We start from the raw sequence: 144,179 nt of genomic DNA, 5'->3' as shown, positions 1-144,179 counted from the left end.
CTTTGGCACGCCTGTGTTTTCCCTGATACTCCCAGCGTTTTGGGGGGTTTTTTGGTACGCTCTGGATTTTTTTTGGTACGCGCAGTCGGTTTCCACCCCCACATGTCCGCTCCCTGTCAATCACCTCGCAAAAGGCCAGCGAACAGAAAAAGTTGCAGGAGTTTATCGCAGCACGGCCTCGCACATGCGTATTGTGAACCGTACGCATGTGCAGTGTAACGATAATCGGACGCAGCTGTGTGATCTGGTCTGGATCAGGCACCAAATACAATGGAGGAAAGTCTGGGTAAAGCAGCGAAGCAAAGTAAAGCTTTAGAGAAGGAACTTACCCATGGCTCTGTTCTGGCTGGAAAACTGCAAGGAGATAATAAGAACTTCAAGAGATGTTTGTTAAATACACTAGAACCAGGTGAAAAATCTCAAAAGGGAAATTTAGTCCAGAGAATTAGAGGAAGTGGACAAAGCAGAGGATAACACTCTGAGACTGGATTATGGACCCAAAATGGAAACCAATTTCGTCACTGAACCGATTGTGACAGTCATACATAAGCCCAAGCAGCGGTTACAACAGACTGATCGTTAAAAGCCAGCCATTGCAAGGTGATTGACAGGAAGTAGACGTCTGGGGTTGGTAACCGTCCGTTTTATCAAAGTGCCAAGAAAAATGCAGGCATGACCCTGTGTAGCCTTTAGTATCCTAGTATCCCCAGTGGCGTAACTATAATTTAAGCGCCCCCCCCCCCGCCGATCATAAAGCGGTGCCCCCCACCCTCTACACCCCCCCCCCCCCCCCCCCGGCCGCCCATGCCCCCCCCCCCCATCCCCCTCAGATTTACCTGTATTCGCTGCAGTGGTCCCGGCTCCCCTCCTGGCTTCATTCTGATGCTATGAAAAACGGACCATCAAAAAATGTCCGCCCCCATACAGCAGACCGTTTCAGAGAACTGTCTGCTACATGGGGGCGGACATTTTATGATAGTCCGACTCCATAGCATCAGAATGAAGCCAGGAGGGGAGGCGGGACCACCGCTGCAAATACAGGAAAAGCTGCGGGGTATGGGGGGGCATTGCAAAAGCCCCGGCGCCCACACTTACACATCGCCTCCCCACGACTGCGGTGCTATTGTTACACCACTGAGTATCCCCTATGTAACTGGCAGCACTTACTACTTTATCGCATTTGGTTAGTGGGGACTGTGGCATTGCCTCTCCTGGATTGACCAAGACACCTATGGCCTGTGGATCTCTCTGTGGCTCTAGGACAGGCGAGACATTTTCTGTCTCAGTGCTCTCTGTATTGAAGCATCTCCAACCAGCCCATCAGATATATCGTATGGTACAACTGTATACCATAAGCTTGATCAATCGCATGAGATACATCTTATGCAAACATGACACCAAAGTACAAAATCATCTGGAATCACTCCCGGGAAGGTCCCCCGCAGATTTACCTGTATTCGCTGCAGTGGTCCCGGCTCCCCTCTTGGCTTCATTCTGATCAATGCTGTGAAAAATGGACAATCACAAAATGTCTGCCCCATACAGCAGACAGAGAACTGTCTGCTATATGGGGCCGGGACCACCGCAGCGAATACAGGTAAAGCTGCGGGGGATGGGGGTGGCATTATAATAGCACCGCAGCCCCCCGGCGCCTGCACTTACACAGCGCCTCCTCGGGACCGCTGGGGCTGCGGTGCTATTGTTACGCCACTGCTATAAGACAACTCATCTTATTGTAAAGATGACACAATATGAATTGAAATTACAGTTAAAAGGTAAATCAAATTTCTCTCCTCTACTATTGTAGCCGCTGCATTAGCGTTAATGAATGTAATCTACTTTCTGAGAAGTAGGGTCCGGCTGTGACGGACCATGTTACAATGGGGCTTGAGAACATGCATTTACCGTATGTCAGCAGCCTGCTAAGGAGATTAGCTGTAATTATGACTTAGCACTTTCTGTAACAGGAGCAGCCTTTGTAATATACTTCCCCTTTGTGTACTATTTCACAGTCTTAGGGCACGATTCAGGCCTGATTGCTGCTGTGGGAATTCACACAGCGGCCGATTTTCGATACATGGGCCGCAATTAATTAATTCATTATTTCTCTCACCAGTCACAGGGGATCCGTATTCCACTGACGATACATATTACAGGTTGAGTATAGTGTATCCGAAATATTCAGGGCCGCGAACATTTTGGATAAGGGATTATTCCGGATTTCGGAATATATATATATTTTTTACATATTTACCTAGTCCCCAGGAGGTCCCCCGGCGCCTGCGGCGACCAACGTATCCGTCTTCAGCGGCACCTGTGCACCGGCGTAATGCATCCTTGGGACTAAGGATGATGCTGAAGATGATTCGGATGGCCACCGTGGACACCAGGGGACGAGGTGAGTATAAAAAAAGGTGGTGGTGGGGTGTGGGGGGAGGAACTAACAAAAAATCCGGTACTTATATGTTAGTTGGGCGCCCACTAAGCTATTTGCTTAGTTTTCCGCGTCCCCTCGCGGGGCTCACTATGCTCTCCACGCTTCGAGCTTGGTGGCTCGATGCACTTGCCACACTATATAAAATCAACTCCATGCCGACATGGATAGTGGGGGTATGAGCGTACTAACTATAATGGGCGCCCAACTAACATATAAGTACCAAAAATCCTGATAAGGGATACTCTAACTGTATTACTCATATTATGATACTATTTTTCATGAACCTATTAAAAGTTAAGTTTTAATTCTACAATTATGTTTCAAGCGTGTTCCCACACAGAGATTTTTCTTTTCTTGCATATTGGATACTCTATCCAGGAGAACCCCCCCCTTTTTGTAAAGACTACAAACAAGTAAGGTTGACAAACAAATGAAGCCTAAATTATTGCTTCCTCTGTTTTGCAAACCCATGTTTGCACAAATATCCATTTCAAGGTATTTTTTGAGTCACATCCTCCCAGTTTACACTATAATACTGTATATCGTTTTTACTTCTGTAATTCAGCCATATTAGAGTGTCCCCTTTGCATACTGTACGTTAAGAGCAGCCATTTTGTGGCTTCCACCAACACTCTTATTGGATGAATTGGAACTAATGGCATGACTGAGGTATGTCGGCTGCAGTTACACTGTGGTAAAATTGTAGGAACTACTGAAGGTTTGGTACAGATTAATCTTCACACCTCTTAGTGATGTACGACGCATTTATGTGGCAATTTCCGTGGCAATTATAGGTGCACAGCGCAGGCTTTGTTCTCACAAATAAGGACTCATCAGCTAGAACCTCATCGGCTTTGAATTTGCTGCCAACAACAGCAGAAACATGAAGTGAATGTTTTTATTCCTTTGAATGAACAAAGATGAACCAATGAGATTATGCTATTAATCATTCAGTTGTCCACCATAGCACAATAAACATTTTGGAGGGAACGCTTATTATGGTTGTATAATATCATTATTATTTTATTTAATGACAGCCTTGTTTCACACGGTAGTAAAGTTATGATCAAGTGTGAGAAAATCATCTCGCCACCTCAAACTTAATATTTCAAAAACAGAATTAATTATATTTCCGCCAATAAATTGTAGTTACCAACCTAATATCTCCATTGCTGTTGAGAATACGACAATCACTCCTACCTCTCAAGCTCGCTGCCTAGGTGTCATCCTTGACTCTGAACTTTCCTTTGTTCCCCGCATTCAATCTGTCTCGAAATCATGCCACATGCACCTAAAAAACATATTCAAAATTCGCCCTTACCTCACACAAGACACTGCAAAACTCTAATCCATGCTCTCATCATCTCCCTCATTGATTACTGCAATATTCTCCTTATTGGCCTTCCCCAATACAGACTCTCACCACTACAGTCCATCATGAATGCAGCTGCAAGGCTAATCTTCCTAGCCAGATGTTCATCGTCTGCAAAGCTACTCTGTCAGTGCCTTCATTGGTTACCTGTATTCTACCGTATTCAATACAAAATTATTTTACTTACACAAAAAGCCAAAAACCAAACTACACCAACATACATCTCTATCTCAAAATATCATCCAACACGACCACTACGCTCCTCACAAGATCTGCGTCTCTCATCCACACTCATTACTCGCTCCCATTCCCGACTGCAGGACTTTTTTCGGCTGCACCCACTCTGTGGAATGCCCTCCCAAACACAATAAGACTCTTCTTCAGTCTCCAAACCTCTAAGCGTTCCCTGAAAACTCATCTCTTCTCTTATCTCAAAATATCTTCCAACATGACCTCTACGCTCCTCACACGATCTGAGTCTCACATCCACACTCATTACACGCTCACATTCCCGACTGCAGGACTTTCTTCGGCTGCACCCACTCTGTGGAATGCCCTCCCAAGCACAATAAGACTCACTTCCAGTCTCCAAACCTATAAGCGTTCCCTGAAAACTCACCTCTTTAAGCAGCTTATCAAATTCCAGAACCAGCCACTTAACCTTCATATACCAGGAACCTTTGCATTCTGGTGGAATTAATGCAATAAAGAATACAGTATCTATCCTTATGTATCAATCCCTATTTCCCTATAGATTGTAAGCTTGCGAGCAGGGCCCTCCTACCTTTGACTGTCTGTAAATACCCGACTTTGTTGTATCACTGTCTCCTATTGTAAAGCACAATGGAATATGCTGCGCTATATAAGAAAATAGTAAAAATAATTAAATACTTGAATAATATTTTTATTTATTTTACACAGGGTGGAACATGTGGGTGCGAGGGGAGGGGGGCGGGCAACTGATGTCAGCGGATGCCAGCTGTCTGCCTGCTTCCTGACAGGGCACTCGCAGATCAGAGACACCACAGAAGTGTCTCTGATCTGCGAGCACAAGAGAAATCATTTGATGGCCAGTGACCATTGAATGATTTCTCCCCCGCACCCAAGGCTGCGAATGGATGATTATGCAAATCATCCATTCACAGCCGTGCGTGGGATTGTGGGTGCGAGGGGGGGCGACCGGCACTGCGGGGGGTGGCCACAAAATAATACCAATTTATATTATGGAGCACAGTTGTCTCCAAAATTCAAATTACGGCAACAGAGTTCCACATACATAAATGCCCCCACAGTGCAGGTACATAAATGCCCCCACAGTGCAGGTACATAAATGCCCCCACAGTGCAGGTATTCCGCGGACAGAATACACTCTTCCCGGCATACGGTTTCACAGGTGTGTGGGTGCTGCAGCCACAAATTAGCAAGTTAATATGGCGGCCCAGCAGCGGGACTCAGGCCCGTGGGTGCTCATCAATTTCTGTGGGTGCTCGGGCCCTTGAGCACCCACAGAATCAGCACCTATGTATGGAGTCCCTATTTGGGAAAAAGCTTGCTTTGGTGAGGCACCCCTCTGATAAGGGCATGCACAGTGCTCCGAGAGCTGCAGGACATCTCCCCAGTTCCTCTCTCTCTCGTGGATAGATGCAATGCACGTGTTGTGCACTCAGTCACCTATACCGTACTTCCTCATTGATTCACTGAAAATATTTCACGGATTGTAATTGTCACATTTATGTTTTTACAGGAGGAAGGAAAACAGAGAAACGGACAGATAAAGGCTGGTTCTCTATGGGCAGGAATAAAAGAAAACTGCTATCTCATCGGATTTGTTTGCAGAAACGCAGTTGGCTTTCAATGTTGCATGCACTGCCTATAACAACAGCAATTGCTACAACAGGATGGCTACAATGAATCCTGTCAGGGACATTACACTGTTATTACTGAGGAAGCATTTGCTGCATTCCTTGCCAAATGATTTATTCAGCTGTCAACACCCAAGAGAGGTAAATAATGCAGCTAAGTGCAGCACATTGGTGTCCGTGTATGATTTGCAAAATGACCGAGGTGCCGTTCATAATCCTGTTAGTGCCGCCGGCTTCATTTTCAATAGCGGCTACTGGATTTATCCCAAGGGTCCATAGATTTGCAGAGCAAGGTGGCAGTGTGATGCATCTGGCTCTCCTGCTGGTCATGTGCGAATGCTTCACCCATGTGCCCACAAAAATGGTGGTCGAGCCCAGAGAAACACTGGGAATACCCGGCAAAATGCAGGCAACCAATCAACTTCTTTTATTTTTCAATCACAGCTGATTGGCCGGTGCAATATCCAGACTTTTCCCTTTACAGACCAAATTTTTTTTTGCAATTCAAACAGTCTGGTTTAAATGTTTACATTTGTTGTAATTTTTTTTTTTTATTCAAAAATGGTCTACATTGAATGTTGAACGATGTAAATGTTCTTATTTTACATTGACTCACCATTGCCTCTGCTATTAGCGCGATGGCTGTTGAGCCTGACCTGAAAGGTTTAATACATCTGCACCCAACTAAATTGTGTGATCCCTCAGCTGTTGCACACTGCCAGCTTCCCCAGGCGATGGTGCAATACCCTCACTGTTATGGTTAGGCACTGCATATATGCAGTGGTGGGATTCAAATAAATTAACAGGTTGCCTGGCTGTATACTGAAAGCAGGTCCGTGGCTATTTTGAATTCTCCCGATGGACCGCGAGCCAATAGGAGCTTGCGGCCCAGCAGCCAATAATGAGCCACCACTGCCGCTCCTTATTGGCTGCTGGACAGCGAGCTTCTATTGGCTCGCGGTCCAGCAGTAGCATTCAAAAATAGCCACGGACCTGCTTTGTGTATACAGCCGCACAGCACGCAGCTCTCTGCCCCGCTGTCATAGCTGTTTAAAGTACCTTGCGAGCGTCCACGGCTGTCCTTAGCAAACGGTTCTGCAGAACTGATCGTATATTAGGTATCGGTTTTGCAGAACTGGTGAGAACCAGCTGAATCCCACCACTGCATATATGTGTGTATAAAATAAATGTAAGTAATAGTCATAAGAACACATAATGTAATCTTAAGTTGTACAAGACATCCTTCATAGAAGGATATTTAGTCTATCTTTAGAACATGTTTTGGGCTAAATTCCCCTCATAGAGGGAGTTGGACAGAGCCTGGTTAACCCAGGCAATAGGAACAGACTGGTCCATTCTAACAACAGAGGGGGAGATGAAAATGCACAGGAGAGACTAAACAGGGGCTTGAGGCATAAACCTCAGTTTAACAGCCAGAACGGCCAGAGTGAGAGTGGATACGGTCGTATTGTCGACCCGTCTTAGGTTGACGGTCATTAGGTCGACACCGTTGGGTCGACAGGTAACAAGGTCGACAGGGTTCTAGGATGAATGACATGGATGAGGGTCGACAGATGTCTAGGTCGACATGGAACAAGGTCGACATGGTTTTAGGTCGACAAATTCGTTAGGTCGACAGGTCGCTAAGTCGACATGAGTTTTTTCACTGTTTTTTGAGCCAACATGTACCGACAGGTGGTATTTCATGCCCTACCATTCACTAGGGCATGGTGGGAGAATAAAATAGTGTGCCGAGCACCGCAAGGTACTGTGCCCACAGCATTGCGAGCGATGCGAGGGGCTGCGGTTGACTTCCAACTGTGTCCATGTTGACCAGATGCATAACTAGAACTTTGTGGGCCCCATAGCAAGAGGTTGAAAGCCCCCCCCCCCCACACACACACACACACACACTGTCACTAAAATAATGCTTCTCACGTGGGTCCAATAAAGAGTGAGAGACGAAGCAAGTGTCGAGAAAGACTGTGAAAAAGATAAAGGAGTGAAAGAGAGGAGTGGTCAGGTACAGAGGGCTTCAGGTAAAAAGAGGGAATAATAAAGAGAGGAGTGACAGAGTGCAAGCAGTAGTGAGTGAGAATATCAGGGAGGAAGGGAGAGAAAAAGAGGGGTGTAAAAAAAATTATAGTTTAAGGAAAAGGATGGAGGAGAGATGGGGTAAGAGGGCGAGACTGCCAAAAAGGGAAGCATGGGGAAAGTTGTGGGAAGGAGAGAGACAGAGAGAGTAGAAAGAGAGAGCTAAAGAAAGGTAAGGTGAAGGGGCAGTGTAAGAGTTTTGAGAGAAAGAGGGGGGTAAAGGGGGAGAAAAAAAGAGGAGAGCAGGGGAGAGACATGGGGAGGAGGAGAAAGAGTGGGAGGATAGAGATTAATAGAAGGTGTGGGGGGTAGAAGAGGTGGAGGGAAAGGGAAATGGGCTTTACTGTGTGTGGTATAATGTGTATTGGGCATTAAGGTGTGTAGCATAATGTGTAATGGGCATTACGGTGCTATTGGTACTTTTATATGGCCACACCTCTTCCCCACTACATCGCAGTAGTGTATGGGCACTATTAAACAAATAGACATGGATGGTGTGCAATTATTTGTCCTGATTCAGGTGCCGAAGAAAACCAAACAAATCACGCAAGCTACTGAACATCTTTGCGATTGAGCGGGACCCAACAAATGTATGGTACAACTCCTGCGACATCCGATGCAGAATGTGATTGACATTCTGCTGGTGGGCAAGGAGGGTGCGGGAGTACCGGGGCCAGAGTCCTCGTCTACTGATGGAGATATCCTGGCTTCTTAGAAGGAGCCGTGGTGGCAGTTAGCGCTACCTCATGGGTCTCTCAGCTGGCCGATGGTGTCGCAACTCGCAAGTGATCCAATGTTGCATCTCCGAACACAGAACTGGATAAACATATACAGGATGCTTTTACTTATACCAGACACTCCTGCCCCATTGCCATATCCGTGCATCGCTGCTGCTTTCAAGTAAGCAGCAGCGATGCTCAATCCAAACACTTCTGAATCAGCCCATTGTTCGTAGAAAGCTTTCTAGACATTATTTCATAACAATAAAATATCAAGAGAAATCCAAATCCTATCAAACCAGTTTTGCATTTGTATCTTCCTGGTGCAGCCAACTACATCGCTGATTACTTCCTTGTATGATTGCTGAACACAAGTTTGCCACAGTGACCTCCTTATCCTTGACTCTCCAAATGACTAATAATAAACATAACTGAAGACTGCATATAAAACAACACAATGACATAGAACATCTTTGAACAGTGGCTTAATTAGAAAGTTTGTGCCACCCGCCCCCCAAAAATCTCCCCCCATACAGTTTTTTTTAACCTAAATGCTCATTGCCAGGAGTTCCATATATATACATACCCAGTAAGACCTCTAGCATCTATCCATCTGTCCAGTAGGACATCTACAATCTGTCTCCTCCAAGATGGCGGCCATTTTGGAGAGTCATTTTCAGCAGATTCCATACAGATGGTCAGACTCATTGGAATCTGCAGAGACCACGTCCCCCCACAGGGACGGCTCCCCCAACCTTGATCTGCAGTGCCATTGTTACACAATTGCCTGTGAGAACTTGTCATCGTCTTCCATTCACTTCATGCATCTAGCATTAAATCACATGCTACATGCGTGAGACTTGTCTGTATAAGGACAGCAATAACACGGTACATTTATTTACTCACCTAGACTTGTCTAGTGGTTGGTGCTTTTTCTATAGTGTACTGTACATATACACACTTGGCTAATGACCTTGCATTATTGTCTGCAACTGTGGAATCTTAGCTTATTTGCCAATGATTGTCTCCAGTGAAAAAAAAAGTTTTAAATGACGCATGTTCCTAGTTAGAAGTTGTTTGTTTTAGTTATACTTGAAGCGCAGCCAGAGACTTACTTACCTGTATTTGTATGCGTGCTGACGATGAAAACTGTTTTTCACTGTTATTATGGGATGCAGTCACATAGTTGACTTCCAAAACGTCGACAGCCATGTAGACAGTTATGACTTTGCATTACTGACATTTGCAAAATGTCGACATGTTCGCAATGTCAACCAAAAAGAAACTGATCTGCGCTGATACACTATTTTGTTGACATTGTGAATTGACAATTCATCAGATTTCTATGGAGCCACTGTGCAATAATATGCAAATGCAGCTGCCCCATTAATTGATTCACAATAATTGATACAGTATGTCCGGCACCACACAGCTCGCAGCCCGCTGCCAACCAGTTACACTGCCGGCACCACACAGCTCACAGCCCGCTGCCAGCCAGTCACACACTGCCGGCACCGCTGAGGAACGAGCTGAGTCTGAGTGAAATGGCGTCGCCCCAATCTCAGCTCCTGGACGTCACAGAAATCCCAGTGGTCATGGCGGTGACTGGGAATCCCGCGAGAGGCTGACAGTGACTTTAGCAACAACTCAGCAGGCATCCCGGGCAGCGGCTGTATAGTGTGGAAATCGGAGACACAGCTGAAGCATGCTGTGCTCCGATTTCAGTACCAGCGGCGTGCACGATTCAGGGGGAGAGTGTGAGGGCCCCTAAAGTGTGAGGGCCCCAGGACGACCACCCCTCTCGCCTTCCTTGGATCAGGCCATTTGCGCAATGCAACTCCAACGCATGCAAAGTGCAATCGTCATTGGTCCTATCTCTGAACCAGGACCATACTTACACCCAGCAAGGTCACTTCTCATGGCAGAGCTAACACAGGGTTGCCGACTTTCTTATTCTCCTCTCCGGGAGAAGCCGCTTTCAGTAACCGCTCAGGGGGCGGGGCTTAAGTGTGACATCACTAAGCCCCGCCCCATGCTGGTAAACCAGCAAATTCAGTGATCTCCGTTAAGGGGGCGGGGCTAAAATGACGCGATTGTGTCATTTTAGCTCCGCCCCCTCCTCTGAGACCCGAGGATTGCGGCATTTTAATGCCGCGATCCGGGGGTCAACGGGGGTCCCCCCTAAATCCGGGAGGGTTGCCCACCCTTCCGGGGGGCCGGGAGGGGGACCCGATTTTCGGGAGACTCCCGGAAATTCCGGGAGGGTCGGCAACCCTGAGCTAACATGAAACGCTGCATGATAGAGGTTTAACAAATATGTAAATTTGCTCTTATATTTTATGTAACAGAATACAAAATGACTCATTTATGTTTGCTTTAATCCTTTTTAACCATACTGTAAATATATGCTAAGTGCCTGACTCTTACGTCAATTAGCATTTGTCAAAAGTTAATCCCATATGACTATTTTTTGCTAAAGAGAATATTTACTAAGCCTTGAAAATTGATAACCTAGAGAAGGAGAGAAAACGTAGCAGTCAAACAATGTCTAACTACCCTGTTACAAACATTGCTTGAAAAATATCAATAGCTGGTTGTTTGGTACTTTATCTTTCTGCACTTTACCTCTCTGCAAATAGACACCAGTATGCTTATTATTATCCTTTATTTATATGGTGCCACAAGGGATCCGCAGCACCCCATTTCAGAGTACATAAGCGAATAAGCAAAACAGTGAATTACAGATGAATACAATAGAGGACAAGCACGGCCGCCTAGAGGCAGGGGGGCGGGTACATTTTACCTGGGCCCGGGCCTGCCAGGGGGGCCCGGGTCCGGCGGACACACACTTTAAAAAAAAATATTTATTGGGCTGCGGGTGCGCCGGGATGACAAGGACCCGCACGCCCATGTGTCCGGCCACCCGCCCGTCAGCTGTGGTTGCCCCTGCCTTCCCCTGTCTCTCCTTCCCCTGCACACAGAGAGACAGACGCTAGAAGTCATAGTTCACCTCTAGCATCTGACAGGAAGCACAGCTCTGCACTTCCTGCTAACGCTGCCGGGCTGTGCTCCCTGTCAGAGACGCTGAGAGTGTCTGTCTCTCTGTGCGCAAGAGAAGGCAGGGTAAGGCAGGGGGCAGCTGCAGCTGATGGGTGGGTGGCCGGACACACGGGCACATATTAACCCCTTGCATACCTCCCAACTTTTGAAGTTGGGAGGTCGCTCCCGAAAAGGGGGCGTGGCCTCACTGGGTGACGCGAACTCCGGCCACGCCCCCGTTTTCGCCGCTCGTCGGCGCTGAATAGACGCTGTGCGCATGCGCACAGCGTCTATTCTCGGCAAGCTGGGGGGGCTCTCAACTGTCCCCCCCACCGCGGGACAATGGCGGCCCCGGGCGGGACGTGGGAACGTCCCCGAATATCGGGATGTTCCCGCGGAAAGCGTGACAGTTGGGAGGTATGCCCTTGGCAACGAGCTAGAACCCCTGGCTTTGCCGCGCGCGCTCCCGAAAAGGGGGCGTGGCCTCACTGGGTGACGCGAACTCCGGCCACGCCCCCGTTTTCGCCGCTCGTCGCACAGCATCTATTCTCGGCAAGCTGGGGGGGCTCCCAACTGTCCCCCCCACCGCGGGACAATGGCGGCCCCGGGCGGGACGTGGGAACGTCCCCGAATATCGGGATGTTCCCGCGGAAAGCGTGACAGTTGGGAGGTATGCCCTTGGCAACGAGCTAGAACCCCTGGCAATGGAAATCCCCCTTGGCAACGAGTATTAACCCCTGGCAAAAAATATTAACCCCTTGGCAACATCCAATAACCCCTTGCAATGCATATTAAACCCTTGGCAATGAGCAAGAACACCTGGCAATGGACAATAAACCTCCCTTGGCAACGAGCAAAAACCCCTGGAAACGGACATTAACCCCCCTTGGCAATGAGCATTAACCCCTGGGAACAAATATAAACCGTTGGCAACAAGCAATGACCCCTGGCAATGCATATTAATTCCTTGGCAACAAGCAAGAACCCCTGGCAACGCACATTAACCCCCCCCTTGGCAATGAGCAAGAACCCCTGGCAACGCACATTAACCCCCCCTCGGCAACGAGCAACAACCCCTGGCAACGCACATTAACCCCCCCCCCCCCCTTGGCAACGAGCAAGAACCCCTGGCAACGGACATTAACCCCCCTTGGCAACAGACATTAACCACCTTGGCAACGGACATTAACCCCCTTGGCAATGGACATTAACCCCCTTGGCAACAAGCAGGTACTTACTGTGGGGGGCAATGTGGTGTGGCATAGTCAGTGTGTATCGATTTTTGTGTGACATCCCATTTTTTTGGGACGGTCCTGCGGGAATTAGACACTGCATGCGTCTAATGAGGCAGGCAGGGAGGCTGAGGGCATGGCCAGCAGTTCACACAGCACTGGCCATGCCCTCACAGCGACAAAACGGCACCCAAAATGTTTGCCTCTGGCACGCAAATATATTCCTTTCTCCACTGCCAAAGTTGGGAGGTATGCATTAGGTGTGAGGGGCATTGCAATGTGTGGCATAATGTGTCAGGGGCATTACAGTGTGCAGCATAGTATCATAGGCATTGTGGTGAGCTGCATCATGTTTCAGAGAAATGGCGGTGTGTGGCATAATGTATTGCTCGCTCAGACACTGCCTGGCTGTTCCCGACCCGGCGTGCGCCCTGCGCTGCGTGTCTCGATCATAGGTCACGCTGCGCAGGCCGCAGCGCTGACCACCAGCGCCGGAACCTGCTTGCCGCCGGGCCTCCCACATCCTCCCACATCATACCCGACGCCGGAACCTGCTCGCCGCCGGGTCTCCCACATCCTCCTACATCATACCCTACGCCGAAACCTGCTCGCCGCCGGGCCTCCCACATTGCACATGTCTACCCGATGCCTGCCTCTGCACTGCGGCCGCCTGCCCCCCTCCGCAGCTCAGAAAAAGTAAGTCAGTGTGGGGGCACAGGGGGCAATTTTCTTTTAGGGATGCCAATCCCGGGATTGAGCATTTTTAAATCCCAGTGATATTGGTGTACCGGCCCCAAGATTTCTGTTGCCATCCCTTACATAGAAATGACTTTCTAGACCTAATTTGTCTCTGTCCCTGCGTCCCCACCATCTCTGTCCCTACCCTCTGGCCCTTCTTCACCACCGTCTCTGTCCCTGCATCCCGCCATACCGCTCTATGCACCTTTGTCCTAATATGTATAATGTGAATTTTGGCACAATCCATGTGGAATCATTTGAATTTTGTGTCATTCCATGTGGCATAATGTGAATTTTACGACATCCCATGTGAATTTTGGCTCATTCTGTGTAGCATAATGTGTAAGGGGCAAGTATAAGGAGTCTACTATTGTGTTGCATAAAGGGTATATGGTGTGGTACACACCCCTATATCCTTTTAATGGCCACACCTCTTTTCTGTAGCTCGCCACTCCAGGGGGGCCCCGTGACACTGTTGTACCGGGGCCCAGGATTTCTCTTGGCAGCCCTGAGGACAAGTACAGGTACATACCCATAGCTGCATCAGCAGAGGACACTGGAATAAGTATTAGCGTAGCAGAAAACCGCAGGATTTGGTGCCATCAAAGATGGTTTAAGTAAGAGAAGGAAAAGCTCATTGGGGAAGAGGTCCCTGCTCGAGAGAACTTACATTCTAAAGGGGAAGGGCAGACATACAGGGGTGACACAGGTGGGGTAGAAATGAGCAAGTAACAGCGAGTTAGGATGAGAGTCAAATGGGTCTTGACTCTTGAGAGCCTGTTTGAAGTTTTGTAGAGAGGAACAGAATCTGAGAGAGAGGTAGAGAGTTCCAGATGTAGGGAGCAGCATGCGAAAAGTCTTGGATGTAGGAGTGGGAGGAAGTAATCAGTAGGCAGGAGAGGCATTGCGGGAGTGTAATGGGCGGTGAGGTCAGAGATGTAAGTGTGTGAGAGCTTTGTGAGTGTGAGAAGTTTGAATTGGATTCTAGAAGGGAAGAGGAGACAATGAAGGGCTTGTAGAATTGGGCAGGTGGATTTAGTGCGTTTGGTGAGGAAGATGAGAAGGGCTACAGCACTGTGGATAGATTGGAGCGGAGAGAGACATTTATCAGAGATTCCACATAGAAGGAGATTACAGGAGTCCAGTCTGGAGATAACCAGTGAGTGGACAAGAGTCTTGGTAGATTTCTGGGTGAATAAAGGGTCTGACCATGGAAATATTTTTGAGATGAAAACAGCAGGCTTGTGAGAGATGCTGAATATTTGGTTTAAAGGAGAGGGAGGAGTCAGGAATTACTCCAAGACTTGGGGGCTAGAGGAAACAGTAGTGCCATCAATAGATCACGAAATTAAAGGAGATGAAATGGTATCTTCTGGTCATTCCCTTATCCCATTTTAAAAAGCTATTTATAATTTTATTTTATGTTTATAGATTTTTTTCATTACTTTTTTACCTTGGCATGAAAAAATTCTGAAACATTTTGCCCAGGTTTTGGTTTATTAGTATTGACTTATTTTGCATAAAACAACCATGTTTGTATTAGCACAAAATGTACAGTATTTAATTTCCCTATTAAATGTTTCTATCTATCCGGAGAGTATGAGGGAGGAGGCAGAACGCAGGTGTCACTCCTGAGGCTTGGACTGGAGCGTAGTGGAAGCTTGGGGGATTGATAACCTGTGCCCACATATGTGGGTGATCCTCAGCGAATAAGGTGGTGTATTGAGCCCGAAGGCGTGGCTGAGAAGACGGAGTCCCGAAGAGGTAAGTAATAAGAATGTCATATATTGAGGATATGTACAGAGTCTGTAAATCAGCAACACTGGATAATACTGAGACCGGAATGGAACAGAAGAGTTTGTGGAATCGGCTGGAACTGAAATATAGTGGAAACTGGAATCAGTAGGAACCAATTGGAGCTGGTTAACAGAAATGTCTGATGATGACAATCGATGATGAGATGGTAAGACGATGTGGTATACTGCAGGTAACACAAGCAATAGGAAGGTTTATCGTAATTATGGTTTACGATGTTGGTTCACTGATGGTGATGGATATGGATGAAGACCCTCTCAGTGGTAACTGGAAGAAAGATGGTGCTGTAGGGATGAGCAGGTACTCAGATGTAATAAGAAGTGAATGCAGGAAGGCAATGGAGTTTGACGATATCAGGACAAGTGGAGATAACCAGGCGATGAATGAAGGATACCAGTGATGGCCACTGGAGGGAGTCAAGCTGTGCAGCAGGATAGATATTTGCACAATGTTGTAGAGAGCAGGATAATCACAGGAGCAGTTCTGGAGAAACAGCTACTCTGGTAGCAGCTCACAGCTGATAGGCTGTGTCCCAGTGATGTCAGAGTCAGGTAACAGGATTGGCTGTGGGCAGTCATGTTACCTGATCCAAGATGGCCACGCCCATGGCCATGACAGAGGGCTGTGAGGAGCAGGTACCTATTGTGGAGAAGACATCGTCAAGATGTTCAGATGAGTGCTGCTGGATAGGCGCGAGACATGCCGGACTGACGCCAGTTCGCCCCCAGACCGCACACTGTACCACAGAGCAAGCTTAGAGAGACACTTGAATGGTAAGAAAGTATTTCTAAGTTTCTGGATCATGACAGCAGGGTCTGGAGTCTGAGCTGCAGCGGTGCATTGTGGGCGATCTCTTGCCAATTTACGAATTTACGGCCGGGATAGATGCCAGGTCGGATCACCTGCTGAGTTTGAAATATAACAATGAGTTGCAAATCTCAGACATTGGGGCAGATTTATTAAGCCTTAACAAGAGATAAATGCCAGGGTGATAAGGAGATATAAAAGTCCAGCCAATCACCTGCTAACTGCCATGTTACAGGCTGTGTTTGAAAAAAGTCAGTAAGGGACTGATTGGCTGAATGTTTATCTCTCTTTATCAGCCTTACATGTATCTCTTGTTAAGGCTTAATACATCTGCCCCATTGCATGTTATTTAATACAATGCCCATACAACTTGTGTGGGAGGCAGAAAACAGCCAAGGTTAAGCACCTTTTAGCATTAAGAAAGAGTTATAAAAGACTTATCACAAGTTTTTCTTAATTGGGCCTATCTGTATCTATTTTGAAGACATATTCTATGTTGTTTAACAAATTAACAGGCTAATACAGGCTAAAATAAACATTGTTTAAACATTGATTGTTGAATTGATAATCGTAACATTGTGACCTTCGTGAACCTAAATTGTAGCAGCTGCTACTGCTCTATTGATTGTACACAAGCAAGGAAAGGGAAGTTACTAATATCCAGCATCTCTTCGGTGACTGCTTCCCTCTGCAGCCATGGGGTAGAGGTGCCACTGGGCTTCCTGATCACTAGCATGGCAGGAATTGGGGAGGAAACCAGGAGCCAGTGGGGCTGGCAGATACCACTTCCTGCCCCTCTGGCCGTACAGTGGGCTTTCTGACTGGTTTCATGAGATGTGACCATATCAAGGAAATCCCGGCCTTGGTTTGGTTGCATGATGCAAGCCTGACAGTGATTAGCCTGAGTATTGGAACCATGATACAGAACGCCCATGGTTTGTGCAAGTTTTCTAAGCACCCTAGGCAAAACAGTCTACTGCCCCAGTCCTCCCCAGATCACACACCAATATCTATTTTCCAGCTTTTCAGGTGAAAATGTGGAGCTGGCATCTGAAAAGAAAAGTGTCTAATTATTGGGTCTGTCTTGCTGTAAATGTGAAAGTTGAGAGGTATGACCTTGGAGAAAGATAAAGTAGATGAAGATAAAGTACCATCCAATCAGTTACTAACAACCATGTTACAGGCTGTGTTCAAAAAATGACCACTTTATCTCCATCAAAAGCTTTGTCTTTATCACTTTATTGTCCGGTTTTGAATTCCGGGCGCCGTTTCCGACAGCACTGAAGGCAGATTATGACAAAACAGATCCAACTTAAAAATAATGGCTGAGGATTGTCGACTTCATGGCCATTTCGCGACAATTCACGGCCGTTTTCGCCGACATGCCCACTTTTCCAACATTTGACAGCTGGAACATTGAATTCCAGCTGTCAAGTTACGGTCCAGCTGAGTGAAAACGGCCCGGGATTCTGACTATTGAGATGAATCCCGGATTGAATATCCCCCTTTATCTCTTTCAAATGTTAGCACATAGACAGATCGCTACTTTGCAAGTAAGCAAACATTCCCTTACTGTTATTTATCTCCGCTTGCCACCCCTCACACCCTGTTCTGCCTTTCTATGCACAAAGAGATGCATATTAACGATATGCAAAAAACCCTCACTATATGCAGACGAACACATTTGCATTTATTGCGCTCATGTTCAGAATGGAAATGTTTTCCTATGCTTAAAATGATGCCTCTCGTCCACCTTTAAATGAGCTCAACTGTGTTAATAAGAAGGTAAAAAAAAATCATTAAAGTATTCTTGTAAAACAAGTCTCTGCAAAGGAATGAGAAAATGCTCTTCCCTTTATCAAATGTGATTTGAAAATCGTCCAGGCTATACGGTCTCCACCTCGATTTGGCAAGCGCTGTAAAACGTCAACACCCATTAAATAATATCTTAAAATAACTTTTGGCTCATGAACACTCATGAAAACATAATAATCATTTTCAAGGTGCTGAGAATCATTATGGTAATTATAAAAACCATCACATCAACGGCAGAGAAAATACATTGTAGGTGACAGCGCAAGAAATATCCCTGGAACAATTGCGTTGTTTACTGACTTATTTGCTATGTGGCGGAGGAGAGACGTGACTACATCACGCATATAACATACTTAATCTCTGCTATTCGCTAATACTAATAAAGTGTGAAAGTCTCTAATGTTTGCTAAAGAGAATCAATCATTAAACAATATTATAATCCTGTTTGCTTTACAACTGACAACTAGTTTATACAAACTCTGTTATTTCAATTTATCACTGGGATCACGTTCACGGTGTTGTGTTTTCTTCTTAACTGGTACGTTCGATGTTTCAAACCAATTTAAAATAACACGCTGTCATGTCTGGCTCCAGGGTGTGGACTGCCCAATAGCTAAGCTCCATTGATATACAACAGTGGTTCTCAAGTTCGGGCCTCAGGAACCCCACACAGTGCACGTTTTCCAGGTCACCAGCAGCTGCCCTCTGTATCACCAACTGTCACATTTAAAAAAAAAATGCACAGGTGACCTGGAAAACATGAACTGTGTGCGGGGGTCCGGAGTTGAGAACCACTGATATAGAACATTCCCAACAAGTTCTTAAATATAGGGACTGATGTGCTATCCAAAAGGTCCAATGTATCCTCAGATGCAGGTAATATGGGGCCAATCTGCAATGCATTAATAATCGCATGCGAGAAATTGTCAGAGCTAACACCACCGCCGACACACCTCGCCTCGACACAACGACTTCCCCCAACCCTGGTCATACTCACCTACACTGGGGATCGGACCTTCTAAAAGGCTGCAAATCATCGGGGCTCCATCCTGCTGTGACCTCTGGTGCTGTAAAGTGAGCGGCCACTTTGCACCATCACTTTACTGCACTGGGTGTCACAGAAGCAGAAGGGAGCCATGATGGGCGGCAGTCCTCAAAACTCTGGGTGTCCCTATGCGAATGGATTCACGACAAAGCCTACATGGGGTTGGCGACTGACGACATATGACAGATAATGACAGATCAGACAGATAAATGTCAGATCAGACAGTTTTTCCTCGAGCGGGCCAAAAATCATTTGATTTTTGCCTGTACACCCGCATGCAAATGGGTGTGTCAGCATACACATCCATTTGCATGCCGGTGTTGGCATTTGGTGGGCATAGAAGGGTGGGCGTTTTCTCCCCGGTGGATGGCGTTTACTCGCTTGCTAAGCATTGAAAGAAGCGAGAGAGTCTGAAACAGACCCTACATGTAGGACAGGGTTGCCTACCCTCCCAGAATGGCCAGGAGGGTCCCAGAAACCGGGTCCCCCTGCCGACCCCCATAAAGAGGCAAGCCTCCCGGAATGCTGGTCTTCTTCCATGACCCCCCGTCGGCGGGGGTCCGGGGGACCAAATGATGCATATCGCATCAGTGTAGCCCTGCTACCTAAAATACCGGCATTGCACGGTAGGGGGTTAGGCACAAGAACTCGAACGCACTGACCATGCCCCAAAAACATGACGTACCATTGTGGCTCCGCCCACATCCCGTCCCTTTCTTATGCCTTTTGAGGCCCCGCCCCCCTGCCTGAAGGAACTGGGTGCCCTCTTCCATAGAGGGCAGCCAGAAAGTATGCAACCCTGATGAAGAATCCCAATTGAAATGGATGGGCCCATAAAATTATTAGAACTACACAGGATTGAAAATGTTGTTTTTCTCATTCCAATACAAATTAAATTAGTGGGATCTAGTAGGCACTACTGACTGTTTCTGATATGTTTTGAAAGATGGCGAATGCACAGAAGAGAGCAAAAACTCTGTGTATAAAAGGGACTTTACATTTATATTAAATGTACATTTTAATGAATGTTCTGGATAAGTATGTGTGAGTTAATTAGTAAATAAAAATGTTTCAGGCTTGTTGAATCACTTTGATTGAGTTTCATTGTACTTTAACATGTTCATACAAATTCCTTTAACTATTGTTCATAATTTTGACTGTTTTAGGCAATGGCTAGAAATGCTGGCAATTACCGCCGGTATAATTAAGTTACATAAAGATGTTTTGTTTTGTTAAAGATGTGTCTTACAGCCGAGAAGACTGGCTCGTTTCCAACTTATAATTATTATGCTAAGAAAGTATGCGCCCAATCCCTCCAAACTTGTTTCTTTATTTTCATTAACAATGATCTTTGTTTGAAATTGATCTTTAGGGGTTGAATGTGCTAAGCTCAGAGCCTGTCTGCTATTCAAAGCTTGTGATTTTCCAAGAATAAACCCATTAAATCTGTTGCTACCAGACTAGAATGGACTGTGCTTCTGTCACTAGTTCCAAAACCACTGGCAAGACTGGTTGCTTCATGCAGAGAAAAATAGTTAAATGTCTAATTAATATCATGACTTGTCCTAAAAAAAAAAACTAGCATTGTCTGTAGTAACTGGTCAGTCTTATATAGCAATGGTGTTGCTATAATTGACATTGCAAAACTGCTTAAAAATATAGTGGAAAACATATAGGGCAGTATTCAACGAGAATAATTCTCCGTGCATGGCGAGAGATTTTTTCTCTCGCCATGCACTCGCCCTGTTCCGGAGGGCTCGCTGCCTCTCCTGCTCCCACTATTCAATGTGATTAAGACTCGCCGCCACTCGCGGCGAGTCTTAACCCCTGCAGCGGACGAGCGTCCGCAGCAGGGAGCTGGCAGGGAGCCGGGGGACGGTGGCAGCCAGGGAGATTAAAGTCTCCCTGGCTGCCCCAGAACATATGTGGAGGGGAGGTGGGCTCCCCAGGACCCAGGCAGCACAAGCTGCCCCCCCTATAGACAGCGGGGGACCCAGTATTCACTGCACCCGATCGTGCATATGTAATGATCGGATGCAGTGAATATATGAATATCTAATGAGCGGCTCGAGAGCCCCGGCCCCCTGCTGGCTGCTCTGTGTAAAAAAAATTGAATAAATATATTTTTTTAAATTAAATATATATTCATGTGCTATAAGCACATGAATAAAAATAACATGCCCCTTCACAGAAAAAAAATCCTGATTTTTTTACACCAAATTTTAAAAAAAAAAAACCTTTTAGTTTAAAAGTTCACATTCCAGCTCTCCATGAAAAGATGGAGAATTGCTACAAGGAGAGACACGGCGAAAATCACTTAAAAAGATGGCGAAAATATCACATTGAATAGGGTGGTTCACTTTTGGAGAGCAAAATGCTCCTTCCAACGCGAAAATAGCACAAACTCGCCATAAAACAAGGCAAATTTTTCTCATTGAATACTGGCCATAGAGTAATAGATCAAACTTTGTTAAGAGTTTGTATAAGTTGAGAAGTTGTGCGCAGCTTCTAGAGATCATTTTAAAAAATGATAAAAACTAATTGGTTGCTAAGGGCGTGTGTCGTATAGCTCATAGACAATGTTTAGTCTGTCAATAGGTCAACACCAAAAATTTGACATGCATTATTTAGATATTAACAAAAGTTAGACATACATTAGTAAGACTTTGACAAAAGTTAGACATGCATTAGTTAGACATTGACAAAAGTTAGACAAGTATATTAGTAAGGTATTGACGAAAGTTAGACATGCATTTGTTAGACATTGACAAAAGTTAGACATGTATAAGTTACAAGAAACAAAGTGTGCCAGCGCTGGCTGAAAATATTACAAGACGGTTCATTAAAAAAATTACATTTATTAAAACATTTATAACACAATAAAAATTGCTCAAAAACACAGGTATATAATTAAATTGAATATTCAGCTCCGAGTATGGATACATTTTACAAGACGATTCACTTATCTTCATTTTAATGGTTTCACATGTGATTGCTATTCTCAATGAGCTCTTGCAATTATAGAGCAACACCAAGGGACCGGTTGTAGTCACGTCTGTGTATGTGAGACGGTATCAACATGGTCCTTTACTATCCACGGATCCCATCAGCCACTACATCCATATGGTCTGGTAATATTCATAAAACCATCAAAATTGATAGAGTTGGAAGTGTGATTTATTCTGAACAAGTTTACAGCAAAAACAGCTCATATTCGGACCTGAATATTCAATGTAATCATATACCTGTGTTTTTGAGAAATGTTTATTGTTAAAAATGTTTAAATAAATGTAATTTTTTATTGAACCGTCTTGTAATATGTTCAGCCAGTGCTGGCACACTTTGTTTCTTTTTGCTTACCATAATATTGGGGAGCGACTACCCCGTGCTAGCTGCTGCTAATTGCACAACAGACAATTGTTTTTCTTTTTCAAATATGTATTAGTTACACAGACAAACATTAGACATGCATTAGTTAGACATTAACAGAAAGTTAGACATGCATTAATTAGATATTAACAAAAGTTAGACATGCATTAGTTAGATATTAACAAAAGTTAGACATGCATTAGTTAGACATAAACAAAAGGTTAGACATGCATTAGTTTTACATTGACAAAAGTTAGACATGCATTAGTCCTACAGTGACAAAAGTAATAACAAAAGTAAATTGTGAACATGGAAAATGAATGTGTACATGGACACTGTAGAAGTGTACTGCGTCCTCTCACATGGCTCGGTGCGCTCACCATGCTTCAGGCACTGTGCTTTGCTGTTCTCAGCACACTATTCTCTTCTCCCTTTATGCATACTGTTATGGTAAAGTATTAACAAGTCAGTTTAAAAAAAGTCGTTGTCGGATATTGAGTGCATTGAATTAACTAATGCATGTCTAACTCTTTCAATGTCCAACTAATGCATATCTAATGTTTGTCAATGTCTCACTAATGCATGTCTAACTTTTGGTTATGTCTAACTAATGCATGTCTAACTTTCGTCAATGTCTAACTAATGCACATCAAACTTTTGTCATTGTCTAATGCATGTCTAACTTTTGTCATTGTCAAATGCATGTCTAACTTTTGTCATTGTCTAATGCTTGTCTAACTTTTGTCAATGTCTAACCAATGCATGTCTAACTTTTGTCAATGACCAACTAATGCATATCTAACTTTTGTCGATGTTTAACTAATGCATATCTAACTTTTTGTTGATGTCTTACTAATACATGTCTAACTTTTGTCATTGTCTAATGCATGTCTAACTTTTGTCAATTTCTCACTAATGCATATCTAACTTTTGTTGATGTCTAACTAATGCATATCTAACTTTTGTCAATGTCTTACTAATACATGTCTAACTTTTGTTAATGTCTAATTAATGTATGTCTAACTTTTGTAAATGTCTAACTAATGCATGTCAAACTTTTTTTAATGTCTAGTTTATATCTTACTTTTGTCAATGTCTTACTAATACATGTCTAACTTTTGTTAATGTCTAATCAATGTATGTCTAACTTTTGTAAATGTCTAACTAATGCATATCTATCTTTTGTCAATGTCTAACTAATGCATATCTTACTTTTGTCAATGTCTTACTAATGCATGTCTAAGTTTTGGTAATGTCAAATGACTGTATGTCTAACTTTTGTAAATGTCTAACTAATGTATGTCTAACTTTTGTCACTGTCTAGCTAATGCATGTCTAGCTTTTGTCAATGTCTAAGTCAATGGTTCCCAAACTGTGTGCCATGGCAACCTGGGTTACCTTGGAGGACTTGCAGGGGTGCCCTCGGTTGGTGGTACAGGACCAATTCAAGTTATTTATGTTCAATATAATAGTCAAATTGTGGAAAACAGAAGTGAATTCCTTCCATTACAACATAACTGATCCTAAGGATGAGAAATAAACACAATGAATTTAGCTTAATATTTGTTTATGACTTTCTCAATGAGAAAACTTAAGCCTATGGGTGCTACAAAATAAATCTGATGCTTCAGGGTGCCGTGATTCAAAAAAGTTTGGGAACCCCTGGTCTAAGTAATGCATGTCTAACTTTTGTTGTCAACCTATTGACTGTCTGACAGCCGCCTAGAACCCACCATGGGCAACTTCTCCACCACTTAGAAGTTTTGATACATCTCCCTAATATACTGCTAGGTTCAGCCATCTTTATTTAGCAACAATATGATAACTAGATAAACCCTTCTAATACATGTTGAAATATTGGGCGGAATGTAATGACGCCCAAATTCGGCCTCCATGCTGGAAGCCAACCAAACTCAGATGGTCTTTTTTTTTTAAAAAAGGGGAAAGTTTACAAGGCATGTTTTTTATCTTGTAAGTGATTGCCTCTTTAAAAAAAAAGTCAGAGTTGGGCCAGCATCCCGCACGGCCTGACGGACTTGGGCGTCATTACACCCAGCTCATTGTTTCTATTCCGTATTCAATAAAAACATATTTACAGATAATAGGCCAAATGCACTAAGCTTCAAAAGGGATAAAATGGAGAGTGATAAACAACCAACCAATCAGCTCCTACCTGCAATGTCACAGACTGTGTTTACAAAATTTCAGACATGAGCTGATTGGCTGGTTGTTATCACTCTCCATTCTATCACTTTTGATGCCCTAACCCTGCCCATCTCCGTGAAGCGGAGATGGGCAGGGTTTCCGCCATCCGCCGCCAAGAGAAGGGGACACATGTGCATCTGAGACGTGCACGCATCCCCATTAGATGGAGCGCCTTTCCACCAGCACTGGCCAGCAGAGGGGAGGTGCCGAGAGCTGGCGCTGAATGAGAGGCGCTCCATCTGTATATATTATACTATACAGGGCGCTGTTTAAATCTTTTGTAGAATTAAATTTTTTGATTAATTGACATTAAAATGAAATAACAGTAGAAAGTAATGAAATAAATGTAAACAATAGTAATCTATAACCTCTGTTAATAATAATATGACATATTGATACTGCATCATCAGCCAGTAGCTTGTTACGAAGCAGAACTACATGTACCATGTTCGGAGGAACTTTTCATTTCCACGATATGCAGATACCAGCCTGGGCTTGCAGCACTTCCTGGAATTACTTTTCTTATTATTTATGTTCTTAACCATGACAATCCTGTGCCAACTCCATGCTGATGCCCCCGGGGTAGCAGCGGGCACAAGAGATGCACTTCTTCCTCATAGGTATCTGCATTTGATTCTACATTCCGATAAGATATTCAGTTTGAAAAACTTGTGAGTATAGAACATTAATTAACAATTGCTTAAAAGTAAAAATTGTTCCAAAGGGTTTTAGGAGAGTGGAATAAGGGTCATTGTCAGGGAAAATGCATAACCACATTTCTTTTTTATCATTCTATCTGAACTACAGTATAAATGGGGGGGGATGCTCTAACACCCACGCCCCCTTACCGCCGCCCATCGCCGGCTACCGCAAACATAATTATCGCATATGATCTAACATATGTGATAATTATCACAAAAGACAGCTCTTGCGTTAAGAGCTGTCTTTTGCGTTGACCCGGCGATGAGCGGCGGCTCCCCCCTCTCTCTCTTACCCGGCTGCTGCCTGCTGCTGCTGCAGGGCGGGCTGGCTCTCCACCTCCCTGCACCCGGAAGAGGATGTAAAGTGCAGCAAGGAGGAGGTCACAGGTCCGGGCAGCACAGCTCTGTGCTGCCCGGACACAAGTGAGGGGGGGTCAGTGCTGGGCGGCGGTGGTCGGTGCGGCGGTGGGTTTGCGTTAGAAGCCCATAGGCGTCTATGGGGCATCGCCAGATTTTTCTGGCGATGCTCCCCGCGCGGTAACCCGGCGGGAGATGCTTAGAGCATCCCAAAATGTGGTAAAAACCCAGATAACTGGGTTTTTACCGCCTTTTTAGTTTAGAGAATCTCCCCGTGTACGTAAATAATATCTAAGCTTGTGTATTCAGGTCACTGTCGGAGTAATTCTAAGCAATCCAAGGTCAAGAGAATAACAGGCAGCGTAGATTAAATTGGGTCATCAGAACAGGAACACGGCAAGAACAAGAGCAATAAGAGATTAACTGAATTCTATACCGAAGATCAGTATATGCTGAGAAGGTATGCATAGGTAAATAATTGGGCATATTTTTATGGGTCCTGGCACGCATATAATACATATTGCAATTTCAAATGGTGGAACTTAAGGACAAAGCTGAAACACTTAAATCATGATATATCAGGCACAATCCCTGTAACTTTACACATTTCTGATCTTCTCATAATACAACGTGTGATCCTGATTTATATTTAAGATAACACTTTAACTTAAAAAAATAAATACAAAATGGCTGGAAAAACGACACATGGAAGCCATTTCAGAGAACGTGGACATGCGTCCAGAGAAATCCCGGTCTCAAAGAAAGATTTATGAAACAGAAGAAAAATGAAATGGCCTTGCTATGCCTCTGCCTCTGGTCATTAATACTTCAACCATGGATAAACTTTTCCTGTGTAGGCAATTTCTTAGAACAAAAAAAAATGTTATAGAATAAAAAATACGGTAGGAACTAAAGCAATCATTAACGTGAGGTGTTGCACAACGAACCCGGAAACTTGGTTAATACACTTGTTAGTTTGATGAGAATAATTAATTTTATAGGCCCTTGTTTTAAACTCAACTGTCCATGGGCCCTATTCTCGTTCACTCATTCTGGCAAATTCCTTTTTAGATGGACAAAACCATGTGCACTGCAGGGAGGCAGATGTGAAATGTGCAGAGAGAATTAAATTTGGGTGAGTTATTTTGTTTCTGTGCAGGGAAAATACTGACTGCTTTATTTTTACACTGCAATATAGATCTCACGTTGAAGTAAAACCCCACCCAAATCTAACTCTCTCTGCACAAGTAACATCTGCCCCACCTGCAGTGCACATGGTTTTGTCCATCTAAGAAGGAATTTGCCAGAAGGAGTGAACCAGAATAAGGCCCTAACTTTTTTTCAATGAAATCCAAAGCTCTTGAAGAATAACTGCCGGGAAGCTGAATGTAAGTATGCAGGGCGAGTTAGGGTTAGTCTGCAGTGGAGGGGGAGGATAGGGTTCGGCTGCGGAGAGGGAGGGTTAGGCACTTAGAAGGGAGGGTTAGGGTTAGGCACTGGTGTACTGCGATTAGGATTAGGCACTAGTGGGGAGGATTAGGGTTAAGCTGAGGGTGAAGGGTTAGGGTCCGGCTTCAGGAAGGTAAGTATGCCTGCCTGACCCCTGTCACGATTCCCTCCACCAGGATGCCGGTGTCGGTATTCTGTGCACCTGCATCCCAACCTCCGGTCATCTCAAAGTGAATGTATGTATATCTGTTCTTAATAGATTCCTACGTGGCTTGATGGATCTGGAACAAACTTGACACACATACTCATTATACAACTTAAAATACTGGCAGGGTTTACTCTAAAAAGATCAACTCTTCTGGGCCAGGGCCAAATATTTTATATCTAAATTTCAATGTTCTGTTTTTTTTGTTTGCCGGTACGGTTATGCATTTGCAGCACCGAAAGCCAATGTAAGGTGGTTCTGTTGGATTCTAGTCAGGTTTTAGGGTTATTAGCTTGCCCACAGCAGAAAGCACAAGGGAGAACTTTGAACCAGGGAGATGGATTTGGAAGAAGAAGTTCACAGTGGTAGGGTGCTAGGGTTCCAGTCGGACCTCCGGTTGATGTATGCCGGCCAGAACCTTGACCCAGTGAACCTTTTCTGGGCCTTCCACTGGATGGATTTTGAGGAAAACTTCCCAGAGTGGTAACACTGAACCAGGGAGAATGTTTGGGGCCTAGCATTGGATGGATTTGGAAGAAGAAGTTCACAGTGGTAACATTGGATCCCATAAGTCATACTAGGGGGTGGGTATCCCAGTCGAACCTTCTGTTGATGTATGCTGGTCAGAACTTTGACAAAGGGAGCCTGTTCTAGGCCTGATATTGGATAGATTTGGATGAAAACTTTAGTGAACTGTAATAACGGACAGATATGACCATAATTTACCGACCTGAAATAACTGACTGAAATAGCCGTAAATGAAAGAACTAAAATAACTTAAATGGACAGAAAATGTTGTGTTCCCAAAAGCCTTGGAATAGCAATTTTGATAAGAGAAGTAAAACCCATCTCACATTGTAAAAATGATGATAAAACTGAACAAAAAGACCCCAAAAACCAGTTTAATAACCCGTTTAACTGTCGACCTAAATTGCAGGTGACTGACAGCGGGTCCGATGCAATGCGCGGTCCTGTATGCATCACACCAGAGCCAGTGAGTCGCACAGGGCGTGCTTGGCTGGGATATATCGCATGAAAAAAGGACCCACCCGGGACCTTCCTTGATGGCTCAAGGGGGGAATGTGGGCGACTTCTCCGAGAGTAGAGTAATATATGGGGGCCTTTAGAGTAGGATGTAACATTTTTTTTTAATCTTTTATGTAAATGTAATACATTTGAGCTTTCTATTTATTTATGTACATATGATAAATGGAGACTTTTGGCTATTGCTATTAGTATATTATCTATAAACTGACTTTGACAGGAGTGCAGTACCGTCCTCCATGCTGCAGGTGTCACTGTAGAGAGGATTCAGTTATTGGATAAAGCATTTGCTCATTTAATAGCAGAAATATGCATGCTGTGAAATAAACACACACACACACACATATAGAGAAAAAATACTTATAGAAGATATGGCTACAAACAATTAAAATTCTTCAAAATAACACCATTGTGCGCCGACACACTTCTGCCAGCGAGTTGTCCTTTTCTGGAACGTCCTTCAAGCAGCGCGTCAAAGCTGCTTTGACCTCTGCTACATTCCTATGGTGGTGTCCTTTGAGGGATGTCTTCACTCAGGGGAAAAGGAAAAAGTCCGCCGGGGCCAGATCAGGACTGTAGGGGGGCTGGGGATGCGTTGCGATGCCGTTCCGGGCCAGGTAGTCCTTGATTACTCAGCAGGTGTACCTTGGTGCATTGTCAGGATACAGCTTCAAATTGGCGTAAATGCGCTCTCTGGATCATGGCCAACGTCTCCACAGCCGATTTTCCGAGTCCCACACAGAATATAATGGCGTAACGCTGTTCGACAGAACGTTTCATTTTTAACTTTAAACCGACCGGACAGGGGTCCACTAAAACCACGATACGAACCGCACAGAAGCTCGTAGGCGACTGACGCTCGGTGTGTGTTGAAGCTGACTCCCCCCTCCATCGAACCCGCGCTCTGCGATGTACAGTCAAGTTAGAAAAAAAGAGGTCTCATTACTTTTTATACAAACCCTGTATATGGGTTCGGAATATGTTGTCAACATTCATCATGTTGACATTAATTCTAATGACATTCCGCATTGTTGACACTAATGGAATGTTGACATGATAAGAACATTACCTGGTTCAGCAGCGGCAACATCCTATCTTCAATACAACTCCCAGCTTAGTAAATCTACCCCTAAAGGTGCGTACACACAGTGCGATTTGAGCTTCCGATTTTGACTATATATAGAAAAGTTAGCACAAATCACACAGCGGGGCCTGATTCATACCTGTACGTTCGGGTCCGAATTCTTCCCCTTCCCCGATGTTTGGGGTCTGTGCATGTGCATGCGAGGGGATTTGTTCTTGTACCCATTCGGTACCCATTCGGGTAACGGGGGGGCCTGGGGGTTTGGCAGGGCAGCGGACTGCGCTTACCTGTTCACTAGGCTGCGAGTATACACAGCCTAGCGAACAGGCCTGAATCAGGCCCTGTGTGTACTTGGCCTGTGATACCGATGCTCGCCGCCGTGGGATTGACAAGACCAATTTTGGCAAAGTTGTATACAGGGTAGTGTTCCAGTGGGGGTCACGACTTTTTTGTGGCAAGGGGGTGGGGCTAAATATGCAAATAGTGTCCTGTTTTTGCCCACCCCCTCCTCGAAGACCCGCAAATTGCAGGATTTGCCTTACTGGGGCTGGGGCTTGATCACATCAGGCCCTGCCCCCCAAAAGTGCTGCTGAGGGTTCTCCCAGCAAGGAGAATTTAAAAGTAGGCGAATATGGATTATATGGTTCTAGTGAGTTCAAGGGAAATCGCATAGACCAGTGATTCTCAACCTCGGTCCTCAAGACACAGGTCACGTTTTCCAGGTCACCCGGCAGGTGCACAGGTGCACTCATTATTCACTGACACATTTGAAAAGATCACAGGTGGAGCTAATTATTTCACTTGTGATTCTAGGCCTTATTCTGGTTGACTCGCTCGGATGCAAATTTGTATCCTTGTGAGCCACCCTTACCCCGCCTTGCGAATGGCTAGCCGGCGCCACCCATCCGCAAGCTGTATTTGTTCGCTAGGCTTGCTAATGGATGTTTTACATGAACATACATTCGCATGCCAGTGGTAATCTCCCCCATCTTTCGATGGTTGCCAACCATCGAATGATGGCGAAGGCGCACGCATATGCTAATGGACCAGGCCGGCACCCCGTGCCCCTCTCCATCCCCCGCTCGCAAGGCTGGGAGCTTGCACTCGGTGAACAGACTTTTCCGTGAGTTCGTATGCACCCAGCGTATACACATGTGCAGAAATGCTGCTGCATCGGTTCCCTAGCGAATTTGCATCCGAGCGAGTCAACCAGAATAAGGCCCTCTGTGCGGAGACCTGGAAAACATGCACTGTTGAGAACCACTGGCACAGTCAAACTGGTACACAGCCAAAATCTCACTGTGCGTATGCACAACTCTCTCTGCACGTTACATCTGGCCCACCTGCAGTGCAGTCTAGTTTTGCAATGCTAAAAGTTAATTAAACTCTTCCTCCCTCTTTATAGAACTGGTGACATTAGGGAAAAAAATCTGGGATACCCCTGTAAAACTTTAAATCTATGTAATCCTTTTTCCTTTTGTCGGAGGCCTCTGGTAGTTTCTGGCGTACTTATAATTTATTACATTAAATAGCTTGGTTTTTTACAGCATTCATATGTGTACATTATTCCTAGTTTTTGTTTGTACTGTTCAAAAATGTTAGGATCTGGTGAGGACTGAGGATAAACAAATCCTGAGACAGTCCGCGTCTGGTATAAACAGTCCCTCCAGGTGCACGCTGTTACATCAACAGCCACTGAAGCCTGAGACATCGACATTTCATTTATATGTACGGCAATAGGCTTGTGCTGTTTATATTGTCCTCAAAAATATAAAACGACATCTAGTTTTCTAATTATTATATGCAAATGTACCTAGGGAGCTGCTAATAAATATTTCAGGTTATTTGTTGCTATACATTATATAAATATGGTGCTTTAATATTTGATTTCTTTTTATGTCTGTGTGAATTTTTTTATTGCTGCATTACTTAAATCTTCTGTTCTATGGGGGTTATTCAATCCCGCTTGCTGTGGGCCAAATTCGCCCCTCTGTCCAATTTTTTGGGGCATGTTCAAAACCCCAGAGCAAACGCCTTCGGTAAGTTTCACACTTGCCGAGGTGTATATGTGGTGAGGGGAGGGAAGGGGTTGGAAGCAGGTGACTGACCGAGTTTTTTATGGCCACAGAAATGTTGGGTGTTTCCCAGCCTGCTTGGGGCAGGTGGTTGACATTACGGGGGAAATTTACTAAAGGACATTTCCTATCCCGAAAATACGACAATTCGTATATTGATGTGCTATCAATCCGAATACGAATTGCCGTATTTTCGGGATAGTAAATGTCAAAAATAAGTGTATTTCTGGATACAAATACACCGATTTTTTACAAATTTCCTTTAGTAAATTTCCCCCTACATGTTATCAGCGTCCTCCCCGTATTAGGCCACCTGCAGCCAAGATAAGAGTCAGTATAGACTGAGTTTTACCTGCAAAGGGGCAAAAAAAGCATTTGATGGTGAGCCAGTATCACCTGTGCGGCCGCATGCTAGTGGATTTGTAAGTGTACACATCCACTCGTATGCAAATGGTTTTGCGCGGTGAGGGGCATTCGGGGGGAGGTGTTTACCTGCTCAGTAGGCTGCAAATGCAGATCTGAATCAGGAGAAAGAGCACTATATAAATAATATAATAATTATTATTATTATTATTATATAGGGAGAGGTATCAGCAGTAGAAATAAAGAAGTAATAATGCCACTGTATAGGTCATTGGTACGACCTCATCTAGAGTATTGTGTTCAGTTCTGGAGGCCATATCTCCAGAAGGATATAAATATACATTAGAGACTGTACAAAGAAGAGCAACTAAAATGGTGCATGGCCTACATCACAAAACGTACCAGGAAAGACTAAAAGATCTTAATATGTATACTTTAGAGCAGAGAAGGGAAAGGGGGGACATGATAGAAACTTTCAAATATATCAAGGGTTTTAACAAGGTACAGGTGGGAGACATTAGTCACAGGAAGAGGAGCAACAGAACACTAGGACATGCACTGACACTAGAGGGAGGAAGGTTCAGGGGAAATATGAGGAAGAATAACTTCACAGAAAGAGTAGTAGATAAGTGGAATAGCCTCCCATCAGAGGTGGTAGACGCAAATACAGTAGTACAATTTAAACATGCTTGGGATAGGCATATTGATATCCTTACAAATAAATAAGGATCAAATATGGTTTAAGGTAACATGTTAAAAAAAGGGGCATAATATAGAATATAATTCTATATTATCATTATTATTATTATGGTGAATTTATGTTTGGTAAAGAAAAAAAAATGGAGGCACTGCAGTCCTATAACAATTTATGGTGTTGGTAATACTGTAGTAGTACATCACCTAAAATGATAGAGTGAAGTATATATGCCCATTCTCCAGGAAATTCCAGAAGATTCCAAATTTTGGGAGTTTCTCCCAGATATCCATAAGAGTTTTCTGAGCAGCCGATGGACAGATTTGGGTCATCGTGGTCCCTCCAAATGAGGCGTGGCCAGAAGCACTGACAGCTCTGCCAAGGCTGGTAAAACAAGAGGGTGTGGCCAATATGCCCCTATAAAAATTAGCAGGGGCCGGTGGGCGGCATTTCACACCACTCAATTTCCTCTCTCCCCAGTTCAGCAAAGTAACCCCCCCACCTCGACACCACTGCTCCTTGCAGCAAGAGGGCTTGGCCTCAAAGCATGTACTGGTACTGCTGGGCTGAACCTATATTAACCCATGCACTGTTTATTGCCATGCTGTGCAGATCATCGGTGACAAAGGGCCTTATTCTAGTTCACTCTTTCTGACAAAATCCTTCTTAGATGGACAAAACCATGTGCACTGCAGGTGGGGCAGATGTAACTTGTGCAGAGAGAATTAGATTTCGGGTTTTACTTCAAAGTGAGCTCTATATTGCAGTGCAAAAATAAAGCAGTCAGTATTTACCCTGCACAGAAACAAAATAACTCACCCAAATCTAATTCTCTCTGCCCATGTTACATCTGCCCCCCTGCAGTGCACATGGTTTTGTCCATCTAAGAAGGATTTTGTCAGAAAGAGTGAACTAGAATAAGGCCCAAAGTGCTCCAAGAACTTCCCCATCCTAATAGGTATACTGTGGCCCATGGGTGGGACAAGTGGACAAAACCCCAAAATAGGATGTTTAAACCAAATGGTGTGTAATTTACCACACCCATTGTATTCAACACACCGATTATTTGCAGCACACATCCTCCTTATTCTTCTCCTCAGTGTTGCCATAAAGTAAATAGTGCAGTGTTTCCCAAACTGTGTGCCTAGGTACCCTGGGGCTGGGGTGCCATGAGGCTCTTGCAGGGGTACATGGGTAAATTATGTATGCTCAAAATGTAAGGCAAAACCGGCGCTAATGGTTGCCAATCATAACATATGTGTGCAATCAGAAGCACAACTGTAAACTGTACACGACCACATAACTGACCCTAAGGATGACAGGTAGGGACAATGGGGATCATTCTGGTTGTCTTGCAAAGCTGCGCATTTCGCAGCTTTGAGAGTCAACCTAACGCCACACGCACGAACGAACGCCCGCATGCTGATTTTTCCCGCAGCCTTGCGAATCAACCAGAATAACCCCCAAATTACAATCAACCCGACCAGTTGGGTCTGTCAGTCCCAAAGTTGCCACCTTGTCTTCATACAGACTGAAACAAAATGTTTCTAAATATATAAAATACTGTTTCTGACAAGATGATATAAAACATGTAAAGATTTACAATAGTGCCTGTAACCTGTACGACAGCGTAACCCCACCGGTCCCACAGAAACACGTCACGTAGAAATAAAAGTGTTGCTTGAAATTCTGGTTTGAGCTTTTGTTTATTAGTCCTTGTAGATCTAGAACACTTCTATAAATGTTTATTATGCTGATGAGCGGTTCCGTCCCCCTGCACCCGGCATAACCTCTGTGTTTATACATAAATAGGGGAATACAGCGCTGTAGAAATCCATGGTCGGGATTTGTGTCAAGACTAGCGAGCAGAGCCGAATTTCCCATTAGGCACGTGAGGCATGTGCCTAGGGGCGGCACATGTTTGGGGGCGGCACTTGGATGCCTGTGATGGTACTGTCAGCCCAAAGTGTACCAATAACTGCAAAATATCCACTGTACTGTAATATATTCCATCTTAAATAGAGTGTAAATGATAGGACATGCGGATACTGCCCCTGTAAACTGTCCTACTTAGTAATATGTATACATAATAAAAGAACGTCACAGTTAGTGGCTTTTTTTAATAAATCCATTATATTGGCTATTATCAAATGAGGGCTTATAAGTAATCAATAAAAATATTATAATTAGACAGGGGGTAGCGTTATTGTTGTGCCTAGGGGCGCCGTCATCCCTAAATCCGCCCCTGGACGCAAGGTGTGTACGGTGTGAAGAGAGCAGAAGAGGAATAAGTATGGGGAGGTGGGAGAATGGGAAAGAGGAACAATGAGTTATGAGGGTGTTGTTGGAAATGGTTGAATAAGGATGTATAGATATGATAGATGGGGCACAGGGAGAAAAGGAGGGGGACAGATACTCGGCAGAGAAAGGCGGGACAGCCAGATCTAGGCAGATAAATTGGAAAGCAACCAAATTCTGGGTAGAGAGGGGGTGGCAGCAAGATGCTGGCCAATGAAGAGAGAAGAGGACTGATGCTGGGCAGAGAGAGGGAGAGGACAGATGCTGGACAGGGAGAGGGAGGAAATATCCTGGGCAGAGACAATGGGCAGATGCTGGGCAGGGAGAGGGAGAAAGATGCTGGGCAGGGGGGGGGGGGGGGGGCAGATGCTGGGCAGGGAGAGGGGGAGGGGCAGATGCTGGGCAGAGAGAGGGAGAACAGATGCTGGGCAGAGAGAGAGGGAGGACAGATGGCCCTAATCTTTGCACAACTTTTGGTATACTTTATATAGAATCATTTATGTTTTGCAAATGAAGCTGAAAGTTGTCAGTACAGTCACACAGTAAGTCTGACAGCACATTTACACAGTTCTAACTTAATAACAACAAAATGAATATTGCGTTGGTCCATGGTGGCTGTGCCACTACCAATTCTTAAAGAACTGGTAACCCCATCGCCAAGGGGCCACGCCCGATAGCCATGCAATAACAGCCACGGGTGGGGGGGGGGGGGAGGAGAGGGGGAGGGGGAGTGGGAGTGGGATGGGTTTCTTTTGTCTCAGGTTCCCAAGCCTGTATGTGGGTCTATTTGTCTTCGGTTCCCAAGCCTGTATGTGGGTCTCTTTGTCTTCGGTTCCCAAGCCTGTATGTGGGTCTCTTTGTCTTCGGTTCCCAAGCCTGTATGTTGGTCTCTTTGTCTTCGGTTCCCAAGCCTGTATGTGGGTCTATTTGTCTTCGGTTCCCAAGCCTGTATGTGGGTCTATTTGTCTTCGGTTCCCAAGCCTGTATGTGGGTCTCTTTGTCTTCGGTTCCCAAGCCTGTATATGGGTCTCTTTGTCTTCGGTTCCCAAGCCTGTATGTGGGTCTCTTTGTCTCAGGTTCCCAAGCCTGAATGTGGGTCTCTTTGTCTTCGGTTCCCAAGCCTGTATGTGGGTCTCTTTGTCTTCGGTTCCCAAGCCTGTATGTGGGTCTCTTTGTCTTTGGTTCCCAAGCCAGTATGTGGGTCTCTTTGTCTTTAGTTCCCAAGCCTGTATGTGGGTTTCTTTGTCTTCGGTTCCCAAGCCAGTATGTGGGTCTCTTTGTCTTTGGTTCCCAAGCCAGTATGTGGGTCTCTTTGTCTTTGGTTCCCAAGCCTGTATGTGGGTTTCTTTGTCTTCGGTTCCCAAGCCTGTATGTGGGTCTCTTTGTCTTTGGTTCCCAAGCCTGTATGTGGGTCTCTTTGTCTCAAGTTCCTAAGCCTGTATGTGGGTCTCTTTGTCTTTGGTTCCCAAGCCTGTATGTGGGTCTCTTTGTCTCAGGTTCCTAAGCCTGTATGTGGGTCTCTTTGTCTCAGGTTCCTAAGCCTGTTTGTGGGTCTCTTTGTCTCAGGTTCCTAAGCCTGTATGTGGGTCTCTTTGTCTCAGGTTCCTAAGCCTGTATTTGGGTCTCTTTTTGGTTCCCAAGCCGGAGCTGTTGCTTTAATTCAGATGAGCCAGGGCCAAGGAAAGAGGAGAGCATTCCTGTGACTGTCACATCTCTCTGCCAGGTTAGTTACTGTATCTGCAGGTTCAAGTTCTTCAGGGAGTCCAGCTTCACTATCAAGGTCCTGTGAAGCTTCATCAGCAGCAGTCTTAAGGCGATATCGTCTGTAACAAATGATGCCCAGTGCTATTGCATATAACGCTAGACTGATAATGGCAGCTGTTGAGCAGGTTGTTATCAAAAAGTTGGTTTTCTCCCTACTCAGGTTTTGTTTCAGCTCATCGCTCAGGTCACTTTCTTCTGCTGCTTCTTCTGTAGGAGTTTCTTCTTTATAGCCTGAAGTTGGATTATTCTCCTCATTATAGATATTAGTTCCATCATCTTGGGCCAAGCGATCTTCAGCTGCCCGAATTGGAGCTCCATTGCCCCCAGTAATCACTAATATTAGCAAAACGAATATCTGTATACACAGCATCTTCAATACAGGTCTTATTCCATGGACAACTTCCTTTCAAATGGTTCCTGATGATCCTGATGCAGCCGATGACATCACAATCAGCCACAGCCTCATGATGAAATGTTCTGTGATGTCATAATGGAAACCAGGGAAGTGGCTGGGACCTTATTAGGAGGCAATTTGTATTATACAAAAGAAGAACTAGGTTTTGTCATCCATAGTGCACAAACTATTAAAGTTAAGTCAGTGAAATATTAAAATAAAGAAAAAAGTGTAAATGATAAAAGTTAATTATGTTTTATTAATATATATATAATAGTTATTTTTACAAATGTATGTAAAAGCAAAAAAATTATCTCTTAAATACAAGTACAAGACCAGGCTGTGCAGCTATGGTCCCAACAATATAGGTGTTTTGTCAGTCACCCAAATGATGTAGGAGTAGAAAAAATTGTTAAACACACAGCGTACATTTTATAACCACCGACTTGCTTTCCATTGTCCATTAAGTATAATTTGATTGGTGCTATGGGTGACATCCAGTGACGGTTTTTACCTATGGGCTGCAGGACTGCAACCCCGCCCCCCTGCCCAGGTAAAATCCGCCACTGTGCTCTGTCTAAGTGAAGCCAGATACAACCTGTGACATTACTCTGACTTCACTGCAGCCCATATTATCTGCATACCCTCCAACATCTGAAGAGCAGAAACCGGTACAAATCCGTAAAGGGGGCGTGGTCATGGGTAAAGGGGGCGTGGTCATGCTCCCTTTCCTACACTTACAATGTACAGTTGCAGACCCAAAAAAGATACAGGCCATAAAAAAATGGTGCTGTACCTGACAAAGTACAGTGGTGGGTATGTATCAGGGGTAAGCACATGTGCAGTTCAGATGCCGTTACTGCACATTCACCATTCCCAGTGCCTGTCATTTGCAGTGTACAGGCGCCGGGACAGTAATTTAGCATCTGTGGTCTGTTGACCAAACATGGCCGATTTAGTATACCATAACTACTGTCTCAATTACAGCGGTCACGCTGAATTGCACAGTCCCGATGTCGCAGTGTCGAGGAGGGGAACACGAGTTTTGCCCAGCTGTTCGGGGAGCGCTATGCATGCCCCCAAAATGTTGACCAATCAAAGGCATTATAGATAAGATCACAAAAAATACTCAGCAGGAGGCCCTAAATGTGTATTAGGGTAGGATTACTATTATTCTAAAAGAATAAAATAGCATACCTCCCAACTTTGGCAGCTCAGCAGGCGGGACGCGTTTATTCCCCGCTGCTTAGCAGCCGACAGGGGAGACTCCCAACAGCCCCCCCACACCGCGAGACACTGCCGCCCGCGGGTGGGACAGCGGGACAGGCCCTGATCATCGGGACTGTCCCGCTAAAATCGGGACTGTTGGGAGGTATGAAATAGGATTCCATAGAGTGGTGGGTCAGAGGACCATCCAGTGCTTATAGTAGTAATAATTCTAATTTCACTCTCTGGGCCTTATTGTTATTACAGTTTTACGGCCCCCACGGACCACCTTGGCTGCCGTCTGTAGGAGCTATGAAGCTGGATTAGCTGTGCCTCCTGGATGAGATTAGCTCTTAGATACTTATCAGCTGTCTGAAGCAACTATTGTGGAAGCAGCCTCTATACTTGCAGTGAGATTGAGGTCAATGCCTCGGAGCGGATTCAGTGCACAATCAGTCAGGATTCTGTTAGGCTCTCTCCTTGCCCATGATCCTGCCATCTCCTGCTCCCATCCATCCACTGACCTTCTGTTATACAGCACATATGGAAGCAATGTCAGATACTGTATGTTTCTGAAGTACAGATTTATGCTATAGCACAGTATAGAACTTGTAAGTAGTATTGGATATATTATACAAGATGACCTTTGTTTTAGGCTTAGTGACTCGAATACTTACATGTATTACAGTACGTAGGGCCTTATTCTAGTTCACTCTTTCTGATAAAATCCTTCTTAGATGGACAAAACCATGTGCACTGCAGGTGGGGCAGATGTAACATGTGCAGAGAGAATTCGATTTGGGTGGGATTTACTTCAAAATGTGATCAATATTGAAGTGTAAAAATCATGCAGTCAGTATTTACCCTGCATAGAAACAAAATAACCCACCCAAATCTAATTATCTCTGCACATTTTACATCTGCCCCCCTGCAGTGCTCATGGTTTTGTCCATCTTAAGAAGGATTTTGTCAGAAAGAGTGAAGTTTTATCGTTTGCATTGATTCTTAAATATGTCTTTATGGTTATGGAATGTATGGTCAACCTAAAGATGGTCAACAGTCATTAGATCGACACCACTAGGTCGACATACTGGAAGTTCGACATTGGTCTAGGTCGACATGGCACAAGATGAACAGGTCATTAGGTCGACACAAGCATTAGGTCGACATGGTCTAGGTTGACAGTCAAAAGGTTGACATGGGGTTTTTCACTGTTTTTTGACCCGAATGTCGACATAGAAACAGTTTTAAGTGCAGTGCGTCCCCTCGCATGGCTTTCTGCGCTCATAAAAACAGGGAAAAACCCCATGTCGACCTTTTGAATGTCGACCTAGACCATGTCGACATAATGTTTGTGTCGACATTGTGCCATGTCGACCTAGTGTAGACCCCTGTCGACCTTCCAGTATGTCGACCTAATGACTGTTGACTATTTTTAGGTCGACCAACTGACCGTATCCATCTTTACAATATACAGTAACTGAATGAATGACATTCCTATTCAATGTAGGGTCTGTTCTTCCATTCTGACAGTCATAGGGCTATTTCACACGCTCCGGCTCCTGCACCCGCACGGCCAAAAGCTGTGCCGCACACAGTAGTTAATAATGGACATGATTCTGTCCATTCACACGGGATGGCCACGGCCCGGCCAACCGGTTGCAGACGGATCCCACCACTGGAAGGGATGGCTGCCAGGCTGCCATTGAAAACTTCGACGTGCGGGGCTTTGCCGCCCGGCAGGAGCCGGAGCTTGTGAAATAGCCCTTAAAGTCCCGGCATCTGCGAAAATGGACACCGATAGTCTGAAACGGCAATCCAGGCTCTGTTTCCGACAATACAGATCCGCCTCCATGGTGAGGCAAACCTGTTGCAAGCGAGTCCTGGCCGGGATTGAATACTGCCAGCTGCTATTTCCACCTGGTGGAAATAGCGACTGGGATTTCATATTTCCATGAATAGTTAATGATGCCTTTCATCTGTTTTACACGCTATACTGTACAGTATATAGTGAACGATGGAGTCATTGGTGACAACTTGCAGTGACCTCTTTTGTTCACAAATTCAATGATATCGTAGCTGAGCGATTATCGGCAGACTGTGTATGTCAGGCGTGTCCAAACTGTGGCCCTCCAGCTGTTGTGAAACTACACATCCCAGCATGCCTTGCCATAGTTGTAGCATTCCCAAATAGCAAACCTGTGGCAAGGCATGATGGGACTTGTAGTTTCACAACAGCCATAGGCCCTTATTCTGATTGACGCGGACTTTACCGCATACTTTCGGATCGCGTGTTTACGGCGTCTGCGCATGCGTGGAGAACGCAACGCGCATGTGCCACGCTTTGACTCGGTACCAGTTCGGCCAGATCCCGTCCAGAACTGTTCACCGCTATCATTCGGGAAATAGGGGCGTATTATGGGCGTCATGCGGAATGACACATGGGCGTAGTTTCAAAGTGGGCAAAACGGGGCGGAAACATGGGCGGACACGGGGGAGTACACTTATGTTGGGGGGCGTACATTCGGAAACCACTCCGAATGCACGCGATCAAAAAGGGCAGAAATGTGCGGTGTCCACAAGTGTACTATTGCTTTGCGGACACCACTCGTTCATGCGGTAGGCGAACGTACGCCTAATGACTACAACCATTAACACCTGAACCCAATAACAATCTACTCCTTTACTCATTACTCACTAATAGGACGCTTGTCAGTGCTTTAATTGAAACCATTGCTGCTTCAAGGAAACCTTACTAGTCCCCCACATATGCTGTACTTGTCAGACACTTTAAAACTGCTAACAATGGACATGACAGAATATTAATACTAGCAATACACATGTGTATTCGACATGTTCCAAATAAGCAGTTTTTTATGAGGATAGGTAATTGAATAAGTGGGTCATGTGATGTATAGCAGAAGATACTTCATAGTGGGTTGTTTGGCGTAAATACTCCGCTTACGGGCGGTAGCACCGCTTGGCTCCCGTTCGGATGCGGTATTCCCGAGCATACTCTGTAATACTCTGTAATACCGTGCCGAATCGGAGTGTTTCTCCCGCACACGCATGCTTTGTATGTCGTCCGTAAACACGCCCTGTTCTTAAAGAGTGAGTCCGTCCGAATGCGGAGGACACGTGGGCGTTTCTACGGACGATGGCCGCACGCGGCAAAACACCGTGGCGTGCGGACCGCACCGTAAGAATGCGGGAATATCCGCACCGATCAGAATAAGGGCCATAGTTTGGACAGATCTGGTGTATGTGATAATAGATGGAGTTAATCACTGCGCTGTGTTTGAAAAAGCTGCTCAATAGTTAATAATACAATAAAATATTATCTAATGGTCGATAGTGACAAAGTTGACACTAAGAATGGTCGACATTGACCGAAGGTTGACACAATCTTTAGGGCAACATGAGTAAGGTCGACATGAGTTTTTGGTGTCTATGTCGACATGCAGGGCCGGATTTGTGCCTAGGCCCATGAGGCATCGGCCTCAGGGCGGCAGGCAGTCTGACATTCTGTTAAAAAGCAGCATGGCACAGCGGGTGGGCAGCGGCGAGTGACGAGTGCCGCCACAGACATGAACTATCATATGTTGGCTGCAGCGCCGCTCGTCACCCACCACTGCCCACCCAGTCTGCCATAAACATTACATCACCGCTTAGTGGCTGGGTCCGACAATCCACCTGTGTATCCGGAAATGGCTCAGGCTCACTGCTGCTGGCTCCCGCCCATTGGCTACTCTACACACACACAGTCTATTGGCTGCGTATCCAGCAGCTGAGCGGCGCGCAGATCCTCCCTGCACTCAGTCAGTCACAGTGTGAGAGAGACTGACGGAGACACTGTGCTAATCACTGTACTAATAAGTGCCTCCCTCCAGGTCATCTGTACAGTGAGCAGTCCAGAGTGCTTAAAAAAATATTAAGGTGGGCTAGAGTTAGATTTGAATGAAATATATAAATAACAATGTATATACATATATGATTACATTAAAATATGGGGGGCGGGGACACAAAAATGTTGTGCCTAGGGGTGTCCTGACCCCTAAATTCGCCCCTGCTAGCGAGACGGTGTAAATGGAAAGTTTGGTATCTGGTTGATAGGTCTACATCACTTAGGTCGACACCGAAAGGTCGACTTTGCACATTTTTTGTAGTTCAACATCCACGTGGACTCTGGGATCTGTAAAAGCAGCGACAGCGGAGGTTACACTAGTTGGGGCCCATGTCGACAAGTGTTAGTTCGCCTCAAAGTACCAACCAATTAGCATCTAACAGTCGTGTTACAGGCCAAAAAGGCATCTTATAACATTAATATACGTGTATTAACGAAGGAGGCCAACAGTAGTTTCATTTACGACCGTTGGTTTTCTGGGAACGTCTGTCTCCCATTGCTAATCACCCAAATATATAAATAAAAGAACCTGTCAACAATAAAGTCAATGTATTAGTCCTACCTACACTAAACACATACCGTATATCACTAACATGACACTATTTACAGGACACACAACCACCCATGGCAACGTCCAGACACCGGCCGAGACGCAAAAACTGATTTATGACACAATAAAGTCCTATTATATCATATATGGAGATCTACACTAAGGGACTCATTATATTTTACAGCAGCCTGTTTGCTGGGTATTCATATGTCATAAGTGTCATCTTTTCAGGTTATTCAGACCTCAGTGACATTTCATATTTCAAGCCCCGAGTGACAATTCTTTGCACAGTAAGTAATTGTCTCTCTTTCATGTTACACAAGGGTTACATGTGCTTATATAGTGGATATAGGCCCTGGTTCACTAAGGCTCACTAAACTGTGCGAATTTGCAGCCGTGCAATTGAATCTGAATTACCCCCATAGTGTAGAGATGGCATTTACATGGAGCTTGACAAGATGAGAAGTTTAAGCCATATTACCATATCAAACAGAACTGAATACAAACACAAAACACAATCTGCAACTTAAATGGCGCTATAGTCCCAATTAAAAATGACATATAGTAGTCCAAATAAAAATATAAATGAAGTGATGAAAACAAATAACCTTCATATTTTACAAGCCAAACAACTAAATTATACCCCTTTCACATCGCACTTTTAAAACGGTATATTGCCGTTTTTTTCCCATTTTAAAACGTTTAAGGCTGCAGTGTGAAAGTGCCAGAGTTGATTTACCGGTAAAAGTTAACTGGTATTTCAACACGGTTAAAAAGCAGAGTCCTACACGTTTTAAAGCCTTTTTTGGCAGTTTGAATGGCTCTATTTCAATGGCTTTAAACGTGTCCCTTGGGGGTTAAACTGGTTGAATGTTTGAATGGTATTAAATGATTTTTAAAACGGTTTTCACCTGCAATGTGAAAGGTCTCAAGGCTCAGACCCGTTTTAAAGTCCCATTTAAGAATACCGTGTCATTACCCATTTCTGCAATGTGAAAGCAGTATTATTAGTTGGGTCAGTCCACAATCAGTCCACAATCAGCCAATCAGAAGCAGTTTTGAATGAGGGTGCGTCAAAAAATGATCTGCTCTCCTCCCATATTTAAATTTCTGTTGGTCTTATCAAAGCTTTCCATGCTAGGAGGTCATTCAGGTGCGATGGTTCGCGACTGCGCATAAACATTTATGCGCATGTACAACCGCTTGGTGCGAGCCGCCAAAGCAAATTGATTATTCGCCAGCCGCTCGCGCACAGCTTTGCGGGTGGAGGGCATAGGGCGGCGGGCCATCAGGGCGCCCTTGGGAACATTTAATGGGCGTTCCCACTAAAATGCTGGGCGTTCCCATGGAAATTTGCCCGTGACGCGGATGCCACCCCGCACCCACGTCACGGGTGAATTTCCATGGGGACGCCCAGCGTTTTAATGGGAACACCCATGAGACGCTGGGCAGAAGTCAGCTGCCTGCCCTCTTCCTGTACATGATTTCTTACCCACATGCCAGCTGCGGATGGATGTTTATGCAAAACATTAATTCGCATGCATGCAGGGGCATTCGCTGTGCGTGCATCAGGCACCGTTTAATTGACTCGCAGAGCTGCTAGGTCATGGTCTCCCCAGTCACTGCTGTGCAGGTTTGAACGTGTTACTTCATTTAATTTGCAGTGCAAGAACAAATGGCTGATTCACTTGTGATTTGCTCAAAAGAAATGCAGCATGCAGTGATTAATATTTGTGGTGTGAGGGGTGTCTGGTTCCCATATTTACCAAAGACACAGTATGGAGAAAGTTTTTTGTCATGAAGAAGTGTGGATGAATGGATAGAGAAGTTCAATGAAGGTCTCACAAGTGTCAGCCATGAAGAAGGAGCCGGATGCCCACCCACATACCGACCAATGAGAACATTGAGCGTGCGCGTGAACTGATTCTGTTGAAAAGACGAGTAACAGTGAATTATGTTGCAAATCGTTTGCAAATCAGCCATGGCTCAGAGCTCAGGCTAAAACATTTTTTCAAGTGGAAATACAAAAGCTTGTTGAAAGATGGACAGTATTAAAAAGCAGCAAGATTATGTTAAAAAATAACGTACTTGTCTTTTCTGAAAGTGATTAAAATAAATTCTAGGTACTTGTTTCCTAGCACGGCGCCCGTCGGGGTTGATCGCATGCCTTAAGTTAAGGTATTTAAGGCATGCGATGGACGCGATGGACGCGATTTTCTGTCAATTACCAGCTTTAATTGCCGGTAGAGAGAAAATCACGATGATCGCGTCCATCGCGGGCCATTATAATGGCCCGCGATGCGACCGACGCGATCAACGCGATTTTCCCATAGAGAACAATGTTAAATGAGTTTTAAAAGTGGAGACAAATAGTTAACAATCGTGGTGCGCGATTAAATGCACTGTGCAGCTAGGTTTATCATCTGCCAAAAGGTATACATCCAGTGAAACACCTTAGATCGAGGGAATTGGTGCAGAATGATATGACAAACAGATAAGCGCTCAGTGTATAACCAGGCAAATAAAGGATTTATATCACCATAAATATCCAGAATCGTTTCAGCTGGTTAGAGTGAAAACCTGCAATGATTACCACCCCTTCGCAGGACATGCGACAAGGGGGTATAAACAAGGAAAAAGGAATAGTGCAAATTATCCTTTAAAAACACAAAATTTTAATAAAAGTCCAAACTGTAGACGTAAATAACAGCATAAAGGTTTCCAACAGTGGCAAAACAGCAACGCAGGCTGGAATGACAAAGACACCCTCTGAAAGTCCAAAGCGACCCGTCCGGAACAGGGGACTTGGAGCCCAGGGATGTTGTGTTCTTGTAGCTCTCCGCCTCAAATGGAACCATTCAGCACACTCTAGAGTGTGGCATGCGATGCAATCGACGCAATCAACGCGATTTTACATAGGGAACAATGGGAAAAGGGCCAATATGGCCAATTTCTCATTGTATATGCCCCCTCATGGGTATTAAGTATGGTTAATGCCCCCCCATTGTTAACGCCACCCCACTATTGATGCCAACCCGAAGCGTGGCGAGCGCAGCAAGCCCACGAGGGGCGGCGGTACGCGTCCTCCGACCTTTTCATACCCCCACTATCCACGTCGGCGTGGAGTTGATCTTATAAAGCGTGGCGAGCGCAGCGAGCCACCGAGACTGAAACGTGGCGAGCGCAGAAGTTATGCACTTCCCTTCTCCATGCTTCGGGCTCGGTGGCTCGCTGCGATCGCCACACTTTATGAAATCAACTCCACGACGACGTGGATAGTGGGGGTATGAAAAGGTCGTAGGACGTGTACCGCCGCCCCTCGCGGCCCACGTACCGCCGCCCCAATGGAGGGCAATGGAGGGCCATTTCACCCATCAGGGGGGGGGGGGGGGGGTTTGCAATGAAAATGGGGGGTTTGGGGGCTTTTTACATTGAAATCAATGTAAAATTGGGTCTCAGGGACCATTTTACATTGATTTCAATGTAAAAATCGCTTTGATCGCGTCGATTGCATCGCATGCGATTTGGTTGGCATGCGATGCGATCGACGCGATTTTTGCGGCCGCGATCAATACAATCAAAATCGTGGGCGCCGTGCTAGGAAACAAGTACCAAATTCTACAGCCAGAGCACGGATAATGTTTGACTTACCCTCTTACCTGTATAAGCCGTTGTAATGGTAATATGCAACAAAATCTGTATGAGTAGCAAAGTATTACAGAAATGCAAAGAAATTCAGTGGTTGATTTGTTGCTACAGGCAACTTTTCCACTCTAGAAGGTTTGATACATTTCCTATCCTTTTCTCTCCTATACCAATGTCAGCTATTGCGGTAAGCAAGTTCCAAAAATGTCAGCAGAACCCTGCAGCTAGGTCCCAGACTGTGACAACTTTATTTATTTGTTCTGTCCTTGGTGTTGCTCATTCCCACAGAGCCAACAATGCGGTAGTGCGCCACCGCCTCTGAAGTCGCTGCTGAATTAGTGGAGTATTCAATCTGGGATTCCGACTGTTGGAACGTTCCGACAGTCAGAATTCCAAACCATTTTTCGGTCCTCTCGACTGCAACTCATTCAATGTTCCAGCAGTCGAGTGTCAGAAAGTCTGTGGATTGGTGACAATGTGGCTATTTTGTCAAATATATTATAGACACCTCTTTAGGGAGTCCCAGCTGGAATGGCGAGTCCCAACCGGGTTGGCGAGTCACAGCCGGGCTGGCGAGTCACAGCCGGGATGACGAATCACAGCCGGGATGACGAGTCACGGCTGGGGTTGAATACCATAACTGTCCATATTTCCACTATCGGAAATACTGCCAGACATTGAATACCCCCTTTAAGCTGGCCATACATCACAACGTTATCAGGCCTGAATGCATGATTTCGATGGGTCGTGCAATCGATTGTGTGCACATTGTGAAATATTTAGGTACAATGTGTGATCCCGCGGTTCGAGAGGTCAATCCTCACATCATACGGACACTCTTGCAAATGATCGATTGTGAGGCGATCAATTGTATGTGGCAGCTGGATCGTACGATGCATTGTTGGCACAAAACTGCAACAAATCGTGAGTCCAGGAATGCCAGGGTGTTCAAGGGAAATCGTGACATCATCAGGATCGCAAAGCTGGACATTCTGATGTACAGTATGGCCAGCATTAGAGAAGTTCCACTGTGGCATCAGCTAGGGGTGTCAGAGAAGAGATCAGCTTCTCTACATGTCAGTAAGCTGAGTCACGGCATGGCCTGTAAATGTACTTAACTTGCATATTGTGTGTACAGTGCTGATAACGTTGTCAATGCTGAACAAGAACAGAGATAACATGATGATAATAATACAGGGAAGCTTGTCAGGGTGATAATGGAGAGCCTAGTTCACATGGTTTAATCACCTAGTAACATTATTATACTCTCATCTATCTAGCAGTGCATGGGGACCTGAACTGAGGATTATTTTGTTCTTTACTAGCATCAGTAATTCGCAAGGTTTGTAGTGTACTAGATACGGGACCATACAGCAGTGTATTTAAAGGAGTAAAAATATGTAAAAAGTAATTAAGCCTCTGTCTCTACTGTCATTAATAGAGTAAAGCTGGGAGAATGTAGTAAAATGCTTGGTTGTAGAAGAGGTGCCTGTCCATTACTGTTATTGTATTGTCTATTGTCTGGATCCACCACTCAGCTCAACAGCCATAGACAATGCAAGAGAAGTAAGATAATGGGCGGGATGTATTAAAATACAGCGCCGCCCTTCGCGCCCCCCCCCCCCCGCCGCGATGCCAGCGCATATGTACTAATATATGCGTCTAGCATCGTGGTGCGGTAACGGAGACCCAGCGCGATACCTGTACTGTGGTGTGCGGGGGGTCTCCGTCACCTCCCAGCCGGCTCTTGATGCCTACACGCTGGGGACAGCTAAGCAGGCTGTCCCCGGTGCCTCCTCCTCGTCCCTGCAGCCGGAAGGACGTCCGGCTGCGTTGATAGGGGGAGGAAGGGCTTACCTTCCGGGGTCCAGGAGGACCTGCAAGAAGGTAAGCCCAAGGGAGGGGGGAAAGGGGGGTCGGCGAGGCGGCGGGGTTGCGGCGACGCGGCGGGCAGCGAAAAGAAGCCCATAGGCTGCCCTGCGATAACGGTGTGGCCGGGTAATAGTACATAGGAAAATACGGTAAAATGGGGGTTTTACCGCATTTTCCCTTTAGTACATCCTGCCCTAAGGGAGCATTAAGGGAGGATGCACTAACATCTGGCGATACACATTGGCAGCTACCGCATCGATAATAATCGCATATGCAATATGATTATGCGATTATTATCACAAAGGGCAGCTCTTGTGTTAAGGGCTGCCCTTTGCAAAGCAGTTGGCGATTTTTCAGCGGGTCCCCGCGTGACTCTCCCCCCTGGCCGTCCCCGGCTGCATGCTGCCAGCTCCTCCACCTCCCTGCACATGGAAGGGGAATTAGGGTGCTAGGGAGGAGGAGGTCACTGGTCCAGGCTGCACAGCAGGAGGCTGCCTGAATAACACAGGTGAGGGGGAGCGGCATGGCAGTGCAGGGTGGTGGGGGTCAGTGGGGAGCTGTGGGGATCGCAAAAAGAAGCCAATAGGTAACCTAGCGTGTGGGTTTTAGTACATATGAAAATGCAGTAAAAACCCTGATAACTGGGTTTTTACTGCATTTTGGTGTTGGAACATCCTGCCCCTAAGTGAGGAAAGGGCTCCTGTGCACAGTGGTGTAACTACAAATCTTGCCTACATGCTCATTGCCAGGGGTTTCATGCTTGTTACCAGGGGTCTCTTGCTTATTGCCAGGGGTTTCATGCCTGTGGCCGTGTGTTTCTTGCTCATTACCAGAAGTTTTATGCTTATTGCCAGGGGTTACATGCCTGTTGCCAGGGGTTTATCGCTCATCGCCAGGGTTTGCATGCTTATTTCTAGGAGTTGCATGCTCAATGCCAGGGACTACATGCTCATTGCCAGGGGGTTACATGCTCATTGTCATGGGTTTCTTGCTTGTTGCCAGGGGTTTCATGCTCATTGCCAGGGATGACATCTCGTTGCCAAAGGTTACATGCTCGTTGACAGGGTTTACATGCTCATTGACAGGGGTTACATGCTCATTGCCATGGGTTTCTTGCTTGCAGGCCTGCAAGCGTTATCTGGAATATGGCACTTCCGGGTAATGCTGAACATGTGCTCCCCTCACAGGAGTTGAGCAAGAAACGTCTAAAAACAAGCAGGTACTGTAACCCCTGTCAATGAGCATAAAACCCCTGACAATGAGCAAGAAACACACAGCAACAGGCATGAAACCCCTGGCAATGAGCAAGAAACACCTGGCAACAAACATGTATCTCCTGGCAATGAGCAAGTTACACCACTGTGCACAATGGCCCTCTCGCTTTCCTCACTTAATCCACCTGTCTCCCTGGCCCTTATTCTGATCGGTGCAGCCCGATCAGAATATGCGGCCAGGACCGTGCAGGCGAATCCCCGCCTTCCATACGGATCGCCACCTCCGTCCGTACGCGGATATGTGGCGGTCCGCATGAAAGTGGACGGGGATACGCCTCCTCCATCTTGGGAGCAGCCCCTGCATTCGATGGTCGCCGACCATCGAATGCAGGGCCGCACGCTCCACCAGCTCCCGCCACCCTAGACCACACGGACACTTGTCCGTATGAAATCATGTATGGGGGCGGGCAGCTGACATCCGGCGATGTCAGATGGCCGCCCCCTACACAAGCGTCACGGCTTCATTACCATGCATACGCCCCGCGTTTGCATGGGAACGCCCATGAAACGCGGGGCGTATGCATAGGGTAATGAGGCTAAGTAGCCCTACACGCCCCTCTCCGCCCCCTGTGCGGCGTATAAAGAATACGTGCGGCGAAACCGCTTGCACATGCGCAGAGTGACCTCTGCACATGCGCAGTCCAAAAACATCGGCGGTACGACCGCATGCGGAGAAATCCGCACCGATCAGAATAAGGGCCCCTGTGAGAATTATTTTGACATTTTTTAAAAACTTCAAAGAGGAGACACATACCCTAAATCTTAGGATCTGTTACAATATGATTCTGCTTTATATTGCCATTCCATTCAGACAGCGCTCTTTCATATAACAGCTTGTAAGTTAACTTGATATTGATCAGGAAAATATTGCACATTGTGTATCTCCGGTCCTCCTAATCGACGCTGCACCGCGCAGATGTTGTCCAAATGGCATTATTTATTTTATTATTATTACCAGTTTCTTATATAGCGCACACATATTCCATAGGGCTTTACAGAGAATATTTGAACCTTCACATCAGTCCCTGCCCCAGTGGAGCTTACAATCTATATTCCCTACCACATGTAAACACACACACAGACATTCTAGGGTAATTTTTGTTGGGAGCCAATTAACCTATCTGTATATTTTTGGATTGTGGGAGGAAACCGGAGCACCCGGAGGAAACCCACGCAAACACGGGGAGAACATACAAACTCTGCGCAGTTAGAGCCATGGTGGGAATCGAACCCATGACCTCAGCGCTGTGAGGCAGCAATGCTAACCATTACACCATCCGCACAAGATTAATCATATAGATTATACTCTGATCTCTCATAATAAATCATTAGGGAGATTCAGTTATTCGTTTTTTATGCATTAATTCCTGCACAATGTTTTGCATCTGGCGCAGCGAAATGTGGAAATAAGGATTTTGATCCTCTAAGAAAAAATGTGTGGCCCATTACAAGGATTGTTATTGGAACTGGGTGAAATATGATTCTGTCTCGCTGCACAGTCATCATTTGTGGGCTGGGATTGGATTTGCTGTTCCAAGATCAAGGTGACAGTAGGTTTGGGCTTACATGGCTTGAGCTGAATTTACCAGATTTTAAAGTGGTCAAAATCTAAATGCTGAGTTATTTTGTTTCTGTGCAGGGTAAATACTGGTTGCTTTATTCTTACACTGCAATTTAGAAAAATTAAGTATTGGGAGAAAAGTGCTATATAAATCAGTGGTGTAGCTAAGTTTTGGGTGCCCCCCGCCGTTAGGGGGTGGCGCCCCCCCCCCCCCGCCAAGCACCCGCCGCCCATGCAAACCCCCCCCCCCCCCAATCCCCCGCAGCCTTACCTATCGCGCTGGTCCCGGCGGCTCCGTTCTTCTGCTGAGGACCACCACAAAATGGCCGCCCCCATACAGCAGACAGTTTCAGAGAACTGTGTGCTATATGGGGGCGGCCATTTTGTGGTGTTCCTCAGCAGAAGAACGGAGCCGCCGGGACCAGCGAGATAGGTAAGTCTGCGGGGGATTGGGGGGGGGGGGTGTAACTATAGCACCGCAGCCCCCGGCACCCCCACATGCACAGCGCCCCCCCCCCCCCCCCCCCGCGGTGGCGGGGGCTGCGGTGCTATAGTTACGCCGCTGATATAAATATCATTATTATTATTATTAAATCGGACTCTACACCTGTTACATCTGCCCCACCTGCAGTGCAGCACGTTTTTTTCCATCTGCAAAAATTGCAGCCTTGCTTACAGGTCTGAATTCTGCCGAGATGATGCTCTTCAGGGATCCATTGCCTGGAGTTTACCTGCATATAATTGTTTTGGTTCATTTAAAAATAAATATATCCGGGACCTGATTACCGGACTTATGAGTCTACTTACTAAGCTTTGGACGGAGATAAAGTACCAGCCCATTGGCTCCTAACTGTCATTTGTTCAAACATAGCCTGTAACATGGCTGTTAGGAGCCGATTGACTGATATTTATCTTTGTCCACTCTATCTCCATCTAAGCAGCTCTGCAGAGGTGCCGCCATGCTCCTGGTCCCGGTGTCCGCCGCTGCTGCTTCCGACCATCAGTCTTGGTCCCCACCCCAGGGCCGGTGCATTCGCTGTAGCTTCTTCAGTAGAACCTGGTTTATATGGGTCAGCAGCCCATATAGAGGCGTCCCGGATGGAGGGAACACCTCCCAGTGGGACTGCCTTGGGTGACTGGCTGGTTGGACTTCCAATAGGAAGTCACTGCCAGTCACACCCTCCCTGAAAATGCCTGGGTACGGCTGCGGATTCTCTGACACTCCCATAAAATGGATGGTAACCGTTTTACAAATTGACAAATGCTGGGTTCCTGTCTAATTGCGAGGGGACTGTGCTTTGATCCATATGCTATTTTTGTCACTAATTGGGCTTGGTCATGCACGCTACGCGTAGTCACTCGATAATTGAACGGATTGTAAATTCACACAACAGCGACCATCCCTGAATCGTGCCCAATAGTCATATGCAACATTGTCTAAACACAGTTGTACAATCCCAATGTAAACCACAGCTGTCCCAAAGTGCATGTGTGTTTGGCCAATTAGATCATTTATTGGGGAGAAATAAGGCAAGATAGATATTCAAGATGGATATTCATACTGATCCGGCATAATAAGTTACGTATATTGAAATCTCTGAATGGTTCCGTAATTTATCTGTGCTTTTCTGTTAATTGTCCTCTCCCCCTCGCTCTCTATTGGTTGCTGCTTTGGTTTAGAGCTATGGATCCTTCAAGGCTCATTCTAGATCCAAATACCCTGCATGTGAGACCGGGGGCAGATATGCAATAGATGCCCCAAGGGAAGACCTCCCAGTGGACTGTTGTGCCTCTCGGTCCCCCTGTGGCTGGGAAAGGATAAGGGTGACACGCGTAGGTGGTGCGATGTGTAAGGGGGTGCCCGGTGGTGCAGTATTATTATCTACAATAATATTTATAGATTTGAATTCTTTCCATATGCATTGGAGTATCACATTTTAAAGCTCATCCATTGGAGATGTAGTTTTGGGGGTTTTCCCTACATTTTGGCACTGATACATAGATAGTCTTTCACAACAGCTGTTATACTACTATTACATCACTGTATAGTTGTCTGCTATTTTCCATTATCCTATGAAATATATACCGGGGGGTCGCACTGACCTTCAGGGCTGCCGAGACTTTTTGATAGTCTTTTGATTCTGTCACTAATATGTTCTGTTCTCGATTTGACCAAGTCTCCATCCCCCCTATCTCATACGCCTTCTTCCTTCCTCTGACATAGAATAAAGCTCCCAGGACTGTCTTTCTCACTGGGCATGTTAAGCTACTGCCTGGGGGCCCCACGAGCATAGTGTCCCCAGAGCAGCTTAAGGCAGGGCAAATCAAAAATAAAATGTTGCTGACGGCACTACCTTTAGCGCTGACCAGCATAGCCCCTACCCATGACCCTCCTTCAGCGGTTGCACTGAATGTCGGCCATGATGTAATAATGACCCACGCTATCAGTGAGGAGCCCCAAGAGAGAATCCACCACCACAACAATAGACAAGAGAGAAGAGAAGAAATCAGAAGAAAGAAGGCAATAGAAAGATAAGTGAAAGGCAGAAGAAGCTGCGTGACGGAGGCACAGAGTGAAAAATATAAGCTTCATTGTTTTGATCATTTACATTTTTATTCCTGTGAGTAGGTAGGTGACCCGCAACCAGGTAGGACCTCGGAAAGCCGATCCCTATTCATCTATATCTGTAATTCCGGAGCATGTAGTGTCTGGTCCAGGGACAATCCCATCCGGTGGTGTGCCGGACGGTGTCCTGACAGTTGGGATCCTGACAGGCATTTACCAGACGTAGGGATCCCTACTGTCAAAATACCGACAGCTGGGTTCCTAACGGCCATCGGCTATTTTCCCTCGTGGGTACCACACCCCATCCGGTGGGGCTGCTGTGACAAGTCACCAGGGAGAGGAGGAGGCGGAGAATAAAGTATGGTCCGGGGATGCGAAAAAACCCGTATAAGGCGGCTGTAATATCCCCTTCCCCATGTCCTTGGTGAAAGCTATCACAGCCACCACCCCAGGACAGGACACCCTTGGACATGCACCTCCTGGTCTAGACACTACAAGCTCCGGAATGTGGCGCCTTAATAACAAAGGATAATAATACAGGGTACGGGTCTAAGCATAAAGGGCGTATTTCTTTATACTGTATCAAATTCTGATAACTGACCAATATATTTATTGCAAATAAAGGAGCAATATTGGATTTCCCATCATCTGCCTTAGTGGTGTAATAAAAACAAAAGGCCTCATTGAAGGTTATTGCACAAAACTACATTCCCTGCAATTCCGAAATGACTCAGAGTGTACACAACAAACACCCAACTACTCACTAACTTATTATTTGCTAGAACTGATGCTCATTAGGTGTGTGTGAGGCAGATAACGACCAGAAGCTGCTTTCAATTAATACCCAGATGGTTTTTTTTATTTCTCCTGAAACGCCTTAATTAAATACATTCTGGCACTGAGTCTGGTGCTATAACATGTACTAGGGTTTGCTGAGGTAAATACACACCAGAGTTCAGTGGCGTAGGTTCTTCCCTGTCGTCTGGAAGCAAGAAATATATTTGTGCCCCATCTAAAACTTTTTGTTATAATAAATTTTGTTAACGTCAAGAGGATGGAGTGCTGTGTTTTCGACTGTATATAAGCTGCTATCACGGGCACTCTCCCACAAGATCGATTTGTGCTGGACCTGCTGGGATCTATATATATACTGTATATATACTGTATACAGGTCGGGTCTCACTTATCCGTGTATTCCAAAAACCGAAATATTCCGAAAACCGTGTTTTTTTTTTAGAATATTTCGATCCCCCGCCCTATTTTTTCATACTTACCTCGTTCCTGAATGTCCTTGGTGGCCTCTGGGATCCTCATCAGCGGCATCTCCGGTCCCTGGGGGTGCATTGTGCGACTGCGCACTCGCTCATTGCACCCCTGGGACCGGAGATGCCGCTGATGAGGATCCTGAAGGCCGCTGTAGATGCCGGGGGACACCATGGACATTGGGGGACCATCGGGACACCATCAGGGGACCAGGTAAATATGGAAAGAAAAAATATTCCAAACACCGAAAAAATCCCTTATCCAAAACGCTTGCGGTCCCGAGCATTTCGGAAAAGGGATACTCAACCTGTATATATATATATATCTGTCATGAAATATATATTTATATCTATATAGTATATACAGCTGCAGGTGATGGCCTGGCACTCCCCCAGCTGGGTACAACTACCCTGGTGCCCTCCGGATCAGGTAGGTAGACAGCAGTGGCGTAGCTTTGTTTGGGGCGCCCCCCGCCGTTAATGGGGGGGCGCCCCCCCTCTCCCCCCCCGGCTGCCCGTGCCCCCTCCCCCCATTGCCGCAGGCTTACCTGTCCACGCGTCCCGGCTCCCCTCCTGGCTTCAATTAATTCTATGCAGACGGACCATGATAAAATGGCCGCCCCCATACCGCAGACAGTTTCAGAGAACAGTCTGCTTTATGGTGGTGCTATAGCTACGCCACTGGTAGACAGGTAATTAAGGCGGCACTCAAACAGGTTTTCTTTCAAAGTGTATATTCAAAACGGACCAACGTTTCGGGGTCTTCGTCACCCCTTTGTCAAGGTACACTTGTACCTTTATATTAACTGATTTATGCCCATTTCAGACGGCACAAAAAAAACCCTGTATTTTGCCGATTTTTAACCTTTTTAAAACGGTAATCTGTGCGGTCTGAAAGGTGTAGAGCCAATTTACCTTTTTTAAAAAAGCCATTTTTGCTAAACGGTTAAAATGCAGGGTCCTACCCATTTCAAACCTGGTATTTTGGCACCAAAAACGGGTCTGAAACGGTATTTAGAACCCAGCCAATAGTGGTCCACTCTGTGCATATCTAATGAGCGGACCACTATTGGTCCCCCCCCCAGCTTGGGCAGCGCAGGAAGGGAATGATCACGCTGGGGGCAGGGGGTCCCTGCAGTGTATGTTAGATCAGTGGCAGGGTCCCTAAAGCAGATGGGAACTAGTAGTACTAGTACCCCCAGCGCGATCATTCCCTTTCCTGCGCTGGGTTGCGCTGCCCAGGTAGGAGGGGGGGGGGCTGCGCTGCCAGGTGGTGGTGGGGGGGGGGGGGGGTTTGCTATCTGATGCATGCCCAGAAAAATCAAGAGGCAAATCGTCAAGGTACCGGCATGCCTCCCTGCTTTTACACTGCAAACCTGCTTTAGAACCGGTATTTGCATGCGGTGTGAAAGGGGTTAAACGCGCTCTTACCCATTTTAACAAACGTTTTAAATACCGGGTCTAAGCAGGTTTTGCTGTGTGAAAGCAGGACCAAACTCGCAGGGGACGAGGTGCCCCCTTGGGTGCAGGAGCCTAGCGGCAGAATACTCCATTGCCTCCCAGAGTTCTGCCTCTGCCAGTGTTATAACCTCAGAACACTGCCTGTGGATGTGCATTCCTAGTGTGTCCCCTTCTCTGGCACTCAGTGAAAGGAGGAGGAAGAAGAAGAGGGGGGAGTGTTTCCTAAATATCTATCTCCTCCTCTTTCAGGTGTTGCTGCAACATAACCCTGACAATCAGCGCCTGCGCGAGAGTTTCCTCTCTGTACAAGAAAAAGTTGAAGTAGTTGTTACAGTGTAACAAGTCAGGGAACGCAGCGGAGAGAGAGAGAAAAAAAAGGCGGGGGCGGCGACGTGCAGCAGAAGGAAGCGGCAGAGAAACGCGCTCGGACGGGCACAGAGTGGAGGACGCGCTCGGTCGGGCGCTGAGTGATTATCTGAGAGCCCACTCGCCCACCAGTGCAGTGTGATGGAGTAAGTGGCATGTGTGAGTATACAGAGGAGTCCTGGGAACCATCTGATAACTTTGTTTGCCGTGACTTCCGCCGCTCAGGACGGAGGAGAAGGGGAGGGAGGCGCTGATGGGTCTCTCCTGCTAATCTCTGCAGGTTGCTTCGGTGCTGAAGGCTAGAGAGAACATGGATGATACTGCCCTGGAGGAGGCTCAGACCAGGGCGATGGTGACTGAGAAGAGGAAGGCCTGGGCGAAGAGTAGGGATTCCTGGCAAGCATCGGAGGATGTCTCAGCGGCATCGCCCCAGATCTCTCCGGCTGTGCGGCTGGGAGAGGGCTCAGGTCAGTCCCAGAGTCCTTAATGTAACAGGCTCCCCATAGTGACAGTCATGGGCTGCTGTGTGCACAGGCAGGAAACCAATAGCCCCAATACTTCCTTCCCAATACCACCCCCCCAAATACTTCCTCATTCTGCTCATTGCTCTGTCCTGCAAACTCAATAGTTTTACTTTTTATACAGTGGAGGGGGTGGATTGGTAGGTCGACACAAGAAAAGGGTGGACATGCATTATTAGGCTGATATGGTCAAAAGATTGACACAAGCATTAGGTTGACATGAAAAAGTGACATGAGTTTTTCACTTTTTTCTGTCCATTTTTTTTTTTTTGTGGACCCCTCGCATGACTCTGCGCTGGCAATGCTTCGGGCACTGTTCTATTCCCCCTCCATGACCACAGGGATGGTCAAGTCCTTTAAAAAAAAAAAAAATGTGAAAAATTCATGTCAACCTAATGGTTTTGTTGACCTACTGTCTGCCGACTGTTAACCTCCTAGACACCATCGCCCTAACAACCACATACTGTACATGGGTATCTGGTATCAATGGCCCAGGGCAAACCCCATTATTTATGTTCAATGTACCAGTGCTGGGATTTTGCATTCATACACATGTGGACAAGCAGATCAAGTTTGCTGACCTATAGCCCAGCTAACTTCATTTTTGTTTCCAAAACTCCTCAATTAGAAATTTTGCCTATGGGTACCTGTCCTCAAGATCTACCACCAGCCCATGAGTCTTAGGCCACCTGGGGATCTATAGTAGGAATGCAGCATGTGTGACAATGTGACAGCTAGCAATGACTACAGCTGTGCACCAGCTAGGCGATTTGGAAAACACAGAGCTTTGGTAGATCTCACGGACCGGGTTTGGCCAGCCCTGAGCTAGGGTGCTGTGATTCAAAAAAGTTTGGGATCCACCGAGCTGGTGCCTGTTGTAGTCATTGACAGACAAGTGCCTGAAGAGTCCAGATCAGATCATTTATGGTCCCTGTACTGCCAAGTGGAATATTTAGATAAAAAAAATCTGATATGCCCCCAAAAACAAACCTTCTTTATCATCCTATATTGTGACAACAAGCTATTTTTCAGGGTAATATTGGGGCGCTTATTCAGAGCCGGTGTTAGCGCCCATACAGTTATGCTTGTTAAATCTTTATTAAATACTGTAGCTGCATCTATGGAACACTATATACTGTAGCTGGCTGATGTGTGTACTATTGCTCTAAATCAGGCCCTCCAGATTGTGTGACACTACACATCCCAGCATGCCTTGCCATAGTAAAACTATGGCAAGGCACGCTGGGATGTGTAGTGTCACACAATCTGGAGGGCCTGATTTAGAGCAATAGCAATAGAGCATTCCCTAATAGCAAAACTTTGGCAAGGCATGATGGGACTTGTAGTTTCACAGCAGCTGGAGGGCCGCAGGTTGATCACGCCTACTCTAAATGGTGATCTCTGGTGTCTGCTGCTGTTTATGCATGCTAAATCTGTAATACTTGTGGGAGTTTTAAGGACAATTTGTTTTATGAATTGACTCTTGTGGGTGAAATCTGTACAAGTTCACCCCATTCAATACAATATATGGTTGTCATTGAAACGACCGCTTCTCTGCTCTGTACAGAACCTTTATAAAGCTCAGCTGTCTGTAGGTTTGATGCATAAAAACAATGTATCCACTTGTTATAATAATATTAGATCCTCTGGTTTCCTGATGTTTACATTTGTGTTGTATTCTTGTGGAAGTGGGTGATTGTGTGAAACTGTGCTAACCTGCTTGCTCAACCCCATTGTATCACCGCAGTACTGTCTATCTGTCTGCTAGACCGGTGTAATAAGGTCAGTGAGGCAAAGTGTACGGAAGCAGAGTGCAACATGTTCAGACACAGAATGTGAGTCAGTGCGAATTGCGGATAACGTAATGAATGCTAAGTTGGTGCCTATGCAACGAGTGTCTGTATACTGGCGTGTGGTTCTGCTTTCTGACCTGTGAAATATTAATCCCAAATCTCCTCGATCAAGTGAGTACGCTGTGTACCTGTTACGCAGGAACCTGCGTTGATTTACATACGTCCGCTATGCATGCAACAGAAGTGTTGTCTCTGAGTGTGTCTTAAGCGTTAAATGGGGCATAGCATCTAATCACATGGTCTGTCTGGGGTTTTGTGACGGCAGCTAATAGTTTGGCCATGAAAAGGCTTAGCGACTTCCAGTGGGGGGGAAAGCAGTGTTTGGTGACAATGGTAATCCTGCTGTGCAGTTATGTAACAGTGATTTATATCGATGTGTCTCGGGCACCACTAGATCTGAACTTTTTTTCTTTTCTTTTTCCTCTTCGCCTGTGATCATGGGCCAGATTCTCTAAGCTGCAAAAGTGATCACATATAGAGTGATAAACAGCCAGCCAATCAGCTCCTTCCTGCCATGTCACAGACTGTGTTTGAAAAATGTCAGACAGGAGCTGATTGGCGGGCTGTTTATCACTCTCCATTTTATCACTTTTGAAGCTTAGAGAATCTGGCAGCTAGTCTTTAAATACTAATGAAGGTTCATTGAAGAATGCCCTTTTATTGTATTTTATACCTTAGGAGCAGCAGGCCAGTGATGTATACATGCTTGGTGCCGCCTATTTTTCATTTGTAATGTATGTGTGATGGGCTTGAGGCTGTAGTATATAAAATGTATCTTTATGGACAGTATTCAATGGGGGGTTAAACGGCAGGGATCGCTGAAAATAAGCGACCATCGGCGTCTAACCGCCGTGCCGGCCGCTCACCCTATTTAATGTTTCGGGGGAACCCTCGCTGTCAGATGGTCAAACAGCGAGGTTCGAGGCTAATGTAGGGAGCCTGCTGCATTTACCCATTCGCTGTTTAGGCGGCCACACACGCTGTTTCCACATTTCTGCAAAATCTCAGCGAGGTAGAAATGGCGTGTGTAGGAGGTCAGTTGAATACTGAGTGTGCAAGCTGTGACAACGAGCAGTTAGCATTGCTCACTGTCACAGCTCGCAAAAAGCATTGAATATACCCCTTTGTGTATCCATTTGCCAGTATTGTAGTTGCTAACTGTGACATTGCTGGGTTTCCTGTCGCCTTTCCAGCTGAGGCTGAATGACTTATTTATGTATTGTTGCACCCCCCCCCCCCCATCCCCCCTCTCCCCATGTCATGCTTTCTGAAATAACAAGTCTTGTGTAACTAGCTTAATTTGAACTATATATGCAGATTATTTCGAAATCTTTAGATTTAACTGTTCTTAAAAGGTCAGGTTAGTTATTGGAGTGCACCACACTCGCGTCCCCCGGAGAAGGTGCTATAGCGCTCTGTGTTTTCACTGTAAAGGGAACTGAGATTGTTGATGTGATTGACTTGTGAGAATCAACTGTGACAAATGATTTCTTGGTATGTGCGGGCTCAGACCTATCATAGGAATGATTTATTGGTAGCGTCTCTTAAAAGCTGCTGGGGCTTTTTTCAGTTTTCAAACCTTTTTTTCTTTCTTTTTTTTATATTATTTTGGCTTCAATAACTTGTTTTAATAAACTATATCTTCTCAATGTAGTCCAAATCAGACCAAATGTGAATATTTAACTACAAGTCTTAAGGCCCAAATACAATGGGCGACTTTGAGCTCAAAGCCGGACAAAACACCCAGTTTGAGCGGCTTTCAGCTCAAAGCCGCCCAGTGTGTATAGCTCAGCGATGAGCGCGCTCCCGCATCATCGCCGGGAAAGCCGCTCATCTGCTGGTATTACCAGCAGATGAGCGGCTTTGAGGATGGCTTTGCATAGCTCAGCGCTATGCAAAGCCATCCTCCTTACACTGATGGCAGGGGGAAAGTGCGTACGGGGGCCGTTTACGGCCCGCGGGTCGGAGGTTCCCCACCCCTGTTCTAAGTGATCTAGTCAGAAAAGGGTCTGAAATCTCCTCGTGTGTATACCCGTTAAAAGTCCAGACACTAGGAGATTTTGCCCAGCGAGTATGGACAACGATGCTGAAAATCGCTCAGTGCGTACACACTGGGGTCAATCCTATTAGGGCCGAAGGGTATGAGGTGCCGTTTAAATGCTGAAAACTTCACCCATATTAAGCCGATCTCGCACCCTTCGCTGGACTGAATTCGCTTAAAATTGCTTGCAGTCCTATGAAGGTGTGAGCAAGCGTATTCAGTCCGCTGTAAAGCGCGCCTGGTGCCTTGATGATTCCTCACCTAATAGGATCGACCCCACTGAGCGGTCTTCGCCCTTTTGAGCGACTTTTCTGGGGGTGGACGACTTGACATAGCAGGCCGCTATGGAAAGCAGTCCATGCCATCGCTCATCTGCTGTTAATACTAGCAAACGAGCGGCGGCCGCCAGCGATGATGCTGGAGCACGTATCAGCGATCACAGCTCATCGTTACCCCGTACACACTGGGCGGCTTTTGAGCTGAAACTACAAAACTGAGCAGCTATTAGCCCAAAATTACCCAGTGTGTATGGACCCCTGACCATCAAAACAGATTCTAGCTGTACTGGTTTGTCAGGTTAGCCGTCCAATACTTGTCCTGGTGGTTTTTAAGGTCTCTTTAAACTTGTTTCTCCTGCTACTTATAGCCTCAATCGGGTTGCTCTGAGTTCCGAGAAGTGCGTATGCAGCCTTGTATGTCGCGTAGTGTAACGAGCCCTGCTGCATTTCAGTACAAGGTTATGAATGTTCCGATAAACCCCCCACATACTAGAGTGTTGTACGTGTAACAGCGGAGTAGGTGGCACTCACATAAACAAATTGGTGATAACCACATGCCAAAGTCACTCTTTGATGGGTATCAAATAGCTGATATGGAACAGCGGGTGTGGAAAATATATTGGCAATATATGGCGGTATTGGCAATTTTTCTCAATGTTTCTCTTATGTTTTTTGTGTTATCCAAGGTCAACACTAGCATTAGGTCAACAACGGGAAAATTGACAATGAGTTCTTTTTTTTTTTTTTTATTTAAATTTTGAGCCGCCATGTGCCGACAGACGATATTTCATGCCGTACCATCCACTAGGGGGTGGTGGGAGAATAAAATAGGTGGGAGAGTTCAATGAGGCACCGCGCCTGAAGCGCACACCATTCAAGGGGACGCGGTACACTTTGACATTGTCCGTGTCGACATTCGGGACAAAAAACTTGAAAGACTCATATCTGCCTTCTGACTGTCTTATCTTCCCAGTTTCGACCTTCCAACCCTGTCAACCTATTTCATGTATCAACCCGTTTCATGTGTTGACCTAATATGGGTCGACGCAATGACCCATACCTGTTTTCGTCTGCTGGAGGCAGGTGAAACAAAATCCCTGATAAGCTGCAGCACCCGCCAGCTTATCGTGGCTAATTTTAATAGCCCCGGGGACAAAATAATTACCCAAGGCTCATGATCGCTGGTGATTTGATAGCACCCTTTGGCTTCATAATGGGACAAAATGATCTCTTACTGTATATGGAGCCAACGAAGTACATAAACCAATGATCAGAACAAGAAACCGTTGACTACCGGCGCCTACGGTTTGGCACTTGATGTGTTTTTTTTTTTTTTTATCTACAGGAAGACATTCCTCAGAAGGGATCCATGTTCTAAAGTAGACCTATTATACCAAGTAGAGCGCTTAACAAATTGTCTAATACGGTGAAAGGACATATGGTAACGAGACATAAATTTTTTTTCAATGCCTTTGATTCTATGTCAACTGAACATTCAATCCAGTCCATTTGGAATAGAAATTGCAATCTTGGAAGCATAAGCTGTAAGATCAATGTATTATTATGAATCCCTCTTGAAAATATGCTTTTCTTGGCCACCGCGGCAACCATGGCTTGAAGACACCGAGCGGCCTGGGGCGGTGTTGTAGAGGTATTAGCGGGGTGGATGTTTCAAAATGCCCAAGAGGCCGTCACAGTGAATGGTATTCGTAATGTGTGATTAATATAATGTTGGATTTCCAACCAAAATGATTGTACTATATCACAAGACCATAGACAATGATACACATGTCGGCCTCTGGGGAGGGGGAGGAGCACTTGAAACAATTAGCATTGTCGGAGACACCAATTACATAGCAACGTTTGGGTGTATAATAAGCCCGATGCAATATTTTAAATTGCATCTCCATAAAGGAGGCGGAGACTAGCTGCTCATTCAGTGAAACCGATGACTTGATGATGGACTTCACTGAAAGATCTGGAAAGGTCTCGCACCATCTAACCAGCCCTGTTGTAACCCATGAGAAGTCAAGTTTTGTGCGTAGTTGTAAAGCAAAGAGGTGGGCACAGGGCTCCCCTGGCGATTAATTATCATAATATCAAACGTTTTATCCGGCTCCTCCATTGAGAAGTTGGGGATTAGTTTCAAAATATAACTGTGGGATTGAAAGTACGCAAAAAAGAGGTATGTTAAGCAGAGGATGTTGTTCCTGCAGATGAGATAGGCCAAGAACCGTAGAGCAATCTGTCGACAAAAATTGGTGAACCGAGCGGAGTCGATGTGCTAAAAATTGGTGAACCGAGTCGATGTGCCTTTTTTTTTTTTTTACGTTCAAAAAAGTGCCCAGCCTGAAACTGGGGACACGGGCCTAGAAAATAGATCTGCCGCACTTTCATTGGATCAGGCAGCATATTCTCCATACACACTGCCTGATCATTTGTTACGGACGTCATTACTGCACCTGCAAATTGACCGGTCAATTGCTGCCGGGTGGGGGTGTACAGGCAGTTGGCAGATTATATACAGTAAATCTGGCAACTGCTGTGTTGCACAGCCGACGAGATATGGGTCAGTTTGGGTGTCTTCTGGTAGTTCAAAGAATAATTTGGAAGATTGCTTTGTTTGGCAATAGGCAATGATCTTGAAATCCTTTTACAGCTCAAGTTTCTGTACAGAGATGACACAATGTACTATAAATATATCTGAATGCCGCAATGTCGGACCATGCCTCATCAGAAACCAACTTTGCAGCATTCACCTGCAATACAACCACATCTGGCAAATAGTACATACCGTATTAAAATGTAGAGATGGAAGTTAGCAGTATCACTTTTACCACCGATAGAAACCCTTCTTACTCAGTATAACTTCCTGATAATATGGAAGATGGACTCCATATAAAACCACAGTGCACCTACTTATTTAATAACACTTCTTTATACAGCGGCAAACTCAATAGAACTTTACAAATAGGACAATTAGGGGTAAATTTATTAAGATGGGATTGCTATTGAAGATGGGATGTTGCCCATAGCAACCAGATTCGATTTTCAATAGAAATTTCACCTTCATAAATTTACCTATAGTACACCTTTCCGGGTCCGACCGGGTTGTTGCTGGGTCGCAGCGGGTCACTGTTACCCCATTCACACCAGCCTAAATTCCCGGGTTGAGTCCAGGAACAACCCGGTACTAGCGCTGGTGTGAAAGGTTCCCGGGACAAAATCCCGGGCAAATTTCAACCTGGCTACCAGGGTTGTTCCCGGGTTCAACCCGGGGACCTGGCCGTATCCTCGGTGTGCGGGTTGCTGTGTCCTCGGTGTGCTGTCTGGACGGGAATCCACGCAGGCGGCGGGCGCAAATGACGGGACAGCCGGTGGATGATGATGACGCAGCTCTCCGGCAGTTAGGACGCCGGAGAGCTGCGTCATCATCCGCAGCCTGTTCCGTCATTTGCGCCACCTCCTGTGTGGATCCCTGACCTGCACGGAGGACCAGCAACCGGGGTGAGTATTCTCCCCACCTCCGCCGCAGACTGCCCGCCTCCTCCCCACCTCATGCCGGCCTCCTTCCCGCCCCCTTCTCACACCAGAAAATGCAGGGACATTTCTGGTGTGAATGGGTCCAAACCCGGGAATGTCCCTGCTTGTCCCGGGAACTGAATTCCCGGGTTTGTCCCTGCATTTCTGGTGTGAATGGGGTATAAGTGGTGTGAAAGGGCCTTTTGAAAAATCCCGGGTCCAGGAAGAAGGTTTTACTCTGGTGGGACCATTTGCCGGGCAATGTGAACGGGTAACCCGGGTCGAGTGACCCGGGTTCCGTTCACAGTATAGGGAGGATGCAGTGGCAGCTCCAAGCACCACTACCATCCCGTGATGCCGCCAGCGACCTGGCGAGCTTCTCCTTGTCGCTCCCGGGACAGACCTATGTCCAAATCCTGTGTGTGACCCGGCATTTGCAATGTGAAAGGGTCGTGTGTGTCTGTTACAAAATATCCTGTATGACATGGATAATGATAAATCCAGGCAACCATGAGCAATCTCTCGGCGAGCAGTGGTGACCTATCTGAACTACTGTAGACTGTATGATTAAATCAGATGCTGATCTAGGTTCTTAATTATCGTATTAAAACCTGTTGTCTTCTAAATTGCAGCTTTAATGTCAGGTCTGTGTAGGTGTATGTTCAGTAATGACCTCTCTAGATAAGGGTAGTGCACCAGCAAGATTATTTTATGAGGTGTGGCGTCATGACTTCCTGACCTCTTACCATATGTAGCATATTGATTTAAATGTGTTTTTTCCTCTTACAGGAAATATACCCAATGAAAAGATTGCGATATGGCTGAATGACTGTAGGTAAGGATGACTTTCTCTGTAGAAAATATAATGTTTTTTTTTTTTTTTAAATATACTTCAATTGGTCACATGATCTAATGGTTTCACTTCCCATTTCCTAGTAAATTAAAAAGCATTGCATAACTAGTTATTTGTAATCTGCAACCAGCAAAGAAAGCTTATTGGAGCACACGCAAACCTCACCCCATCGGATCGCCTGTCTGGAATTCCGATCATTTGTATGTCTTCTATGCTCTTAACCATTTGTGTGCCAAGTAAATTTGTCCAAATAGGTGTGAAAATTGGCAAGCAAACCTTTTCTTATTACTCATAATGACCAGTGATGTTTACCTTTATATAAGAAAATATCATCTTTTGACACATTTTTATTTTGAATTTATATAAAAACAAATGTTAGTGGTGCTGGAATTTTTTTGTGGATGTTTTGAACATCGCTCACAGATGTTGGCACCCAAAGGGTTAAAAATCTGCAAAAAAAAGATTACATTTATGCTCCGTTTGCTTCAGAGTTTAAACTGTGTGGAAGCTGTCACCAGCCTCAATTAAACCTTTGCGTTCCAACATCTCTTAGATGCGCAAAATATTTGTTAAAATATGCCAGCGTCGCTCACGTTGGTTATATAAATTCAAATAAACAATGTTTGTGTGAAAAAAGATTATATTTCCTATGTAAGTAAATGTTACAGGTCGTTCTTGCCAAATGTTTGCTTGGCAATTCTCTCACCAATTTTGACAAATTCACTTGGCGCTCAAAGGGTTAACCATGCGATGTGATAGCTCTATGTATGTGGTAAGTACAGTAGGTGTTCATTATCCCATGAAAATGATGAGCGTTTTGGTTTAGCAATAATTAAGATACATATATCATTGTATCGGCGGGAGACTGGCACCCAGTGAATTATACCCCTTTCACATCGCACTTTTAAAACGGTATATTGCCGTTTTTTTCCCATTTTAAAATGTTTAAGGCTGCAATGTGAAAGTGCCAAAGTTGATTTACCGGTTAAAGATAACCGGTATTTCAACACGGTTAACAAGCAGAGTTCTACACGTTTTAAAGCCGTTTTTTAGGCAGTGTGAATGGCTCTATTTCAATGGCTTGAAACGTGTCCCTTGGGGGTTAAATGGGTTGAATTTTGAAAGGTATTAAATGATTTTTAAAACTGTTTTCACCTGCAATGTGAAAGGTCTCAAGGCTCAGACCCGTTTTAAAGTCCCATTTAAGAATACCGTGTCATTACCCATTTCTGCAATGTGAAAGCAGTATTAGTGAGGAAAAAAATCACTCAACAAAAAACAAGAGTAGTTTTTTTTTTTTTTTAATGTAGAGAGTTGGTTGATGTTGAAACCCTAAACTAGCAACATATACCATATGGCATACGAAAAACTAATGCCCCATACCCACAGAGCACTGTGCCTTATTGTGCTGAGCGAACGTGCGGCACACAGCGATGCCACCAGCGATGTGTGCTGAGCGATCGGTCATGGCCAGTGTTCTCTGATGAGAGAATACAGGTGAAGACCAGAAATATACTGCAGGCTTGAGTGACCTAGCCTGGGTATAGCGATACTACATCTCAGTATTATGAATTGCAGCTGTATTTATTTCTCTGGTAATGCATTTTATGGCAAGTCCTATCCCTAATCCTACCCTGACCAAACCACGAAGTGGCATAGTGTAGTGTTCACTCTAGGAGTGACACCGGGCTGGGGGCGTGCCCGGGCCACCGACGTCATGAAGGGGGCGTGCCCGGGTCACCGACGTCATGAAAGGGGCGTGCCCGGGCCACCGACGTCATGAAGGGGGCGTGCCTGGGCCACCGCCGTAATGAAAGAGGCGTGTTTGGGCCGACATTGTCATCAAAGGGGGCGGGCCCGGCCCCTCCGAATACACTGTGCTGCCGGGGAAGCGCCAGGCATCGCCGTCAACGGCGACGCTGGGCTTCCCCGTGAGGCTGTTTTAGCGGGGCGCTGCGAGACGGGCAGGGCGCATTTTGCCCTTTAAAAATCGGGCAGGGCGCAGCGCCCCGCTAAAACAGCCTAGCGGGAACACTAATAGTGCAAGTTTATGCCAAACAGCCCTCAGTAACCAGCCTGGAAGTAGGAATGGTGTGTGTCCATTATAGATGGCCATCAATCCTCTATGATGTAATTCGTTATTTTCTGTTCTGCCTGACCGTAGTGAGACCTAAGCTTCAAATTTGCTTATACAGTGCATAGGTTTCTCAGTGTTGGACCACAGTAATGAAATTGTATATCAGGCCTGGTGGTCCGCTCTAATACTAATTTGAATGTTTCCTGCTAGTTTTCTATGCCTATAAATCTTTTTCTTTTTTATTAGAACCGGCCCCTTTTTTAGTCTGTCTTTAATACCCCTTTTACACCGAGGCAATAACCCGGGTTTTTGCCTCATGGACCTGGGTCAGCATCTGTGTAAAAGGGGTAGCTGAAAAAAAAAACACTGGTCCATTTCTCCGTGAATCCTACCCTGGTCCTGGGTATCCCTGTTCTTCTGACCCGGCTCCCATTTACAGCACTGGGGGAGCCCAACCTCCTCACTGCAGCGTCCTGCTGTAAGTATGGAGGTTGGGCGGGGGGCGCAGACAGCAGCGGAGGCAGGAAGGAGGTGAATGGATGCCTGTGTGCGGCATCCATTCGCCTCATGGTGGGAGTGGGGGGCAGCCCAGCGGTGCACGGAGGCTGGGGGGCAGCCCAGCGGTGCACGGAGGCTGGGGGGCAGCCCAGCGGTGCACGGAGGCTGGGGGGCAGCCCAGCGGTGCACGGAGGCTGGGGGGCAGCCCAGCGGTGCACGGAGGCTGGGGGGCAGCCCAGCGGTGCACGGAGGCTGGGGGGCAGCCCAGCGGTGCACGGAGGCTGGGGGGCAGCCCAGCGGTGCACGGAGGCTGGGGGGCAGCCCAGCAGCTTACATTGGTGCTGGGCTTGCCCCCAGCATGGCGATCGGCGGTCCTGGTGCTTGGAGATGATGTAATATCCAATTGCCTCACCCATTTACACTGCGGGTCTGCACTGCAGTTTAAATAAAAAAAATCCCGGATTGGAACAGTGTTCCAAACATCGGGTCGGATCCGGGATTTTCGTGTAATAGGGGTACACTGTTCAGTCCTGGCTTCACTGTTATCTGCCTTTCACAATGAACGTTTACTTATCACATTAAGTTACATAAAAGAATAAGACGGGGGTGATTTATCTGTGGCTAGTTCTAAGAACTTTTCTATAGAAACTTATCTAGAACAGTATGTCAACATATCCTATCTTGACCAATTGTTCTGATCTGTCCAAACTAGCTGCAGCTTGCACTTCCCTGTAGTTCTCATGTGCGGCTGATCTGCCTGCACAGTGCGAACTCTTCATGTGATCATAGGGGGTATACAGTCATTGAGACGACATGCATTGGGTCGACATGGTTGGAAGGTTGACACAAGAATATGTTGACAATGGCTAGGTCGACAGTCAAAAGGTCGACATGTTTTTCACTTCTTTTTTTTTTTTTATAGCCGACATGTGCCGGCAGACAGTATTTCATGCCCTACCATCCACTAGAGAATAGTATAGTGTGCCAAGCTTAGCGAGGCTTCGTGCCCAATGCATGGCGACCACAGCGGCACACTTTGAAAAAGTAAAATTCATGTCGACCTCGCCATTGTCTACCTAATGCTTGTGTCAACTTTCTAACCATGTCGACCTTAGGCATGCTGACCTATATCACGTGTTGACTTAATCACTTGAGTGGTATTCCCAGGATCAGCTGTGTTGCGGAAGCGGGCGGTCCCGGAATATTTCCTGGCATATTACGCCGCAGTAGGTGTGTGCCAGTGGTGCCTCCAGCTGTGCACCACCTCTAGCCCCCCCCCCCCCCCCGCCATCACCTCCACCTCTAGCAAAACCCGCCACTCAAGGGGCTAAACCATGTCAACCTTCAATGGTCCACCCAATGCATGTCAACGTAATATTGGTCAACCCTATGACCCGTACCCCAAAGGGTATAAGGTGCTAGGATAAATGAAAAGGTTTCGCATCTGTTTTCGCAAGTTTTACCCTCCCCATCTGGTAAGGGAATGAGCCATTTAAACATGGCGGTCCAATTTTTTTCGCCCCCTTTTTCTCCGAATAATTCCTGTAAATTGTCTTCTGATGTTTTCTCTGTACATCGGTTCGGCAGATATGAGGCCAATGTATGTTAATAGAACTATTATTTGTGTATAAAATAAAAATGGCAGCAGCAGTGTTGGCAAATGCAAGGAAATAACACTAGTGGGTTTGTGGCCTTATGACGAATGTCTCTGATAACGGTCATTAGCTAAGGAATGGGGGAACATTTGGTCCTCCAGCTGTTGTTGAACTACACATCCCAGCATGCCCTGCAATAGTTTTACTATTTGGCCATGCTAAAACTGTTACAGGGCATGCTGGGATGTGTAGTTCAACAATAGATGGGGGGCCAAAAGTCCCCCATCCCTGCATTTGCCCCTTATTATCTTGTGCTTGGATCTGATCTCTCCTTGTCATGATGTCACAGGAGAAGACCGTTGCAGTTTGCACTTCTATTTGTTAAGCAATGTCAAATTCCATCACACTCAATCAACTGGAAAGTAGTGTTGCTTATGTTTCAATTAAGGGTCAGTAAAATGTAAAACAAAAAACATTTTGGTACTCGTTTCCTAGCACGGCCACAATCGCGGGCATCGTGTACCTTAAAGTTAAGGTACACGATGCCCGCGATGGACCCAATTTCCTTTGAAATCAGGTCCATTTTGCAGACAAAAGGCTAAATCGGGGGCATCGCGTCGGTCGCGTGCATTAACATGGCCCCCGACGCGATGCCCGCGATTTTGCCATAGGCTTCAATGTTAAAATATTTTTAACATTGAAATCGGGAGCATCGCGTCGGTCTTGTGCCATTATAATGGCACAAGATGAGATGGACTTGATTAAGTCCATTTTACATAGGAAACCATGTGAAATTGGCCAATATGACCCATTTCACATTGTATATGGCCCCGTCATGGGTTACGCAACCCCATTGTGAGCGTCACCCCACGATTGACGCCAACCCGAAGCGTGGCGAGCGCAGCGAGCCCGCGAGGGGCGGCGGTATACGTCCTCCGACCTTTTCATACCCCTACTATCCACGTCGGCGTGGAGTTGAGAATATAAAGTGTGCCGAGCGCACCGAGCCTGAAGCGTGGCGAGCGGACGCGTATACCTGTGAAGGTATACATGGATTGTTTTTAAGTTTGAGAAAAATGGACCTCCACCCGTTTTATAGTTGCGTTCCAAAGAAACAATGTGAAACCATTTTCTGGAGTATCAGACTAAATTGCAGAATTATGTGACTTTCAGAACGCCACTGGGGGCCTCCCTGGACGATCAGAGCAACCTGCTGGGCTTTCCGAAGGGTAAGTGATCTGCTTGCTGCGAGAGAAGTTCAATGACCTGGCACTTAATGGAAACTGTTTGTACAGCGTTTTGTACAAAGCGATTGTAAAGTTGAACTAGTTTAAAACGCTAGAACAGGTGTAGATTATCCCACACCCTGATCAACACTTCTAGAATATTGTATCCCAGCTATGTTTTTGAAAAGGAAATTACTTATCACAAGCCCCTCATTCACCAAGTAACGATGAACAAGACCCCCCCCCCCCCCCCAGGACTATTCTACTCTAGTGTTTTTACCGATGAGTAAGAAACTTGTGTTTAAAGTCCTACAGAGATGGCAAAATACTAAGCTTATTCTCTATGGCTGGGGTAGCCAACCCTAGTCCTCGAGAGCTACCAACAGTGCATGTTTTGCAGGTCTCCTCAAAGAATCACAAGTGAGCTAATTAGCTCCATCTGTGGATCTTTTATAATGTGTCAGTGATTAATGAGTGCAGCAGCTAGGTTGTCTGGAAAATGTGAACTGTTGGTAGCTCTCGAGGGCTAGGGTTGGCTACCACTGGTCACTGGCTACCACTGGTCTATGGTAAGGTACACTGCAGTAAATCGCCATTCGCGGCTCCTAGTGAAATTTAATTGCATTTATACAGTACGCAGGAATTCTGTTTCTGACAATGTGCCTCTGGGTATAACCACAGTGTCCTGCTGCATTCGCCCAGTTATGGGTATACTGTCATCACATGTTTCCCTGGACACCTCTATGGGGGTGCAAGACATAACTTGATATGTAGATGGACACTATTTGCCAACCCCGAATGGCAAAACACACCCGTTATGCTGGCTTCAATTCCCCACCCCAGATGTTGATGCAACCAGTACAAATGGTTTTTCCTCTAATGTGCTAAGCTTGTATGTCTGGTAATGTCATTGGGCCATGACTGCCAATGTCCGTGCACATATACCCATGTGTATACCCATTACATGCAGCAACACTCTTAAAGGCTGTCACCTATTATGTCACTATAGGAATGATCCTTTTACAAATACTAATTAATGCTCCAATTACTGAAATGCTAAAACAAGCCAGTGACCTTAAAGCTGGTTACACACTATGCGATAAGGGCAGATGATATGCATGATGACGTTAACACTATATCGTTAATGATGCGCGCTTCCACGGATCATTAACGATAACCCCTTACTGAACATGCAGTCTCACCTGACAATATCAGCAGCAACTGGTCCTGGTGGCGCCACTGAACGTTATCGTTCAGCGGTTTTAAGTGCGAACTGTCCTCTTTCGCGGCTCTTCCACTATTGTTGGCGGTATCGCATAGTGTGTACGGGGCGTTAGACCGCCTGCACAGTGTACGGTGTTGGATAGATAATAGTTTTCTGCAGTATTCTATAAGCGCTCCAGGCTTATCCGAAAATTTTTTATTTTCCTTAACCCTTTGAGTGCCAGCATTTCTGTGAGAGATGTTCAAAATATCCGCTAAAAAATTCCAGGACTGCAGTCAAGGAATAACCGATTATTTTTGTTACTGCCGGCAAATGATCTGAAGTCAATTACAGCAATTGAAGGTCAGATAAATATTGCGCCCATAAAAAAGAACAGTCGCTTTGCATTTCTTGCGGATATTTTGCACATCTCTCTCAGCAACTTTGGCACTCAAAGGGTTAAAGCAAAGTTAATTCTGTTGCTTCTTTTGAACACCCTCCAATCTATGAAGTGTTTTTTTTTTTTTTTTTTCACGTTTTAAACGCTATAGAAAAACTGTGTACGTAGGGCCTTATTCTAGTTCACTCTTTCTGACAAAATCCTTCTTAGATGGACAAAACCATGTGCACTGCAGGGGGGCAGATGTAAAATGTGCAGAGAATTAGATTTGTGTGAGTTATTTTGTTTCTGTGCAGGGTAAATACTGACTGCTTTATTTTTGCACTGCAATATAGATCTCACTTTGAAGTAAAACCCCACCCAAATCTAATTCTCTCTCTGCACAAGTAACATCTGCCCCACCTGCAGTGCACATGATTTTGTCCATCTATGAAGGATTTTGTCTGAGTGAACTAGATTAAGGCCCATAGTTAGGTTTATTGTACAAATAATTCACCTTGCAACAATTAACTCTGTGCAAACCTAAAGCATTAGTAAATCTAGGTGCACAATTCCCCTTTTTCCCCACAACCGAATGCTGGCCACGGAGCAGCCTTTGTACTCTCTGAGAACTGACACACCTGTTTAATTTTCCAAACCGTTTTCAGATAGAAATACAGTAAAAGTAACAGACAGGAATATACATTGTTTTTTTTTTTTTTTCTCTCTCTCTTTACACTTGAGCTTTTGCAATACGGAAGTGAAACATATTACATGAGCAGTCAGGTTTTTTTTTTTTTTTTCTGGTCTTGTTTGAACTACGCTTAGTTTAGCTGAACACTGACCTTCAGTACGCTGCAGGCATCTGATACGGTAACAAGGAAAAACATGTGGCACTTCTGGCCAAGTGATCACTTCGGCTTTTTCTCTCCTAGGAATGGTTTTAAAAAATGGCAGCAGTTTTGAAGATGACTTGTCCCTCGGAGCCGAAGGTCAGTATATAATGCCAATTTGCTAAGTAGTGTTACAGCCTGTATGTGTTACTGGCCAGGCTTTTAGTATGTGGATGCAACCGTTGCAAACTTCAAAAGAAAGTTATCAGGAATCCTATTGAGTCGAGTAGTGTAGCACTTGGAGCTGTCAACGAGGGGTAACGCTTTCTAGAATGGGACGCGGAACAGCTCTTTGAATTTGTAGCAAGAGACTTGAGGTGCCACATATTAAGTTTCTGTTGACTAGTTATAATTACCATGAATATTCCTTGTTTTGCGCAACCCGTAAGGGTGTAATTGTACAACATGACATAGTCATACTCCACACATTATGCTTGTTAATAGGTTTAACCTTTTATAGTATGAAATCCTGACTCCTGTACAGACATGTACCTTGTGCCTTAATGTAGTTCAGCCTTTGTAGCCTGTGCTCAGAACACACTTGCAGCCTACGCTAAACTGCATGATTTGTCTGAGCGATATACAACTGTGTGTTGTAACACGACGGACTTTTAACGCGGGCGGTGGGATTATTGGAGACCTAAACAGCAGTAGCGACAATGTCATGTGACTCTTAGCTGTTCTTATTCAGTCGTAGTGATCTTGCGTTTAAAATTCAGCCAGTGCCTGGTTGGACTGTCAGTCTTTGAAGACTGATATAACGTGTGCACACTGTCCTGAGGGTTGACTTGAGGTTTTTATTTTTTTGCTTCGGATCCAGAATCCTACAAGAATTCAATGTGTCCCAGAAATAATTTTTTTTAACGCAAGAAGAAACTTATTGCTTATCAGTATCTTCATCTGTATTAACAGATTTATTTGTGCTTTTATTGGCTGTCGCTGCACTTGTCTGCCTCGTAAACTCGCCCTGATGAATCGCTTGTCTTTGCTTTACATTGTATTCCAATGCTAAGAATAAAGTTTCTGTTTAGTGTGTCTGGTTTAGACCGTCTGCAACGCAAATACAGTAACGAACACTAGCGTGCTTCATGTACAGACTGATCGCCTGCTGCTGCAAGTTGCGGCAAGCTCGGACATAGCACAGAGCCGTAAGGAGGGAGGAAAGCCTCAACAGCTTTGCTGTGTTGTAATGGACGGTGCGTCTTGGAGGCTGTTTGGTTTGTGTATTAGCACAAGAACCAGATCTGTCAATTTTGTTCCTTTTGTGTGCGGACTTAACTTCCTAGCAACCTTACAGGTGCCGCACCATTTCAGTTAAGGTTTATGTGACTAGTTTTTAATAGTTCTTCTATCCCTTTTTTAAATCCTAGTATTCAGTTGCTTGTTTAGACAAGAGGCTGGCATGGGCGAGTTAATAGATGCTTCTGTTTTCTTAAGGGAGATATGCAAATTGGCTATGGGACTAATGATCTTGGACCCTAGCACCCAGTTATTTTTATGTGCCGTACAAGTACTTGAAGCCAGTTATGCAGCTAAAGGTGTCCTGAGGTGCCAGCTTTACCTTACGCACTGCATTATGGGAATTTTTCGTTTGGCAGTGATGATTTGCTGATCGTCTAAGCAACTTGTGCTGCGCTTACATGGGTTTCTTTATACAGGTAAAGGGCCAGATGTAACCAACTTCAAAAAGTGATCAAGTGGGGAGTGATAATCAGCCAGCCAATCAGCTCCTTGCTGTAATTTTGCAAACCCAGCCTGTAACATGTCAGGTAGGAGCTGATTGGCTGGTTGCTTATCACTCTCCATTTTATCACTTTTTGAAGCTTGATACATCTGGCCCTTAGTCTGAAACCTTTCAATACAGTCTGCGTTACAAAACATAAATAAATGTAGGAATGAAACAAATTTCTTAAGTGACCACTTAAAGGGCAAGATGTACTAAGCTTGAAAAGTGATAAAATGGAGAGTGATAAAGTGCTATCCAATCGGCCCCTAACTGCCATGTTACCAGCCGTTTGAAAAATGATAGTTATGGGGCTGGTTTGGTTGGTGGTTTATCACTCTCCAAGGCTTAGTATATTTCACCCTTAGTTGTCGACAGCGCACTATTTAAGATCCCGGTAGCTAGATGAAGCTAGATTCTGGTCCTGAAGGAGTGCCCTGTATATTCTGGGGGTGATTCAATTGTTAGCTATTCAGTTTATTTGACTGATCAGCCCCAAGGCCGCACTTATGGGTTTCTGCTCAGAACCTCCTGAGAGTTGTGCCGTGTTCCGCTTAATGTATGGTGACGCGACTGGTTGCAAAGGCTGGGTGCGGTAGCCGCAGCTTGCCAGGCCTTTAGCATGGAAAATAAATATCGGGGCAACAATTGAATTGCCCAATTTAAAAAAAAATCTTTTTTTGGATTTCTTTTCTAGATCCTAAACTTCCGGTTTACCATTTGTGTTCTAATCGGTTTAGAATTTACCAGAAATTGATCTTTGTTACTCAGTTCTGATTCTCTCTGCTTTTGCGTCTTAACACGAGCTTTGTGGCACGGTTACTGTACTCGTTAAATACTTCCATATACATAGTTTAACATGAAAGCGGTTTACATATGCAGGGCCTGTAAAAAAGCACACGTGTATTGACACGCAAGTTATTAACAGTGTTAAAGAAGATTAATGCGTGCGTGCTATGCATTATTCTGCAAGAAGGAATTTAATGTTTGTTAAATCAATAACAGGATTTATTTCTGAAACAAAAGCGGACTATTCGGGGATTTAAGACGTGTCCCGTGGATGATGCTGCCACCGCAGCTGCTGCTAATTGTTACAAATCTGTAAAAGAATTTTATAAGTGGCATGTATCTACAAATCTGACAGGTTGGGCATTTATAGAAAGTATTGTGAACTGATCCCTTGCCAGCGAATTTTTTTTAAATTGCAGGTATCTATAGTAACGGCAGAGTGACTAATTTCTTTTCTCTTCTTCTATTGTCTCTAGCTAATCATCTCCATCAAAGGAACTTGCCGATGGAGCCCCCTTTGTAAGTATCAGACTTTTTTTTTCCCTTTATCCTCCTCACTCTTCAAGCTGATAGAATTCTCATTGTTCACACTTGTGTTTTTCTGCTTTAAAGCAATGTCATGTTGGCGAAAGATCGAAGATTCCAGTTTCACCAGAAAGGGAGAAGTATGAATTCGACGGGATCTGGGAAAAGCAGCACAACTGTATCCAGGTAAGGCGGCTGCTTCTTTGGCCCTTTATTAAAGGTGAAGACGTTGTCAAATCAAGAATTCTTTTTTTTTTCTTGTCTATGGAATGCTGCAAGGAAACTAGGATTGGGTTTAGTCTTCCCGTGCCTAAAATTGTAACTGCGTTTATTTTTGTTCTGAGCTTGTAAAAGCATTTCCTGTGTTGACAATTGTACATTTCTATTCTGATGCTTAATTTGTACCAGTGTAGTCTTCTGTTCTGGAAAGTTTTTCTCCCATAAAAATGTTTCTAGTCTAAAAATAACTTCTCCCACACAATGGCTGTTTTGATTGTTAAATTATGTAAACTTTTTTTTTTTTACCCTGAGTGGAAGTCTTACGCCGTTGCAATGATGATGCTCATTCCTCGTGTGTCTTGGTGGCCTTTATTTACAGTTATTTAAATCATGCTCTCATTCCCCAGCGCTTTACCGAGAATATTTGGCCAATCGCATCAGTCCCTGCCCCAGTGGAGTTTTCGATCTATATTACCTACAACATAGACACAAGCTTGCGAGCAGGGCCCTACTACCTCTGTGTCTGTTATTTTCCAATTGGAACGCGCAATGGAATATGCTGCGCTATATAAGAAACTGTAAAAAAATAGAGACCCCTACAAACACACTTACATTAGGGTTCGGTTTTGTTGGAAACCAGTTGAATAGTGGCAGGGAACTGGAATACCCAGAGGAAACCCACACAAGCATAGGTAGACCGTAGAAATGCCACCCAGATTGGTGGTCAGCGACCCCAACCCTCAGTGCTGTGAGGCAGTAATGCTAACCACTACACCAACTGTGCTACCAATGCTGACCTGGTTTATTCTGACTAGTGGTGGTTTTCAGGGCTAGTACAAATGATTTTTCGGCAGTACAAATGCTACACAGGACATTTCTATGGTCACCAGTGTCTTCCTCTCCATGATATTGAAGTGTAAGCTGTACTTTAACAATATGACTGATACACCATCATGTTTAAAGTTAGAAATGCATGTGGGTAGAATGGTAGCATTGCTGCCTGAAACCAATGGGTCCTCATTATTGCAGAGGTTTTCTTTGTGTTGATGCAGTTTCATCCCTCACTCCAAAAAACCGAACACCTGCAGACTTAAACCTACCCTACTGCATATCAACTAGAGCGTTATGGTGTTAAGGCTATAATCTCCATGGGGCAAATATTTTCCATGCAGCATTGTAATATTGGTGGTGCTATATGAATTTATTAGAACGTGGTGGTCTTGGCCAGTACATATTGGTTAAGTGAATTTGTGCTGCTTTTTATAAGGTGGTCGGCTGTCATTGGTCAGATTCCACCAACGTTCCATTGAAGTCATATTTTTTTTTTTCTAGGTTATTTTTTCTGAAATGATATGATTACAAACCTGTAAACATTTATTACAATGCCACACTGTATGCTTTTATATATTAATCTTTACTTTTTTTTTTTTTTTTAGTGTTTCAGAATTGTTAGATCTTTATGAAGAGGATCCCGAGGAAATTCTTTACAACCTTGGATTTGGTAGAGATGAGCCAGACATTGCTTCCAAAATACCATCGAGGTTTTTCAACGGCTCTTCCTTCGCCAACGGGATCGATATCAAAGTATTTTTAAATGCACAAATGCAACGTTTGGAGGTGGAGAACCCAAACTATGCCTTAACAAGTACGTGTCCTAAGACTTCTGCTTGCTCTGTATGGTTCTTTGCTTCTGTTTTAGGCCTTGCTTGGTTTCCTGTTTTTTAATATCTTTTTTTTTTTTTTTTTTTGCATTGTTGCTTTAAAAGTCTTGGTTGTATATATAAGTCCATATAAATGCCATATAAGCCTACAAGTGCTTTTTGCATGCACAATTGTATCTGCTGACTGAATAGAGCTTTGTTGTTTTAAAATTCCAGGCCCTCTTGGCGTTCGTGTCATTCTGGTTGGGTACAGTTAAATTCTTCAGAGGCAACGCTGCCAAAATTCAGTCTTTTTAATTGAATTAAATGCTTTTCCTTGTTTACGCTAAGCCATTCGCTTCACTGTGGTTTCTGAACAGCATTAGAGCCAGCTGATTGTGTAGAAGACCTTTGTACCGCTGTAAGAAACCCTGGTGCCGTGTCGGGAATGTGCACCCATGGCTTATGCCTATCGGTGCCTCCATCTATTTGAAATACTGTTACACGATTTTCAAATTTAAAAACTGCTGAATTCTGAAGGGGCCCCAAGTTCTAATGATGTCCTATGGTTTGTAATATTTGTAATGTCCTCCTGTCTCTGATTGGACAAACTGGTTGCTCCCCGCCCCCCCAAATCTTTTTTTATTGTTTTATATATATTTGAAGCGGAGTGCTGTCATCCCATTGGCACACACTGTCTTTGTGGCCTTAGCTGTTCAGATGGAAATACACCATTATTTCTACAAAAAAACTGATTTTGGAATGTCTGAAATTCCAAAATACATTTGAAAAGTAAAAATCTCCCAATTTGTAAATTTTCTAATGGACAGTTGTGTCTTCATACGTTGTTGCCGTAACGCCAAACAGCCGAGATTGCGCTTGTTTCTATGCAACTAGGTTTGCGTCTAGCATAGCCTTTACCTGAATTTGCATTTTGTTGCCACTTAACTAAAGCAATTCGTGAAACTGCACAGATTTATTTTATGTGACCTCTGTATATCTGTTACTGTATGACATGCCATGGTATAACTGCCATGACTTTTTTTTTTATTTTTTTCATTCCAAGTTCCGCTCTTGTCTCCTTGCAATCAAAATGCAAATTTGGGAATTCCCCTAGTCTCAGTGGCGTATTAAGGCTAGGTGTATGATTACAATGGGCCTAATTCAGACATGATTGCACAGCTGCTAATTTGCAGCGGCCAGCAATCAGGTAAACACCTCCCCACCTGAGTGAAATCGCGCCTTGGGAATAGATGTGCATGGCATTAATTTATTCGCAGCTGCGCAATTCTTTCCTAATCCATTTGTAATCCGCTCACCATCGATTGATTTTTCCCAGTGTGTGGAGGCTCTGAATAGCCCTGGACTTATAGATTGAAACCGGCTGATTGTGGCCGGACCGGGCATCTCAAGACTTCCCCTAAAATGTTTGGGCACGCCTGCATTTTACTTAGGCATGTCTGTGTGGTTTCTTGGCACTCTCATAAAACCACTGATCACCCGCAAATGACAGCTACCTGATAATCACCTTCCAGATGGCCAGCGATAAAAAGAAGCAGACTCGTGCACAGTCTGTCGATATCGGCCACTGCGCTAATTTGAAATTGTGGTCAGTTATGAATTTGGCCCAATGTATCTGGCAGTAACACCGTAGATTTGAAATATGTCTTCTCTGTTTTAGTAGACCCATATTTGAAGCAACAAAGTCATTTAAAAAACTCATTATATTTTTGGATTGTCATCTAAATATTTATAATAAAGGTGGTAATGTGCCTTCAAATTACAATATAACCTTTCAATAAGATTTGTTTTTAATCCTACCAAACTTTGAGAAACTTTGTCTACCTGTATTATATAAAGTGTTAAGTGACATTTTTAATTTTTTCTGTGTGGTCTGTTTTTGCTTGTAGGGTGTTTTGACCTCATTTTTTTTTATGTGGGTTTAATTTGTTTCCCTCATTTAACCTTCTATAGGAAATCTTTTTTACACAAGATTTTTTTTTAATTTGAATTTCTATAACAAATAGGAGCAACGCTGGCATTTTTAGCTGATACTTTGAACATCTCATAATGTAAGGATATGGTTTATTTTATAATATTTGCTTGTCCCTTTCCACAGGTCGCTTCCGTCAGATAAAAGTTCTCACTGATGTGGCAAACGCATTTTCTTCATTGTACTCTCAAGTTTCTGGAACTCCACTCCAACGAATAGGAAGCTCGAAATCTCTCACCACTTCTGCTACCGTTGAGCCTACCAAACCAGCACCTCTTACCAGATCTTCTAGCCAGACTGCAGCCCGTCTGATGGAGACCTTATCCAAGCTCAATTTGTGCAACACGAGGACATCGGGGGAAACTAATCCTGCTGCCCAGTCTCTCGATGACAAGGGGCAGTCTCTGAATTCTAAGGAGGATGAAGCCAATAAAAATGAGCAGAAAATTCCAAAACCATTCAAAAAGACCTCTCCACCTCTTGCTACTGTTAAAGAGGAGGCTTCTAATTCTTTTGTCTCCGACTTGAATAGTCTTGATATACCTTCCCTACCAAAAGAGAATGGAGTTAAATTGGACACATTAGCGGACCCCAGCACCATAAAACAAGAAGACTCCTCAACGGCCCTAGACTGTGATTCATCCTCTATTGCGGAGTCCCCTACTAGTAAAGATTTAAGTGTATCTACGGATCAGGAATGTGACCACTACCCATCAGAAACCAATCCACCTACATCCACACCGGACAAGGAATTATTTGCATCAAACCCTTCCGTAAGGAGCCTCATGATGCAGCCGAAGGACTCTTTTGAACTGGAGGAGGTAAGTTGGTGCCATACCAATTTTTTTATTTTTGTAAAGGAATTTTTTTTTTTTTTTTTTTTGAGCAGTGTTGAATTGGTGTCTAAGTAAAGTTTTACAGGCACTTCTGTGTTTTATGCCATAAACTAGTTCCTAGTGGTCACCCTGCAGGAGAAAAGCTTATCCCCCATATTTACATGTTACGTTCTCCTATAGTTCAAATCTAGTGGAGTTGACTTTGATGAATTTGTGATTGATTGGCGTGTCATTCTAACTGTCCTTTATGTATATTCTTTTCTTGCAATTTTGGCTGGATGCAGTATTGGATTATAAGGTAGGATGGATGTTTGCAGTGAGCAAGGATGAGCTTGAAATTATTTCTCTTCCAATAGCGCACATATTTATTTATCGATCGTTATAGTGACCTATATGTACTTATGTAACCGCTCCACAAATATCTGTACGATTTTACTACTAGCCTTTGAAATATCAAGAGGGCAGAATTTGCCAATGTGTTTTGGCTTCCATGTAAATACCTTCAGAGGGGGGTGTGTTTTTTTTTTTTTTTTTTTATCTTTGAGAATTTTGCAATGAGTACACCGGGACCAATTTGACATTAGTGTTCATTCTAGCACCCGCTATCTTTAAAAAAAAACATGCAGTTCCTGTTCTCTGCCTGGGGTGTTGCTGTCTGTTGAGGTGTTTCTAGTACAGGTCTGGTTTGCTTATCAGTGCTGATATACAGACCACACTGTGCTAGAAGCACTACTGCAGACAGCGACACCCCAGGCAGGGAAGAGGAACTGCTTGGGTTTTTAAAGATAGCGGGTGCTAGAATGAACACTAGACATGGTTTTGCAACACCCATTAGATAGAACATTTCTCGGCGGCTGGACCCCTGGCCTCCAGTACTTTTAAATAGCAAGCTAATTGTCATGCTGTCTGGGTCTTCCCTGAACTCAAGGCAGCTGACTGGTGCTGGCGGAATCCAGAACTGATGTCTTATAGATGAATCGTTCAGCGTTGGTGGTCTCTCGTGCTCAGTTCATGCAGTGGCTGTAAAGCGCTGCAGATGCCATAACAAATTAGACAAGTCAGCTGCAAGTTTCATTGGTCAGACTTTATTTCTATATTCAGATGTGTATTATACACTCCTGTGTGTAGTTATGCCCTTACATGAGTGTCTGTGTATATAGTAAACAAGTGATTAATGTGTGCATAAAATCCCTTCATACAGTATAGTGTTACTGCTGTGGTCTCAGTGTTCATGTGAATAATGGAGCTAAGTTTGGACAATGTGACTGTATTGTGGCGCTGCTTCAGAGACTGATGGAATTGCAGGGGTGCACACAAGCAACTTTTACAGTTCCATCTATCAAGGTGGAGGGCTGCACATGCCCAGTACACCTCCTAGCACAGGCCTCCCTGTGCGGTATCAGCTTAGTGTACATCTCTGAATCGGGGCCCGTTGACATAGGTCAGTCCTCCGTCTGATCAATAACCCTTTTAGTGCCAACGTTGCTGTGAGTGTTCCTCAAAATATCCGCTAAAATTGCCCGCGTCGCTCACAGCTGCTCTGCTCTTAATATAAAAACAAATGCAGTCCAGTCAATTCATTAAAGTTTAGTTAAATGTTGCACCTAAAAAAAAAAAAAAGTTGCTGTGAGCGGCGCTCACAGCAGTGTTGGCACTCAAAGGGTTAAACGTTGGGCTGTCCTTACAATAATCAGTAGTTGGGGGTACATTGTCCTATATTATGCTTTCTGCAGTTACGTAATGGGAAGGAACGCCGGCCCCGAGAGTCAAATGAAAGGATACCTACAGTTTTCATTTAATTGTTCTATACCTCCTTTGAATAAAACCGATTTATCAGCAGACCCATGTCTTGTAGTCCATCTCTATGACAGTATTTTTGGATCATTTTAGATTTTTTTTTATTATTACTTATTCGCTGTTGCCCATGGCTACGCCCACAGTGATTTTGCTCTTGCAGCATTTTCATTTGAGGTGTTTATAGTTGTATTGTATGGCGTCAGGATCCTGTCACTGGAGTGGCAGCGTTATACCTGCTGGTGGCAGCAGCGCCATCACACTGTGCCCTGTGTACAGACTGCTTTGTAGCCTATCCCATTCAGGCGAATGTGGGTACAAAGCACCTCTCCCCCCTACCTGCCGCATGCATGGTGTAACGTCTATCTCTTGCCTTGATGATGAGATTGCTCAGATTTAACTTGTTGGAACAAGATGGAACGCTCTATTAAATATGAGCAATAACCAAACCAAACTTTATTGGTATTGGGATATTTCTAGGATCTTTGCTAAAAATTGGTTTGAGTAGTTTTTGCACCATCTTTAAACAAACACCAAACGGTCTTACAATATTAGTATAGATTTATTCGCACTGATTATTTTAGTCGAACAGTCTTTTATACTTTTAGCGCACCAGCTCTGACAGCGGTTACTATAGAAAAATGTATTCAACCTTCTACAGTTGGCCATAGCATCAAATCAGCTTCTCCCACTGTAGCGTTTCATGAAATGCTAGTTAGATGCTTCTGTGTTGCTGTGAGCAATTTCTCCGTGTGTGTGAATTCTCAAACCTTCCATTAGCTGATTTGAGGATGTCCGACTTCTACCCCTTTCAGACCGCAAATGCCGGGTCACTGGTCCCTCCTAGAAGCGACCTGGCATTTGCGGTCTGAGAGCTCCTCCCCAACTTGTTGCTGGCGTCAGTTGGGGGCGGGGCAGAGCACAGACTCCTCATCAGGAAAGGGGCGGGGGAGGAGGCAGTGCTTGGAGCTGATGCTGTCTCCAAGCACTGCCTCCTCTTTTTAGTGTGAACAGGACTCGGTTTGCTCAACTTAGTTGACCTTTTTCTACTGCACAGCCACCCGGTTCACAGCAGTGTGCAAACCTGTTGGTTGAAATGCCGGGCTGCTCGACCCAGGAAACATGGCTGTGGCGCTTTCAGACCGCAGATCATCCTGGGTTAACACAGCAATAACCCAGGTTGATTTGGCCATTTTAAAAGGGTATTCAGGGGAAATGTACTAAGCCTTGGAGAGTTGATACAGTCTAGAGAGAGAGAGTACCAGCAAATCGGCACCTAACTGCCATTTTATGGATTATGTTAAATGACAGCTGATTGGTACTTTATCTCTTTACACTTTATCTCTCTTCTTCCTACATCTTACCAACCTTATCAACCACTTAATATTTAACTTAGAGTTTGCATCCTGGGCTGTAATCTTGGTTAACTTACAGCATGGCTCTTCCTTCTTTAACCACAAGTTCTCCGGTTGGGACTGATGGGGCTATTTCCAGGTTTCCTCTTCAACGTTTATCTATAAAAGCAGCGGAGTCCTCGTTGGTATCTAAATTTCCCCGGGATGAAGCCTACGAGTCTTGCTGCCTTACTAAAAGCAGTGAGAACAATTCTGACAACTTTTATGTGGGAAGTCGAAGCCTGTGTGGGTCCATGCACATGTAATACCCCCCTGCTTTTACCCAGGTGCTTAGTGGCATAGTTCGTCCCCTAAACACAGCCCAGCGGTTGGCTAGTCCCCTGATATAAAAGCACAGTGTTTTTGCTCCTGATAAGTGATCTTTGAGAACTAGTAATCTGAGGAAGTTGAAGTTCAAATATTTACTTGGAACCTTGTTTGTTTTCCCCACTGTAAACCCTACAACAAAACACAGCAACTAAAACACTGCTGAATTCATTTAAAAAATAAATTTAACCCCTCCCAGTCTATGCATTGTGACAGAGTCTGTAGATGCTTTAACACCAGCTGCTTAGTGTATTTCCCTGTGTTCACATGAAGTACTGTACCACGGACTGCTGTCACCCATGGCCAATTTGACCGCCGGGGCAATGTGAAGTTTAGAAGATGACTGCTCATAAATATGTAATAATCTTTCAGAGTTCATGACCGTTACACTTGGCGATATCTCTTGCTGTATTGCATGCACTCGGGATGTCTGCTAAGAACATAGCTATAGACCGTGGTATTGGCTAATGTTTAACACCCGCTATCAGTTGTTTTGTAACAGTGAGCGGTACAATTAGCTGCCCCATCCATGGTGACTTTCTCTTTCCCTTTTTAACAAATACATAATTATATAAATTAACCCTCGAATGAATGTGTGCATGTGGTAGGGAATAATGGGGCAGATGTATTAACCCCTTCAGTGGCAATCCCGATAACTTTCCGGGCTGTGCCTCAGTGCCCAGTCTGGCATTCTCGGGATTGCCACTGTTTAGAGCCGGCTGCCCTCCCCTCTGCCGCACCTCCTCCTCCCCCCCTCCCCTGCAGCTTTTCTATTGAAGTCGCCGGGGTGCCGGGGCGCAGGTCCGGGCAGCGGCTGATTGACAGTTCAGCGACGCTGCTTGGACCCAGGGTTTTTTTTTTATTTAAGGGAGCACTCCCCATAAAAAAACTCACCCAGTTGAGAGAGTGCCCCAAAAAAAAACCACCACTGAAGGGGTTAAGAGCTAAATGCAAGACTGATAAAGAGAGATAAACGTCCAGCCAATCACATCTTAACTGCCATGTTACAGGCTGTGTTTGCAAAAAAGTCGGTACTTGTTTCCTAGAATGGCCACCATCGGGGGTAATCGTGTACCTTAACTTAAGGTACACGATTACCCCCGATGGACCCGATTTCCTTTGAAATCAGGTCCATTTTGCCGGCAAAGGCAAAATCGGGTGCATTAACATGGCACGCGACGCGACCGACGCGATGCACCCGATTTTGCCATAGGGTTCAATGTTAAAATATTTGTAACATTGAAATCGGGAAAAAAATGGGAAATGGGCCAATATGGCTCATTTCTCATTGTATATGCCCCCCCCCCAATTGTGAACACATGCACACATTCATTCGAGGGTTAATTTATATAATTATGTATTTGTTAAAAAGGGAAAGAGAAAGTCACCATAGATGGGGCAGCACTGCACTTTTTTTTTTTTACCTTAAGCTAATTGTACCGCTCACTGTTACAAAACAACTGATAGCGGGTGTTAAACATTAGCCAATACCGCGGTCTATAGCTATGTTCTTAGCATTGAACCGGCCCTATGTGTATTTTGGATGGTCATAATTTGATTTGTTCCTTACACAGAGATTCTGTTCTTGGTGCATGGTTATTAGAATTTCCACACTTTCTGTGTAGTGTTCACCCTCTGTGTATGTAGCACCGCAACCCATGCAGTTCTGCTGAAATACAGACCAGAACCACAGCAGAGGCTGACACCCCAGGCAGGGAAGAGGAACTGACACCCCAGGCAGGGAAGAGCAGGTTCTAGAATGAACACAAAAACAATGAACACAAAAAAAATGCAGCAGATAGGGACCTAGATAGTAGTCATTTGTTACCTTACTAATATAATAATAGAGAAAATAGCCTCTATAGACTGAAAGGGGACAAGAAATTTCAAAATGGATACAACAATGTTCGTATTACAAGCACATTTTGTGGTCCACGGGTGGGGGAAACCTGCACTCTTTCTTTGTTTGGCAAAGAGCCCTTAGCTCAGCCCCCAATTTGCCCCTTAGCGCCACCCCAAGCCCTTATTGGCCAACCAGCCACTCTGTAGAAAAACAGAAAAGTCCAACGATGGGTGAAACAATCCGTGGTTTACCCTGCACTGGCATTGTGTGGATGTGTGCGTTGGGCACTGCATCTACCTGGAGGGTACTCACACCTGATTACATTGTATTCAGTAGCAGGAAGTCTGCATCTTCCCACTGCTTCCAAGCTGCCAGGAAGACGAGCAACAGCCACACTGCCTGCTATCTGGACTACTCGGAAGTCATGAGGGGGACTTCTCTTCTAGACCTCTCGCTGCCCACCCTGGCCAAATCTGGACATCGGTGTCAGATTAACAAGACCCTGGGTTCTGCTCCTGGACCCTCAGGATTCCAGTATGGCTATCAGAACAATGGAATTTCCAGGCTGCTCTTCACTTTCCTTAAAAACTCAGGAGGCTCCATGTTCAGTTCCTTCGGTTGCTCAATGGAGTGCAGCCGCCAGTAGGGGATTCTGGGGCTTTTGCTAAAGTCTTTTGAACTGGACCACCAGGGATCTAATGGTATTCTCTTTGAAGTATGGTATATATTTCCTGTACGGTTCCATGTTTGTGTTGGAACACACACTGTATATGCATATTGTAGGATACTATGGTAAAACACAAAGAAAACTTTCTTTTGTTCTGCATTTTTCGGCTGCGAAGCCGAAAAAATAAAGATGGTAATCTTAAATAGGGTATGCTGAACGATGGGGTGTCCCAGTCATGGTCCTGTTCCGATATATTACGCTGCTGTACAATTGTACATTGGTACGATATCTGTACATCCCGCAGGTATGCTCCCAACTGTCACCCCCAAACCCAGCATCTTGACAGTTAGGAGCTAATTGGCTGCTGCATTATCACCTTCCACTTTATCACTTTAGCAATTTAATACATCTGCCCACTATACAATGTGGATGATATATATCTCTGTGTTGAAACAATGTTGCTTATACCCCTTTCACATTGCAAAAATAACCTGGGTTGATCCCGAGTTTTTTCCTCTTCAGCCTGGGTCTCTGTGCGGTGTCAAAGGGCCTTATTCAATTTCCCGGGTTACGAAAAGGGGTTAATCCCGGGTCGGACCAGGGTTCCTGTGCAATGTGAATGGATAACCGGGTCCTGTTCACACCATACCCCTTTCCCACTGCGCACCTGGGTCACTGTGGGGTGTAAAGCGCCAACAGGAAAAACCTGAGTCCAGCTACCCGGCATTCCGACCCAAGGAATCAAGGAAGGGTTTTATCTGGGTTGCTGGGCAGTGTAAATGGGTACCGGTCCCATTTTATAGGGAGAAGGCAGTGCCAAGTGCTGCCCCGCCCCATGTGATGTCAGCAACCGGGTCGCTGAGTGAAGCTTCATCTTGCAAATGCTGGGTCACTGACCCGGCATTTGCTATGTGAATGGGGCTCCAAGTGCTGCCTCCATCCCTGCCTGTGAGGACATGCTGCTCCTCCACCCCATATGACGTCCATGCCAAATGCTGTGTTGCTTCCTGGGCAGACCAGTGTCTAAATCCCGGGTGCGGGTATAAGTTTGACTGTGTACTCCGCTTATGTTCCATTCAGTGTAATAGACTTGGTGTCCGTTGACCGATAACCTATCCCATCCAGATTTATTCATTGGTTAATTTGCCTGAAAAAAAGACGAGACGATTGTGGCTTCTGGATACTACTCTGCATTGTTGGTGCTGATAAAAAAGTGTTTGTTTTTGTTTTGTTTGCTCGGAGTGACGTCTAATACTTGATTGCACGATGTTGTCTGAAGAGCATTTGATTTAAAACTCCTTCATCCTGCCTGCAATTGTTTTAACATTGGCTTTCCCAATAAAATAGATGCTTGTGCCTTTGTTTCAGGAACAAAGCAACGTCTAATTTTAACCGTTCCTTGTACGTCATACAAGCGTTATAGACCGTGCCTGCCTTTTGTCTCTGGCATGCCTTTAAGAACCCCTTTTGCTAGTTGTACCTCTGGTATGTCGTGCAGGGCATTATACGATGACTATACGGTTTCACCTGAAAGTCTCTGAGAAGAGTTCAGCTTTAATAGTCTGATCTCATATATTAGCTGCTGCCGTTGGGAAGCCGTCCAAGCTGTGCAGCGGCAGCGTTATCACGCATATAGGAGTGAGTCATTTTAATTTGAAGCCAGTCTGTCAAAGTGTAGGCGGAACTGACAACTTTGTGGGTATAAATTGCTTATCGCTCGCTGCCACCCACACCCTGGCCCATTTCTTATTGAGCATTGTTTTATTTTGGTTTCCTCTCTTATCAGTGCTTACTCCACCCTTCCTAAAAAGAACAAGTCAGCCACTTCTACAGTTCTAGTTAAGGTTTGGCTGGTGTTTTCAAGCACATCTGTTGGAAATGCAAAAGTCTTGTTCAATGGGAGCAACACGTTTTTTTTAAAAGGCGCTCTAAGAAACTACAACATTAACAGACGCCTGTCTCGGTTTCAAGCTTCTTCGTCACGTGAGCGGTTTCTCTGGTCTTGTTCCATACAGAACGTATAGAAAGTAAGACTGCTACTGTAAAGCTGGAACGAAATGCAGTAAAATCGCTCGGGCGTAAGCATCACCCACTCGTCAGCACCTGTATGTTTATAGAGTTTGGGACTGAGTAAGAAGTCCGAAGCTACAAAGGTCCTGCTTTGCAGCACAATAAGGGGTACGTTGACTAAGATGGGAGTCCTATTGAAGATGGGATTTTGCTCATAGCAACAAATCAGAATCGATTGATCTTCTAGAACAACGATTTTCAACCGGTGTGCCCTGTCTGTTTTACCATAGCTGGCCACTTCAGTGTGCGGCTCCCGCTGCTATCGGTTTCAGCCGATGCCGCCCTCCGGGTATCTGGATATCAGTCGCTTCCGCCCGCTGGGTATTTTGCCTTGCACAGCCCCTGGTTGCATACGCAGGAAGGCGCGTGACCTGTGGTAACTCATAGGTCACACACGCCACGTTGCCTGCCCGTGCACCACTGCTGCTCCTCCGGGTCCATCTCCTCTCCTCCACCCGTCGCTGCTCCTTGTCCACACTCCACACAGTCTGTGTGTGGCAGGAGGAAGATGCGGGATAAGCGGGCCTCTGGCTGTAATAAACGTTTTCTTAATTAATTTTCATGGAGGGCCAGCTTCCTGCAAGATTAGAATTAATGAACAAATGTGCAATGTATGTCCTATTATTATAGGTTGCTCTTATATTATGTTACATGGGATTATGGCCTCCTATAATTATATTATGTTACATTGTAACATATAATTATAGGAGGCCATATTCCCAGTGTGTTTTAAGGCCCCCATTAGAAGAGTGACTGACTTCTCCCCTCGGAGACATTGTTCTTTTCATATATCTATTCATTTTACGCATATAATATAAAACCACGGCCAGTTAAAACATACTTGTTCCAGTACTAGCCTTTTGAACAGATATCTTTTTTGTTATCCATATACTGTATTGTTGTTTTTTTAAAGTGGTCTCTTGCTTCTAGTTCTTTATCTGTGTCCCTGCTTTCTTACATTCTCTTTCTGCTGGTTATGTGACAACAATACTGTATTGGTACTACTGTGGGGGCCACTGTGTGTGTGTATTTTTTTTCTTTCCCCTGTGGGGTCCTGATGGTGTGCCTTGGCAATTTTAAAGTCTCGTTGGTGTGCCGCGAGATGGAAAAGGTTGAAAATCACTGTTCTAGATGGTGCTAAATAAAGAAGTAGAATCTGATTGGTTGATCTTGTCAACATTCCATTTTTAACAGAACGCCTATCTTAATGAATGTATCCCTAAACCTCTTTTCGTTCAAGCGTCGGCTTTTGTAATGGAAACAAATTATCTTTTAGTACCTACTTGTGGCAGCCAAATTAGGGATGGTCATTGTTGCAATTGATGGCAATAGTGCAACTGATAATGGATAGTGGCATAGTATGCAATGGATGACCATCAATGATTTTACCTGTCGATAGTCCTCCATTTTCTTTGACTGATTGGCCTGTGAGCCAATCAAAATATGTTGGAGGAGCTTCACAGTTGTCGGGGGTGGAGCTATGCTCTGTGTCTTGGACCCTTCGGGGGGAGAAAATAACCATTTGTTTATGCTTGACATCCATGGAGGAAAACCATCTGGTTCTTCTCCTGGGTTTGTTCATGGTTGCAGTATCAATGTTTAGTGACTGCACTGCTGCACAAGTGGTACAATTTCTTACCTGACCAGTTCTTGCCACAAAAACAGCCACCATCTTCTTGGCCACACTGTTCTCAAGTGACTGCGGAACTCCATCTGGTGCCCACTGGAATGGCTGTCCTCGTAGTCAAAACTGTAGATCCAGGATTCATCACAACTAATATCCCAGTCAGTCTGAGCAACTGCCATCAAACCTTGCAAGTATATTGTGGAACCGAGTCACTCAAGCCTCCTTCTTCTGCACTCAGAGCGGCTGAGGAGGCAACCAGTGAGCAGAATCCTTGCTCAGGCCAAGCTTTTTGTGGTGTGTAATTGGCTGCATCCTCATAAGATGCCTAGGTCCTTCCCTAACTTTTCCACAGTAACCCTGGTATCCACCTCCGCTGGCCCACACTTCAGTAATGTTGTCCTCTGTGATGGTGGCCTCCAGTGGCAAAGTTTTACAAATACAGTGGTTTGGGACGATACTTCCTCCACAGAATCGGCTTGTAGTCCACCAAAACTAACCTCTCGGACCACTTTTGTAGTCCTAGATCTCTGTGGCCTTTGAGCTCCATAATGCCGTTGTGAAGGAAGTGTTTCTTCTATATGGCTCTGTGTCTTAACATTTCACAAGAACTTTAGTCAAAGTTTATAGGACAGACTATTTCTAGGGTCGGGTATGAGATTCGAGCATACACACTGCGGCAACTTGATGGACTGACACATTTTTTGCAGGCATGCTAACCCTTCTTCTCACTCTTCTGCACCCTAACCTGGGAACACCGTGGTAATGCAGGGGTTAGCTGTGGTATCAAACACATGTGCAGTACTGTACTTCTCTCTGACACTATTACATCATAGAGATGGCAGCTGTAACACTTCAAGTTGAAGGTTGCGCTTCTCTGCATACTATGGGTCTTAGTGCTGCAGTGTGTACAGAGGGCTACACTCCTAACATTTTAATTACTGATGGGTTGGAGACCTCCAAAATGTTTGCCATAAGAATGGGTACAGTGTTAAGGCCCCCATGCACTATTACAGGGGCAGTGAATGGAATTGCATGTGATACATCCGATGCAAAATGACTACATTTTATGTATCATGTGCGATATAGCTGCTGGAGCGCCAGGCGGCCAGTGGTGTAACTACTTATTGTATACACACACACACACACAACCCCTGCATTATGCCCGTACCTTGCCTGCCGTCTCTCCCGGCACCGGCTCCTGCTGCTCTAATGAAAAGTGACACTTAGAAAATGGCATACTGCAGACCGTTTTTAAGGTTGCTAGAGGAGGCCACCACCTCCTCTAGCATCCTCAAAAACTGTCTGCAGTATGGGGCCAGCCATTTTCTAAGTGTCACTTTTCATTATAGCAGCAGGAGCCGGCGCCGGAACTGTGACCGCAGACAGATGCGGCAGGCAGGTACCGGCAGACAGCAGCGGGTAACTATAACCCCAGCGCCCACACTTTCTCTGCGCCTTCCTGCCACCGCTATAGTTACGCCACTGCAGGCGGCTACCTTGCAGAGAGTTGCGATACCGCGGCTAAGTGTATAGCCACCTTTTAGGTTGAACCCTGCTTGCTGACATGCTAAAAATGCGTTTTTTATCTGTCTACCTTACAATTTCAAATCTGATGTTAAAGTCTGGTTCAACCTCACACTGTTGCCGTTTCGTGGTTGACTATTCAATTGTCATAATCTGACTTACTATCCCTTCCATTGGACTTCTCTGTTGCAAATTAAGCTCTACTTCTCCATTAACATTATTGGATGGCTCTGCTGGAACACCGTATGCCAGCTGCAGTATCCTAAAATAGAAGACTACTGTTGTGCCTGTCACTGTATATACTGGCCATTATTATGGTTGGGCACGTTTCTTCGTATGGCACAGGGCTTATTACTTCCACAGACCATATTGGTATGTTTGCTGAGTAGGTTTTATTTGCTAATGGTATGTTTTGGGGACTTGTGGATTCCGTTTAAAACAAGTTGCAAAAAAAAAAAAATCTAACTTTCATTCTGATAGGCTGTGCTGAATTCAAAAAGTTTGGCGCTTAGTTCAGTATAAACATCTTAGCCATCGCTGCACCTAGATGGTATGATTAAATGCTTATTTATTTTTATGCTTGCGTAAGAAGTATAAAGACCAATCAACAACATCGCCTACACAGTTATGTCAAGAAAGTTTAAAGGGCAAAGTAAAGCTTCTGCACAATGCTGCCTTTATTTGTGGGCATCCTTTTTTTTTTTTACCTTTTTCTTGTTTTGGATTTTCAGGTGTATTAAGTTGCCAGTGTTGTCACTCCCTCATTTTCATGACCCTGATGTTGGTTGAGGAGTGTTAACTTGCAGAGTTCTAATGCAGCGACTGGCGTGGGAATTGTCTTTCTGGCAGGGGTTACTGGGATACACTATTTTACCCAAAGGCTGCTACCTTTCTGCTATGTGATCACACTAGTGATGGAACAAATCCCATTCCCTTAAATCCAAAACTTGTTGTCGCGCTTTTTCTATGCGTCGTTCGTGCTTTCGCTCTTCTCCCAGTCCTGTCCGGGGGGTCTCCGTCACCTCCCTGGTGCCTCCTTCTCCCCTCACGCCGAGGACAGCTAAGCGTGGCTGTACCCGGCGCCGCCTCCTCCCCACTGCAGCCGGAAGGACGTCCGTCTGCCTTGCTAGGGGGAGGAGGGGTTTACCTTCCAGGTCCAGGAGGACCTGCAGTAAGGTAAGCCAGAGGGGGGGGGGGGGGGGGGGGAGACGTGGGGTGGCGGGTGGCCAATAGAAGCTCATAGGCTTCTGGCGATACCCTGCCCTGCGGAAACATGGCGGCGGGGTGTTAGTACATATGAAAATGCGGTAAAACGGGGGGTTTACAGCATTTCCGGTTTAGTACATCCCGCCCATACAGATTTATCTGTTCAATCTTTCTGATGGGAACAAAAATCTGGGATGTACAGTATGAGAGGAAATCACTCCCAAACACTGGAAAATGGATAAAAATTATTATTCGGTTTAATTTGATAAATCAAACCACTTTTACCAATTTATCTGAATTACTATTTGTTTGTTTGTTTGTTTGTTTGTTTGTTCAGCATTTGGGAGCAAATAGATGATTCTTATTTGCTCCCATACATTGCCAGATTTTTGTTCCCACCAGATAGATTGGACAGCTAAATCTGTAGGTGTGTACCTGGCCAATCTTTCTGGAATTAAAATCTAGTGAAATCACGCCATCTGTAGGCCCCATTAGTATAGAGACCCCTTCATTACTGTAACCATTCAGTTTTGCTGGAAGTTGCCAAGTGGTTTTTCTTATTTTTCCTTGCAGTGCAATGTGTTTAATTCTGCAGCTTGCGAGGGGTAGGTAATACCGACAGGAAACAGACGTTTTAGGTTGGTAAGAAGCTTTTTCTTTAAACAAAGGAAGTCTTCTCCCGTATTTCTGTATTTTTCCAGAAGCTGTAATTGTCACTTGTTTTTATACTGGGCTGGTCACTGGGAATGCTGTGTTCTTGCAGCATTAGATAAGCATACATTTCCTTTTTAATAAACCACAGTAATATCTTGTTTTAAAAAAAAAAATTAACTGCAGCTGGAAAAGCAGATTATAGTGACACCCATACAAGCGCTCCTTCGCCATAACTTTGTGGTTGTAGCATTTGACGGAATGGATTATATACTTTTAATTCCATCGATGATATACAACCACTTCGAGGCCGCTGTGTTACTGTATGTGCCCCTTTCTAGTCTTGGGTGGGAGACGTTGCTACCACACGGATTGCATGGGTTTAGATCCGTGCTGCAAACAAAGGGGGATGTGTCAAATCTTCTAAAGAGGACATGACCGTCGGCGTTTAGCGGTCATCTTATTCAATTCACTTGATAAGTGATAACTAGAAGCCAGTTGGTTGCTATGGGCAGTATACAAACTAGGCAGATTACAATATGGCAGCCAGCATAACTGGGCATATTTATGTGAGATACAGAATGCTCCCATTCTAAAGGGGACAGGTTGGAGAAGATGCAGTGGGTTGGATGGTAGGGATCATGCAGTGGTCAAGTAGGCCTTAGGGCTATTTCGCACACCGGATTTAACCGGTCAGCAAAAAGCCGGACGGACTTTGTCTTGCTTTTTGCCTGACATTTGGGCCTTTCACAGGCTTCGGCTCCGTGAGCCGGTGCAGTGTGAATTTGGGGGCGGGAATTACAGTGATGTCCGGTTGGGGGAAGGGGGGAGTGAAAATCGCACACCAAACGACAGGTGTGTGAGAGGCTCCCATTGTCCTCTGCATACACTAACCTGATAGGACAGCCACGGCCAAGCAGCCGTCCTTTCCGGTGGTTCGATCCGGCTACTTCCCAACGGCTGGGCCATATGAAAGGACACAGTAGCTGCCCCTTGTGAGTTATGTATGCTGCATGGCTTTTGGCGCGTCAGCGTTAAGGCCCACATACATTTGTGCGGCTTATCGGAGCCCTAAAGTCGGATGCGATTTCCCTCGAACTCCCCGGTAACTTTCCAGGTAGCAGGATCGCATAAGATAACACTGTATGCGGTACTTTTCCATAGGATGTATCTTATGCGATCCCAGTCTTTGCTGCCAGATACAATAAATCTTTGTGGCAGCTATGGCGATCTCTGGCTGCGATCGGAATCTGAGGTAAAACCCATACGATTTGACGCTATTCACATGATTTCTCATCGCGATGCGTCAATCTGGGGAAAAGGGCCCAAATTGCACTAGGACATGGGCATTTTTTAGAAAATACTTTGAGTTGTGAGGGGGATGCATTGGTCTCCATGGAGGTTAGTAGTGGATGAGAGAAAATATTCTCTAGTTTAGGGCAGTGGTTCCCAAACTGTGCGCCATGGCTCCCTGGGATATTATGGTGGTCCATGTCAAATTCACATTATTTATGACCAATGTAATAGGGAAATTGTGGACAAACAGAAGTGAATCCTGTCCATTTACACATAACTGATCCCAAGGATGAGATATATAAACATAATTTACTTACTTAAAAAAAAAAAAATGGGGTGGCATGAAAAAAATTCTGGTACTCTGAGGTGCTGTGATTTAAAAACGTTTAGGAACCACTGGTTTAGGGAGAACAAAGAAGTCTTGAGGTGAGAAACCTAGGTGAGGGGGGGGGAGACACTTAGGGAGAAATTTACTAATGGAAATTTGTAAAAAATAGGTGTAAAAATAGGTGTATTTGTATCCAGAAATACACTTATTTTTGAAATTTACTATCCCGAAAATACGGCAATTCGTGTTCGTATTGATGTGCTATCAATACGAATATGAATTGCCGTATTTTCGGGATAGAAAACGTTAAAAATAAGTGTATTTCTGGATACAAATACACCTATTTTTACACCTATTTTTTACAAATTTCCTTTAGTAAATTTCCCCCTTAATGTCAGGGGGAACGGAATGTCAGGGGGAACGGAGAAGCAGAATCTGTGTGAAGTAGTGATATCTTTCCAATGATTTGAATCTCCCCTGTGAGACACTTTAAGGGGGGGGGGGGGGGGGGGGACTTCCCTAGAGCACTTTCTGAATGTATTTTTATTATGGTCGAAATACTGTACACCCATATTTCTGTGTAGCATATAATACTGGCTAGAACTTAGGTCCTGAATGTGGCAATGCTAGAATATGTGAGGGTCACTGGAAAGGCCTTGAAGTGTGATTGTTGCCTATGTGAGCTGGCTTACTATAAATCTTTTGTAGGAATTTATGTTTCACTAACGTCCTTGATGGGATACTGGGAATGGTCTTAAGACATTGGGTATTAGAGGGTATCCGCAGGAGACAGGCACATCTATAACTTTGAAGCTGGGTGTGCTGGCTCCTCCCCTCTGATTCCCCACCCAGGAACCAGTTTAGAAAAATGTGCCCTCAGGAGAGGATGCACACTGCTGGAGCTCCAGAGAGTTTGTCTTCAGTTTATTTTCTTTTATTATTTTGGGGTTACTGTGTTGGACTTCACAGTATCCCTGCTTCGAGGGAGTCAGTTGAGGAGGGTTCAGCTGCAGGCCTCTTAAGGTACCGAGCTGTCCCTGCTGCAGGACCACTGTCCTGAGAGGGTGTTTGTACTCACGGGCATTGCGCTGCAGTGATACTCACCCCCAGCATGCCGCACACTCCTGACACAGTCCGAAGACGTCTGTGGTGAGTAGAAACCGGGGTCCCCACAGTGGGGTACCCCGGCTCATTGTGCGGCAAGATGGCGGCGGCGGCAGACGCGGTACCCTGCACAGGGGCTGCGCAGACCCCCTGTCACAAACTGGCTGCGGGTGACAGTCCCTGGGCTACCAGGGCAGATCCCACTATAAAACGCTGTTCAGTGTGAGGGCGCCATTAAAACTGACAGCCAGCGCCAGTATAAAGATCAGTGAAGCCCCTGCGCCATCACAGGGGGGCGGGGCTTCAGCGGAGCGAGGCCAGAGCTCTGAGCGCGCATACACTACTTCCTGCTTCTCCCTGGGCGCCATTACTGTCTCCAGATCACTCCTCAGCGGTGAGGTGTTGGACAGAGGAAATCTGCAGAAAACAGCAAGTGTATTTAGCGCTAAGATCGCTTAATTGATCACACTGTTCTGTGTTTATGCGTGTTACCAACTCCTAAATAGGAGTTAAGGTTGTACAGGGTGTGCTGGTCTCCTCAGTGTAATCTGAGCGCTCCCCCACGTGCTTGTTAAGCTACACACTTCCAGTGATAGAGCTCACACATATATAGCTGCTATACACTGCACACTGAATATATATATATATTTATTTCATTGTGATTGTGGTGTGTTTGTGGAAAAAAGGTTACTTATTCCTTCAACATGGTGAGGAAGTTAACCTGTCTCATTTGCAGCAGCAGGTTTGTGCCTAAATCCACCTCACAGATTACTTGTGAGGAATGCATGTCCACTCAAACGAGTGGGACAGGGGGTTCATCCCAGATTACTCCTCAATCAGACTCACAGGAGCCTGAATGGGCGGCAGGCATTAAAACCATGCTGCAGGCAGTGTCAACACAATTGGCTGCAAATACAATGCAGACCAAACAGGTGCAGCAGGACTTAACAGTTTTAGCCGCACGGGTGGATAATATAAGCACCACCACGGGCCAGTCACGGAAGCGTGCTGCGACCGCCATGTTGCCTGATTCAGATGATGATCTACAGGCGGGTGACGACACAGATGATAATGTGGACGACGGGGCTCTGATCCCTGATTCACAGTCATCTCTTAGAGGCCCAGAACCTCTTATTACAGCAATAAGAGAAGTGTTCGACCTTCCTTTAGCAGACATGCAGGAAGGTGACCCGTTCTTTGGGTCCCAAAGGAAACAGCAAATTGTTTATCCTGAACAAGTTGACCTTGATGAGACGTTTAAGGAGGCTTGGAAACAACCTGAAAAGCGTTTCCAACTGTCTAAAAGGTTTAAGTCCAATTTTCCCTTTGATCCCGCCACTAGAGCGGTGTGGGAAGAGCCTCCGGTTGTGGATGCATCAGTGTCCAGACTGTCCAAGAAGGTGGTTCTCCCCGTCCCAGGGGCAGCAACACTCAAGGATAGTACAGACAAAAAACTGGATACTACCCTTAAGTCCATGTACACTGCGAGTGGGGCGTCTCAGAGACCTGTCCTCGCCAGTTGTTGGATGGCTAAGTCCATTTATACATGGGCTTCTCAAATCCAGGAAGGCATGCTGGCCGATATGTCAATGGCGCAGGTCGGAGAGAGACTTCGCCATATCCAGGATACTGCAAAGATCCTGTGTGACACGCAGAAGGAGCTTGGAGCTATAAATGCTCGCTCTTCCGCAATGGCGGTTTCAGGCCGCAGGGCCCTCTGGTTAAGACAGTGGGTAGCTGATCCAGAGTCTAAACGTAGCGTGGAAAGTTTGCCTTTTAAGGGAGAAAAGTTATTTGGTAGTGAACTTGACGACCTTATATCCAAGGCTACAGCCGGCAAGTCGAATGACTCGGGTTCCGACCCTGGAGTCACTTGCGAGGTGGGGGGTCGCCTGTCAGCTTTCAGCCAAGTATGGTCAGTCTCTCACCTGGATTCCTGGGTGAGAGATCTTATTACCAACGGCTACAGGTTGGAATTCGAAAAACCTCCCCCTCACAGGTTCTTCAAATCAGGTCTGCCGGCTCTACATGCAGACCGAGTGAACCTGCAGCAGGCAATACAACGCCTGCTGACGTCACAGGTTATCACACCTGTCCCATTGCAGGAACAAGGAAGGGGTTACTATTCCAATCTGTTCCTCGTGCCGAAGCCGGACGGCTCGGTGCGCCCCATTTTAAATTTAAAGTCACTAAACCCTTTTTTAAGGGTTTACAAATTCAAGATGGAGTCCCTCCGGGCAGTAATAGCAACCCTGGAGGAGGGAGAGTTCTTAGCATCGCTGGATGTAAAGGACGCCTACCTCCACATACCAATATGGGGTCCACATCAGGCTTTCCTGAGGTTTGCGCTGAAAGATCTGCACTTTCAATTCAGAGCGCTGCCATTCGGCCTGTCATCAGCGCCGCGTGTGTTCACGAAGGTGATGGCAGAAATGATGGTACTGCTCAGGAGGTCGGGTGTCAACATTATCCCTTACCTGGACGACTTGCTGATCAAAGCAAGGTCGGAACAGGTCCTGCTGCAGGATATAGCAAAGACCAGGCAGATTTTATCCGAGCATGGGTGGATCCTAAATATCCCCAAGTCCTCCCTGACGCCGTCGCGTCGTATCCTCTTTCTAGGAATGTTCCTGGATACAGAGTTGAAAAGGATTTTCCTCCCTCGGGAGAAGATGGAAGCCATACAATCCCTGGTGATGGTGATTTTGGCAAAGCCTCAGGTGTCGGTTCACCAATGCATCCAGCTATTGGGCAGGATGGTGGCCACATTCGAGGCCATTCAGTTTGGACGCTTTCATACCAGGGTGTTCCAACTGGATCTGTTGGCAAAATGGTCGGGCTCTCATCTCCTGATGTACAAGAGGATTTCTCTGTCGCATCAGTCCCGGCAGTCCCTTCTATGGTGGACTCAGGAGTCGAACCTGCTTGCAGGTCGGAGATTTGGCATCCAGGATTGGGTGCGACTCACGACAGATGCGAGTCTGCAGGGATGGGGTGCTGTGACCATGGACAGGACCTTTCAAGGTCAGTGGACTCGGTGGGAAGCGAGACTCCACATCAATATCCTGGAGCTGAGAGCTGTATACTATGCAGTGTTACAAGCCCAGGATCTCCTCCAAGGTCGGGCGCTCCAGATACAGTCCGACAATGCCACAACTGTGGCCTACATAAATCGCCAGGGAGGCACAAAAAGCAGGACTTGCATGAAGGAAGCTTCCAAGATCCTGACCTGGGCGGAAACGTACGTGGTGGCTCTGTCGGCCATCTTTATCCCGGGTGTGGACAATTGGGAGGCGGACTTCCTAAGTCGTCACGCCCTCCACCCCGGGGAATGGAGCCTGAATTCACAGGTGTTTGCAGCAATTGCGGACCGTTGGGGCCAGCCATCGATAGATCTGATGGCATCCCGGTTAAACCACAAAGTCCCCATGTACTGCACAAGGACCAGGGATCCCAGCGCAGTGGCAATAGACGCCCTGACAATTCCATGGGTGTTTCCCTTGGTGTATCTGTTTCCACCCATACCGCTTCTGACAAGAGTTCTAAAAAGGGTTCGAAGTCAGGGAGTGGAAGCCATTCTGGTGGCTCCGGACTGGCCAAGAAGGGCTTGGTTCTCGGATCTACAGAGCCTGCTGATCGAGGATCCTTGGCCCCTGCCTCTAAGGAGAGATCTACTCACACAAGGCCCTTGCGTCTTCCAAGATTTAGGGCGGCTACGTTTGTCGGCGTGGAGGCTGAGCGGAAAATCTTAGCTCAGAAGGGTCTGCATTCATCAGTTATCACCACGATGATTCAGGCCAGAAAGCCGGTAACAAACACCCACTACTACAAGATCTGGAGGAAGTACGTGGGTTGGTGCGAGGAGCAGAAGGTCCCCCCGGCGAAGTTTAACCTGAACAGGTTATTGTGCTTCTTACAAGCGGGATTGGATTTGGGTCTCCGTCTGGGCTCACTAAAAGTCCAGATCTCGGCCCTGTCCATATTCTTCCAAAAGAAATTGGCTACCATCCCGGAAGTACAAACATTCCTTCAGGGAGTGCTTCACATCCAGCCTCCCTTTGTACCTCCTACACCTCCTTGGAGTTTGGATGTTGTTCTTAATTTTCTTCAATCCTCCTGGTTTGAACCCTTGGAGTCGATAGAATTGCGGTATATCACCTGGAAGGCGGTGGTCCTTTTGGCCCTAGCCTCGGCTAGAAGAGTGTCCGAATTGGGAGCTCTCTCCTGTAAGAGCCCCTATCTAATTTTTCACTCAGACAGAGCGGAGTTGAGAACTAACCCGCGATTTCTTCCTAAGGTGATCTCTTCCTTTCACCTTAATCAGCCAATTGTAGTCCCGTCTGCATCTAGTTCACCGGATATTCCGGTATCCCTGGATGTTGTGCGTGTCTTGCGTGTGTATGTCCAGAGGACGTCAAGAATCAGGAAGACAGATTGTCTATTCATTCTCTATGACGCACAAAAGAAAGGACACCCTGCATCAAAGCAATTCATTGCTAGATGGATTAGGACCACAATCCAACAAGCCTATGTGACGGCAGGCATGCCGACACCTCCGGTTTTAAAGGCTCATTCCACCAGATCGGTGGGCGCATCCTGGGCGGCTGCTCGGGGTGTGTCAGCTCTGCAGCTCTGTAGAGCTGCTACATGGTCAGGGCAACACACCTTTGTAAAATTTTACAAGTTTGATGCCTTAGCCAAAGAAGATACCCAGTTTGGGCAGGCGGTACTGCAGCAGTCTCCGCACGTACCCTCCCGTTCTGGAAGCTTTGGGACATCCCCAATGTCTTAAGACCATTCCCAGTATCCCATCAAGGACGTTAGTGAAAATAGGAATTTAATACCTACCGGTAATTCCTTTTCACGTAGTCCTTATGGGATACTGGGCGCCCGCCCTGTGCGGGGGTCTGGCTGCAGCTTTATTCTGCTTATAAAGTTCAGAAGTTAACCTATGGTCTTCTGGTTCTAAGGTCTAGTTCAGTGACCTTGTTAAGGAAAATCCATCCAGTTGGTGGTATTATAGTTGTTTTTTATTTTGTATGAATGCGGGTGTGCTGGCATAAATCTCACCACACTATTCACACTTATGTTTACATAGGTGACATACAAGTTATTCCTCTCATATGTACATTCTCCTTCGGGCACAGTTTTTCATTAACTGGTTCCTGGGTGGGGAATCAGAGGGGAGGAGCCAGCACACCCAGCTTCAAAGTTATAGATGTGCCTGTCTCCTGCGGATACCCTCTAATACCCAATGTCTTAAGACCATTCCCAGTATCCCATAAGGACTACGTGAAAAGGAATTACCGGTAGGTATTAAATTCCTATTTTTTTACTTTTATTATACAGCCGAGCCATGGTTTGTTTTGGTGCACAAATAAAAATAAACTTTGTTTATTGTGGATTTTTGTTCTTCCTGGTAATGCCATAATAGAACACAATACTTATCAGACCTCCTTTTTTTTCCCTGCTTGGTAATTTTCCCATCTCACTGGATAGAGGAAGTAGAAGCTTTCACTCAGGTGGATGCTGCCATCTTGAGGTTGTGCTGTGTAATTACCTTTTTTTGTTTCGTTGCATAAGATTACCCTTACACATCTTGCACTGAAGCATTAATGAGGGAAAGGTGTATATTGCAGGGTGACGTTACTATGCCAAAGAAGATAAGTGCCCAAATAGCAAGGGCATGCTGGGATATGTAGTTCCACAGTAGCCGGAGGGCCACGTGGTGAATAACATGTCAATCTGTATCTATGTGCTAAAGGAATTATACATGCTGTTTTCTTGGTCCTTGTTATCCCCTGAATCTTTGATCTTTTGAGATCGTTCTTAACCTAATACACAGTGATAAAGTAAGGGGCTGCCCCTTTCATTTTGATTTTACTTGTGGGTACTGGAGCATGACCAGAGTCCATATTGACATCAGTTCAAGGTTCATTTAATTATTTATTACCAGTTGCTTATATAGCGTGCATATATTCAGAAGTGCTGTACAGGAATCACATACACTGGATCAAGATGAGGTCTTGGTCTTCTGTTTTTGAACAGGTCACAGCATACCAGGTACACCGTATAGGCAAGTATAGTTACAGCTAGCAGCATACAGGTAATCACAGCATAGATCAAACTCTTCAGAAAGCTCCAGTGGTCCACACCCCGGCCTATCATTTGGGCAGCTATACCGCCATCCATGACCTCCTTCCTTGGAAACACTTTTATTATGAAACCGCAGGTGCTGCTAATCAGCCCAACCGTGATCAGTTTAAACCCTTGATTGGATCTTCCACATTACTTTTATGTGTAAAGGTCCATACGCACTGGGCAACTATGCCTATGGACAGCGATGATGGCGTTCATCGCTGCGGGGAAAGCCGCTCAGTGCATACACACTGAGGAGCTTTCCCCCTGCCCGGCGCTGATGGAGGGGGGGGGGGACGGCGTTGCATAGTAGACCGCTTTGCAAAGCCGTCCTAAAAGCCGCTCATCTGTTGGTATAACCAGCAGATGAACGGCTTTCCCGGCGATGTTGCGGAAGCGCGCAGCAGAGCTCATCGCCGGGGCGTACACACTGGGCGGCTTTGAACTGAAAGCCGCTCAAACATGCTGTTTTGAGCGCCTTTCAGCTCAGTCGCCCAGTGTGTATGGGCCTTAACGATGCTGTCCCTGCCACAATGGTTTAAGTCTAGATGCAGCACTTGACATAGATGAAGCACGGTGCTCCTACACGGTTCTAGATGTACATAGAGGCACAATGCACAGAGTGTAGTGATACAGTACGCGATCAGGTGTCCTGACAATCTCACTGATCCGGTCTATCTGGAGTGCAGTGATAGACAGTGCAGACCTCAGGCAGTCGCTACAGGGCTGTATGCAGAGCAGACTGGATTGGATGCACACAGACTTTTCATTAGCTGAAGTATGGGAAGCGGATACTCCGGTGCATGCCTTTTATTCAAAGCTGGGTGTCATGCATAATCCCTATCAGAATACTGGCCTTTATTGCATCCAGTGGTGGTTCTTACCTCTGTGGAGGAGGGGGGAATGCTGTGATGCTGCCCCCCCACCTTCCGCTGCTGGTACTCGCCACCGCTGGTCTCTGCCTGTCCCGACCCCCGCTGCAGCAGCCCATAGGTAAAAACTGCCACTGATTGCATCCCTTGAGAGGCCGATTACTCGTCCCTTATGTTGCATTATGAGTGTTAATTATACACTGGATCTGTAGACTGACCGGTTCACTGTTGCTGTAACCCTTGGTTTATTTAGAGGTTACCACTATAGCTAAGTTTTCCATTAGCGCGGAGGGCAGAGTCTGACGGCGTCACACTTGGGACACTGATCATTGAGCTGATATTGATTTGAGCTAAGATGAATTTACACAGTGAATGGATCTTCAACCTCTACTGCCTAAAAATTTGTCTTTTGAAACATCCAAAACTAAAGTGTCACCTCACACCATAATACTGTACGTACCACATCATTGGTGTTCTGTGCCCAATTATTATTTCCACTAGAAATCAATTCTTTAAACGCTGCATGGGGCAGGCTGAAAGCTTTTACTGCCCACGTTGGATGTCTACCTCCAGGTCTTACAGTTGCCAAACTATTGTACTGCCTCCGTTTGCAGCACAGGAAACCGCTGGAGTGATTCATGTTTTCAGTAACTGCTGTTTACACCGGATTTCTGTGTTTAATACATGTCACGAGGTACTTCCTTTGTGATTTTGGGAAGCATTGTGCAGCTTTTATTTTAGTTTTTGTCCTATGGTTACTTTTCTACGCGGTGCTGAGTATTTGTCACAGGTGTGTGTGCTGTTCGAGGCCTGAGGTTTGTCACTGGTGACTTTCGCCATGGAGATATTCTCCTCTATATTTAGCTGCAATGGGGTCGGTGCTATAGATGCAGTGTCCTGCCAGGTGTATACGACTCACTCCTTCTGACTGTTTTTTGGGGTTTGTCTGTAGTTGCAGAGCACGGAGGAGGAACCGCACCAAGTTCCGCCCATAGGTCAGATGGCATCAGAAAAAATCGGCAAAGGTAAGAAGCTTGTTCCGTTTTACTTTGCAGTCCCCCTTTTGTGTGATCATTGTCGCGCTGTGAAACATGCTTCAAGCACCAGCGACGGTTACAGACCTTAGACATGTTCACCATCAATCAACAGATTGTAATGATTGCTGCGTTCTAGATCATGTGGGGGGAGAGGAGTAGTTCTGAGCCTGCAACTGCCAGCTAGGTTTAATTAACCTTCTCCCCACTTCATTCCTACACCAGTAATACAGCATAGTACAGCCCTTAGCACAGCTTTCCACGCATCAATTGTAACGACTTTGAATACATCTGCGTCAGCTTGTGTTATATGCATTTATTTGTACATCACACACACACACACACACACACACACTGGCTTGCTGCTTTCTGCAGAGCCATAAGGGGAGATGTTTCAAGACTTGGAGAGAAAGTGGGGTCAAAGCAAGCAATTGGCCAACTGTCTTTTCAACTTTGCTAGATACATGATAGAAGCTGATTGCTTGCTTTGGGCACCTTCTACGCATCATCTCTCTCCATGGCTTGATACATCTCCATAGCATCCTAATGTGTGGTTCTTATTACCCTTTAGTCACAACCTCCGGTTAAGCAGCCTGTGGCGGGAGTGCTGGACGCTGTCTGAAGCGATAAATGAATATCCGTTTCTGTGTATAAAGTTGGTTTCATGTGTTTGAGTCTCCAGCTGTTGAACTACGCATACCTGCATGGTTTGCTATTTGGCCATGCTAAAACTCGCAGGGCATGCTGGGATGCGTAGTTCAACAGCTGGAGGGCCAAAGGAAAATCTATCTACATCAAAGTGTTATAAATACGTCAAGCCCATGCACACGTATGTGTTTTTCAATGTGGGGCTTTTTAGGACGGGTATGTTACATTAGATCTTTAATGTCTAGGGTAGACCCCTAAAGGTCAAAATGAAAGGTCGACGCGAGTTTCACTTTTTTGGGTGCCATTGTCGATATCTTAGCAATTAGTGTAGGGCAACCCCTTGTATGGCTCTCTTAGGTCGCCATGCTTCAGACCAGGTGCTTCGATGGGCCCCGCACTCTTAAATGTTCCCAGAGTCCATGTGGATAGTAAATGTATGAAAAATGAAAACATTTTTTTTAAATAAAACATTAACAGAGGGAATTATTAAGTCACCTGTAGCCAAGCATGGGTATACGTAAAACCCAAACGGTTTGTGCAGATTGGTGAAAGAGTTTGGAAAAGGCTCATGTAGACTACCACTGTTTAGAAAGAGCCACCCTGTTTGGTAAAATAATCCCCATAAATGTACCTGCTGCTATGCTGGTGTACCGTACACTCTCCTGGCATATAATGTGCTGGTGTACCGTACACTCTCCTGGCATATAATGTGCTGGTGTACCGTACACTCTCCTGGGCATACAATGTGCTGGTGTACCGTACACTCTCCTGGCATATAATGTGCTGGTGTACCGTACACTCTCCTGGGCATATAATGTGCTGGTGTACCGTACACTCTCCTGGGCATATAATGTGCTGGTGTACCGTACACTCTCCTGGGCATATAATGTGCTGGTGTACCGTACACTCTCCTGGCATATAATGTGCTGGTGTACCGTACACTCTCCTGGCATATAATGTGCTGGTGTACCGTACACTCTCCTGGCATATAATGTGCTGGTGTACCGTACACTCTCCTGGCATATAATGTGCTGGTGTACCGTACACTCTCCTGGGCATATAATGTGCTGGTGTACCGTACACTCTCCTGGGCATAGAACGTGCTGGTGTACCGTACACTCTCCTGGCATATAATGTGCTGGTGTACCGTACACTGTCCTTGGCATATAATGTGCTGGTGTACCGTACACTCTCCTGGGTATATAACGTGCTGGTGTACCGTACACTCTCCTGGGCATACAATGTGCTGGTGTACCGTACACTCTCCTGGCATATAATGTGCTGGTGTACCGTACACTCTCCTGGGTATATAACGTGCTGGTGTACCGTACACTCTTCTGGGCATATAACGTGCTGGTGGACCGTACACTCTCCTGGCATATAATGTGCTGGTGGACCGTACACTCTCCTGGGTATATAACGTGCTGGTGGACCGTACACTCTCCTGGGTATATAACGTGCTGGTGTACCGTACACTCTTCTGGGCATATAACGTGCTGGTGTACCGTACACTCTCCTGGGCATAGAACGTGCTGGTGTACCGTACACTCTCCTGGGCATATAACGCGCTGGTGTACCGTACACTCTCCTGGGCATATAACGTGCTGGTGTACCGTACACTCTCCTGGGCATATAAAGAGCTGGTGTACCGTACACTCCTCTGGGCATATAATGTGCTGGTGTACCGTACAATCTCCTTGGCATATAATGTGCTGGTGTACCGTACACTCTCCTGGGCATATAATGTGCTGGTGTACCGTACACTCTCCTGGGCATATAATGTGCTGGTGTACCGTACACTCTCCTGGGCATATAATGTGCTGGTGTACCGTACACTCTCCTGGGCATATAAAGTGCTGGTGTACCGTAAACTCTCCTGGCATATAACGTGCTGGTGTACCGTACACTCTCCTGGGCATATAACATGCTGGTGTACCGTACACTCTCCTGGGCATATAACGTGCTGGTGTACCGTACACTCTCCTGGGCATATAACGTGCTGGTGTACCGTACACTCTCCTGGGCATATAACGTGCTGGTGTACCGTACACTCTCCTGGGCATAGAACGTGCTGGTGTACCGTACACTCTCCTGGGCATAGAACGTGCTGGTGTACCGTACACTCTCCTGGGCATATAACGCGCTGGTGTACCGTACACTCTCCTGGGCATAGAACGTGCTGGTGTACCGTACACTCTCCTGGGCATAGAACGTGCTGGTGTACCGTACACTCTCCTGGGCATATAACGCGCTGGTGTACCGTACACTCTCCTGGGCATATAACGTGCTGGTGTACCGTACACTCTCTTGGGCATATAACGTGCTGGTGTACCGTACACTCTCCTGGGCATATAACGTGCTGGTGTACCGTACACTCTCTTGGGCATATAACGTGCTGGTGTACCGTACACTCCTCTGGGCATATAACGCGCTGGTGTACCGTACACTCCTCTGGGCATATAACGTGCTGGTGTACCGTACACTCTTCTGGGCATATAACGAGCTGGTGTACCGTACACTCTCCTGGGCATATAACGTGCTGGTGTACCGTACACTCTCCTGGGCATATAACGTGCTGGTGTACCGTACACTCTTCTGGGCATATAACGAGCTGGTGTACCGTACACTCTCCTGGGCATATAACGTGCTGGTGTACCGTACACTCTCTTGGGCATATAACGTGCTGGTGTACCGTACACTCTCCTGGGCATATAAAGAGCTGGTGTACCGTACACTCCTCTGGGCATATAACGTGCTGGTGTACCGTACACTCTCCTGGGCATATAACGTGCTGGTGTACCGTACACTCTCCTGGGCATATAACGTGCTGGTGTACCGTACACTCTCCTGGGCATATAACGTTTGCCATCCGTCATTTATGTGCTGAGCTTCTTTTTCCTTCATAAAAATAAAATGAACCTGGTGATGCCGGAATAAGGGTCTTTCTCTCCTTACAGATAATCTGCTAAGAACCGCTAGCCAGCATTCAGATAGCAGTGGATTTGCTGAAGACACGTCTGGTGACTGCCTCCTAAATTCTCTTCCAGTAAGGAATCATTTGCTAACATTACAGTTTTTTTATTGGTCCATTCACTCTCCTATAGTCTGTCAGGCAGATGTTTATAGATCCTTGTTTACAGCTGTAACCCCGCATACATTGGAATTGTAGGTGCCAAATGCTATGACCTCCAAATTGAGTCTGTTCCAATTTACTGTGCTTTGTACAAACTGTTGTTTTTATTTTATCCCTTTTTCCCAAGTGTGCATAGTTTTAGTGTGTGTGTGTGTGTGTGTTTGTGTATATGTTCTCTTTCAAATGAGCGTTTGATTGTGATTTTCAAATGAGCGTTTGATTGCTATTAACTCTGAAACCACTGAGTAGATTGTGATGTGTTACACACTGTCATTTTTTCCAGGCAGATTTTAGGCTAATTATCCCGATCTGTCATCAAGGAGCCGTGGGGCAGATTTATTAAGCTCGGAGATGTGATAAAGTACAGTAGCTGGTACTTTATCACCGGCCAATCAGCCCCTAACTCGACTTTCAAATCCAGCCTGTAACAACGGTAAGGTGATGATTGGCCAGTGATAAAGTACCAGTCACTTAATAACACCACGGAGCTCAATAAACTGCCCCTGTGTGTGGGGCTCTGCAGGCAAGGCTCTCGTGCATTGCTCAGGGCAGGTCTGCAGCGACAGGTGTATGCTTCTCCACAGTGGCTGAATATCACGTGTACTGTGATACTTATTCGTACCTAAGCATTTAATTAATACTGTGTATTAATTACAAACTTAAGCCAAAAAGCTAGAAGTCATATACTGCAACAGACTTCCATTATCACCGGCTTCCACCCGAGCAGCTAATGTGACGGGTTGGGTGTATGTAATTATACTGATAGATATATAGATATAATTATAGCCTTCATGTGCTAAAATGGACATGATTGCATCGCATGGGTGTTGAAATACTCTTGAGTGCCTGCCAAATATCCTGTTTCTCAAGGTTTTTCCTTTTATAAAGACCAGGGACACATTCCCTATGTTGCTTCTCTTACCAGTAATAGCCGCTTCAGCTATGATTAAGGAAATAAGTGATTAGAAACCGTCCAGTCTAGTTACTGGCACAGACGTCATGATGACCCCTTTCTAAACTGTTAAAAGAACTCCACCGGAAATAGGAGTTTGAAACGTTTTCAGTTGCCTGTGTGCAAACTTTAGAAGAGGCTCATATTCTGTATTTCTTGATCATCCAGCAGGGGACACTGGCGTTCACTCTGGGTTTAGAGTAGGGAATGCTGGGAGCCGGACACTGGATGTTTATTGCGTTGAGGTCATGCTTTCATAAGATCGAGTTGGTTAACGTGTTTCTGTACTTGTGTAGATGATATTTTGGTATAGTATGGATGTGACCCATTCTGTCTTGTTTGATAGGTTCAAGACTCATTGCAGGCAATGGGAAGTAGCGCAGATAGTTGTGACAGCGAAACAACGGTAACCTCTATAGGAGAAGACCTACGAACGCCACTTGCGCTTGACCAAAGGGAATCCATTGACTTTGACATCGAAGATGAGTTCTTAACGCCGGTTGGCATAGAAAGAGGGGTGTTTTTTGGGGAAAAAGAATTAACTCTAGACATTAAGTCAGAAAGCCAAATCAATGAGGGCCGTTCTAGCGAGAACCTTAACTTGGTCTTAGACCATACTCAGGACATCAGCGAAGAAGAGTCTGAATTACAGCAGGAATGTACGGCCGATAGTGAATTGGAGACCACCAGTGAATATGAAGCCATTCCTTATACCACTCATCATATTATAGAGATGGACAGCTTTCCAGATTATGATCGCTATTCTGGTTTGGGTAGTGCAGATTCCCGTTCTCTGGATCGGGTTAATGTGGCATTACGGAGGGCACAAAAGAAAGTATGCGGTTCCTCTCAAGTTGGAGGAAGTAGAGCCGGTCGCAGTAGCATCACCTCAAAAGACCTATTGAAACGAAGACACAAGTTCTCCAACTCCGGTTACCCACTCAGAAGGACTCAGTCGCTGCCCTCGGCACTGCTAAACCCAGTGAGAGTGGTGTCCAAAGTAAACATTGTCTTAAATTCCGGCAAAGCAACTGTGTGCAGCCCTCCTTCGTTTTCCTACAAGTATACACCGGAGGAGGAGGAGGAAGACTGTACAGAACAAACAGAGGAAGCTAATGCTACCAGTAAATATACAGTTATCAGGCCTCCTGCAACCGACACAAAAGATGTCCAGAAAAGTGCTCTGGGACAATTGGCAGAAGAGCAAAGCCACAGACCCCAGTCGTCCTGTTATGTGCATGCTCCATCACATCGGTCCCATTCCTCCTGCTCCCTCCATTCCCTACAGTCTGACTGGCACGACAGGCCGCTGTGTGAACATGCACGAACTTGGAGCACGCACAGCGTTCCTAACTTTTCCGGCGCGTCCTGTGGTTCTATGATGTCCCCGTTCTCCTGTCCACTTAATCAGCGATTTGCCTATGGAACGCTTAACCGATCGTGTTCTGGATGTTCCCTACATATAAGCTCTCCCCCATCCACTACTGAAATGCAGCTGCGCCGAGTACTACACGATATCCGAAGCTCCCTGCAAAATCTTTCACAGGTAATGTACAGTAGGATCGAAAGTGTTACTAGAAGGCAACAATGGCTTTGTAGTACAGGTTGAGTATCCCTTATCCGAAATGCTCGGGACCACAAGCATTTTGGATAAGGGATTTTTCTGGTTTTTGGAATATTTTTTTTAAATATACTTACCTCGTTCCACGGTGTACCCCAGCATCCACGGCGGCCTTCAGGCTCCTTTTCAGCGGTCCCAGTGGTGCATTGTGCGAAATTGCAGGCGCGCCGCTGACGTCACCGGCGCAATGCACACCTGGGACCGGAGATGCCGCTGAAGAGGATCCTGAAGCCCGCCACGGACGCCGGGGGGACGTGGTAAATATGAAGTGGGGGTAGGGTGCCAAAACAATCAAAAAAACTAAATATTCTGAAAAACCACTTTTTTGGGAATGTTTCGGTTTTTGGATATACGGATACGGGATACTGTACCTGTATACATTTTGTCAGGCGCAACACTGCTGAACAACCACATACAGTGGGGATAGTAAATTGCTCTACTGAAAAAAGAGGGTGGGAGAATGTGATCTAGTGATCAGAAAGGAGCAGTTTTAGTGTAGAAGAAAGTAAATGGGAGGTAGTGACAGTAGTCGGGGTGTACAAGTAGCCTCTAGTGTAGAAGATCTTTTTAAGAACTTCTAAAGGTTCAAGTTTGTTGGAGAGCCTGATCATATATTGATAGTTGGGAACAGCATGGAATGGGTTTTGGAAAGAAGTGTGTATCCGAGAGAGAACTTCTGATTCTGGGATGAGGGGCTGCCGATCTCTCGAATACAGGTGTTCTCAAACTCGGTCCTCAAGACCTAACACAGTTCACGTTTTCCAGGTCACCCCACAGGTGCATTCATTACTCATTGACACATTTTAAAAGATCCACAGGTGGAGCTAATTATTTCACTTGTGATCCTGTGAGACCTGCAAAATATGGACTGCGTGTGGTCCTGAGGACCAAGTTTGAGATCCTGAGCTCTAATATCCAAAAAAGAAAGGGTGGAAAGAATTCCGCAGGAATCGCTGTTTTAACCAGCTAAAAATTCGCTAAATCTTAATGTTATTATAATTTACATGAAGACCTAGGAACATACATACATACATACATACATACATACATACATACATACATACATACATACATACATACATACATAGATGTCCAAATTGTTAACCTATTTAGAAACAAAACAACAAAAAAAACAAAACGAAATATACTTATCGGATAACAGATCTATGGATACTGGAGACCCGACCTGTACAACTCTTACTATGCTCTCCATTTCCAAGTCTCAAAGTACATAAGAAATAAATCTGATAAAAGGCCCAATACAGTAGTTGCCAAATCAGATCAGAGATACTGCGCTGGGTGTTACAGGTTTTATTTAACTTGCAAACTGCCTTCTATCTTTTCTTAGCATCCTGTAATGCGGGGAAATGACGTGATAGCTGGTGCGTATGGTACCCAGAGATCGTCCATCCTCTCTCTTTATGAAGTGAGTTCTTCCATGCCCAGGGTTACAAATTTTATTTTTTATTTTTTTGGATGTTTGTCTTTGTTGGTAAATAAAATTTAAAAAATCCTTTTTATTCCCCCCCAGAATACGTTCCAGGAGCTCCAAATAATGAGAAGAAGCTTAAATCTGTTCCGCTCACAAATGATGGACTTGGAGCTAAACATGTTGCGGCAGCAGACCATGGTTTATCAGCACCTGACGGAAGATGAGAGGTAAGTAGGATGTTTCTCGAGTAGGCAAAGGCCTTGGCGGTTGTGTAATACATTTTTAAATCTTTGCACAAAATAGTTTACGTTTAAATCCGGGATATTTAACTTATCCGACTGTATATTTGCATATTGAACTTCAACAGTGTTAGCGGTATCTTGACCGGGGCGTCTGTACGTGTTACATATGGCACCCATGAGTCGCAAGTTACTTCATGTGCCGCAAGTAAGATCAGATAGCTGCTACAGATATTATTTGGGGGGTGGGAGAAACCGAAGAGGACACTGGTGGAGATTCTCTAAGAATCTCCGCCGCCCATCGCATTTATAATTATCGCATATGTTCTAACATATGCGATAATTATAGCAAAGGACAGCTCTTGCGTTAAGAGCTGTCCTTTGCGGTGAGAGTCGCCAGGTCCCGGCGGCTCCCCCCTCCCTCACACACCCGGCACTGCTGCTGCTGCTGCGCCGGGCTCTCCTCCTCCCTGCACCCGGAAGAGGATCAGTGCAGGGAGGAGGTCACAGGTGAGGGGGGAGGGGGCAATGCGGGGCGGCAGGGGTCTGTGCGGGGCGGCGGTGGGATGCGGTAGAAGCCCATTGGCTTCTATGGGGCATCGCCAGATTTTTTTGGCGATGCCACGTTAACCCGGCGGGGGATGCTTACAGCATCCCAAAATGCTGTAAAAACCCCGATAACAGGATTTTTACAGCATTTCTTGCTTAGAGAATCTCCCCCATTGTGTCGTATGTTTTGCTAAATTTTGACAGCTGTCTACCATCTATTCTGGAGATGGTATAGTGGGGTTCTATTGCTGCAGCATCTTAACCAGTCGGGTGACTGAGTGAGACAACTCCTGTACCTATATATCCTAAAGTGGAAATGAAGTCTAGATGTGGGAGGAGTAAATTTAATTGCCCCCTATCCTCTCTTGTGGGTACCCATATTTGAGATATTGGACGTCCCCTGTTTAGAATGATTTGGCTCCGTATGACCACCAGACCATAATACTGTACAGTACAGAAAACCTTCAGCAGCCTAGGAATGGGGTACGAGTGCTGTAGTGCCCAGATCTTCCATGTCCTGGCTTCTAGAGTCAATGGGGGCCTCATTTGAAAGAGGATCATTTTAATTTGAAACTGTGTAGTTCACCGATTTCTGATGTTTGGGTAGAGTAGATTGATACTAAAGCAAGGATAAAACACCGTATTGGTTGTGCTTAGGAAAAAGAAAAACACACGGTACTTGTTTCCTATCTGGGCGCCCGCTACGTTAATTGCGCACCATGCTATTCTCCGTATAAAAATCGCATCGCATCGGATACCACAAATGCACATACACGATATTGAACGATGCGATGCGATCCGATTTCGTTCCCGCTTTTATGGTTGGCCCATAGGATATATAGGAAACCCCCCCTGATGGTTTAAAATGCGCCTCCATTGTTAACGCCACCCCAGTATTGACGTGAACCCGAAGCGTGGCGAGCGGCGGCGGTACGCGTCCTCCGACTTTTTCATACCCCCACTATCCACGTCGGCGTGGAGTTGAGAATAGAATAGTGTGGCGAGCGCAGCGAGCCACCGAGCCCGAAGCGTGGCGAGCGCACGCGGATACTTCACAGGTATCCGTGTCCCCTCGCGGGCTTCACAGGTATCCGCGTCCCCTCGCGGGGCGCGCTGCGCTCGCCACGCTTCGGGCTCGGTGGCTCGCTGCGCTCGCCACACTATTCTATTCTCAACTCCACGCCGACGTGGATAGTGGGGGTATGAAAAGGTCGGAGGACGCGTACCGCCGCCCCTCGCGGGGCTCGCTGCGCACGCCACGCTTCGGGTTGACGTCAATACTGGGGTGGCGTTAACAATGGAGGCGCATTTTAAACCATCAGGGGGGGGGTTTCCTATACAAATCGTGGGTTTGCGGGGTTATTACATTGAAATCAATGTAAAATCGGGTCTCAGGGACCATTTAACATTGATTCCAATGTAAAAATCGGGGTTGATCGCGTCACCGCATGCGATGCGATCCGATTTAAAATGAAATCGGATCGGATAGCATCGTATGCCATCGTACATCATCGAGTACCGAATGCGATGCGATTTCACTACAGTGCCGTACGTTGAAAACCTGGGCGCCCAGATAGGAAACAAGTACCAAACACACTTGCTTTTACCATGTCGGGAGCTATAAGCAAACCAATAATCCCCAAAAATGCAAACTTCCATAAAAAGCCAAGGTATAATCTGTGCATGAATCTATCTATATCGGATATTGATGTACTGGGACCAAGCCCCATAAGTGCCACAAACTGGCTTGTTTTACAAAGGGGTGAGATTAGGCAGGGACACGAGATTTTATCCTAGGAAAGATGCAAATTGTTTAATTCAAATGAACGTTGATTGAGCAAATTCATGTAATCTTTGCACGCGACTGTCAAAGTAATTAATGCGTCTCCTATGGTTTGCTAGACAAATCAATGCAGCCTTTTGTTCACACCTCTGTCATATCCTTGCTATCCACGTAAAGGTTAAAAATAGCCTTTAAATAAAGGAGTATTGTGATCACGCACAATTATAAGCCATCACGTTAAGAATTTACCGATGTGACCTCTCTTTTTTTTTGGGGGGGGGGGTTTAAAAAAAAAAAAGTTGAGCTACTTTGAAACCTATCCAAACTAGTCCACGTAGCAGGGATTTTTCTGATTGGCTTGGTGTCGGGTCAGATATCGCGTCATTCCTATCATGACCGAATCTTTCTGTTTTTCAGGTATGAAGCCGATCAGCTGCAAGGACTGCGGAACTCTGTGCGGATGGAACTACAGGAGTTAGAGCTCCAGTTAGATGAACGACTGCTGACGCTTGAGGACCAGCTTCGCAGTTTTCACGTCTCCTCTCCCTACCAACGCCAGGCAGCAATGGTACGATTTGGGAACAGTGTTACGGCAGTTTGCCCGTTATCCTCTGTAAATCTGATTGCCTGAAATACAAATCTTTTGCATTTACAATGACCTACAAGTAGTAACTTGTAAACGTTTCTCCTCTCTGTGTAGGGAATGTACGCAGGCAGAGCAGGCGCAGATGGACTGATGTTCTCCTCTCCTTTGAATGTCATTGAACCAGTAAGATGATTTAGATAAGATGCTTTGATACTATTAAGTAGTATAGGGTCACTAGGTCGACACATATTATGACGACGTGCGTTGGGTTGACCAGTAAAGATTGTCACGTGTAGGTCAACATGGCTAAGGTGACATGGTTGGAAGATCGGCAAAAGCATTAGGACGACAATGGCTAGGTTGACCGTCAAACTGTCAACACAAGTTTTTCACGTTTCTCAAGCCATCATGTGCCGACAGTCTGTATATGCCCTACCATCCACTAGGCTGTGGAGGGAGAATAGAGTAGTGTGCTGGGCGTAGCAAGGTGAGCGCAACAATGCACTTGGATAATGTCCATGTCAACATTCGGGACAAGAAGTGACCCATGTTGACCTTGCCAATGGCGAACTAATGCTTGTGTCGACCTATCAGCCCTGATGACCTTGGCCATGTTGACATGTAGTGGTCGACCCAATACATGTCTACCTAATGACCCATACCCAATTAAATATTCGGTAGCCAATGTACTATGAGACCTCACTGTTCTCTTGTGACCCTTAAGATGATCAAATCAAGTGGGTCATTTTTGAAAAGCACATGGCTTGTGTCAACCTGCCTTTAGCTCCAACCGCCATTTATGTGACCAAAGAAGGTGGCAAAATGGGCACTCTGATTATTGAAGCGGCTACACAATTTAATAGCTGAGCAGATTCCACCAACCTTTACCAGGAGAACATTTGTCTTTCACATCGGTCCCTGCACACTTTTCATAGTGTGTCCAACGTGGGTTTCCCTCAGAAGCTGAATAAACCTCTGTGCTAGTCTGGGTTTAGAGTATTGGATGAAAGCGGGAAAAATAGTCTGAGGGAGAACCTGCAAAACAGTGTCTCATGGCAGTAATGCTAACCACTACAACAACTGTGGTGACCGTAAATCTACGAGAACGAGGGCATCTCTTAGAGATAGTGCTGGGATTTTGTCCCAGGTGTATTATCCAGGTGTACTGAAAGAAGTAGCAATTGTAAATATCACCCAATGTTGCCTTGTCACACATGCATACTGACCTTTGATTTCCTCCATAGGTAACGGAGCTGATCCGAGAGCAAACGCACCTAAAATCAGAGTTGAGTCTGGACGATATACGGTTGGAATCTGCAGCAGAAGGCCGTGATTCCGTCTTGTCTCGCGCAGCCTCTGATACGTCGTCTGTGTGCTCTACACCACGTTCTAGAAACAGGAAAGCGCCATCAAATATCTACGACTCTGCTGATAGACCAAAAGACCAAACGCCCCCAAGCAAAGCCGTGTACTGTGCTACTGTAACTCTGACACCAAGCCCTCCTGTCAGAGCCGGGACCAATCAGTCCGCGGAGTCACCGGAGGAATCTGGAAGTGATAAATCCGAGTCGGGTGATAAGAGAGATTCGTCATCTGTGACTGACGGGGGTCCACATTGGAGTCCGGAAGAGAACAAAGAGTTGCAACAAGTCATTCGTGAGGTAGGTCGCATTCTCTTAGACTGGATTCATCCATGTGTGTGAAGACCTTATCCAAACATGGATATTGGAGAACATACTGCATTGTTTTTTGGCTCGTCATGTTTTATCCTTCATTCGATGTTCCGTTAATCCTTTTTTGTACCGTGTACTTATAAAAGTGTGGAGAGAGATAAAGTATTAGCCAATCGGTCCTTACTGTCCTGTTACAGGCTGTGGTCAAAAAATGTCAGGAGCTGATTGGTTGGACCTATCTCTTTCTGCGTTATCGCTCTCTCCAAATGTTGAATTCTTCAGCTGACAGGGGAGATGTATCAACTTCATATAAATTTAGGTGGAATAGTATGGTTTGCGATGGATTTTCTATGCCTACGCACAACTCGGATTAGGCTGTAAACCAGTAATAGGCTTCAGGAAATGAATGAGTACTGATCCGTTATTTGGGAAACAGAATATTTCTTTAAAGCCGCAATAACCCTTAAATGTAAACCCCAAGTTCCTGTAATACCAGCTCTTTGTCCTGGCACAAGGCCTAACCTGCGGATCCTGAGTACATGACTGTTCTAACCGGACAGGGGAACGTTGCTCCTGTAATGTATTGTTCTGACCACTTACTGCTCCTTTAGTTGCCCAGTATAGGTGGACTGGTCTTAACAGCCTCCGTGTTGTTTTGTTTACCTGGAAACAAAAGTACTCTGGGTGACTGAGATGTTGGTGTTTTTTGTGGGTGTTTTTTTTTTTTTTTTAGATTTTTTTTTCCTATGTGTTCAGTAACTATCTCCTTTTATAAGCTGGGTGAGTAGGTGTTTTTATTTGCATGGTTACTGATGTAACATTGTGGAATACAGTTGTTGTTTGTTCCCAACTGCAATCGTGAATCGTAGGTGTCGGAATATATTGGTACATAGTTTTCCTTGTATTAAGCCCCTGATTAGAGTCTTGTCTCACAAGTCATGTGTGTGTGGGGGTGCGTGTGTGACACGGAGGCTGAATACTACTGTTAGTACAATGTGTGTCTCCTTCTAGCATTTATAAACTATGCCCTTAGGGTCTGATGCTCATGTCGGACATTGAGGCTTGAGAAATGTAACTAGTTGGTGGTTAGTAGGTTCACAGAGACCGTAACAATTGACTTTATTTTGTTTAGATTTTGCCTAGAATTTGTTTACTATACAAGGAACACCTTAGGCTTTCCATATCCGTGTAACAAGAGCCTCATGTCCCCGTTACAAAGTTGAAATGCTCTGTTTAGTGGTGTCAGCTTTTATCCTTGCACTTCAGGCTCTCTGGTGTCTGCAGCTGCTCAGCCAACAGAGTCTGTGTGTGGCTGGACTGGCCCATTGACCTTTGGGGCCCTCACGGCACCCAAACAGTTCAAGTTATAAGGATAAGAATGCTTAGGCACAGGGCGACTTAATTAGAACTTTACTCAGTTTGATTATACTATCTGTGCTTAAACAGGGCTAGCACTTAAACCTGTACTGTTTGGGGGCCCTGAAGACTACTTTTGGGAACCACTGGTGTAGTGAAAGCACGATGACCCATTGTAAACAGGGATGTTAGTAAATAGTCCATACTGGGTGCTGTTGACTCTTCTCTGTATCACCTTCACGAACATGTGCAACAGTTAAATAACTGCAATCAGGTCTTTTTATTGGAAAGCAGAATAGTCCCCTATACAATGTCCCCGCAGTTACATATAGCATGCAGTTATATAATGATAATGGCACGTATCCTGCCATTTAAGTAGCTAATAATAATCCTTCAACAGTGCGTACATAGAAAACACAAACACTACATTCAAATATTTCAGTGGCATTTTCCATAGAAGTGTGTGTACTGTGTGCACAGAGAGGTTGCTAAGACAGCAGCTTCACTTATTGACTTTATCTCAGGCACTTCAGGTATTGCTGCTTTGCAAGATGCCAAGCGGAGAGTAGCTTCATGGTAAATGCCTACTGAAGAGACAGTGTGGCATCTTCCCACAAACATTGTCTGTCTCCTCATTTGCTCCTACAATGCCTTTAGGCAATTGTGTTCTTAATACAGCTGCTGTTACTGGTTCATGGGTCAGTAAGAAGCAGAAGAGATCCGCTGTAATTTTTGTAGTTGCTCTATGGGACCAGTTTCAAAACCTTAAACTAGGCGCGTAGTGGGCCTGAGTTGGAGAAGCACTCAGTTGGGGCTTCATGTGCCTGTTGTAGGCATCCAAAGGGAAATCAGAATAATGCCCATCTCATACCCCTTTCTCATCGCTAAGTCTGGTCAGATGCGGGATCTCCAACCGGGCTCGTCACGGCACGTCAGCATCCCGGCAATTACCTGTGTGCGGTGTGAACGGGTATCAGTCACTGAAACATGTTTGTAATTGGGAGGGGGGCAAATTGTGCATTAGCACGTAGGGTTAGTTGGTCATGCACACAGATCAGGCTGCTTTCAGACTTCTTTTGCATTGAAAATCGAGCTGACGCAAATGCGTGCTGATAGTGATACCTCTCAAGCGCAGGTGTACAATGGCGGCCAACATGATGAAGGCGGTTATCCGCATCCATTCGCAAGCATGCAAAGCGGTGATTTGTAGGCAGCTGCCATATGCCGTATGTAGATAACTGATACAGTTCATCTAGCTCTGTCTAGTTGAAGACTAATCATCGATGAACATGTGGCCAGAAGTGGAGACGTGTTTGTAAAGAATGTTTTAGAAAACTAGACTAAATCGATATGCTATGAAAACTAACAACCAGTCTACGTCTTGCTGACAATCTATTGAGTGAAACTTTTCTCCCTGTACTTAGATAAAAGATTCTATTGTTGGAGACATAAGACGAGAAATTGTAAGTGGCCTTCTAGCAGCAGTATCATCTCCAATGAGATCCTTGGATGGAAAAACAGATGGGAGGATTTAAAGGGTAAGTTGTCAAAACTCTGGTGGTTGTGGTGTTTTAGACAAAGGGTGGCCAAACCTTTCCTCGCAATCTACCAAAAGTTCATGTGTCTCAGGCAACCTGTGGCTCTATAGTAGGAATGACTGCAACATGTGTGAAAATGTGACAGTTAGTAATGACTACAGCTGTGCACCAGCTTACAGTAGGTTATTCAAAAAAGTGGATCATTGGTAGATCTCGAAGACCGGTTTGGCCACCCCTTCTTTAGACTGTCCTTTTATAAGTGTCCTGCTTTATCCAATCCGGCACTTCACCGTATAACCTAGGGGTATAAGTCACATCAGGTTAGTGGTTTTAGCCATGGACAATCTGTAACAACCATAGTGGCAGGGTGTCCATTAATCTTCACGCCGTTGATATTTTAAGTTGAAAGTGTAAATTTTACTAAACGCTTGATGATTTATTAACTGGCTTCCCCGTTTTATTATTTATAGACTGGAAGCCACTTGAATCGGTTGAGCTCTTGGCAACCCGTAACAAGAATTTTTGGATAAAGCTGGTTATTATGTCAAGTCTAAAAATCCAGGAGGACCACTTTTGCTGCTGAAATGATCTACTGTTTTTGTCTTTTTTTTTTGGACTGTACTCGTGTGTAGTTTGGGCACCTTGCTTAGCTTTCTGCTACAAGAAAACTGTGGGGGTTTCAACCAATATTTATTTTAAATGACCTGTTCTTTCTATGTCTTTCTTCCATTTTGGCTACTCCGCAAAATGACGTCGCCAGGGGTGAAGTAACTAATGTTTAAAGCGCATCTGTTGAGCTAGAACACTGACCTCCATGAGGTTTAGACTGTGCAATAAGTGATTTAATTCCGAGTTTATACTTAACTTTTTTATTTTTATCCGCCCCCAACTGCGGTGTAGTGCCACTTTAAAACATAACAACCACCTACATGGTGGAAGAGATATAGATTTATATATATATACATTTTTTTTTTTTTTTTGCTTTACCACTTTTTATGTGAACTAATGATGTCGTTGAGGCATATAAGGCACAGTGTGTTGTCTTGCTGGACCTTTTTTTTTTTTTTTTTTTTTTTTTTAATTTGTTCCTTGTGTGGTAGATTTCATATATTTACCTAAAACTACTTTTTAAGTTCTTACACTGAAAGCTGTATAGCCTCATACACAGGATTATTTAAACCTTTTATTCCGTTTCCCTAAGCTCATAACATACTTTGATGTGCCATATTTTAACACTATTTTTTTTTTTCCTATTTTCATACTGTATTGTGTATTTCTCATTGTGATTTTACACATCCTTTCCGATTTTGTGTGTGTCTGTGGTCATGCCATTCCTTTGACACAATCTGTTTTGCTATTAATGTTTATGGCTGGTAGGATAAAACCACCGGGTATGTCTGGGCACATCAGTTGGAACAGAATTATGCTAATTTTGTTAGCGCTGTTGAGCTCGAATCGGAACAATAGTTCAGAATATATAAATGTTGGGGGAAGTCTAAAACTGTGTGTTACTCCGTACACAAGGGCTGATTTCTAAATATATTAATAAAGTATTTATTTTGCATATACATGGACTAGAATGATGTGTTTGCCAGTATACATGGCATGTATCCCCTTCCACAAAGCAAGGATATTCACTAAGGTTCTAGAAGTGCTAGAAGTTCCATATAAGAAATGGAACCTCCAGGGTTATCTCTATTGTATGTTTATTTGCCAAGAGAGGAGGAGAAAAAGAAAACTCGGGGTGGGGGCACCCTTGTATTACAGTTTCTAAAAAGTGTTTATGATACTACATAAAATAAAAATACTTTAATGGTTATACTTTAAGATATATGTTCCTTGTAATTAGACTACAGTGACACAAGTATATGTAAGGCGCCGCAAAAATATTTAAGGGTATGGGGCAGTATTTGCCGCTTAAGAAAGGAAAGGGAGAGACAGGTTTCTCTTTTGTAGTAGGTGATCCTCATTAAGCCTCTAATTTCACCATGGTCCTGGCATAAATATAGTGGGATTTAAATCATAGGATCGTTTTTTGAGAACCTGTGATCTCACCTTAAGGCACACACCCCCCTGTGACCAAGCGCAGACGCGAAACGTACGTCAGGGATTGCCGGACCACGGGGTGCACCCACGTGACCGACCGGCCAGGCAGGAACCCAGACAGGAGGCAGCGAACGGGAGACACATCTGCGGACCCTGCATCAGTACCTCTATAGAGACTGAGCAGGTCCAAAGGTAACCACTGGCTAAGTCCAGTGGATTTTCTTATCATCCATAGTCTCCATTACCGTGCACTAAGTACTTACACATCTATGCACGTTTTTGCATATATGCCGAATTGTCACCACACTGCCCCCTGGTGAGTCCACACGCTAATTACAGCATTATAAATACCAATTACCCACTGTAATACCTGCCTTAAGGTGAGATCACAGGTTCTCAAAAAATGATCCTATGATTTAAATCCCACTATATTTATACCAGGACCATGGTGAAATTAGAGGCTTAATGAGGATCACCTACTACAAAAGAGAAACCTGTCTCTCCCTTTCCTTTCTTAAGCGGCAAATACTGCCCCATATCCTTAAATATTTTTGCGGCGCCTTACATATACTTGTGTCACTGTAGTCTAATTACAAGGAACATATATCTTAAAGTATAACCATTAAAGTATTTTTATTTTATGTAGTATCATAAACACTTTTTAGAAACTGTAATACAAGGGTGCCCCCACCCTGAGTTTTCTTTTTCTCCTCCTCTCTTGGCAAATAAACATATTGCTCTTCTAACTCTGGGGTGCACCACTGACTGTCCTATAACCAGGCACTAATTGGTCAAAGTACCAACAGTGCACTAGGACTTATATACCTTGTCAACCAAGGTCCTAGTCAGTCCTTACAGTTTCTATCCATTACCTATCCCACATACACACCAGTGCGGTTATACTCCAACCTCCCAATTTCCCCTTTTCCCTTCTTGTAAACTTATCTCTATTGTAATAATAATATTACTACAGACACCTCTCTACAACACTGTGGGCGGGATGTATTAATATACATTGCCGGCCTTCGCTTGACAGCCGCCTCGATGCTGCCGCATATGTACTAACATATGCGGCTAGCATCGGGTTGCGGTGACTGAGACCCCTGCGATAACTGTGATCTGCGGGGGTCTCTGTCACATCCCGGCGGCTGCCAGGTTCCCCCTGCGTCTCCTCCTCCCCCCTGCAGCCGGATGTCCTGCCGGCTGTGACACCTGCTGGGGGAGGAGGAGATCAAAGGAGGACGTGAGGGGGGGCGATAGAAGCCTCTGGGTGGCGATACCCTGCCTGGCGAAAACGGGGCGGACGGGTATTGGTACATAGGAAAATGCGGTAAAACCCCCGTTTTACCGCATTTTTCCTTTAGTACATCGCGTCCTGTATTAGAAACAGAATGAAGGAACGAGCAGTGTTGGTGCTGGGGATTGAAAAGAGAGCCATGGACCCCTTTGGGTCCAATATGCTAGTTTCTAATATACATAATTTGAATTGCTGTAGGGTGTGCATCATCATCTTCATCTAAAACTGGGCTGGCTAAACCGGTGTTTAAAGATCAACCAACCGTTCATGTTTTCCAGTCCACCTATGGTTCTGTAGAATGTGTCGTTTAGGAATGAATCTCTCAAAACCTACTAGGCGCTAATAGGCTAATTTATTACTCATCAATCACATACTGATGCTCTACACTTTTTGTTTCAGCTGAAGATATAAAATATACCTGTGGTGGCATGTACGATCTCAATTGTAGAATCAAATACTGTAAAACTGTAAAACACAACATCTGCGGTATTTAGAACTTTGAAAACAGGGCTGATGTGGACAAAACCAACACACAATTCTTCAAGTGATTTATTTTTAATTACCCCAAAAAAAGGTTTGAATTTATTTATTGTCTATTATAAAGCGCACACATATTCCGCAGCGCTTTACAGAGAATATATGAGCATTCACATCCGTCCCTGCCCCGGTGGAGCTTACAATCTATATTCCCTACCAAATGTACTCACACAAACATTCTTTGGTTAATTTTTGTTGGAAGCCAATTTGCTTGCCTGTATATTTTTGGATTGTGTGAGGAAATGGGAGTAAACCCATGCAAGCACGGGGAGAATATACAAACTCCGCACAGTTAGGGCCATCGACATGATCTATGATGTCTCAATGCTGAACATTTTTTTCTTTTTCAAGGTCCACCTCTTGTGTTTTTATATATACATTTATTATGTTTCTTTGTTCTGTTTAGGACTATATCAGTTGTGCGTGCACACTAAATTTTAGAATCATGATTTTTTTTGGGGGGTAATTCAATTTGAAGAATTTTGTGTTGGATTCCTCCGAAAGACGTCCTTACTGAACAAATGTCATGTGTCCACACTACACCTGTCATGGCCCCACTTGGCAATTGGAAAGAAGCACTTAGAGATCTGGTCATTATTGGGAAGCATCATGACCCTGTTGTGAAGCCGCAAGAAGTGTGGTGTCCCCACTTTCTTGAGAACGGGTTTCTGGTCCCCATATCTATGTAAGGAACTTCAGAGCTCAGTCATACATTCGCTATCACAGGTTATGCATCTATTTCGGAATTGTAGCTGATGCTCCAGATTTGGTGCAAGCGTTTTGCCTATTCCACTTTTGATCTTCATGACCTTGACCGAACAGCAAAACTGTGGCAGGGCATGGTGCCACAGGTTGCCTACACACACCTCAACACAATGCATGGAGATTGGCGACTGCCCCGGTTGACTTTATAAACCACAGAAATGGGTCTTCAACTCTACCTTCCAATGAAAAGCGTAAAAAGCCACCCAATTAAACTTTTTTCTCTTTGTGTAATATCTTTGTATTTCAGTGGTTTATTTCTTTGTATTTTCATGATGTCTGTTCTCACGTAGACATCATGATGTCTGTGTTCTCCGGTTATGAACTGTAACACAGTTGTCACCTCCGTTTGGAAAATTAACACTTTTGACCGCTGGGACTTTTGGCACTGAGGTCACCTAATGCAATTGCAAGCAATGCTGGCCAACAGGATTGACTTTGCTATTAACATTCTTTCTCAGGTGATGAGCAATTGCATGAAAGGAAGGAAAAACCCTCAAGAGTTTACGGTAACCTCTGAACCTGTTAGTTGGGTCGAGTGGCTATTATGATGCCATGTCCCCCTCATCTGTCCCCTGTGGCTATTCCACCTCAAGCCTTTAACTTTTGTGCTAAGAAGTAGGCTCTTCAAACTGACTGCAAAACACCTAGATATGCGGGTTGTTGTTTTTTTTAGAACACGTTTTCTCAAATTTCTTTGGACCTCTACCATCTTTAATTCTGTGCACCCCACTCATTGGGGCCGTTCGTCCAAAAATTGTTCAACATTTTGATGAAACCAGTATTGATATTAATGGAATGAATGTTTTTTATTTAATGTTTGACACACACACACACACACACACACACACACACACCCCCTCTACTGGTGGCAGTCTGCTGGGAATGGTAGCACCGCAACAGCTGAAAAACTACGGCAATATGAATTTATGGTACATTTGCAGCTCCATAAAGCCCACTCTATTATACTGTACACCCCCCATCACCTGCCACCACTTCCTATCCCCTTCCCCGATATATATTTCCGATGGCTTCCCTGGATCACTGTCCACTTCTTGGGTCAAGCAATGAAGATGTCACCCACCTAGCGTCTCAAACAGACAAGTGGATTTTTCCCATGACAACTAATCAGGTTGTGTGTATCATGTTATAGTGTGCAATTAAGAAATAATAGGTTGAATCTGATTGATTAATATGAGTAACACCACACATTTTTAGACATTTCAGTGAATCTATCCTTATAGCCGTACGTGTAGGTATAAAAACCCTTATTTTTAACGCAATTAGCTTTCGGACTTACACAGTACTGATACTTTTGGTTAGAGGTGTGCGGATTTGGTTCTCAATCCTTATTGGCAATCCAAAACATTTGACAGCTGATGGCCAATAACATCCAGATTTGGGAACTGCGTAAAACCGAACCCGCACCTCTCTACTTTTGATAGTTAAACAGAAGAACTCACAAATTGGCACCTGGTGTGTGGGGGGAGGGGCATAAGGGAAATCCGCCTCCAGAGGTTACTTAAGGGGGAGGCATGTAGCATGTGCTGCAGTAATAGGCTGAAGGCTGGACTTTGCATCCACCCTTGAGTATTACAATGCCCTCACATATAGGTGGTCCTGTTCCATTTGTCCCTTTTAATCCCTTTTTTAAAATGTAAATGTGACCGCCCAGTTGTGACGTCAGTGGGAGCAGAATGGGCAGTGTGGATTGCATAGTTATTGCCAAGGGGGATTGCATGCTTTGTTGCCATAGGGGGTTCCATGGTCATTGCCAGGGGTTCCATGCTTGTTGCCAGGGGGCAAAATTCATTCTTGCTGCCATAAGGGTTAAATGCTGGTTGCAGGAGGAATACATGCCTGGTGTCGTAGGAGTTAAATGCTCGTTGCCAGGGGGAGAATACATGCTTGCTGCTATAGGCGGTTAAATACTCATTGCCAATTGGGAGATCAGTCTTTTAATTGTGGGGGGATCCGCACCGCAGAGGCGCTTAGTCTCTGACAACAGGGGCGCAGGATCTCTATAATACAGAGACTCTGCGACGCCACTCCCCGCCTTAACTGCAATAAATATTTTAATTGCCATTAAAGTGCTGGCCGCGTTAATGCGTTAACTAGATGAAACTCATTGCATTATGATAAATGGTGCTCTAGCCAATCATTTTTCAAACACAAGACAGTTTGGGGCTTATTTCCTGGAGCACCATTTATCTTCTGCAACGATTTTTATCACTCATTGATAAATGAGGCTCTAAATGTTAGCTTACAAATCTTAAACGGTGCTCCAACAAATTGGCTCCCAACTGTCATTTTTTAGAATGCTACAGTAGCTGATTGGTTGGAGCATCATTTACCCGCAGAAGCACAGTACCCTTTCATCTACGCTGTGGTGACAGGAGCCTATGATCTGTTTAGTCCAATGAGATAAAACCTAAGATCAGTCTATACTCTTGCATGCCGCTAGCCCAGTGGTTCTCAACCTCGGTCTTCAAGGTACAGAATCACAGGTGAAATATTTTGCTCCTGCTGTGATCTTTTAAAATGTGTCCGTTAATAATGAGTGCACCTGTGCACCTGCCAGGAGACCTGGAAAACGTGCACTGTTGGGGGTCCTTTAGGACTGAGGTTGCGAACCACTGCGCTAGCCCATGAAGATCCAGGTCTGAATTTACTAAAGCTTCTTAAACAGACAAGTGTTGCCCAGAGCAACCAATCAGAATTTAGTAATTAATTCATATTGTACACAACGACAATCTTTGTCTATGTTTGTGTTTTTTTTTTTTTTTTAAATCTTCAGTAAAACTCTACCCCCAGTCTGAAATTGTTGTAGAACGGTGAGGTCCTGGAATGACCTGTAGGTACAGCTAGTAATAATTGATTATAAGTCACTACATATCAAATGATGTGCTTCATTTAGTAGAGGAGTAATTGCAGCCTTTTGTAGTCCTGTGATCTATAAAGGTTGTGCTGTTCCTGAATGGTTGTTTGTACATTAGATTACCGAAGCCTCTGTTCCTGTTCGCTTAGCATAACGGAATACAGCTTTCCCTAACAATGCAACATAACTCTTATCGATGACCCTTGCGGTTTATTACTTGATGTATAATTGCTTTGTGCTGGCGCTGTATAGTTCAACTTCTGGAGAAAGTATTTTAATGCCCCTATACTATAGACCAGGCATTCCCAACCACGGTCCTCAAGGCACACCAACAGTGCAGGTTTTAGTGATATCCAGGCTTGAGCACAGGTGACTTAATTAGTACTTGAGTGATTCTGATTAAACCATCTGTGCTGAAGCCTGGATATCACTAAAACCTGCACTGTTGGTGTGCCTTGAGGACAGTGGTTGGGAATGCCTGCTATAGACCATGGGTCTTCAACCTGTGGCCCTCCAGATGTTGTGAAACTACATGTTCCAACATGCATTGCCACATTTTTTCAGAGCATGAAAAAACTGTCATGGAATGCTGGGAAATGTAGTTCCACAATATCTGGAGGGCCACAGGTTGAAGACCTGTGCTATAGACGTTGTTCTTTCCAATCAGGTGTCTAACCCATACAGGAGTTTAGTTATGAGAAAACAGTTTAGAACTGTACATTAATTATAAACTGAATTTATCTACTTGCATGCAGTAGGGTTTGGGGTATTTGAGTTGCAATTCAATAAAATAGGGTATAGCTCAGATTAATCTGGGTTGAGATGGAAAAGGATGACATGAAAAGGTCAACAAGTTTTTCATGGTTTTTTAGTGTCTGTGTCGTCCCCCACGGACCCCCGATTAGTGTGTTGCATCGACGCACTTGCAATTCTTTGGCCAGGTGCCTGGCTTAAGGTGGCCGTACAGTACTGCGAGAAGTTGCAGTATTGTATAGCCGTCCGATTCCCCTTGAGCCACCCAGGAACTTCCCAGGAGTCAGGATCTCATACGATACTTCTGCATGTGATTCAGTTTCCCTGCAGCCGGAAGGGGGTTCAAGTCAGAAGATGGATGTGCAGGAATGCTGTCGGCACTATGCAAAGCCGCTCATCTGCTGGTAAGCCTGGCTGTACACACTGAGCGGCTTTGAGCAGCTTTCAGCTCAAAATCGCCCAGTGTGTATGGGCCTTTAGATGCAAGGTCCCTGATCATTTTCCACAAGCAGCCAGAGCTCCAATAAGCTGTTCTACGTTTTTAAACACACCGCAGCAGGCAACTGTAATCTGCCAAATAGTCCATCATTGAAATCTTATCATTGGTTCACTTAAGCCGGCCACTAGACCAACTATCATCCAACTACTTTGTTGGATGGAATAAAAGTCTGGTACTTGATGGGAACAAATGTAATTTGTAATTCAATCATTTGCTCCCAAAATTTTCTAACAGACAAAATCTGTTGCTCAGACGACGTGCTGTAGGTGAACCTGTATCATTTAAACAATTTGACTGAATGTTTTTGTCCATTGTCCTGGGTTTGTGATCAAATTTATTGTCATTTCCAGCACCAGATTTTCAGTCCAACCACCTAGTTGAATGGAAGGTGGCCTACCCTAGTGTATGCCCGGCATAAATCTTCTTCATTTGCTCCAGGAACCCCGTTTGCTGCCTTTCGTGTAAGCAGAGAAAAAAATTGGCAGATATCTAGGAACAATGGTGAAACCTTTTCACAATATAACCCCTGCTCCTATGTTTCAGCATCACCCACAGTGGTGGATCCAGGAAGGTGATCAGTGCGATCAACCACTCCCAGCACTACTCAACTGTCCACTACCACATTTTAGCAATGGCGGTTCCATCAGGGAGAGAGAAAACTCCTGCTGCTCTGTCCTCAATTCCCGGCTCTGCATGATGTCATACTGTGTCGGCGCGGCTGTTCAACCAGCCAATCATAGGGGACAGATGAGAAACATTCTGACTATGGGGGAAGTGGAGAGACGGAGGTCCAGTGCACTAACCCCATTGTCCCCCTCCGCGCCATTAATCTTGGCTCTGCCTTTTAACCAATTGACCAGTTTTTCCATCACACTTCTGCTTCCAGTGGAAGAAATCGAAACAGAAGAGTGGTATAGAAATAGATTTTTGACAAACATACGTACCTATCTACTTTTTGTCACAGTATTCTCAAAAGCCTCTCTCTCTAATTCTCGTTTGCTTCCCAACATTCTGACGGGATGTCATGCTTCGGGCTCGGTGCCTTGCTGTGCTTGGCACACTATTTTATTCTCTATCCACGCCCTAGTGGGTGGTAGGGCATGAAATACCGCCTATCGGCACATGGCAGCTGAAAATTTAGTAAAAAATTGTCTGTCATGAGTCCGTCTATGATAAGTCCAGATACCCCCATCACACAGGGAAGTATTTTGGTCCCTTGCATTTCGCAGCTAATTAATGATGCACGGCATTGGAGGAGAGGGAAGGAGGATTCATTGTCCACATAAGCTACAAATATGGGAATGTCTTGTAACAAGTGACCTTCCACCACACAAGACATTGACAAAGTTGTAGGGAAAAGCAGTCCATTTACTTCCACAGCATAGTAACCCTTTGAGTTCCAACATCTCTGTGAGAGATTGGGGGATTTAGTAAAAAGCGCTAAAAATAAAAAATAAATATATTATGATATGAAACATGTATAGAGTGGTACCTGTAAAAAATAATTGTAGCGTTAGTGATGTTTACACCCTTTTGAGGAATAGGTTTGTTTAGAATGAGGCCGGTGTCTTTCCCTGTACTAACCCTATTCCGGGAGGTGGTCACTCCGTTGCAGTCGGTGTTGGTATCAGGCTGCAGTGTCAGATCTGCCACTTGATGTTATTGTGGCCGTGACACTGCGCGTCCGTGCTCCCGGAAGTTCGGAGGTTATTCCCCAGAAGTAAGCCGCGGCCGCCGGGCGCTGTTCGGGGCAGTTGTTTGGGATGAAATGCCGGTGTCCTCTGCATGAGGGGGTGTCAGTACCAACGCGTTTCGTGCGTCCTGCACACTTTTTCAAGCATGAATTGGCCTTCCAATCTTTGTGGGTTTTTATACTGAAAACTTTATTCATAAAAATGGAAATGATGTTCCGGAAATAGGTAAAAAGGGTGGGAAACACATGTTCCTGTCTTTCAATTAGATAGAATTCTGTGTTGGAATGGGGAAGAAAAAAGAGGAGAATTTTGCTAAAAATAGATAAAAGGTACCACTCATAAAAATGCATTAAGTTCAATATCAATATTTAATCCAGAGGGTTCTAGAGTCTTCATGTTAAATATCCACTTTGTTTCAGCTTTTTTTAGTTCTTTTACAAGGTCACCACCTCGCCAGTTCTTTGTTACTTTTTGTATCGCTGTGCAAATTAAACCAGTGGGATTTTTATTGTGTTTTTCTAGAAAGTGGTTTGAGACACTATAAGTTGTTAGTCCTTTTGTTATATTGTAGATATGTTCTGAAAACCGGGTTTTTGCTTTTCTTTTTGTTTGGCCAACGTATTGCATTCCACATTGGCATTCTAATAAATAGATCACTCCTTCTGAATCACATGATAAGTGATCTTTAATTTTGTATTCTCTTCCTGTCTGGTTTGATTTGAAATCTGCTACTGGTTTGGTTGATTTTTTATTTTTACAGGCTTTGCAGTTTAGACAGGAGAAAAAGCCTTGCCTTTGGCCACTGACCGAATCTGTGTCTGATTTTGTGAAGCTTGTAACAAGATGTTGTTTGATATTTTTTGCCTTTCTGTAAATAACTTTTGTTTTTTTTGTGGAAGTAATGGTAGCAACGTTTTCATCAAGTCTGAGTGTGCCTGTGGGAGATGTTCAAAATATCTGCTAAAAATGCCCATCGTCGCTCACATTTGTTATATAAATTCAAATGATAAACTTGACATCCTGTCAGAATAGTGGGAGGCAAACATGAGAATTAGAGAGGCTTTTGAGAATACTGTGACAGGGGTGGCCAAACTGGCCCTCAAGATCTACCAACAGTTCATGTTTTCTAGAACACCTATGGATCTGTAGAATGCGTTGGTTCTGGATGAATGCAGCACATATTTGAAAATGTGACAGTTGGTAATGACTGAACCTGTGCACCAGGTGGTTGGTCTGGGAAATATGAACTGCTGGTAGATCTTGAGGACTGGTTTGGCCAGCACTGCTTAGAACAAGGGTGGCCAATAAGCGGTGATGAACTACACATCCTAGCATGCCTTGCATCAGTTTCGGCATGGCCAAATAGCAAAACAAAGGCATGGCATGCTGAGATGGAGGGCCGTTTATTGCCCACTCCTGGCTTAGAGTGTGCACCTGCATATTGTTTTTTCCTGCATTGTGAAAATGGATTCGGTATGAAATATCGACGGTCAAAATCCCGACGGTCAAAATACAGACAGCTATTGACCAACGGTCAAAATCCCGATATGGTCAAAATACCGACATTTAAAATCCCGACAAGGTCAAAATACCAACATATAGAATGTAGACAGGTGAAAAAGTCAACATGACTTTCGGTCGACAGGTCGCGAGGTCGACATGGGTTTTTTTCACTGTTTTTTTTTTTACCCGAATGTCGACACAGTCGATATGAACACAGTTGGAAGTCAACCGCAGCCCCTCGCATCGCTCGCAATGCTTCGGACACGGTGCCTTGCTGCGCTCGGCACACTATTTTATTCTCCGACCACGCCCTAGTGGATGGCAGGGCATGAAAAACCGCCTGTCGGCACATCTCGGGTCAAAAACAGTGACAAAACCCATGGCGACCTGTCAACCGAAAGTCATGTTGACTTTTTCACCTGTCTACATTCTATATGTCGGTATTTTGACCTTGTCGGCATTTTTAATGTCAGTATTTTGACCTCGTCTGGATTTTGACCGTCGGGATTTTGACTGCATCCCGTGAAAATATTTACCAGCATGAGCAAGTGATAAAAAAAACAATCTCTTATATATTTGGCTACATGTGTCAATCATCCTGAGAGTGTAAGTAAAACAAGACATTTGTTCCCTCAGCACACTGAGCAATGCTAGTAACCAATCTAGAACACTACATGATAATAGAATTCAGAGATATTGGTTACATATACCTGCGCAGGTGTATGCTATGCCCCCAAGCCGCGTCAAGGCTTCTCTGTATATTGGGGGTCCCTAGCGCTATATCTAGGTGCAGGGTGCGGCACCCCAAAAACCATCATAAGCTGGTAAGCCCAGTGCGGCATGCCAGTGATATACTAAGTGTTAATAATTAGTGATAGGAAGCCGAAGCTATATAAAAGGGAGAGATAAATGAATGTAATTAAAATAGGATAGAGATAGTGTTAGTGAGGGAAAAGTGTTAATAGAATGTAAGAGCATGCCGCACTAAAGGCACCCAGCCCATCCAGTCCAGGAGCACCGCACCCCACACCACCGTTACCCTAAATTGGGTCTACGAATAACCAGCAAGGAGCCACATGATAATGGCTCCTTACTTGATATATCCAAACTAAGAGCTACCTACCTTGGAGCAACCCCTGACTACTCCATGTGGCATATCAGGACCCACATCTCCTCCTAATATGGGCTCCCTTCTGCCTCTAACAACATACATACAGATAGTGATAGATGCTCAATTAGTTCAGTAGCATTTCCCAGGTGCATGAGGGAGGGGTTAATTACTGGGTAAGTAAAACAAGACATTTGTTCCCTCAGCACACTGAGCAATGCTAGTAACCAATCTAGAACACTACATGATAATAGAATTCAGAGATATTGGTTACATATACCTGCGCAGGTGTATGCTATGCCCCCAAGCCGCGTCAAGGCTTCTCTGTATATTGGGGGTCCCTAGCGCTATATCTAGGTGCAGGGTGCGGCACCCCAAAAACCATCATAAGCTGGGAAGCCCAGTGCGGCATGCCAGTGATATACTAAGTGTTAATAATTAGTGATAGGAAGCCGAAGCTATATAAAAGGGAGAGATAAATGAATGTAATTAAAATAGGATAGAGATAGTGTTAGTGAGGGAAAAGTGTTAATAGAATGTAAGAGCATGCCGCACTAAAGCCACCCAGCCCATCCAGTCCAGGAGCACCGCACCCCACACCACCGTTACCCTAAATTGGGTCTACGAATAACCAGCAAGGAGCCACATGATAATGGCTCCTTACTTGATATATCCAAACTAAGAGCTACCTACCTTGGAGCAACCCCTGACTACTCCATGTGGCATATCAGGACCCACATCTCCTCCTAATATGGGCTCCCTTCTGCCTCTAACAACATACATACAGATAGTGATAGATGCTCAATTAGTTCAGTAGCATTTCCCAGGTGCATGAGGGAGGGGTTAATTACTGGGTAAGTAAAACAAGACATTTGTTCCCTCAGCACACTGAGCAATGCTAGTAACCAATCTAGAACACTACATGATAATAGAATTCAGAGATATTGGTTACATATACCTGCGCAGGTGTATGCTATGCCCCCAAGCCGCGTCAAGGCTTCTCTGTATATTGGGGGTCCCTAGCGCTATATCTAGGTGCAGGGTGCGGCACCCCAAAAACCATCATAAGCTGGGAAGCCCAGTGCGGCATGCCAGTGATATACTAAGTGTTAATAATTAGTGATAGGAAGCCGAAGCTATATAAAAGGGAGAGATAAATGAATGTAATTAAAATAGGATAGAGATAGTGTTAGTGAGGGAAAAGTGTTAATAAAATGTAAGGGCATGTCGCACTAAAGCCACCCAGCCCATCCAGTCCAGGAGCACCGCACCCCACACCACCGTTACCCTAAATTGGGTCTACGAATAACCAGCAAGGAGCCACATGATAATGGCTCCTTACTTGATATATCCAAACTAAGAGCTACCTACCTTGGAGCAACCCCTGACTACTCCATGTGGCATATCAGGACCCACATCTCCTCCTAATATGGGCTCCCTTCTGCCTCTAACAACATACATACAGATAGTGATAGATGCTCAATTAGTTCAGTAGCATTTCCCAGGTGCATGAGGGAGGGGTTAATTACTGGGTAAGTAAAACAAGACATTTGTTCCCTCAGCACACTGAGCAATGCTAGTAACCAATCTAGAACACTACATGATAATAGAATTCAGAGATATTGGTTACATATACCTGCGCAGGTGTATGCTATGCCCCCAAGCCGCGTCAAGGCTTCTCTGTATATTGTATATCAATATACAGAGAAGCCTTGACGCGGCTTGGGGGCATAGCATACACCTGCGCAGGTATATGTAACCAATATCTCTGAATTCTATTATCATGTAGTGTTCTAGATTGGTTACTAGCATTGCTCAGTGTGCTGAGGGAACAAATGTCTTGTTTTACTTACCCAGTAATTAACCCCTCCCTCATGCACCTGGGAAATGCTACTGAACTAATTGAGCATCTATCACTATCTGTATGTATGTTGTTAGAGGCAGAAGGGAGCCCATATTAGGAGGAGATGTGGGTCCTGATATGCCACATGGAGTAGTCAGGGGTTGCTCCAAGGTAGGTAGCTCTTAGTTTGGATATATCAAGTAAGGAGCCATTATCATGTGGCTCCTTGCTGGTTATTCGTAGACCCAATTTAGGGTAACGGTGGTGTGGGGTGCGGTGCTCCTGGACTGGATGGGCTGGGTGCCTTTAGTGCGGCATGCTCTTACATTCTATTAACACTTTTCCCTCACTAACACTATCTCTATCCTATTTTAATTACATTCATTTATCTCTCCCTTTTATATAGCTTCGGCTTCCTATCACTAATTATTAACACTTAGTATATCACTGGCATGCCGCACTGGGCTTCCCAGCTTATGATGGTTTTTGGGGTGCCGCACCCTGCACCTAGATATAGCGCTAGGGACCCCCAATATACAGAGAAGCCTTGACGCGGCTTGGGGGCATAGCATACACCTGCGCAGGTATATGTAACCAATATCTCTGAATTCTATTATCATGTAGTGTTCTAGATTGGTTACTAGCATTGCTCAGTGTGCTGAGGGAACAAATGTCTTGTTTTACTTACCCAGTAATTAACCCCTTCCTCATGCACCTGGGAAATGCTACTGAACTAATTGAGCATCTATCACTATCTGTATGTATGTTGTTAGAGGCAGAAGGGAGCCCATATTAGGAGGAGATGTGGGTCCTGATATGCCACATGGAGTAGTCAGGGGTTGCTCCAAGGTAGGTAGCTCTTAGTTTGGATATATCAAGTAAGGAGCCATTATCATGTGGCTCCTTGCTGGTTATTCGTAGACCCAATTTAGGGTAACGGTGGTGTGGGGTGCGGTGCTCCTGGACTGGATGGGCTGGGTGCCTTTAGTGCGGCATGCTCTTACATTCTATTAACACTTTTCCCTCACTAACACTATCTCTATCCTATTTTAATTACATTCATTTATCTCTCCCTTTTATATAGCTTCGGCTTCCTATCACTAATTATTAACACTTAGTATATCACTGGCATGCCGCACTGGGCTTCCCAGCTTATGATGGTTTTTGGGGTGCCGCACCCTGCACCTAGATATAGCGCTAGGGACCCCCAATATACAGAGAAGCCTTGACGCGGCTTGGGGGCATAGCATACACCTGCGCAGGTATATGTAACCAATATCTCTGAATTCTATTATCATGTAGTGTTCTAGATTGGTTACTAGCATTGCTCAGTGTGCTGAGGGAACAAATGTCTTGTTTTACTTACCCAGTAATTAACCCCTCCCTCATGCACCTGGGAAATGCTACTGAACTAATTGAGCATCTATCACTATCTGTATGTATGTTGTTAGAGGCAGAAGGGAGCCCATATTAGGAGGAGATGTGGGTCCTGATATGCCACATGGAGTAGTCAGGGGTTGCTCCAAGGTAGGTAGCTCTTAGTTTGGATATATCAAGTAAGGAGCCATTATCATGTGGCTCCTTGCTGGTTATTCGTAGACCCAATTTAGGGTAACGGTGGTGTGGGGTGCGGTGCTCCTGGACTGGATGGGCTGGGTGCCTTTAGTGCGGCATGCTCTTACATTCTATTAACACTTTTCCCTCACTAACACTATCTCTATCCTATTTTAATTACATTCATTTATCTCTCCCTTTTATATAGCTTCGGCTTCCTATCACTAATTATTAACACTTAGTATATCACTGGCATGCCGCACTGGGCTTCCCAGCTTATGATGGTTTTTGGGGTGCCGCACCCTGCACCTAGATATAGCGCTAGGGACCCCCAATATACAGAGAAGCCTTGACGCGGCTTGGGGGCATAGCATACACCTGCGCAGGTATATGTAACCAATATCTCTGAATTCTATTATCATGTAGTGTTCTAGATTGGTTACTAGCATTGCTCAGTGTGCTGAGGGAACAAATGTCTTGTTTTACTTACCCAGTAATTAACCCCTTCCTCATGCACCTGGGAAATGCTACTGAACTAATTGAGCATCTATCACTATCTGTATGTATGTTGTTAGAGGCAGAAGGGAGCCCATATTAGGAGGAGATGTGGGTCCTGATATGCCACATGGAGTAGTCAGGGGTTGCTCCAAGGTAGGTAGCTCTTAGTTTGGATATATCAAGTAAGGAGCCATTATCATGTGGCTCCTTGCTGGTTATTCGTAGACCCAATTTAGGGTAACGGTGGTGTGGGGTGCGGTGCTCCTGGACTGGATGGGCTGGGTGCCTTTAGTGCGGCATGCTCTTACATTCTATTAACACTTTTCCCTCACTAACACTATCTCTATCCTATTTTAATTACATTCATTTATCTCTCCCTTTTATATAGCTTCGGCTTCCTATCACTAATTATTAACACTTAGTATATCACTGGCATGCCGCACTGGGCTTCCCAGCTTATGATGGTTTTTGGGGTGCCGCACCCTGCACCTAGATATAGCGCTAGGGACCCCCAATATACAGAGAAGCCTTGACGCGGCTTGGGGGCATAGCATACACCTGCGCAGGTATATGTAACCAATATCTCTGAATTCTATTATCATGTAGTGTTCTAGATTGGTTACTTGCATTGCTCAGTGTGCTGAGGGAACAAATGTCTTGTTTTACTTACCCAGTAATTAACCCCTCCCTCATGCACCTGGGAAATGCTACTGAACTAATTGAGCATCTATCACTATCTGTATGTATGTTGTTAGAGGCAGAAGGGAGCCCATATTAGGAGGAGATGTGGGTCCTGATATGCCACATGGAGTAGTCAGGGGTTGCTCCAAGGTAGGTAGCTCTTAGTTTGGATATATCAAGTAAGGAGCCATTATCATGTGGCTCCTTGCTGGTTATTCGTAGACCCAATTTAGGGTAACGGTGGTGTGGGGTGCGGTGCTCCTGGACTGGATGGGCTGGGTGGCTTTAGTGCGGCATGCTCTTACATTCTATTAACACTTTTCCCTCACTAACACTATCTCTATCCTATTTTAATTACATTCATTTATCTCTCCCTTTTATATAGCTTCGGCTTCCTATCACTAATTATTAACACTTAGTATATCACTGGCATGCCGCACTGGGCTTCCCAGCTTATGATGGTTTTTGGGGTGCCGCACCCTGCACCTAGATATAGCGCTAGGGACCCCCAATATACAGAGAAGCCTTGACGCGGCTTGGGGGCATAGCATACACCTGCGCAGGTATATGTAACCAATATCTCTGAATTCTATTATCATGTAGTGTTCTAGATTGGTTACTAGCATTGCTCAGTGTGCTGAGGGAACAAATGTCTTGTTTTACTTACCCAGTAATTAACCCCTCCCTCATGCACCTGGGAAATGCTACTGAACTAATTGAGCATCTATCACTATCTGTATGTATGTTGTTAGAGGCAGAAGGGAGCCCATATTAGGAGGAGATGTGGGTCCTGATATGCCACATGGAGTAGTCAGGGGTTGCTCCAAGGTAGGTAGCTCTTAGTTTGGATATATCAAGTCAGGAGCCATTATCATGTGGCTCCTTGCTGGTTATTCGTAGACCCAATTTAGGGTAACGGTGGTGTGGGGTGCGGTGCTCCTGGACTGGATGGGCTGGGTGCCTTTAGTGCGGCATGCTCTTACATTCTATTAACACTTTTCCCTCACTAACACTATCTCTATCCTATTTTAATTACATTCATTTATCTCTCCCTTTTATATAGCTTCGGCTTCCTATCACTAATTATTAACACTTAGTATATCACTGGCATGCCGCACTGGGCTTCCCAGCTTATGATGGTTTTTGGGGTGCCGCACCCTGCACCTAGATATAGCGCTAGGGACCCCCAATATACAGAGAAGCCTTGACGCGGCTTGGGGGCATAGCATACACCTGCGCAGGTATATGTAACCAATATCTCTGAATTCTATTATCATGTAGTGTTCTAGATTGGTTACTAGCATTGCTCAGTGTGCTGAGGGAACAAATGTCTTGTTTTACTTACCCAGTAATTAACCCCTCCCTCATGCACCTGGGAAATGCTACTGAACTAATTGAGCATCTATCACTATCTGTATGTATGTTGTTAGAGGCAGAAGGGAGCCCATATTAGGAGGAGATGTGGGTCCTGATATGCCACATGGAGTAGTCAGGGTTGCTCCAAGGTAGGTAGCTCTTAGTTTGGATATATCAAGTCAGGAGCCATTATCATGTGGCTCCTTGCTGGTTATTCGTAGACCCAATTTAGGGTAACGGTGGTGTGGGGTGCGGTGCTCCTGGACTGGATGGGCTGGGTGCCTTTAGTGCGGCATGCTCTTACATTCTATTAACACTTTTCCCTCACTAACACTATCTCTATCCTATTTTAATTACATTCATTTATCTCTCCCTTTTATATAGCTTCGGCTTCCTATCACTAATTATTAACACTTAGTATATCACTGGCATGCCGCACTGGGCTTCCCAGCTTATGATGGTTTTTGGGGTGCCGCACCCTGCACCTAGATATAGCGCTAGGGACCCCCAATATACAGAGAAGCCTTGACGTGGCTTGGGGGCATAGCATACACCTGCGCAGGTATATGTAACCAATATCTCTGAATTCTATTATCATGTAGTGTTCTAGATTGGTTACTAGCATTGCTCAGTGTGCTGAGGGAACAAATGTCTTGTTTTACTTACCCAGTAATTAACCCATCCCTCATGCACCTGGGAAATGCTACTGAACTAATTGAGCATCTATCACTATCTGTATGTATGTTGTTAGAGGCAGAAGGGAGCCCATATTAGGAGGAGATGTGGGTCCTGATATGCCACATGGAGTAGTCAGGGGTTGCTCCAAGGTAGGTAGCTCTTAGTTTGGATATATCAAGTAAGGAGCCATTATCATGTGGCTCCTTGCTGGTTATTCGTAGACCCAATTTAGGGTAACGGTGGTGTGGGGTGCGGTGCTCCTGGACTGGATGGGCTGGGTGCCTTTAGTGCGGCATGCTCTTACATTCTATTAACACTTTTCCCTCACTAACACTATCTCTATCCTATTTTAATTACATTCATTTATCTCTCCCTTTTATATAGCTTCGGCTTCCTATCACTAATTATTAACACTTAGTATATCACTGGCATGCCGCACTGGGCTTCCCAGCTTATGATGGTTTTTGGGGTGCCGCACCCTGCACCTAGATATAGCGCTAGGGACCCCCAATATACAGAGAAGCCTTGACGCGGCTTGGGGGCATAGCATACACCTGCGCAGGTATATGTAACCAATATCTCTGAATTCTATTATCATGTAGTGTTCTAGATTGGTTACTAGCATTGCTCAGTGTGCTGAGGGAAAAAAATGTCTTGTTTTACTTACCCAGTAATTAACCCCTCCCTCATGCACCTGGGAAATGCTACTGAACTAATTGAGCATCTATCACTATCTGTATGTATGTTGTTAGAGGCAGAAGGGAGCCCATATTAGGAGGAGATGTGGGTCCTGATATGCCACATGGAGTAGTCAGGGGTTGCTCCAAGGTAGGTAGCTCTTAGTTTGGATATATCAAGTAAGGAGCCATTATCATGTGGCTCCTTGCTGGTTATTCGTAGACCCAATTTAGGGTAACGGTGGTGTGGGGTGCGGTGCTCCTGGACTGGATGGGCTGGGTGGCTTTAGTGCGGCATGCTCTTACATTCTATTAACACTTTTCCCTCACTAACACTATCTCTATCCTATTTTAATTACATTCATTTATCTCTCCCTTTTATATAGCTTCGGCTTCCTATCACTAATTATTAACACTTAGTATATCACTGGCATGCCGCACTGGGCTTCCCAGCTTATGATGGTTTTTGGGGTGCCGCACCCTGCACCTAGATATAGCGCTAGGGACCCCCAATATACAGAGAAGCCTTGACGCGGCTTGGGGGCATAGCATACACCTGCGCAGGTATATGTAACCAATATCTCTGAATTCTATTATCATGTAGTGTTCTAGATTGGTTACTAGCATTGCTCAGTGTGCTGAGGGAACAAATGTCTTGTTTTACTTACCCAGTAATTAACCCCTCCCTCATGCACCTGGGAAATGCTACTGAACTAATTGAGCATCTATCACTATCTGTATGTATGTTGTTAGAGGCAGAAGGGAGCCCATATTAGGAGGAGATGTGGGTCCTGATATGCCACATGGAGTAGTCAGGGGTTGCTCCAAGGTAGGTAGCTCTTAGTTTGGATATATCAAGTAAGGAGCCATTATCATGTGGCTCCTTGCTGGTTATTCGTAGACCCAATTTAGGGTAACGGTGGTGTGGGGTGCGGTACTCCTGGACTGGATGGGCTGGGTGCCTTTAGTGCGGCATGCTCTTACATTCTATTAACACTTTTCCCTCACTAACACTATCTCTATCCTATTTTAATTACATTCATTTATCTCTCCCTTTTATATAGCTTCGGCTTCCTATCACTAATTATTAACACTTAGTATATCACTGGCATGCCGCACTGGGCTTCCCAGCTTATGATGGTTTTTGGGGTGCCGCACCCTGCACCTAGATATAGCGCTAGGGACCCCCAATATACAGAGAAGCCTTGACGCGGCTTGGGGGCATAGCATACACCTGCGCAGGTATATGTAACCAATATCTCTGAATTCTATTATCATGTAGTGTTCTAGATTGGTTACTAGCATTGCTCAGTGTGCTGAGGGAAAAAAATGTCTTGTTTTACTTACCCAGTAATTAACCCCTCCCTCATGCACCTGGGAAATGCTACTGAACTAATTGAGCATCTATCACTATCTGTATGCATCCTGAGAGTGTGTCTATAACGCTGGGCGGGGCACACATGAAACTCAACCCCCCACCCAGCCTTATACACACACACCATGACACATAATACACACATTCACAAACATGTAGCCAAATATATAAGACTATGAGCTGCTGCAGGCATACAGGCAGGCATCGCAAGCAGGGGTGAAACTATCCCTGCTACAGTGCACACCGGGAGAGTGCAGTGCACTTAGGAAATCATGGCGCCCGCAGCTGCTGCCATTTCTAAAAGAATCTTTAAGTGGGGCTTCCGGTTACATGGGGAAAGTTGCCTAACACCGCAGCTCCTAGCACAGTCCCGCTTACCGGCCAAATAGAGGACAGATCGCGGTCCTCAAACACCACTCACAGCCTCCTTACCAGCGGGGGACCCAGCAGAGCCCTTCCCCACTCTCGAAGACCCCTTCCCGGCAGAGAACACCGCCGAAGCACGCCGGGTGACGTCACCTCCCAGCTCCCAGCTTCACTCAAGGTAACCAGAGTAGCTGGAGAGCACAAAGCGCAGCACAGGAGCAACAGACACCCGCTCCCCCCCCTCACACAAATACAGCGTAGCTCCAGTCTGAGTGCCAGTCACGCCATCTCCCACCAATACTGACGCTGGCTACAATCTGAAGCCAGCAGACCTCCGCACAGTAATACCTCCGGTGTTATAAGAGGTGAAAGGACATAATACAGCCCTTAAAAGCGCAGTATATGTGCACTGAGCCCCTGCAGCCACCCTGCTCTTCCAAGCACCCAGAGATACATCTCCACCCACCCCCTTCTTCTCCCACAAGGTCTCTGAGCACATACAAACATACTTAAACTTCTTTCAGTCTCCAAAAATCTTTAATTGGTCGAATACCAAGGAACGCAGCTCTGGTTGACAGGATGCTGCAGGGGATAATGCATCCTGTCAGCCAGAGCTGTTACCTCCCGTCCGCGGTCCGCACAACCCGGTAATTGGAGCGGGAGTGGTGTCACCCGCGGTCGGTCGGGCAGATCTGGAGCGGAGATCCGGCTGAGCTCTTCAGAGCACGCTCATCACCTAGAGCGCTCTTGAGCACGGTGTAGTGCTCCCGCAGATCTTCTGGAGCTCCGGCGTTGGCAGGGATGGATCGCAGCACACCACCAGAAGTTGGCGGTGACTCATTGCGCCCTCCGCATGTCTCCCTCTGGTGAGGTGGATCTTGTGGCAGGGTACTGGCGGCATGGAAGGTAGTAGGCCGCAACCTGCAGGGTCAGGGAGTACCTGACCCCCGGCTCCGCAGCACTATCTAACCCAGTACATGGGGCAGGGTTGGGATAAGCAGGGCAGGGTATGGCTGAGGGGTAGCTGGCGGGTTAAAATAGGATAACTGGTCTGGTGTCCCTGTCCCAGCACTGTCTGCAGCAGCTTTTGCTGACAGCGCTCCCCTCAGACCCTCACTACAAACATAATTTTTAAAAAAACTTTATTTATATATTTAATGGGGCGTAGCCACCTACGACGGTGTGAAGAGCGCCCGTAGGGCGCGATGAATCACCTAGTAAACTCTTAACTGTCATACACAGCCTGTAACATGACAGTTATGAGCTGATTGATTGGTTGTTAATCACTTCGAGCTTAGTACATCTGGCCCAGTAAGAGGTGCTACCATGCTGTGACTTGCAGCACCATGCAGGTCAAGAATAGTTAGCTGGTATTGGCTT

At 45.2% G+C, this 144,179-nt stretch overlaps 1 protein-coding gene across 2 annotated transcripts; it reads left to right on the top strand.

Annotated features, from left to right (window-relative positions):
* The first annotated feature begins 56,534 nt into the window (after nt 1-56,534).
* On the top strand, nt 56,535-122,262 carry ITPRID2 (ITPR interacting domain containing 2). 2 transcript variants are annotated; one of them, XM_083154691.1, is made up of 19 exons: nt 56,535-56,790; nt 56,925-57,111; nt 65,649-65,694; nt 71,056-71,111; nt 73,627-73,683; nt 76,573-76,615; nt 76,709-76,807; nt 78,277-78,485; nt 80,600-81,294; nt 105,103-105,175; nt 108,790-108,878; nt 110,264-111,463; nt 112,887-112,964; nt 113,070-113,197; nt 115,959-116,109; nt 116,242-116,310; nt 117,372-117,788; nt 120,581-120,694; nt 121,165-122,262. In XM_083154691.1, the coding sequence occupies exons 2-18, from the start codon at nt 56,955-56,957 to the stop codon at nt 120,689-120,691; spliced, it is 3,678 nt and encodes a 1,225-aa protein (XP_083010817.1). In that variant the 5' UTR covers nt 56,535-56,790; nt 56,925-56,954; the 3' UTR covers nt 120,692-120,694; nt 121,165-122,262. The 2 variants fall into 2 exon arrangements, with proteins under 2 accessions (XP_083010817.1, XP_083010816.1); XM_083154690.1 differs by having other exon boundaries at nt 56,535-56,803.
* The last annotated feature ends 21,917 nt before the right edge of the window (nt 122,263-144,179 follow it).

This window comes from Crinia signifera, chromosome 7, assembly GCF_055691185.1.
Source record: "Crinia signifera chromosome 7, ASM5569118v1, whole genome shotgun sequence".
In the NCBI taxonomy this organism is placed as follows: domain Eukaryota; kingdom Metazoa; phylum Chordata; class Amphibia; order Anura; family Myobatrachidae; genus Crinia; species Crinia signifera.
The sequence above is the reverse complement of the archived record's forward strand: the minus strand, read 5'-3'. Positions and strand labels throughout refer to the sequence as shown.

Excerpts from the sequence above, each read along its gene's own strand:
- ITPRID2 (XM_083154691.1), top strand. The coding sequence starts at position 56,955 with ATGGATGATACTGCCCTGGAGGAGGCTCAGACCAGGGCGATGGTGACT. Across the intron at positions 71,112-73,626 it reads CCTGCTGGGCTTTCCGAAGG|GAATGGTTTTAAAAAATGGC; the intron begins GTAAGTGATCTG and ends TTTCTCTCCTAG. Across the intron at positions 116,311-117,371 it reads CTTTGAATGTCATTGAACCA|GTAACGGAGCTGATCCGAGA; the intron begins GTAAGATGATTT and ends TTTCCTCCATAG.